The sequence below is a fragment of the Balaenoptera acutorostrata genome, chromosome 9 (assembly GCF_949987535.1).
Source record: "Balaenoptera acutorostrata chromosome 9, mBalAcu1.1, whole genome shotgun sequence".
Lineage (NCBI taxonomy): Eukaryota > Metazoa > Chordata > Mammalia > Artiodactyla > Balaenopteridae > Balaenoptera > Balaenoptera acutorostrata.
In genome coordinates, this window is record NC_080072.1 from 71,655,021 (window position 1) to 71,799,199 (window position 144,179).

At 39.1% G+C, this 144,179-nt stretch overlaps 1 protein-coding gene and 1 long non-coding RNA gene across 2 annotated transcripts in view; one reads left to right on the top strand and one right to left on the bottom strand.

The window, feature by feature from the left end:
- The first annotated feature begins 2,207 nt into the window (after window positions 1-2,207).
- On the top strand, window positions 2,208-102,730 carry DEUP1 (deuterosome assembly protein 1). The gene is given in 14 exon segments (XM_057553347.1): window positions 2,208-2,295; window positions 3,411-3,483; window positions 29,936-30,107; window positions 31,517-31,612; window positions 38,593-38,727; window positions 43,387-43,500; window positions 45,818-46,057; window positions 51,784-51,929; window positions 55,123-55,228; window positions 59,656-59,853; window positions 61,571-61,657; window positions 80,577-80,764; window positions 86,871-86,994; window positions 101,847-102,730. Coding segments are annotated over 13 exon segments (1,830 nt in total). The 5' UTR covers window positions 2,208-2,295; window positions 3,411-3,436; the 3' UTR covers window positions 102,024-102,730.
- Window positions 102,731-130,853: 28,123 nt separating this feature from the next.
- LOC130708846 (uncharacterized) overlaps window positions 130,854-144,179 on the bottom strand; it is a 66,286-nt gene continuing 52,960 nt past the window's right edge. Inside the window, exon 3 of the long non-coding RNA XR_009009265.1 lies at window positions 130,854-130,930. This is a non-coding gene — a long non-coding RNA (uncharacterized LOC130708846). The remainder of the gene's footprint in view (window positions 130,931-144,179) is intronic.

Genomic DNA, 144,179 nt, shown 5'->3' on the forward strand with positions numbered 1-144,179 from the left:
TAATTTATAGAACCTTCCGTATATTAAAGTTGTATGTTTGTTTTCTGTACTATTATTATAAATTTTGGCATGAAAACTGTTTTGTTAATGAAGGTTTTTCAATTTTTAAGGTTCAGTCTATAATGATTATCATTTATTCTACATAATTCATCCCTTAGCTTTTCTTCCAAAGACCATCCTCGATCCTCTCCTCATCCCTTTCAAAACAATTTCACCTGAAAAGATCTAATAATAGGTACATTTCAGGGTAAATTCAAGGCTTTGCAGTTCTTACTTGATGGCGGGGAGTCAAGGAGCAGTGAGGAGAGGGGGAGGGTAGGTCTTTGCATTTTAAGTCTTAAGTCTCACCCTGAAATGAAACCTTTATTCCTATTAAATTGAATGGGGTATTTCTATTCTATATTGAAATTTTCTTTAAGTCTGTCATAGTATGTGAACTCTCACATACCTATGCTTTGCAAGCCCTGCTCACATTCATTCTTTCTTGTGAAAATATGGCTTTAAATACATCTACAGTTACCTGTGCAAGATTCTGACTGCTAAAGAAACCTACTCAACCTTAATTTTTGGACAGAGTTTGAAGAGCACTGGATTTGAAGTAAGATGATCTTGGTTCATATCTTAGCTGCACTTGAACTAGATGTATCCTCTTGGACAAATTTTTTTATTCTCTCTAAACCTTAGGTTCTTAATATGCTAAAAGGAGCTATAATAACACCTGTTACACTTGTGTTGCATGGTACATTTTGAGCATATAAGGACCTAATGAACATAAAAGTACTTACCAATGGTAAAGAGTTACACAGTGTGAGTGATATTGGGCATCCTGAAACTTCATTAAATTTCATTCCTAGTTCCATTTTCCCTTCCTGGGGTCAGAATAAATATATTGATCCATTCAGTTTAGACAAGAATAGAGAATATGACAAAGGTTTACAGAATAATGGAAGGTCTCAAGTTAAGATAAAATGATCACTTTCTTCATTCAATCATAATGAGAACTATGAAACACTTATTAGCACTAATGACCTGAGTTACTTTACACAATTCATCTATGAAACTCAATTTGTCAAGAAACAGCAAATGGTTTTTTGAAATTCAGGTGGAATTTGGATGGAGGAATTGAGGTCAGTATTAAACTGATAGCCATATTAAAGTAGCAAATTAATGTTAATATTATGAAAGTGGAGTGCAAAGAAAAGATTTTAAGAGTTAGGAATTAATCGACTGAATGTATTGGCAAGGAATTCTGTCCCTAAAATAGATACTAGAATATTTTCCAAACACAAAATCTAAGTGCTTAAAATATCACTCGTGGTATCCGTAGAAAAAAAAAAAAAGGGTATATATATATGTGTGTGTGTGCGTGTGTGTACGTACAAGTATTCATGCATATATTCTTTCCTATCATTTCTTTGAAATGAGAACCATGAGACAGAGCTTCTGTCATCAATTATTCTTGGAATTTGGTGAAAAAAAGAATTTGGAATCAATCACTCTGCGTTCCGTCCGTGTTCCCCCACTTAGGAGCTATTTCCTTCTCCCTAAGAGGGAAGGAACACTGCTCCGTCTGACTCGCAGAGTTGTTCTAAGGACCCAATGCGCTGGACGGGAAAGACAGGTACAGTTGCTGCTGAAGGTCCACCTCTTCCTAGCTGAGGGACACTTTGGTGACTCGAAAGGCAGCTCTCTTTGCCGTAAGTCTATTTCTTTTTCGTATCATTTCAAATGTGGGTAAGAGGCGGGGAAGCCAGGGGGATTTAAGGAACCTGGATGCAGGGATGCAGAACCCTCCCCCACCCCAGCTGTTTACACTTTGTTCCCTCGTTATTTCGTTCATTCATCCGACAAATATTTCTCGGATCCCCGTCGAGTGCCGGACACTCTGCTGAGCAGTGGGAGCCGCAGAGTGGACAGCACCCAGAATGAGGTCTCGGGGAGCCCTCCGTCTGCTGAGCAGACACTAGACGCAGAACTGCAGGGCGGCGAGGTCCCGGGGAGCCCGGCAAGGCGCGCCAGCCGCGGCCTCCCGCGGGTCAGCCCGCCGCGCCGCCGAGCCCATCCCCCACCTCACCCCCGGCGGCAGCGAGTTCGGCCGCGTCCCCATGGCAGCCAGCGGCGGCTCTGTGGCGGCGGCGGCGCCGGGCCGGGAGCCAGAGGCCGTAACGGCCTCGGAGGCCGCGCGGCGGGCGGGCCCGGGCGGCGGGGCCCCTCGGGGCGGGCCGGGCTGGCGGTGGCCTCGGCGTTCCTACACCCGGGGCTTCAGCCCTCTCGGGAGAGCGCGGCGCAGCGCAGGTAACCCGCCTCGGACCCTCGACCTTCAGCCCAGCTTGCCCAGGAGGGGCGGGGGACGCCCAACAGACAGGCTGTTCCGCGGAGGCTGGCCTTGAACCCTCCCGGGGGGCGCGGGCTGCGGGGCGGGTGGAGAGAGGCTCGGGCTGACCCTGTAGAATTCAGAACAGAGATTCTCCCTAAACTGGAAGGTCTGTGTTCTAGTTGTGTGGCTTTGGGCAAGTCACTTGGCTCGTCTGTGCCTCAGTTTCCCTGATGTTAAAGTGAGGGATTTGGGAACCTACAAAATGAAATTATTCATCTGAACGTACTGGGCAGGTTTTCATTCCCCGTTCCTGCTCCTCGCCCCTCTTCTCCACTCGCAATTCCAGGGTCCCTCTTTAATCCCTTTGATCTGAGAGGGACATGAGCCCGCCTCTCTTCCTCCTCTTTCTACCATCTTGAATGCTGTTTAACTTTTATTCAGAGGAGTCGAAGTCCTTTTCAATATTTGTCCATTTATCCTCATAGATTTTTTCTTTTTAATTAAAACTACGTTGCTGGGAAAAACATTTTTTTTTACTTTAGGAAGTACTAACATCCCTATTTTGTCAAAAGGGTGAGCGGGTGCCCACAGAGCCACTGAGGAATTGTAAATTTTCTATTTTTAGGCAATTTTAGGCTTTTTGTCCTAAATCTCATGGTATATTCATTCTAACTAAATCCAGACAGGACCAAAGAAAGAATCTACTCAAATAAAGGCAGACCTTTAGGGGAGCCACCGGGAAGGAAATCTTGAGTACCTTCAGCTGGGACCCGTCTGGAGTAGGAATTCTCTTTTACTTATCTCATGTGCTGGCACTTTGCAAGGTACCTGGTACCAAGCTGTTGTTCAGTAGATAGTGAATGAATGTTCACTTCAGTCAGTAGCATCTATTTCAACTCATCACTAAACCAATGTCATAAATGCACGGGGCACACACACGCATGCAAGTGTCTACGTTCTGTGGAACCAAGAGCTACTACACTCAGAAAAACTCATATAACAACATGGTTTGCCAGTAGCAAAATTCTCTTGTTTTATAGGTTAATAAATGTAAGCATTTTAGGAATCTAGATCATTTTTTTCCCCCTCACAGATTAAAAATCAAGAAATACAAACCAGATGCAGCAGTTTCTTGACATGGAGAACCAAGCCCCTAATACAATGGAGTAAGTGCTGAGACATTTCTTTTTAATTATGTTGGTACTTAATTATGCCAAAATCTCCCTGATGATATGTGAATTTTGAAATGTAGTATTCATAGAGGATGTACCAATTATTTTTGGTCAGGGGGTTGGGAGAAATTCAAGTGACTTTAAGAATCTATAGTTTGAGTCTTTCCAGTTTTGACTATGGATCTGTAGTCAAAAATCACCATTTTCCAACTTCTAGTGAAATTTTCCAGTGTTCTAGGGTGATGGATGCCCACATAGGCCTCATGTGCTCTTGGGTTTCCACAGTGCAGCAGCTCCTGGCCAGCTTGCTCCTTTTCTGCTGCATTGAGTGTCCAAGCATCCCTCCAGGCTTGCCCTTAAGGCTGTACTCAAAACGAAAACATAGCCTCAAAACAGATTTAGCTCCTCAAAACTGCAACAAGAACTGGATATTTTACCAAACGTTTCAGGAAGAGATAAGGAATAGAGTTTGTATGGTATTTGCCATTGTAAAAAATTAAATTCTTTTTGACAAATGTCTGTCCTTCCCTGCCACCAGCACCATAAAGGTTTCTCTTCCTACTGCTTCATTAGCCAACTGGCCACTGGCTGACCCTAGAGCTTAGGGAGTTAAGAGGGAGTAGAGAAAGTGGGAGAGGGATGGGGGGTAGGGGTGATACTATAGTTCCTGATCTTGACTGTGACTGACTTTGGCACTAGTCAAACACTCCAGATATCTTACTTTCAGTTATTCTGCTCAGACTGTGACTTTGACATCAGGCTAAAGGAAAGCTGCACAAGTCTTAAACTTCTACTGCATACTCCTCCTTAGAACAGCCCTGCTAGGTATCATTCTCATTTTACAACTAACAAAATTGAGCATATTAGTTAGAGTATAGTCTAAGCTCTTGTGACAAAGAGACCCCCAAATACAGAGGTTTAAAAAAGATTGAAGTGTATTTCTGTTTCATCCACAAGACCAGAGATGAGCAGACCAGGGCTGGTAGGGCAGCTCCGCCATTCTCACTACATGATTTCCAGCTCTGGGCCTGAAGTGATTGCTTCAGCTCCCACCATCATGACTGTGCTCCTGCCAGAGGGAAGGGGGAAGGCCAAGAGGAGAGAATAAGACCGTTCCTCTTAGGAGTATGACCTGGAAGTGACAAGCCTCGCTTCTGTTCACTCCGCATTGGCCAGAACTTAGCCCCAGGGCAAGAGCTAGCTGCAAGGAAGGCTGAGAAATGCAGTCTCTAACTGGGCAGCCGTATGGCCAGTTAAAGCTCAGAGGTACTATAATAAAAGGAAAAAGAATGGATATTGGTGGCCCACTAGCAGCCTGTGTCACATTGAGTTCAGAAAGGTAGAAAGAAAGAGAAATAAAGCAGGAACTTGGCCCAGAATACACAGCTGGTTTCTGGAGGAGGTAGGATTTGAATTCAGCAGATACGTCTGGCTCCAATCCCAGCATTTTGCTACACTAGAAATGGATGGCAAAAAGATGTGGGGAGTATCCTGCCTGGAATCCATAGCAGAGCCAGGATAGGGTTCTGGATTGAGCAGGTGGTAGGTCCCTGGTGTGAAGATGGCACTAAGGGCTAAGATGCAGATTGAAGGTCTTGAACCTGAGGTTGGGTACCATATATCACTTCACTCCTGCAAATCTGCAGCCATGGAGACTGCTGTTTCTCTTCATTCATTCTTTTGGAAAAAAGTATGGAGGACTGAATGTATGCCAGGCACAACACTAAGCTCTCTGACTCATACAAAGACCATTAAGAAACAAACCTTAAAGAACTTAGTATTTTGTAGGGAGCCATAGAGCTCATTTGGGTACAATGTAATTACAAACCAGAAGTGAATGAGAATTACTGGAGGTTTCCATGAGAAAACCACCACTTACCACAACAGACGTGGGACCAGACCTTGTCGACCTTCCTCTCCAAAGAATGGAGAGCCAGGTTGGCTTTGCCTCTGTCCCATGCACTATTGAGAAATATGTAAAATTTTAGATCATGAAGATAATAAAACCTCACTCCATCAGGGATTTTTTATATGCTTATCAAACCATGTCACCTATATACACAGTAATGATTTGTGGAGCAACCGTCATTTGACAAAGATTTCATTTATCTAAAGTCTACAATGAGCCATTCATTGGTCTAAGCACCAGGAAGACAGCAGTGAACACACTAGAGACCGCTCCTCCAGGGGATTTTTACATTAGTGGGAGAGACAGTGGGAGATATCAACATGTTTCATATGTGATATGAAGAAGAATAAAGCAGGCTGAGGATGAGAATGGGGTGGTCAAACAAAGATTCCTGGTAAGGCAGCATTTGAGCAGAGCTTATGTCTGAGAGAAGAAGGTTCCAGATACGAAGAACAGAAAACACAAAGGCCTGAGGTGGGAGCTTTTACACAGAACATTTATGAAGTGGGTGAGTCATGATTCTCTGACATCTAGGTTATAACAGGGTTTGATTTTTATTTATCCAAGGTTTCTCCCAATTATAGGTGTTTGTGCCATAATTATCAACCTAAACTCCTTCTAAATGAACCATTTATTTGTTTATTTTTGTCATGTTTGGTGGGTTTTTGTTGTTGTTGTTGTTTTTTATACATCTTTATTGGAGTATAACTGCTTCACAATGCTGTGCTAGTTTTTGTTGTACAACAAAGTGAATCAGCCAAGTTTGTCCTTTTTGTTTTCAGAGTGTATGCCCAGAACATAAATACCTATAGAATGAATAAATAATCTACTTTTATTGGACTTTTTAAGAGAACCATGTCTACATTTTACTTTGTTTTTGTTTTATTCATGAATTTCTACTCTTTGTCCTTTTATGTTTTATTTTACTTATCCTGTTCTGATTTTTGAGTTGAAAAATATGATTCAGTTATTTTCATGATTTCTGAATTTCATGATTTCTTTAAATAATACAAACATTTAAAGCTAAAGTTCCTCTTGGGCTCAACTTTGCTGCAGGCTGTAGAATTAGTGTTCCCACTCTCATTTTCTAAATTGTCTATTATTTCAGCTTTGATTTCCTCTTTGACTCAAGAGATATTTGGGAGATGTAACTTCTGGGGGTGGGGTTTATTTATCTTTTTATTATTACTTTCTAATCCCCCTACATCCATGGTCATAGAATATGACCTATATGATAGTTCAGTTTCATTAAGATTATTCTTATGATTTGTTACATGATCAATTTTTATAAATGTCCTTTAGGCATTGAAAACAAATGTATATTCTCTTTTGCTTAAGAAAAAAGGGTAAAAAGTTATACATATATAGCCAAACTGTTTAATTGTTATTATTATTATTATGTTTAAATTATGCTTTTCAAATCCATTATTATGTTTTTGTCTATTTGTCACATTTTAAGAAAGGTCTTTACTATAATTGTAATTTTTGTTCAATTCTTCTTTTATTTCAGGCAGTTTTTATTTTATTATATCCAGTGTTCTGTTGCTCAATATATTGAGGTTCATGGATGTTATATCTTTGTGGTATATTATATGGTTTAGCTTTATAGAATATCTCACAAGTATAAGTGAGTGATTTTTATTTGAATTCTACTTTGCCTGATATTGATATTGCCATCTCTGCTTTCTTTTTAATTTGCATTAGTCTGTAATAGCCTTCTTCATCCCTTTTATAAAGGAAAAAATTCAGTCTTTTCCTTCCTTTGTAGGGAAAAACCCAGTTCTTCCCTACTATGTCTTTCTTCCCTGTGTGTCTCCTTTACCTTCACAGAGAACACTTCACTTCTGGTCACCAAATGTGTGGAGTTTTTTTTCCCCCGCCAAGCAATTCTCTGGGACACCAGCTGGGTGTCCTGCAATTCAACTCAGTTCTGACACTGTCTACCCAGAGACAGCATCAGATTCCACAGGTTGAGGGCTTAGTCCCACAAGACTGCTCACGACCCTCTTCAGCTGCAGTTGCAAGCCCAGGTTGTCACCTGTGCTTCTGACCAACCAGTTACAGATCAGAGGTTCCAATAGCCCCTCCTTGGATTTGATTAATTTGCTAGAGTAGCTCACAGACTAGGGGAAACACTTACCTTTAAACTCTTACTTTCATCCAGCTTGTTAAAGGATACAGATGAGCATCCAAATGGAAAGGATGCATAGCGCAAGGTATATGGGAAGCGGCACGCCACTCTCCCAGCACCTCCACCTGGTCACCAACCCAGAAGCTCTCCAGACCCTGTACTTTGGGGATTTTTATGGAGGCTTCATCACGTAGGCATGATTGATCATCAACTCCATTTTCAGACCATCTCCCGACACAAGAGAATGGAGGGGGGAGAGGCGGGGCTGAAAATTCCAAGTTTCTAATCATGACTTGGTCTTTCTGGTGACCAGCCCTCATCCAGGAGTCATCTAGGAACCTGCCCAAAGTTGCCTCATTAGAACAAAAGACACTCCTATCACCCAGGAAATTACTAAGGTTTCAGGAACCAAGGTCTAAGACCAATATTAGAGCAAGAGATGCCCCTAGAGTTCTTATCACTTAGGAAATTACAAGGGTTTTAGGAACTTTGTGCCGGGAACCGGGGGCAGAGACCAATATATATTTTCTATTCTCTCATACCCTTGTTTTCAATATTTTTTAAAATATCATATTGTGTCTCTTATAAGTAGCATATGGTTAGATTAATGTATATATATACCTCAACTGGAATGTCTTTGCCACCAAAAAGAGGATTTTATGATCATTAATATATTAACATTTGACCCTTTTTGCTTTGCCAACATTTGCTAGTCTTATCTAGTTTTCTTTTTCCTCTTTTTTCTCTTAGAAGTTCTACATCCTATTTTATAAGTTTTTAATTTACATTTTTTACAAACATTTTAAATTTGGATTTCTAGTCTGGCTTCCCGAATTTTTAGTGTAACTTTGACCTCCCTCAACCCTATGTAAGACTTCACCTTTAGTACTGTTTTTGCTTCCACATTCCCTTGCTTCACCTCCAAGAAATAATCTGGATTTCTAGTCCTGATTTCTATTAATTTATATATAAATGATTATATATAGGATAATGTTAACTATTTTATTCCTCTTTTAAGAATCCTCTTTAACAGCTGTAAATTTGATTGCATTGCTTATTACTATTATATAAAATGTTCCCTGTTCTTAATTTAAATTATTTAAAATTCATTTTTAATTTGACTGAAATACTGCCTTAGGTAATCTTTTCATAAAAATGAACATAGGCAGTATACTTCTTAACTTTTTTCATGTCCAAATGTCTTATTTTTACTCTTACACAGGAACTCAGTAACAGTCATTACTCCCATAGTCTTGAAGCGTGGGGTGTTGAAGATGGAAAGTCCAATGCCAGTCTCATTCTCTCCTTCAGGTTTTGTTATCCCTTTCTTTTTTTTTTTTTTTTCATATCTGGAGGCTTATGGGATTTCTTTTTATCCTTGGAATTTACAAATTTACCAAGATAACTTTCTAGGTATAGATCCTTTCTCAATAATCCTTCACAGCATTTGGTGAACACTTTTATTACTGAAGATTCAAATCTCTTCAGCTCAGTGAAATTTTCTTCTATTCCTTTGATTAATAATTCTCCACCATCTTGTTTCAATCTACTAGAATGCCTACATCTTTTTCTTTTTTCTCATAATTTCCATCATTGTCTTTTTTGCTCTATGTTCTGGAGCAATTCCTTGCATTTTCTTATTTTTATTTCAGCAATGATTACATTCTGGTTTTTTATTGCTTCTGTTGAGATCTTTAGTATTGACAACCATGTTTTTATTTCCAGTACTTCTTTTTTGTATGTTTATTTCATTGTTCCTTTTACATAGTAAATTGTTTTTCTTTATCAATGCAATACACCCTTTGACTCTTATTAAAAATATGAATAAGAAGTGTTTGAAATTATCTCTTGCGTCTTATATTAACTCCTTTACAGTCAGTCATTCTGTGGGTGTGGCTCTGGTATATTTCTCCACATCCTTCAATTTGTGCCTCTTTCCAAACCCCAACAATTACTCCACGGGACTGCCTTTCTCCCAGCCTCTGCTACTCAAGAAGAGAAATCAATTAGGTTTTCCAGAGAAATCATTCCACCAACTACAGTGTAGCTACAGCTCCCTGAGGGCTCAGTATAACCACCATCCAATGTGCTGTGCAGTCTAATATATTTAAGATTATTAAAGCTTATGTTTAATAAACTTATCTCTGAAGGTCATTTCTAAATAGGAATTCCACAAATGCATTGAGCAATGCTAAGGTCAATAAAACACAGAGAGTCCCAAAATTTCTGAATTCTGGAGTGATGTTTTAAAAAATGTCATTTTCCTTGTACAATATAAGTGGATGCACATATGATGGATTTTTTTTCTTTAAAATATCTTTTCTAACTGAAAAACAACATTTATCCAGATTTTCCTTTACTTAGTTACTCATGTATGTAATTTAAAAAGTCATTTGGTTCTTTGTCACTGTTACCAAAAAACAGCAATCTCCTATTCCTGCTCCAGTTTTCCACTCCCGAAGGGCAACCACTTTCATTTCTTTTGGCTGGTCCTTTTGATATTTATCTCCATATCTCTAAAGAACATGCTTACATTGCTACTTCTTGATTTTTCAGTTTTGGTCACCTCATCATCCCTGCTACACACACACACACACACACACACACACACACACACACACACCATTCCTCCATTCTCTCTATACACCATAATTTTGGTTGGATCAATATTCAGTTTTGGTCACCTCATCATCCCTGCTATACACACACACACACACACACACACACACACACACACACACACACACACCATTCCTCCATTCTCTCTATACACCATAATTTTGGTTGGATCAATATTCTGTTTGCCTTGTTATGACTTTATAAATACCTCTACCTTTATAAATACTCTTCACCTCTGAGCCATATAGTATACTGTGATTACTTTTCCTTTTCTGCACGTTTTGTTTTTCCTGGAGCTAATACCTCTAGTATCTTAATTATAAATTTTTTGAAGTTTTCTTCTTTCTGCATAATTTTCTTCAAACAATGTCTTTCTGTTTGTATTTGACCTCGTTGTGTGAACTGCTTTCCTCAGATGTCTGTGATCTTTGACTGCTTGCTCCTATTTAAGAGTAATGGCATTGGAAGCTGATGGGAAGCTCCAGTGTACATGGGCAGGGCTTGTTGATAGCGGTCTTCACTGTCTGATTATCAGGGTAGTCTCTTTTCCTTGTCTCAGGCTGATCAGTTTCCAGAGAACGTGATTCAAAATTCTCCTGCTTAGAGGGTATAAGTTGGGCAGCCAGCGTTCACTTCCTACTTCCAGAAATATCTAGTGGGTTGCTTCTTGGCTTTTTCCAATACCAGCTCCCATTTTTTTGTCCTGTAGGTTTAACCTTAGGTTAAATATATTCCTTTGCCTTATTTTAGTAGGATTTGGAAAGGGAGCAAAATTTGTATGTTAATCCATCTTCAACCAAAAGTCTCATTTTCTTTACTGAATCATTTACTCTTTATTCTGTGACTTATATCTTAGTCTTTGATCTCGTGCATAGGATCTTGTCAAATTCTTCCTAAAAATCTAGGTACTGGTACATGATCTACCAAAATTTTTTTATCTTCTGTGAAAGTCATATTTTCAAAGACCAAGGCAGATGAATATTAAAGCACATTCTCACATCTGAATTCAGAAAAATCCTTTAAAGGAGTACTCTTCTATGTATACAACTTATTTTTTAATGTTTTTATTGGTGTATAGTTGCTTTACAATGGTGTGTTAGTTTCTGCTTTATAACAAAGTGAATCAGTTATACATATATCCCCATATCTCTTCCCTCTTGCATCTCCCTCCCTCCCACCCTCCCTATCCCACCCCCTAGCTGGTCACAAAGCACCAAGCTGATCTCCCTATGCTATACGACTGCTTCCCACTAGCTATCTATTTTACATTTGATAGTGTATATATGTCCATATATACACTCCCACTCTCTCACTTTGTCCCAGCTTACCCTTCCCCCTCCCCGTGTCCTCAAGTCCATTCTCTAGTAGGTCTGCGTCTTTATTCCCATCTTGCCCCTATGTTCTTCATGACCTTTTTTTTTTTTAGATTCCACATATACATATGTTAGCATATGGTATTTGTTTTTCTCTTTCTGACTTACTTCACTCTATATGACAGACTCTAGGTCCATCCACCTCACTACAAATAACTAAATTTCGTTCCTTTTTATGGCTGAGTAATATTCCATTGTATATATTGCCACATCTTCTTTATCCGTTCATCTGTCGATGGACACTTCGGTTGCTTCCACATCCTGGCTGTTGTAAATAGAGCTGCAATGAACATTGTGGTACATGACTCTTTTTGAATTATGGTTTTCTCAGGGTATATGCCAAGTAGTGGGATTGCTGGTTCATATGGTAGTTCTATTTTTAGTTTTTTAAGGAACCTCCATACTGTTCTCCATAGTGGCTGTATCAGTTTACATTCCCACCAACAGTGTATGAGGGTTCCCTTTTCTCCACACCCTCTCCAGCATTTACTGTTTGTAGATTTTTGATGATGGCCATTCTGAGTGATATGAGATGATATCGCATTGTAGTTTTTATTTGCATTTCTCTAATGATTAATGATGTTGAGCATTCTTTCATGTGTTTGTTGGCAATCTGTATATCTTCTTTGGAGAAATGTCTATTTAGGTCTTCTGCCCATTTTTGGATTGGGTTGTTCGTTTTTTTGATATTGAGCTGCATGAGCTGCTTGTAAATCTTGGAGATGAATCCTTTGTCGGTTGTTTCATTTGCAAATATTTTCTCCCATCGTGAGGGTTGTCTTTTCTTCTTGTTTATGGTTTCCTTTGCTGTGCAAAAGCTCTTAAGATTCATTAGGTCCCATTTGTTTATTTTTGTTTTTATTTCCATTTCTCTAGGAGGTGGGTCAAAAAGGATCTTACTGTGATTTATGTCAGAGAGTGTTTAACCTATGTTTTCCTCTAAGAGTTTTATAGTGTCTGGCCTTACATTTAGGTCTCTCATCCATTTTGAGTTTATTTTTGTTTATGGTGTTAGGGAGTGTTCTAATTTCATTCTTTTACATGTAGCTGTCCAGTTTTCCCAGCACCACTTATTGAAGAGGCTGTCTTTTCTCCATTGTATATTCTTGCCTCCTTTATCAAAGATAAGGTGACCATATGTGCGTGGGTTTATCTGTGGGCTTTCTATCCTGTTCCATTGATCTATATTTCTGGTTTTGTGCCAGTACCATACTGCCTTGATTACTGTAGCTTTGTAGTATAGTCTGAAATCCGGGAGCCTGATTCCTCCAGAATCCAACAGCACATTAAAAGGATCATACACCATGATCAAGTGGGGTTTATCCCAGGAATGCAAGGGTTCTTCAATATACGCAAATCAATCAATGTGATACACCATATTAACAAACTGAAGGAGAAAAACCATATGATCATATCAATAGATGCAGAGAAAGCTTTCAACAAAATTCAACATGCATTTATGACAAAAACCCTCCAGAAAGTAGGCATAGAGGGAACTTACCTCAACATAATAAAGGCCATATGTGACAAACCCACAGCCAACATCGTCCTCAATGGTGAATGATTGAAACCATTTCCACTAAGATCAGGAACAAGACAAGGTTGCCCACTCTCACCACTATTATTCAACATAGTTTTGGAAGTTTTAGCCACAGCAATCAGAGAAGAAAAAGAAATAAAAGGAATCCAAATTGGAAAAGAAGAAGTAAAGCTGTCACTGTTTGCAGATGACATGATACTATACATAGAGAATCCTAAAGATGCTACCTGAAAACTACTAGAGCTAATCAGTGAATTTGGTAAAGTAGCAGGATACAAAAGTAATGCACAGAAATCTCTTGCATTCCTCTACACTAATGATGAAAAATCTGAAAGAGAAATTAAGGAAACACTCCCATTTACCATTGCAACAAAAAGAATAAAATACCTAGGAATAAACCTACCTAAGGAGATGAAAGACCTGTATGCAGAAAATTATAAGACACTGATGAAAGAAATTAAAGATGATATAAATAGATGGAGAGATATACCATGTTCTTGGATTGGAAGAATCAACATTGTGAAAATGACTCTACTACCCAAAGCAATCAACAGATTCAATGCAATACCTATCAAACTACCACTGACATTTTTCACAGAACTAGAACAAAAAATTTCACAATTTGTATGGAAACACAAAAGACCCCGAATATACAACTTTCTTAACCTTTAGAGTGTCCTTTCCTCTGAGACATATTCATAATCACTACTTTACTTACCTGTTTCTTATGAGTTAAATACAGTTTTAATTATAGTTTGTAAAAAATTCTAATATAAGTCAATATATATTTGTAGTTTAATAAATTGTCATGTATTATTTTTGTACATTGAAAATTCTTTTTTTTTTTTTGAAAATTCTTTTTAATTTGATTGATTCTCATGGTATCTGAGTGGCCCAGACTATACCCCATTATTCTCCCTCCATCATAATTTATCCCCCACAAAATACACATATTCCTCTCCAGAGTAATCAAATTTAACAAGTTCTAGTTTCTTGTTTCTCTGAAGAAGCAACGTGAAGTGGACCTAGGGTAGATTTCTGATATCTCAGACTTTGAAGTTAGACCCTGAAGTGTTAGCACAATGCTAAGTGATTGTAGGAATTCACTGAGTGACTTTGAAAGGAGGAAAAGACACTTAGGAAGAAAGGGGAGGGAGGGAGATAGAGGGGAGGAGGGCGTGAGGGAAGAAAGAAGGGAAGAGAAAGATTCCTTTGAAAGACTTGTTAAGCTGCTATTAAGTTAAGGCAAAGATTAAAAATTACCTCTGTGTAGGATAAATTTGCACGTAATTTTTACAGGACAATGTTTACAAAAGGTTGGTTGTATTAGTTACAAGTTACATTTTTTAAAACATGAAAAAGAAATAAGCCATGATATGTGTAAACCTAGGCATGTACATCAGGACCCAGGCACTCACCCTGACCTGACATTCCAGGTGCTCAGTGGTCTGGCACCTTGGAACCACTTGGAGCAGTTGCGAGCCTCTTGTCAGAGCATTGGTGAAACAGAGAGGTGCTAAAACATGAAAATGATAGAAACAGGAGAAGCTCGTTAGTTCTCTCCCCTGGGGGGGAAAAAAGCATTCTCACTGGACCGTAGTTCATGTAAAAGCTATGTACAAAAAGAGCATAACAGAGCCAGGTGCACTATAGAATCATGTGGCGAAATGGCTTCCAAATTTTCTCTAAAAAAGAGAAAAGCAGAAATGCAAATATCTTGTGCTAATCTTATTTTCAAGTTATGAAAATACTTTTAAAAAGTTCAAGAATAGGAAAAAATGGTTGGGTCAGCAAAACAGCTGACTCATAAAGGACAGCTGGTCAGAGTACGGATGAAGTCTGTACCCATTCATATAAGAAACTGAAGTGGGATATGAGGCACATTTGGTGCTATGGCCCAGGGACCCCGGAATACCCAAATCTTGCCTCAGATCACAGACAATCTCAGGGAGAAACATACATACTTACAATGGCAAAGAAAAACAGACACTTTGAGCGGTGAGTGATAACGAGGCCACCCACCTCCCACAGTGTCCATGGGGCCCATGAGGACACCCCTGCCCCCCTCAGCCGTGGTGGTATTGGCAAAGGACTAGTGGGGAGCCTGAACCCCTCCCCCCGCCACCCAGCAGTAATGAGGAGTCCCTTCTCCCAAGTACCAACAGATGCTTAGTCAAGAACGTGGATTCCACCATGGCCTGGCAAGAGTGAGATAGCACCCCATCTCTCTGATGGTGCATTCTCAGAAAAGGCCTGTTGAACACAAATTTTAAAAAGGGTCCAGAGTCTCATAACACGATACCCAAACAGATTAGGGTTTTTATTTTTCTGGAGGTTGGCAGTTCAGAGCTGACACTGGCTCCGTACCATCAGAGATTCATGGAGCTTACGGTGCAGTGGGGGGACAGATTTTAACAGATAAATGAGGGTATATTCTGTCAGGGGGATGGTAGTGACTGCTTTGAAGAAAAATGAAGCAGGTTATGGTAGTAGAGAGTTACAAAGTAAATCTGATAAGGTGACATCTGAAGAAAGACCTACAGAAAGTGAGGGTTCTCTTCATATGTATTCATATATATGAATTATATATATGAAATATATATATATGAATATATATGAAAACATATAATTCATATATATGTGAATTATATATATATGTATATGTATTCAATATGGCCTGGGGAATGGCATTCAAGGCAGAGGAGACAGCAAAAGCAAAGGTTCTGAGGCAGGAACATGCTTAGTATTTTCAAGGAAAAAAAAAGGCCAGTGTGTTTAGAGAGGAGCAAGCCGGGAGGAAGGTGGTAGGTGGTGACCTCAGAGAGGCAAATAGAACCAAGGCCTGTAGGGCCTTGCAGACCTTGGTAAAGACTTTAGGTTTCACTGTGTAAAATGGGAAGTCACTGGAAGGCTTTGAGCAAAGCAGTGACATTTTCTGACCTAATGTTTTGAAAGGCTCATTCTGGTTGCTATGTGAAGACTAGACCATAGCAAAGCAAGGGTAGAAAAGACAGACAAGCCGAACTGTAATTCAGTGGGAGATGGCAGTGGTTTGGATCAGGTTGGTAGAAATAGTGACAAATGGGGATGTTTTGACAGAAAAGCTGATAATATTTAGAAATCATAGATTGAATGTGGAGTGTGCAGGAAGGAGATGGGATGGTGGGCTTTTGTCCCACCAATTGGAAAGATAAGATTGTCATTTATTAAAATAAAGAAGACTGGAGAAAATGCAAGCTTGGTTTGAGATGCCTGTTACCCATCCAAGTAAAGATCAAATAATTAGCTGTATATCCAAGTCTAGATGTATCTTTCTGCTTTATCACCCTCAGTGTGTGGCTTTATTGTTTGGCCCCAACAAATGATTGCAAGATGGCGGAACCACCTCCAGCATCACATCTGCCTTCCAGGAAGGGAGCAGAGGAAGGGCAACGGGTAAAAACAAAAGAGAGCATGCCAGCATTTTATTTGGGGTTCCTACAGAAGCCAAAGCCCTGAAAGAAGGCTAGTTTATTTGGGAGATGAAAGTATGGTGTATTAGTTTCCTGTGACTGCTGTATAACAAACTCAGTGGCTTAAAACAACTAAAATGCATTTACTCACAGTTCTGTGTTCCGGAAGTCCAAAATCAAGGTGTCAGCAGGGCTGCATTCCCTCCAGATGCTCTAGGGGAGAATCTGTTCCTTGCTTCTTCAGGCTTCTGGTGACTGCCAGCATTCCTTGGCTTGTGGCTACAGCACTCTGATCCTTAAGTCCAGCATCTTCTCATCTGTCTCCGATTCATCTTCATAGCCCCTTTTCTTGTGTGTGTCAAATTTCCCTCTGCCTCTTTCCTAGGGCCCACCCAGATAATGTAGGATAATCTCCCCATCTCAAGACACTTAATTTATACAAAGAACTTTCTTCCAAATGAAATAACATTTACAGGTTCCGGGGATTCAGACCTTATATCTTTGGTGGCCATTTTTCAGCCTATCACCTGTAGGGTTGGGGAAGTAAAACAAGGAAAGACAGGTTATCAAACCAAGTACCACTGAAGGTGACTGGAGCAAAATCCTGATGGGGAAACTCTGGAACCCAGTGTAAATCACACTCCTCAGAGTTCTTCCATCCAAGGAGCAAATGAATGTTTATACACCAGTAACCGACAGTTATTGGTTGAAGGTTGCTCCTGGGAGGGCTTCAATTCCCCGTCGCTGCTGGCCTATCACACAGGAGGCAAAGAGGACTCCAGTAGCAAGAGAAGACACTCAGGCAAGGAAATGCAGGTTCTGTCCACTGGAAATCAGGCTGAGTGCCCTGAAGTGGTAAGTGTGAGAGATGTGTGGGACACCAAGAGCAACTGCTGTGGCCTTCTTTTCAACAGCTTCACGGCAACTTCCGCTTACATTTCATAAGCCAGATTTTGTTACATGGCTATGCCTAGCTCCAGGGGAGACTGGGAAATGTAGTTGTTTTTCTCGCTGGACACATTTCCACACTGAATAACATCAGAGCTCTGTTGGTATGGAAGAAAGGAAAGCTGGATGTTGAGTAGGCAACTAGCCACATAGGAGATAAGGATGGAAGCAGACAAGAGATAAGGATGACTCAGACTAGGGTTTTATCACTGGATATGGTGAGAAGTAGTCAGAATTTAGTATACTGGAGGCAGTGCCAATAGGACTATGGTTCTAGGGTTTGAGGAAAACACAAATCTAGAATCATGAAGAGTTTTTTATCTTGAGTAACTGTAACTATGGTGCCAATTAAAGAAATGGAGTGGACTGGAGTGGGAGCAGGTTTGTGGCACAGGGAGTCTAGCACTCTGCTTTGAACTTGTGAAGACTGAGATGCCTATAGACGCCTATGGAAATGTCAATGTTGAATAGGTAGTTGGTTAGAGAAGTCAGGAGCTCAGCAGCTCAGGCTGCAGATACAGATTTGGAAGTTATCAGAACAAGCTGGCATTAGAAGTTTCATTAGAAATTTCTAACATTTAGGGAACAGTATATTTCTTAGTTTTCTAGCCTTGGAAAAACAGATTTTATCAGTGTTTGCCTAATTCTTCACTGTTAGGATCCAGTGAAATAGACGGCTGTAGTTTTAAATAGAAAAAGGGTAAAGTGACTGTCCTCACATGTACTAACACTGCAGTCTCTCATCAGATAGACCTTTTGGCAGGAGGGAATTTTAATTGTCTTAAGAGATTGGCTTATAGAATCCACGCTTATGATTATTAGTGGAAGTCAATCATTAAATATTTAAATGTTTAAATAGTCAAAAAAAGTACAAAGGGTAATTTTAGATGTTGAAAATGGGATAGCAATATATGTCAGATACAAATTTGATTTTGGGTTCATACTTTTTCAGTGGCTTTATAATATGTCCAGATTTGCTTTAGTTTCAACCTCTCCCATAGGCTTAAAAAAAGAAATATGAAAAAACAAACAAAAAAATCTAAGCTAATGCATGTGTAAATATTTATTTACTATTAATTGTATCCTATGTTTGTATGTATTAATATGGAATAATTTTTCAGATAATTATTTATGCTTCTAGATGATTGTAGAAATCACCCTGAAGAAAGAGAGTTAGTGCTTGCTAACATTTCACTGTCTCCTTACCTCATTGGATCTGTGAACCAAGGTGTTACTCAGAATGTGAATAATTATCATAGAAAAGTTTCAAGAAAAAGTTGATCTGTAATGTAGATTTTTAAACAGAATTTCCATTCCCTTTAGAACATACAAAAAATGAGATTTTAAATTTGTATGTACCTAGAATTCTTATAAAACACTGATAGAGACTTGAAAGCTATGACATTGCATTTTCTTTCTATAAACATCTTTTTTTGATGATTATAATGAAGGCTTTAGAATAAGGCCTTTATAAGTACAGTTAAGCATGCTTTATTGGAATAGTGGGAGTTACACCTCCTCCACATCCTAACATTAAGCTTATCACAAATGAGAGCAGAGAATGGACTGAATATGAGCCACCATCTCAAATATGCAGTAAAAATAGGCATTGCAATGCTAGTACGTCAGCAAACACTCACGGTGACAGTAAATAACATTTTTTGGACAACAAAAAAAAGTGCTTGAGAAAAAGCTACTTTTAACTATAATTCAATACTTAATTTTGAACAAGGGCAACCATGAAACTATGACCTAAAAATCATAAAGTGATAAATCTTTCATTTACTGTTTTAGGAGAGACAATTGACTAAAGAGCAGGCTGACACCACAGACATGTCTACAGAAGTGAGTTCTAGGAGTTCTGCTGGAGTCTCTCTCATTTGGTTCTAATTATGTTTCAGGTGTAGTACAGAATGTGATGTGCAAATAGGATTTGTGAGCCACCACAGAAATGTTAAATTCTATTTATTTATTATTATTTTTGAAACTGAAAAAAAAACAGTTTATCCATTTATCCTACCTCCACCTCTTGCCTCTGGCCACCACCAATCTGTTACCTGTATCTATGAGCTTGGTTTTTATATATATATCTTAGACTCCACATATAAGAGAGTACATATGGTATTTGTCTTTCAGTGTCTGACTTATTTCACTTAGCATAATACCCTCAGGGTTCATCCATGTTGTTGCAAATGGCAAGATATCACTCTTTTATGTGGCTGAATAATATTCCATTGTATGTGTGTGTGTCTATACACACACACATATACATACATGTACCACATCTTCATCCATTTATCCATCAATGGACATTTACTTTGTTTCCATAACTTGGCTATTGTTAAATAATGCTGTAATGAACATGGGGATGCATATATCTTTTCAAGTTAGTGTTTTCATTTTCTTCAGATAAATGCCCAGAGGTGTAATTGCTAGATCATATGGTAGTTCTATTTTTAATTTTTTGAGGAACCTTCATACTGTTTTCCATAAAAACTGTACCAATTTACATTCCCACCAACAGTGTACAAGTGTTCTCTCTTCTCCACATCCTTGCCAACACTTTTTATTTCTAGTCATTTTCATAATAGCCATTCTGACAGGTGTGAGGTGATATCTCATTGTGGTTTTTTTGCATTATGTTTAATGATTAGTGATGTAGATTAATGATAAAGAGCATTTTTCATGTGTCTTTTGGACATCTGTATGTCTTTTTTGGAAAAACATTTATTCAGATCTGCTCATTTTTTAATCATATTTTTTTGTATTGAGTTGTATTAGTTGTTTATATATTTTGGATATTTGCAAATATGTTCTCCATTTTCATTTTGTCAATGATTTCCTTTGCTATGCAGAAACTTTTTAGTTTGATGTAGTCCCACTTGTTTATTTTTGCTTTTGTTCCTTGTACTTCTGGTGTGAGAATCAAAAAATCATCATCAAGGCATAATGTCAAAGAGCTTTACCGCATGTTTTCTTCTAGGAATTTTATGATTTCCGGTGTTACACTCAAGTCTTTAACCATTTTGAGTTAATATTTGTGTATGGTGTAAAAGTATTAGTCCAGTTTCAATCTTCTGCATGTGGCTGTCCAATTTTCCCAAAACCATTTATAGGAAAGACTGTCCTTTCCCCATTGTGTATTCTTGGCTTCTTTGTCATCAATTATTTAACCATATATGCTTGGGTTTATTTCTGGGCTCTTTATTTTGTTCCTTTGATCTGTGTGTCTGCTTTTCTGTGAATATCATACTGTTTAAATTACTATAGCTTGTAATGTAGTTTGAAATTAGAGAGTGTGATGCCTTCAGCTTTGTTCTTCTTTGTCAAGATTGCTTTGGCTATTTGGGGTCTTTTATGGTTTCATACAAATTTTAGGATTATTCTATTTCTGTGAAAAATTCCATTGGGATAGGGATTTTGATAGGGATTGCATTGAATCTGTAGATTGATTTGGGTGGTATGGACATTTTAACAATATTAATTCTTCCAATCCATGAGCATGGAATATCTGTCCATTTATTTGTGTTGTTTTCAATTTCTTTAATGTCTTGTAGTTTTCAATATACAGGTCTTTCACATCCTTGGTTAAATTTATTGCTAGGTATTTTATTCTTTTTTGATGCAATTGTAAATGGGATCGTTTGCTTAATTTCTCTTTCTGATAGTTCATTATTAGTTTATTTAAATACAACAGATTTTTGTATATTGATGTTGTATCCTGCAACTTTACTGAATTTATTTATTAGTTTTTAAGTTTTTTGATGGAGTCTTTATGCCATATATATATATATATATATATATATATATATATATATATATATAGTGTCATCTTAATATAGTGACAGTTTTACTTCTTCCTTTCCAATTTGGATGCCTTTTATTTCTTTTTCTTGCCTAATTACTCTGGCTAGGACTTCCAATACTATATTTAATAAAAGTGGTAAGAGTAGGTATCCTTGTCTTGTTCCTGATCTTAGAGGAAAAACTTTCAGCTTTTCACCATTGAGTATGATGTAGGCTTGTCACATATGGCCTTTATTATGTTGAAGTACTTTTGTGTGTCCCCTCTGTACCCACTTTATTGAGGGGTTTTGTCATAATGGATGTTGAATTTTGTCAAATGCTTTTTCTGCATCTATTGAGATGATCCTATGATTTTTATCCTTTATTTTGTCTATGTGACATATCACAGTGACTGATTTGTGGTTGTTGAACCATCCTTGCATCCCTAGAATAAATCCCACTTGATCGTAGTGTGTGCCTGTTGAATTTGGTTTGCTAATATTTTGTTGAGGATTTTGCATTTGTGTTCACCAGGTAATTTTCTTTTCTTGTGGCATTCTCGTCTGGTTTCAGCATCAGGGTAATGCTGGCCTCATAAAATGAGTTTGGAAGAGTTCCCTCCTCCTTTTTTTTGGAAGAGTTTGAGAAGGATTTGTATTAATTCTTTGAATGTTTGGTAAAATTCACCAGTGAAGCCGTCTGGTCCTGGACTTTTGTTTGTTGAGAGATTTTTGATTACTGATTCAGTCTCTTTACTAGCAGTCAGTCTGTTTAGATTTTTTATTTCATTATGATTCAGTCTTGGTAGATTGTATATTTCTAGGAATTTATCCATTTCTTCCAGGTTGTCCAATTTGTTAGTGTATAATTCTTCATAGTAGTCTCTTATGATCTGTTTATTTCTGTGGTATCAGTTGTAATATCTCCTCTTTCATTTCTGATTTTGAGTCTTCTCTTTTTTTCTTGGTGAGTCTAGCTAGAGGTTTGTCAATTTTATTTATCTTTTTCAAAGAACCAGCTTAGTTTCACTGATCTTTTTTTATTGTCTTTTTAATCTCTGTTTCACTTACTTCTGCTCTAATCTTTTTATTTCCTTCCTTCTACTAACTTTGGGTTTTGTTTGTTCTTCTTTTTCTAGTTCCTTGAGGTGTAAAGTTAGATTGTTTATTTGAGACTTTTTTTTTCTTGAGGTAGGTATTTATAGCTAAAACTTCCCTCTTAGGACTACTTTTGCTGCATTCCATAAATTTTGTATGTTACATACCCATTTTCATTTGTCTCAAGGTATTTTTTACTTTCTCTTTTTATTTCTTCTTTGAACCTTTGGTTATTCAGTAGCATGTTGTTTAATATCCACACATTTGTGAATTTTCCAGTTTTCTTGTGTAATAAATTTCTAGTTTCATAACATTGTGGTCAGAAAAGTTGCTTGATATGACTTCAGTCCTTTTAAATTTAGTAAGACTTGTTTTGTGACCTAACATATGATCCAGCTTGGAAAATATTCCATGTGCACTTGAGAAGACTGCTTTTGTTACTTTTGGATAGAGTATTTTATAAATATCTATTAAGTCCATCTGATCTAATGTGTTGTTTAAGGCTGATGTTTTTTAATTGATTATCTGTCTGGATGACCTATCCATTAATGTAAGTGGAGTATTATAGTGTCCTACTATTAGTGTATTGCTGTCTATTTCTCCCTTTAGGTCTGTTAATATTTGCTTTAGGTGCTCCTACATTGGGTGTGTAAATATTTACAAATGTTATATCTTCTTGTTGGATTGACTTCTTTATCATTATACAATGCCCTTTTTTGTCCCTGTTACAGTCTTTGTTTTAAAGTCTATTTTGTCTGATAAAAGTATAGCTACTCCAACTTTTTTTTCAGTTTCCATTTGTATGAGATATCTTTTTCCATCCCTTCACTTTCAGTCTATGTGTGTCCTTACATCCTAAATGAGTCTCTTGTAGGCAGCATATAGATGGGTCTTATTATCTTATCTGTTCAGCCACTCTGTGTGTTTTGATTGGAGAATTTAGTCCATTTACATTTAAAGTAATAATTTTTTTTTAATTTTAAAAATTATTTTTATTTATTGTTTATTTATTCATTTTGCCTGTGCCAGATCTCAGTTGTGGCATGTGGACTTCTTAGCTGTGGCATGCAGACTCTTAGTTGTGACATGAGGGCTTCTTAGTTGCGGCATGTGGACTTCTTAGCTGTGGTGTGCAGACTCTTAGTTGCAGCATGTGAACTCTTAGTTGTGGCATGCATGCGAGATATAGTTCCCTGGCCAGGGATGGAATCCAGGCCCCTGTGCTGTGAGTGTGGAGTCTTACCCACTGGACCACCAGGAAAGTCCCTAAAGTAATTATTGATAGCTGTGCACTTAGTGCCATTTTGTTAATTGTTTTCTAGCTGTTTTTGTAGTTCCTCTATGTTCCTTTCTTCTTCTCTTGCTCTCTTCCTTTGTGATTTGATGACTTTCTTTAGTGGTATGCTTATATTCCTTTATCTTTTGGGTATTTACTATAGGTTTTTGCTTTGTGGTTACTATGAGGTTTACATGTAACAATTGCTATCTATAACAGTTGATATAAAGTTGATAATAACTTAAGTTTGATACCATTGTAAAGCTCAACATTCTTACTCTTCCCCTTGCTGCATTTAATGTTTTTGATGTCACATTTTACATCTTTTCATCTTGTATATCCCTTAATTGTTGTAATCATAGTTATTTTTACTACCTGTTTTTGAATCTTCTTACTAGCTTTATAAGTGATTAACTCACTACCTTTACTATATATTTACCTTTCCAGTGAGATTTATTCTTTCATATGTGTTCTTGTTATTAATCAGTGCCCTTTCTTTTCAGCTTCAAGAAGTTCCTTTAAAATTTCTTGTCAGGCCAATTTAGTGGTGATGAACTCCTTTAGCTTTTGCTTTTCTGGAAAACTCTTTATATCTTTTCTGAATGATAACTTTGCTGGTTAGAGTAGTCTTGGTTGAAATTTTTTTTCTCTCACCGCTTTGAATATATTGTGCCACTATACATTTAGTAGAACTAAATAATAGTAATATAACTAAGACAGATAGTATGTTAATACATTTTTAAAATGAGTTTTATTAGAATATTTTGAAAAAGGTAAGACCTGATAAGATTGCTCATCAGCCTTTTGGAAACTCATTTTCTTAGGCTTGTCCATGTTGCATGAAATAGTGTCCTCTTTATTTTTTCTCCCTGCTTCCCTTCCTCTCTCCCTGCCCTTTCTCCGTGATGACTTCTATATTTGTTTTTTAAGGCAAAGCCCCTCTTCTCTCTCCCAAGGTGAAGATCCATTTCTGTCAGACATCTCTCATGTCCTGAACTGAATTCACTCTTTTTTTTTTAAATAGACCTGTTATCCACTTCTGTTTTCCAGACTGGTGATGGATAGACTGACCCTACATTTCAGTTTGCCGAGAACAGCCACTGTTTATACCTGTTGTCCTGGAATAATTATTATTAGTGCCCCTTTCACTTTTAAAATTGTCCTGGGTTGGATAACAAATCATATGGTCACCATAGTTATCTGTCTGATGAAGGTCTGCCTTTTAAGAATCAGCACCTAAGCCCATTGTTAAAGGACTTTGGAGTGACATGTATTCCATGTATCTTACCCTAGCCCCTTTTACTCTGAATGACTCTCTCCACATTCCATTCCCCTGCCCTTTCCCAACACACTTGCCACTACTGCCTCCATTTACATCACCAGCTTTCTAGTTTGCTCTCTCTTCATCTCCAAATAATGATGTCCTGATATTTTAACTCTAGGATCCCCAGACTGGTATGTTACCCTGCAAGTCTCAATGTGCCCCCTCCTTTCTGGCTTAATGCATTCAGACTGCTGTCCTGACCTCAGGATCTTTCTCTTGTGAATTGCTCCCAAGGATAAACCCAGTAGTTAGGGCAGGGGTTTACATGTCTTAAGTGGTGTTATCAGGCATAATCCAACCGGTCTCCAATGCTGAAAGATTCAGAGAATTTTTTTTTTCTTTTTTAGCTCCTCAGTCAACTTTTCTAAACTTGGAATAATAAGGTCTACTTTATGGGATGTTATGAAGATTCATGACAGGAAGTACAGGAAAGTAATTAGCATAGTGTTAGTCAGCATTTGACTAAAGGAAGAAATAAAAATATAAATAATGTACTGTCCAGTTTTGGAGGAGGCTAAACTAAGCCTTTTGTATTTTATTTTAAAGTTCACTAGATTTAGGAACAGATATTGATACTGAGACAGCCGAACTGCTATTAATTATCTCTGAGAAACTGAAGAAGGGAAAATATACTACAAGATTAGACAATTGACTTTCAAAAGGGAGTATTAAATATGACAAAAAGCTGAATTTGATGTAAAAGTGTGTTTGACTAAATCTTAGATAAGACTCTGGAAAAGATTATCAGTGGTTTGTGAGCATCCAGAAGAGGAAGCAGTGGCCACCAGGACTCAGCATGGATGCACCCGGACCATTGCATGCTAGACCAGCCTTGCTTCAAAGTGCAAATATGCTGGTGCATCAGAGAACATATAGACAGAGATGTACTTGGGCTTTGGCATATTTTATAGGGCTTTTCACCACATTTTTTGTGGGAAAAAAAGTAAGGTTAATTAAGTGGATTAACATCTGATTATAATAAAAGAAATAATCAACAGATCACTGTGACCCTGAAGGGCTTGATAATGGAAGGCCAGAGGGCTCTGTCCTCTCTCCTGTCCTTTATGACATTTAACAATCACTTGTATGAAAAAAAAATGTATATGTAAAACAAATAATGCTTATCAAATCTGCTGCTGACACAAAATTGGGAGGTATAGCGAATATATTCTCTGACAGTACCAGGATCCCAGAATATAAACTCAGATGTTACCTCTTTCAGGAAGGTTTCTGTGATAGTCCACGCTGTCCAATACCCAAGGGGTATTCGGGCCCCTCCTTTCTGTTCCCAAAAGAACTGTATGTATTCATCAATCTGTTACTGTACCTGCCTGCCTTGTAAGTCTTCCTATACACAGGCAGTTGGTCTTGTGTGTCTGTCTTCCTAGTTCATCTCACAGTGGGGAGAAGTCACCTGTGAATGTTTGCTTCCTTAAAGAATCAGTGATGACAATCTACATCGAGGCTGAAACTGTAACACTGAAATGTAATGAAAATAAATATAAATCCCTGCCCTTGGAGCATCCCTCAAAATGAAACAATCACAAGATAGTGAGTAGGTGGCTTTGCTCGTAGCATGCATGAAAAGGAAAAAGCGTGTTTATCAAGAAAAAACTCGCCTTAAAAGTCATATGATATCACTGGCTTTACCCTTCCCCCTCCCAAATTCAAAGCTAAGGTGATCTTCATCTGCTTGAATGAAAGTATGTATCACCTAAAACAAAGGATGTGAGAGTCCCTCTCTGAGCTTATTAGACCATACCTTGGGTACCATGTTAAAGTTCTGAACAATACATTTCAAGGAGGAAACCGACAAACAGGAAGGAACTTGTTCAGAGGAGAGCCGCCAGGATTATGAAGGTTCTGAAAATCTTAAAATAGTCATTCATTTCTTCAACTAATACACAGTTCAACAACTGTATATTAAGCATGTAGTATTTTCTAGGCAGTATACTAGGTAGTGAATGGTAGAGAAAAAAAAATCTCTACAAGCAATTGAAGGAAATAAAGATAACTTGTGAAAATAAACAAAGACCACCCAATAAGAACAAATGAAGGCTATTTATTCAAAGATGTCTATAAAAAGGGAGTCAACTATCACTTGCATTTGGCAGACTCAAAGACAGGCAGGAGAGTGGGAAAGCTTAACAGTGAAAAACCAGAAGGCTTCAGGTATGCCTCAGCCCTAGGCTGTCGACATGGGGAAGCTAGAGGCAGGATCGTTAGAAGCAGGGCCTCCTATGTGATTGGTTTGGGGAACATATTTGCCTTTCTCTGGTTGGTTCTGAGTTGGAAGTGGAGGCAAAATTGGGGAAGCTGTCAGTCATTGACCAAGTCTTGACCATTCTAGGACTGTTGCTGCAAAGGTTTTGTGTCAGAATCCATTACCGCATATTCTGGCATTGTTTGTTAGTATGTTCAGTCTCAAATATTGAACATTGAGAAGACTCAGGAAGAATCTGGAGGTACACTGATAACTGTATTCAGCGTATTGATAACTGTATTCAAGTATTTTATAGTCTACAGTGTTGAAAAGGCATTTGTTCTCAATGGTTACAATGGATCAAATTAGGACCAGTGGATGAAAGAGTTCTTCAGTATAAGAAAGAACTTTTAAAAACCCACTTCTGTCTAGATGCAATCTCAGACAGTGGTTACCTGCTAAAGGAAAAGTTCAGACCTAGGCTGGGTGACCTCTTGGCGGTGATATTACAAAATAGATCACAAACTTTGGCATGCACCAAGTGGCATGTACTTGATACCTTTGTTACCAATGCAGAATCTGGGCTCTGTCCTAGATTTGCTGAATCTGATCAGTGGGGTATGATAGATGATTCTCTCCAGAAACATTTGTGGAAGGTATGCAAACACTGAATGGTTAGTTGGACTAGATGACTTGTAAAAGTCCTTCCACCTTGAAGTCTAATATTCTGACTTTTGCATATCATAGTCATAACCAGAAAATAAACACTTTATTCACTTATTTAACAATACTGATTGAGTAGCTCATATTATGCCACACTCTACTTTAGGCCTATATTTTAATTCCATTAGCACGGTACATTCCTATATGCCAAGGAGATAGTAATGGAAAAAACTCGTTCATTGACTCTTCAGAGATTTATTGAGCATCTGCTATGTGCTAGAGCACTGTGCTAAGCCTTGGGGAGATGGTGATGAACAAGACTGATGTAGTCCTTTTTCTTTCAGAGTTTACACCAGCAGAAAAAAATAGACAAAATGTATTTACAGTAAAGGGTGATACATGTTGTTATGAAATAAAAATGGTGTGAAAACCATTCTTTTCGTTCTGTTGTTTTTCCCCACATCAGAACTCCAATCAAAATCCAATCAAGTTTTTTTATAGAGGAATTAGTACTTCCTTTCCTCAGACTTGTTTTAGGTTTTAAGTAAAAACTGAGAGCCTTTGGGCCTTAGCCCAGGAATGTTAGAAGACTTAAGAATGGCATTTTGTACTTACAACCTCTCTGGTGTCAAAACTGGTGAATCTGCTGTTGAATAAGCCAATCAAGGGGACATCCCTTGTTCAGGTTGACTCTGGGTATTTGAGAAAGGGATTCTGGAAATTCTGAGTTCAAATACCTATTTCTAAACCTATTGCAACAGAGCTAATTTGTACTACATTTTCCAAGCAAGTTCGTATGCAAAACACCATGTCTTTTGCTGTGTGGTATACAGGAAGGAGCTTAATTAAGATGGGAAGCAGCCGTCTAGGATCTAGTTCTGGCTCTTCCATTAATTAATGTGTGACCTTGATGTCGCTGGGCTTCAGTTTTTTAAAAATGCTAAATGATCCTTAATTAGCCCTAAAATTCTGATTTGGTGAAACTAAATGGAGGAAATGATGTCATTTTACACCTGCCTCTCCTGCCTTCCTCCCAGCTACGCAAATATATTGGAAGCCCTATCAGCACCATTGAATGGATACTGAAGTAACTTGCTTTTCTAATCTGGACATTTGTGTGTTCTTTAAGCTGAAGTCTGAGGCCTCAACATCTACCTGCTTATCCAGGCTGAATGACTGGATTTATACCAGGTCCTTGGGGAATGCTTCAGGTTCTATGAAGGAGAACCCTGCCCTGGGAGCACTTAGCAATCTCTCTAATTCTCGGTCTCTGTAATTCTAGTTATCACCAAGGGTCTTGTTTCAAACACAGTAGACCTTCTTAGACCCAAAATATTACCACTTTTCTGACTAATAGTATCCCCATTGTCTAAAATCTTACATTACTCTGCCCACACCTGCCCACTTAGATTCCTTCCAAAGAGACACCACCAGCCAGATCACACCAAGTTTCTCTCCCAAAGGAGCAGCAGTGTAGCCCAGATAGTACGTTTGAATCTGGTCCTACCTAGCCTGGGCTTGTTCCTCTCTCCCTGGCAGGCACAATTGAAGCCCCAGCCGACCTGCCGTCAAACCTCCTCAACTTATGATAAGCGCATAGGTATATGTATATTTACATGTAAGAGCATGGAATCATTTTTCATAATTAGAATTTTCCTTTGAATTAGCCCACTCTAAAATTAATTAATTAATTTATTTATTTATTTATTTATTATTTTTAAACTAACTTTCTTTATTGTGACCTTATTTCTGACGTAATCCACACAATATTTTTTCATTTTAGGACTCCCTTGTCTAAGTCAAAACTTTTGGGTCAGGGAGATCCATGCATTACCACCAGTACATAAGAGAAATGCAGGCAGTGACTTTATCAATATATTGCATTATATTATGGCAGCAACTGTACTTTTTAAAATGCCTTTGAAAAGTATGTACACTGTTAGCTCTGATATTAGCTTTTAGTTTTAATTTAAAATGTTAACCTCTGGTTTTCGGAATTCTTCCTATTTAAATAATTGAACAATTTGAGGAAATAATGATCAAGCTATTCAAAGCAAGATCATAATTTTTCTTCTTCTCACATTTCACTCTTTTAAAATGTATTTTACTTTTCTACAATTGCCAGAGCTTCTCCTTGTGAGGCTGAGCTTCAGGAATTAATGGAACAAATTGACATCATGGTAAACAACAAAAAATTGGATTGGGAAAGGAAGATGCGGGCTCTGGAGACACGATTAGATCTTCGGGATCAAGAGTTGGCAAATGCACAAACTTGTTTAGAACAGAAAGGTCAAGAGGTACTGCATAGATGTGTTAATAAATTGTTAATTCCTCAGGCTGTTATAAATAGTATTTGTTCTGTCAGAATATATTTTTCATTACACATACTTTTTATCAGGCATCAGCAATAGCATTTATAGCTTGAAATTCTGTCACAGTGTGCTAAATGTGTTCTATCAAATAAGCGGCAAGCAGAGCTTAAACCGGTAGTAATTTGCCAATGCAGACAGAAATAGAGTCTAGTCAATGTTGTCTAGGAAAGTAAACAAACATTCAATATGTATGTGAAATAAATACTGTTTGCAAGCAAAGATGTCGGTGATTTTGCTGCTGTAGAAACAAAGTAGTCAACAAAGCTGTGCCTTTGGATGAGGCAGAGTTCAGGAGCATTTGCCTTTTCTCATCTGCTAGAAAAATCTTTCCTAAAAGAAGTAAAAGGTAAAGCCTTGATTGTAGAACAAGAGAGAAAACAGTTTGGTGAAAGGAGTGTGTGTATACCTGGGCGCTCACTTGGGAGGAATGCCCTGGACCCTGGTGAAGGTGCTTGTGGCCAAGCTGGTGATGGTAGAAGGAGGTCTGAGTGCTCTTGGGCCTGCAGAGGAGTTCAGAAAAGGCATACGCTTCACCTGATGTGGACTTTCGTGTCTGTGAATTTTTCTTTGGGGTGAGGCATAAGAAATGTTTACTGATGACATGCTAATAACTAAAACATCAAGTCAACTTGTTCAGTGGCCATTTTTCTACCTCTAATGGCCTCTCGATGGAACTTAGTTTTTTGTCATGGTTAACTAAGTTATTGTTTGGCCTAGTTAGTTATCAATAGAGGCAGGTCATCAGACCTGGCGTATGGAAGGGACTATTTTCTCACTTTTGTACCTGTCACAATACAGATGTGCGAACAGGGGCCTTGCCTACTTTTTAAGCAAATTCTGTAAGCCAAATCCCTAAGAACTCCTCTTAGACATTTTTCTTTTTCTTTTTAATTTGTTAGTTCTTATAAAAATGTAACAATTATTCCACAACACCACTAAAACAGAGCTCCCATTGAAGGTAGTAGCGCCTAAACTAAAGGCTGAAGTGTGTCTGCAGGGGTTCTGTCCCAACGATGGGACAACGATGACATAAGCCTCCCAAAAAGATAATGCGAAGTAAATTTTAAAACCTGCTTTAAAATGTGCCGGTGAGAAGGATCTTTTGTCAAACATCCATACCATACTGTCTTAATGTGTACCCAGTGGAATAGTGCTAGCTACATTTGGTTTTTGTGAATTTAATTATTAATAACTATTCTAAGAACCACAGTACAAATATTTATTCTTGGTTTGGTACAGCAGTTTTATTTGAACTGTACTCCTCTTTTGTACATTTTCTGATTTTGTCAGGCAAAATTTAGAAAAATCAAAATTAAATTTTATTCTTAATTCAGGTGGGGTTACTTAGACAGAAGTTGGACAGTTTGGAAAAATGTAACTTAGCAATGACTCAGAATTACGAAGGACAACTACAAACCCTAAAAGCTCAAGTAAGGAAACTTATTACAATTTAATATCATATGTTTTGGTATATGTTTTGACCTATAAAATTGTGTTAATTTTGTTAAAATGAATTATTTTTAGTATAAGCAAAAGTTCTAGTATTTCAACTACAGGTTATATGTTTGGCCCTGTCTTTCATTGTTTTATGTGTATTGATTTTGTCTCTTTTATTAGATTGTCAGCTCTGTATCCCTTTAACTCTTAGCACAGTGATAGACTAATGGCTTTCTATTTATCAAGTGAGTAGTAGGTTAATTATATCATGATAATTAGCTTTGTGAACAACAACAACAAAGTATTATCTTTTGTAGTCACTACTTCCTAATAGGGGTGTCCTTTCTTCTATGGCAATTTAAAATATGGAGGTTTGCTATTACAAAATAGATATTTGAAAGAACAAAACTGGTCTTTATTGCTTTGTTACTGGTAGGGCTGTTTCATAAATGAGAGGGCTTCTGCATATATGATGAGAGGGATACTGATTTCTTTCTGATTTATCCCTATATTATACTCCCCACTGTGCTAGGAAGCAAAAATTCTTCTCTTTCTTCCCACAAATGACACATAGGGCAATAAGCATCTGAGCATCTCAGGTCTCGTAGGTACTGTATCCTTGCTTCACTTAGTAAATTAATCAATGGGAAATATGGTTTGATTATGAATTTTACTTTACAACCAGCTTTTTTTGGAGTGCAGAGATTTCACAGATGATAATATAGTTAAAGGAGCCCAAAGAAGTTAAAGTTCCTCCTTATGTACCTTTTTAAGGAGGTGATCAGCCATTACAATAGGAATATGAAGCATTTGATTCCACTTAATGGGTATGATCTTACAAGGCTAGCTCTTAAGTCTACCTAGATATTTTGCCTGCAATTTAAATAGCTGCTGCTAGATGGTAGCTTGAATTATGAAACTTTATATGGGTTTTCCTAGTTAAGACTCTAAGCATTTAACACTTAAGTCAATCAACCTTGCTTTTTCTATAAAGATGAAGCTCTAACATAGCAACATAAATATTGAATCACTATAATTTTTCAGTATAAACAAAGAGATCACAACCTGGAATAAGTTTGAAAAAATACAGAAATCTAGATACAGGTTAAGTACCATCTCTCAGTTATATTTGAGTTCAGTCACAGCTTACCAGATCTTTAATTTCTGGATTTTTTTTTCTTGTCTGTTGTTAAAAAGTTTTGGGCTTGTTTACAGGCACTGAGCAGTCATTTAATATATGAATCCTTGCCATTTGATGCTTTGCAGCTCTATTTTATTACTCAGCTGCCAGCTAGCCAACAAATGTCTTTACGGCAATTTTCACAAAAATTTGTTCTGTGTACTAACACTGAGAACTTAGGAAATGCTATTTACTCTTCCTCTTCTCCTGGACATTCACAGTGCATAGTAGCGTATTACAGGCTGTGAGAAGTCTTGCTTTAAAAACATCCATTTAGCCTTTTTAATCCATCATTTTTCAAACATATTTGACCATGAAACCCTTCTGTTTTTTAAACTAAAACCAACTAACACCATAGCACAGCTACAGTGTAAACACCATAAACAGGTGTTTCACAGAATACACTTTGGAAACACTACATTGTTGTTGAGAGAACAGCCATCTGCTTCCGCTGCAGTTTTCTGCCTCTCTTTTCTTCTCTGGTTAAAAGAAAGGAACGGAGAGAGTTAGGGAGGGAAGGCAGAAGAGAAGGAAAAGGAAAGGAGGGAAAAAGAGAGAAAAAGAAAAGTACTATGTATTTGACTTGGTTTGCATAATGACTAGTAATATGTCATTTTTCTAACCAGAAAATGATATCCTGTGGCAAACATGCTTTTGTTGCTGCTGACTCACTCTACTGCTTCTTTCTTTGAAATTCCTCATTTGTTTACAAACTTATTTTCCTAAAATATCTTAAGGGTACATTTTACCACACTCTGCCTTAAAAAACTCAACTCTGTCAAAACTTTCTTGTAGAAATTGCTTCCTTTTATAAAATGGGGTGTTTTCTTTTCCTTCTAACCATTATAAAACTATAATTGTATATATATTTGAGATTTCTACTTCTGGAATGGTGGAGTCAATGTACTTTCCCCTATTCTTCCTGCTAAATGGAACTAGAAATCCTAGGCATTATTTATAAAACAATAAGAAGACTCCGAGAAGTGGAGAGGAAAGACAGACCAACTAGGACCTTGGGACCCAAGGAACAACATGGTGGTGAGTTCCTGGAATTTCTTTTTACCTCTTATATCCCAGACTGGATAACAGAGAAGCCAGCAACCCAGACACTCCAGCGGGCACAATCAAACAAAAAGAGCCCCAGGGAAAACCTGCTCCCTACAACTGAAAAACCAGAAGAAAAGACAACCTACCAAGATTAAACACTTTTAGATAATAACTGCTTGACTCTAGCCAAAGGCCACAGAATAAGACTACGGCTGCAAACCCACTTCACCAGCAGAGACTGAGTGGACAGCCTCGGTTCCACCCTTACCATCTATAATGAGGTAGCCCAGGCCCCAACCTGGATGGAGTCAGAGAAGACTGAGTGGAAATCCAGGAGTTTCATCACCACTGGGTGTCAACAAGCCCCTCCCCAGCCCATGATGTCAGTGGAGACCATGTGGAGAGCCGGGACTTCTCTGCCCATCTGGTGGTGATGAGGCAGCCCTCCTCCTCTTCTCTGGAATGGTATCCGAGGAAGCCTAATGAGGAGTCAGGACATTCACCACCTCTCCGTGGTAACAGGGCTACTCCCCTCACTACAGCATCATTGAAGGCCGTGTGAGAAGCAGTAACAAGGCACCTATGCCCCTCCAATCAAAGTGGTGTCAATGAAAAATGTGGGGAGCCTGAACTCTCACTCCCACTCAGCAGTAATGAGGAACACCTCCTCCCAGTTACCAGCTGAGGCCAAGTTAAGACCTGGACTATCCCTGCCACCTGACAGCAATGAGGCAGCATTCTATTTTTCCCTACTGGGATGTTGTCAGAAAAGGACTGCTAAAACACAATATTTAAATAAAATCCAGAGTCATGTAACACAATACCCAAAAATGGCCTCAGTTAAAAAATCGCTCATCACACCGAAGACAAGGAAGATCTCAACTTGAATGAGAATAGGCAATCAAGAGACACCAACACTGAGTTGATATAGATGTTAGAATTATCTGACAAGGAGTTTAAAGCAGCTGTTATAAAAATGCTTCAATGAGCAATTACAAACATCCCTGAAACAAATTAAATTAGAACGTTTTAGCAAAGAGATGAAACTAAAGAGCAAGCAGTTAGAAATTTTATAACTGAAAAATACAATAACCAAACTAAAAAAATTCAATGGATAGGCTCAAAAGCAGAATGGAGAGGACAGAGGACATAATCAGTGAACTTGAACATAGCAAAATAGAAATTACCCAATCTGAACAACAGAGAGAAAACAGACTAAAAGAAAATGAACCTCAAGGACCTGTAGTATTATTACAAAAGGTTGAAAAATTGTATCATCAGAGTCCCAGAAAAGAGGAGAAAAAGGGTAGGACTGAAAAAGTATTCAAAGAAGTAATGACTGAAAAGTTTCAAAACCTGGCAAAAGATGTAAATCTACAGATTCAAGAGGCTGTGTGACACTCAAATATGATAAATCCAAACAAATCTACACCAAGACACATCATGGTCAAAGTTCTGAAAACTAAGACAAAGTCTTGGAAACAGGAAGAGAGAAATAACACTTTGCCTATATAGAAAAACCAATTCAGATAACGGATTTCTTATCAGAGACCATGGAGGCCAGAAGGAAGTGGAATGTTTTTCAATTGCTGAAAGAGAAAAAATGTCAACCCAGAATTCCATGTTCGAGAAAATATCCTTACGAACCAAGAGGAAATTGAGAAATTCTCAAATGAAGGAAAACTAAGAGATTTTGTCAGTAATAGATCTGCCCTAAAAGAATAGCTAAAGGATGTTCTCTTGGTAGAAAGGAAATGATAAAGACTTTTGAGACATCAGGAAGGAAGAAAAAAATTGGAAAAAGTGAAAACATGGGTAAATGCAATAGACTTTACTTCTCTTGAGTTTTCTATTGATAAATTGTTTGACAGCTGAAGCAAAAATTATAACAGTGTCTAAAGTGATTCTTAATGTATATTGAGAAATTTCTTAAGACAGTAATGTTAGAAATGGGTCATGGCAAAGGGACATAAAGAGAACTAAGATGCTGCACTTCACTTGAACTGGTAAAATGTTGACACCAGTAGATTGTAATAAGCTATGTATCTATAATATTACACCTAGAGCAATAACTAAAAATGCTATACAAAGAAATACATTCAAAAATACTATAGATAAATCAAAATGGAATTCTAAAAAATGTTCAAAGAACCCAGAGGAAGTCAGGAAAGCTAAAACAGAGAAACCAAAAACTGGATAACAAACAGAAAACAAAAAATGTCAGGCTTAAACCCTAACATAATAATAATTACACTAAATGAAAATGGTCTAAATACACACATTAAAAGATAGAGATTTACAGAGTAAATTTTTTAAATGACCAAACTATATGCTGTGTTCCAGAAACTCACTTCAAAAATAACTACATATGTAAATTGAAAGTAAAAAATAGAAAACACAAAAAAAGACAGAAAAATATATACCCTACAAATATTAATCAAAAGAAAGCAGAAGTGGTGCCAAAATAATTCAATGAAGAAAGAATAGTCTTTTCAACAGTGACAGGACAACTGGATATCCACATGAAAAAGAATTAAGTTCAACCCTTACCATAGACAAAAATTAACTCAAAATGGATCAAAGACCTAAATATAGAAACTAAATCTGTAAAACTCTTAGAAGAAAACATAGGAGTAAATCCTCATGATTTCGGATTAGGCAATAGTTTCTTAGATTTGGCACCAAAAGCTCAAGAAAAATTAGGTAAACTTGATTTCATGAAAATTTTAGAAACCTTTGTGCTTCAAAGCACACCAAAAGAAAGTGAAAAGACAACCGACAAAATGGAAGAAAACATTTGCAAGTCATATATTTGATAAGGGACTAGTGTCCAGAATTTAAAAAAAAAAACTCATACTAGTCAACAATAAAAAGACAGAAGGACAAATTTTAAAATGGGCATAGATATAAATAGGCATTTCTCCAAAGGAGATATATAAATGACCAATAAGCACATGAAAAAGTGCTGAACATCATTAGTCATTAGGGAAATGCAAATCAAAACCATAATGAGATACCCCTTCACACCTGCTAATGGCTATAACCAAATGATAGATAACAGCGAATGTTGGTGAGGATATGGAGAAATTGGAACCCTATACATTACCATTGGAAAAGAAAAATGGTACAGCCACTTTGGAAAACTGTTTGGCAGTTCCTTATAAAGTTAAACTTAGAGTTTCCATATGACCCAGCTATTCTACTCCTAGGTATATACCCAAGAGAAATAAAAACATATATCCACACAAAAACTTGTACACAAATGTTCATAGCAGCATTTTTCCATAATATCCAAAAAGTGGAAACAATCCAAATGTCCATCAATTGATGAATGGATAAACAAAATGTGGTATATGCATGCAATGAAATATTATTCAGCCATTAAAAGGAATGAAACATTGATACATGCTACAACATGGATGAACCTTGAAAACATTATGCTAAGTGAAAGAAACCAGACACAAAAGACTACATGTTGTATGACTCCATTAATATGAAATGATCAGAATAGGCAAATCTATAGAAACAGAAAGTAGATTAGTTGTTGCCAGGCCTTGGGGAAGGAGGAAATGTGTAGTCACTATTAATAGATATAGGGTTTCTAATAGAGGTGATGAAAATATTCTGAAATTAGATAGTGTGATGGTTATACAACTATGAATATACTAGAAACCAGTGAAGTATATACTCTAAAGGGTGAATTTTATGGTAGGTGAATTATATATCAATTTTAAAAACAATGTGAGAAGGAAAAAGGAAGCAGAAATGACTACATGACTGTCAGCTAAAGTAGACACAATTGTTCACAGCTTTACTTATAATAGTCAAAAACTGGGAGCAACCAAAAATGTCTCAATATGTGAATGGTCAAACAAACTGTGGTTACATCCATACCATGGAATGATACTGAGCAATAAAAAGGAATGAACTATTGATACACTCATGCATATATTGTACTGACATCAATTTCCTGGGTTTGATACTGTACTATATAGTTCAATAAGATGTAAATATTTGGGGAAACTGGGTGAAGAGGACCCAGAACCTCTCTGTAATATCTTTGCAACTTCCTCTGAATCTATACTTATTTCAAGATAAAAAATAAAAACAAAAAAATTGGTTATTTAGAAATTTCCTCACAGATGTTGATAGACCATGCCACTTATAATCAATTACTTGAAGGTAGAAGCAAGAAAAAAAAATAATAGAGTCTAAGTTATAACAAGAATTACTGGTAAGAAAAAGATTATATCAAGCTTGATATTTAAGTTTATTTAAACTTATATCAACATGAATAAGTGTATGTTGTTTGTATCTTTTAAATTAAGTCCTCAGTTTTCTTAAATGGAGTATAAGTTGGTTATTTTATAGATTGAGTTACTGAAATTAAAATCGTCAACACAAGATGGCACTAAATAAAAGTAAGAAAAAGAATTTGGTTGTTTTAAATTTTGAGCCTTGCTACATACGGTTAAGACAAAACTGAACAAAACATTTTATCAAGTGAATCGCTGTTTAACTGTGCAGTTAATGAAGTTCCAAATTTACATGAAAGCTGAATTGCATTCAGCTTCAATAATTTAGTTTTAATAACTGGTTCTATCTTCACTAATTGGAACATTTAAGCTTTACTGCATTTCCTAATCGTGACTTAAATTTTGAAAGAGGTACACAAGAAAAGGACTATCGTGAAATCGAGTTAGAAATAACCAATAGTAAAATGTTAGCATTCTGTATTATTTACAGTTCTCCAAACTAACTAATAGCTTTGAAAAACTGAGATTACACCAGATGAAGCAAAATAAATTTCGACAAAAAGAAGTACCACACGTCAAAGAAGAAATACCCTTTGAACTGAGCAATTTGAACCAGAAATTAGAGGTGAGTTATATTTTCTTAGTTTCTCCCTGTGTATATTGAGATTGGTTTTTGTTGTTGCTGTTTAGGGCTATTTGTCTCTAGTGTACACAATGACATGTACCACTGTGGTAACAAACTCCATTAGAAATCAACTTCTCATTGAATATATTTTCTTAGTGCACCTTCCCTTCAGGCACTTAGTGAATTAAAACATCACTTCGATTTATACATCTTTTATGTATATCAGCATTTTTGGAGAGCAAAAGAAAAAGTTCAAAGGAACTGCAGATGTTGAGTGAAATTGAAGGACATCCCTGGGGTCACTTAAAGCGAGTGTCTAGTAAATCTTTTAATGGCTGTTTAACTATTAGGTACTTAAATCCCAGTGAAGCCTCATAGCAGTTTTCAGAACAGAGCTTGAAGTTTCAGGATCTTTTATTTGAAGAGGTAGTGCCACTCCAATACAGCTACCCCATGTTACCCGGAACTTCTAAAATCTCAGTCCCTATAAAGGTTTACTATGTCATAGATACACTTATTTTAATCCCCTTAACTTTCCAACCTTGGAAAAAATAAACCAGCTATTTTTCTTCCCTGTGCCCTTGAGCATTCCTGCTACTGGCCACATAACAGCAAATAGATTCTAGTATGAATTCCTGTTCTCTAACCTTAGCTAAATTGCCAGTGCTGCTCAAACATTGTTTTTTAATTGACCTCAAGTTGACCCCTATCATGTTATCCCAGTCTTTTTTTTTTTTTTTCACTGTTCTCAAGCCCTAATCCCCAGCTTCTCCCACTGTCAGCCAATGATTTCAGTTTCTTCTACTTTGTTCATAGGTAATGGTACTGTACTTCCCAATCACCCAGGTAGAAACCTCTTAGGAATCTTTGATCTGTTCCTTTCTCTTACTCTCATATTCCAGCCCAGATTTGCCCCTTTCCTTTGTCTAATGCCTCTTATCTCTGTCTTTCTCCTATCTAATTGTCCTTGCCCTGTTTCATACTTCTTCATCTTTATCATCTGACTCTTCAATTAAGTCCTTCTCAAACTTTTCCTCCAAAATATTTTTAAGAGCAGAAAAAAAAAACCAATCTGGAATCACAGTCCTAAAACCAACCTATTGCAAGAACTTTGTTGGAAGTCTTTGGTTTTAGTTTTTAAATTCCTGCAAATTTTATATTGTACTGAATAATAAATGTACATTTTTTTAAATACAAAATTACTACCACTAAGTAAGGTTGACCCTCTAGGAAAATGCACTGTGTATAACTCCCTGGCTCTTGCAATGGTGTAACTCGACTGGCTTCTGAAATATTCTGGTCTCACAGAAGATGCCCAAAGATTGCAACTTAATATACACGAGCTTTCACTGAAAATGCAGTTAAGTCACTGATGTTCCATTTGATTGACTTCTCATGGGGATTAGTGGGAGAATTACATTCATATAAATTGTTTGGACAAAGAAAAAGCCTTAAATTAAGTACTTTGTGTGTATGCATTTTACATTTAGGGAGCTAAATATTTATATAAAATGCATCTCATGAAATTATAGTGGAAATCAGTAGCAAAGTATGACTTGATATGTTTGTACTTATACGAAAATTTTTAAGCACACTATGTAGATACAGTTTAATCTATTTTGTTACAGAAATACTTCATGTACCTGTTTTTGCTTAGAGGCATGTGAAAAATTAATGTGTAGGAGATGGGCTATTCCAGTTTTAGTCTACATCTAAGCATGTTTCTCCTTGGGGACAAACATTTATACGCTGGTACAGTGATCGAGCAATGGGAAGCAGCTTGCTATAGTGGAAGAACCTGACAGTTTACAACATAAAATAGGACCTGACTGACTCGTTTATTTGCCCTGTGACCTTTAGACAAGCTGTTAACTTCACAGAGATTACAGTTTTCACCAATAAATGGGGGCTAAAAATACAAGTGACACTGTGGTTATGGAAGAAAAAAATATATGTGTGTGTATGTGTGTTTAGATGCACACTCAAGCATTTGGGGGTAAAAATACATGAAGTCTGGAAGTTGCCTTAAAATACTCCAACAAGAAAGGGTGGAGCGATAGATGAAATATAGATGGACTGAGTTGACAGTAGTTAAGCTGGGTGAAGGGTACATGGGAGTTTGTTTGACTCTCTACTATTATGTAAGTATGAAAATTTTCGTACTAAAAAGTTAAAACTATCTTGCAAGTGGAAGTTTGTAGAGTCCCTGATATACAGTAATCACTAAAGAAATGGTCATTCTACCTCTCAAGATTTAGTAGAGGGACTAAAATATATATATAATAATATAGCTTCTGCTAGAAACTTTGATTTTAATGCCTCTGATCCACTCGCAAACTTAAAGACCCAGAAAAGGTTTCTAGCTGTGGAGAACTTACTCTGGAGGTTTAGGCAAGTGTACGGAGCCTCTGGAACTGGAGCCTGGGCCGACACCTCCAGTTTCTACAAAATCCTTATAAAGCTCGCTCTGTCTTTGCACAGCCCCGTGACTGCTGGAGATATTGTGCTTGCATGCTTGCTGATCTTGAAACCAATACATCTGTAAGACCAAGGAAGCTAGGACTGTTATAAGGACCAGCCGATATGTTTGTGACACACATTTTTAGCCTTGTTTGGCCTCATTCTTGGCCTCATGTCTACCTGTTGTAGAATTTGTAAGGAAGTGAGGCTGATGTTCCTGCCTCCTCCTAAAGCATGCTGGGAAATATTTATTGTCAAGATTGAGATTGTTGGGTGTTAAGTATTAATATCATTGAAAGATATGAACTGTGCAAGTCAACCTTGCCCACATTTTGACTTCTGACTCCAAAAACTCCTTTCTAAATTAAACAGCAATTTTTTAATCCACCTTGTACTGATTTGAAGTGTACCTAGTTTTGTAAATTTGTCACTATTTCTGAAGACCCTGTTTTCATGTACCTAATTTTAAATTGTCAAATGTCAGAATCAAAGTCAATAACTTTAAATGAACTGTCTTCATTTATCTTAATAAATATGGTCTATTCATCAGGGTATTATCATATATTTAAAACAGGGTCTATCTATATTTCTCCATCTTTATTACCACCACTCAATTTCAGGTCACCTTTAATTACTATAAAAGCCTCCCAATTTATAGCCTTCTTTCACTGATTATTTTGGGACTTTTGGATTTATAAAATGAAGATTTCCCCAAATATTCTTTAAAATCATTTCTCTATAGAAAATATGAAATGCCATATCCTCACTTTAAGCAAGATGTAGCTTTCATTCTCTAAATTAGTATATTTATTTTCCAGCTAGCCAATCCAGTCATTTCAGCCATCTTCAAAACATCGCCAATCTCTCTGGCCAAATGAACTCTTTTCCAATTGACATATTATTGGGGATGGCTAAGATAATCATGGCATTATCTGCATGGCTTTTATGTGGCACTATTATTGTACTAATACTGTAAAATTGTTTACATGTACATTTCCCTACTTTATTTTATATATAAATTGATTTTTTCTTTCAAAAATTTGTTTCTTTTAATCATGAAATATTTCCAAATTCTCCCCTCTCCACAGTACCTGCTGGACACTAGGTACTTAATACTACTGAGTTGATAATTGGAAACATCAATGCATTCATGCCATGTATCTACATTCAGTAATATATCGCTATGGACTTAGTAGCTATAGAGTTTATTTCCAACCACATTGTTTTCTTTGCAAAATTTAGTGAGAAATGTTTACATGTTTGGAAATATTAATACCATGCTTTTGTTTGTACATTCATGTAAGTGGTGCCTGGCACTTTGTCATGCACCGTGGGCAATACAAAAGTAATGAAATACATAGTCCTTACCCTTAAGTTGCTTACAGCCTGGACAGAAAGATAAGATATGATGGCCAGCCCTAGGCAAAATTGAGAAGCAGTGAAGTTTTCTTTGGGATTCCCAAAGCCACATTCTTTCCTTTTATAAATTTGTGAACAGATAACCAGGCTCCATGAAGACACTACTTGAGCAAAACGGTGAAGAACTGAGAGCATGCTGTATCAAGTAGTTCTACCACTTCTTCCCCAGCTTAGCCCAGCTGGTACTGCCTAAAGGAGGCCTGAGATGGTTGTTCTGTCTGTTCTCAAGAATGGGTCAATCTTGGCTTCACCTGGGATAACGGCTTTGAAAGCCACAGGGGACAAACTCACTAAATCAGTCCAAGCCCCACCCCTCAAAAACAAGGGAGCAGGTTTAGTGACTGAGTGTAAAGAATGAAAGAAGGGAAAAAAACTTCTGGTGTCAGCTCAGGAAATAGAAAGGAAGTACTGGTTGATGCAAAAAATTGTTTGAAACTCCGCTATTTGTTATCAGTATTTGTTATAAAAAATTTTTTACATTTTTAACAAACAAAATCCTTATTTTTAAAAAGTTGCAGTAAAGGAGCTATACTCCAATAAAAATTAAAAATAAAAATAAAATAGTGGATTCAATTCCATACTTTCCTAGCAAAAATTAGAAGATATATCTATTAGTAAATCCAAGATGAGTGATTTGATACTTTTTTGTTTTCCTAATGGGGAAAGAATGGATTTACTTTTTTTCTCAGAAGAAAGATGTACAAATGAAAGAAGCCCTGTTCATTGTGCTTTAAAATGAATAAGTTTTTCAATTTATATTTCTCTCTCCACTTTTTAAAGGAATTTAGAGCAAAGTCAAGAGAATGGGACAAGCAGGAGATACTATATCAGACTCATCTGGTTTCTTTAGATGCTCAACAAAAAGTATTATCTGAGAAGTGTAGTCAATTTCAGGTACATTATCTAATACTATCCTCTAAATCAGAATAAATTAGAGGTTAAATACTATTACTCTCTTTACCATTCAGCATGTAATCCTTCTACAGATACAAATGCCAACTAAGGGAAAATAACCAGAGTAGGTCCAACACTGGGTAGAGTTACAAGTGCATGAAATATCTGTAATGATGACTTTAGTCTGTATGTCTCGGAAGGTGGTGCTATTAAAAGTCTCCATTGTTATTATGTCATTAAATAACATGCTTTTGCATGCCTATGAGCAAGTCATTTAGAAAGTCTTAAGATTGCTTGGTCCTGGCCCTCTAGAACCTTACAGCCTAGACACAGATAATACACGTACAGGTTTACAGATAATTAATGACAAGTGAATGAAAAGGATACAAATCCTTTTAGAGGTCAAAGGAGTAAGAGAAAAATTTGGACTGAGATAGTCAGGAAACATCCTCCAACAGGGGTGGGACTAGGCCTGGGCCTAGAAGAAGAATGGTTGTATTTTGAGACAAGAGAGAATGTATTCCAGGTGGTGGAAATAACATGAGCAAAGTCACTGAGGCAAGAGAGCAAAAGGCAAATTCAGGGAATGGAAAGTGGGCCAATTGGCTGGAAGTCCATGCGGGAGGTGAAGGGGCAGTAGGCGGGAGGGAAGGCTGGTGAGTTGGATATTAGATTGTAATAAGCCTTAAAAGCTTACCTAAGGAATTTGGAATTTTTATTAAAGCTGGTAAGAAACATTTTTGTTTGATATATACTTATTTTTCATTCTTTCTTTAAGTTACTTGAATTATATGTTATACGTGTTCCCTGAATTTAACAATACAAAATAATGTGATGTAAAACTGATAACCTCATCCTCTACTCCATTCTTATCCATTTAATATAAACACTGTTAACAATTAGGTGTTTATCTTCACATACATTTTCTTTTGTTTGTACAAATATGTAAATATATGCTTGTGTGGAAATTGTATATTTTTCTTTTTTAAATTTTGCTTTTTTACTTAATAAGCCATGAATAGCCTTTTGAGTCACTACTTAATTAAAATATTTCAAAGTATATAGTGTATATATATCATATATACCATAATATATCGTAGATGTACCATAATTCTTTCAATCATTTCCTTATTAACGAACACTCAGGTTGTTTCCAGTTTTCTGCTATTACAGTAGTGTAACAAATACCCTTGTATGTACATCTTTAAATACGAATACTTTCCTTTTGTTAAATAAAAATCCTAGAAATGATCGCTGAGCCAAAGGGTATGTTCATTCAAATTTTTAATAAATATTAGTAGATTACTTTTTTTTTTAAATTTTATTTATTTATTTATTTTTGGCTGTGTTGGGTCTTCGTTTCTGTGCGAGGGCTTTCTCTAGTTGGCGAAAAGTGGGGGCCACTCTTCATCGCAGTGCGCAGGCCTCTCACTATCGCGGCCTCTCTTGTTGCGGAGCACAGGCTCCAGACGCGCAGGCTCAGCAATTGTGGCTCACGGGCCTAGTCGCTCCGCGGCATGTGGGATCTTCCCAGACCAGGGCCCGAACCCGTGTCCCCTGCATTGGCAGGCAGATTCTCAACCAATGTGCCATCAGGGAAGCCCAACAGATTACTTTCTTAAAAATGATAGTAATTTATAATTCATGAACAGGCAACAAGACTACCCCCACTCTCACCAACATGGACTATCTGTCTTTTGATTTTTACTAACTTGATGGACTAATTGTAACCTTGACTTCACTTGCTTTATGTTTCTCTGACTACTTGTAAGGTTGAGCATCTCTTCTTTTGTTTCTCAGCCTTTTTCATTTCCTCTTCTGTGAATTGCCTGTGCATAAACTTTGCCCACTTTTCTTTTGTGTTGTTTGTCTTTTTCTTATTGATGTGTAGAAGTTTTTGTACATCAGAAATTACCCTTGTTATACATGTTGACAACTTTTTTGTACAATCCAGATTTTTTGTTTTATTTTGTTTATTTTTTGTCATAGAGACGTTTTCAACTATTATGTAATTGAATCCATGCTTTTTTTCATATCTTCTATATTTTCTTTTTTGCTGAATAAGAATCCCCTAGCAAAAGCCGTCTACTCTACTCTGCATCTTTGCTCTGAGGTTATACAGATATATTTTCTCTTTATGCCACGTGAAATTGAGGTTTTAGAATAAACACAAGACTGAATTATGAAGGACAAAGCTTCATTATCTAATAATATATTTAAAGATGTTTTTCCTACTTCTTTTCTATCATTCTTGAACTTTATGTAAGCTTAAATACGATATTCTTCACTTAACTGACACAATTTTCATATTTCTCAGAAACAGGCACAAAGTTACCAAACTCCACTAAATAGTAAAAAACAGGGCATAGAAGACAGCAGCTCTGAAATTCCTTGGATATGTGAACCAGATACCAGTTGTGAAACCAATGAAAGAGATGAGTTCATTATTGAAAAATTAAAATCAGCTGTGAGTGAAATAGCGTTAAGCAGGAATAAGTTACAAGATGAAAATCAGAAGCTCTTACAAGAACTGAAAATGTACCAAAGACAGTGCCAGGTAAAGATTTATTTGTTTTTCAACTGATACAGCCCATGAGTTGTACAAATGATGACTCAACAGGTATATGGATTAGAAAGCTAATTTTTTATTACATATGTAAATTCAGCTCATATTTCCTCTTAATAAGTAATTCTTACTTGATGAGTAAATTCAGTAATCCCATGGGTACTTTTCCGCACTAGGTGCACTCGGGTTCTGCAGTGACGTAATAATAAATATTACCAGTGCAGTAGAAGAGTGGTCTCTCACAGACCTCTCTTCCTAAAAACCATGGCCCTTTAGCCACACCACACCCTCTGTCCCCAGTGTTCATTCTCTCTGACGCTGTGCCTCTTTGCCTCTCAGGAATCCTGGGCTGGAGACCCAGGAAATTATTAAGGGTTTGACAATCTAATCACCTCCCTGAGAGGCATGAGGGTCACTCCCTGTGGTTTATCACCATTAACGTTATCATAATCGTTTACCAAATAGGAGGTAACTCCACCTTGGTAGATGTGATGGATGGTTTTTCCAAGGATTAATTTTTTTCTTAACTCAAAAATCATTTTTTATCTCTCTCTTGGAACCACTAAAAAAGTTATGCAGCATTCATCAAAATTGGTCATTACCAATTTCTCGACTAAATATGTATTTCTTATTCATGGCTCTCCAGTTACTTGAGACATTCTGTGGTTTTCTCTCCCATTCTAGGTCTTATCTCCCACCAGCAAACATTCAGCCTCTTTCTACTGATTCCTCTGTGTCAGTTGGCCCATTTCTTAGTCCCACTCCATTCCCTCCTCAGACTGAAGTCACCTTTCCAGGTCACTGCCTGAGCAGACTTCCACTTCTCTAAGATATGCCACCTCAGGCTCTTCTTCCCAGGGTCATTTCTTAGTGTTGGGCCGACTTCTCCTTCCCTCCTTCTGCCACATTGTATGTGGGATTACGTGTGGGATTCATCCTTTCACTTCTTTCTCTTCCAACATCTATCTTCTGTGTTCCCCTGTCCCCACGTTGGCAAGGGGACAGAGCACAGGCTCCCAGCTTCTCCTATCCTGTGGCATTTCTAAGAGAAGTATAGCTTCCCATCCCAGACTCCAGCTTTGTTTGGGGAGGGGGTGTTACTCCAGGACAAATGAGAAAGCAGATGTACACAAACCAAGCTAAACCACAAATGCTAAACACTGAGAAAGTCATACATCTTCTAGAAACAGAAAAGTTATTGATGATGTTTTCTCTGGATTCACTAGAATGTAAATGAGCCAAGCCCCTCCTCTTCTGCTGTAGAGCTTGTCCAGGTGCTTTCTACTGTTTAGCTCGCCGTCAGCCCCCCAGTCCTGGTGGAGCTGGGTTTGCGTGACTGCTGGTTCTGACAGGCTCCCCTTCCTCCCAGGGGCTGCTTCCCCTTCATCCCCCTGGACAAGGGTCACTGGTCACACCTCTGGCCCTGATTTAAAGACGTCTTAAATTTACATTTTGCAGCTGTCTTTATACTGCTAGAGGCTGTCTTTATACTGCTAGAGGCTGCACCAGGATCACAAGGATTCACTTACAGAAAAAAAAATCAAATTATTCTGGAGTATGTTTCATAACACACAAAAAAATATAGTTCTAATGAAAAGATTTTTGAGAAGTAATTTGCTTCAAAAACTTCAAGGTGTCTAGAAGCGAAGATTTCTACTTCCAGGAAAACACTAATTAATTTTGATGCATCTAGAAAAAAAATGCTGAAAATGATGCTTTTGTTTGGCCTTTTCCCTGTTTTATTTCCAAATTTTACTTATGTTTCATTCTTTTACTTTAGAATAAGTATCAATTATTTACTGCTTGATAGCTGATTTGAGGGTTCAAAATCACTGCTTCTCTCAAACCATTAAGCAAATTTCTAACTAAACAGATGGGCCTCAAACTTGTTTTACAAAATTTATATTTTACCAAATGGGAATAATTAGAAATGAATAATCACTGTAACCAGTGCATGTATTTAGAAAGAAGTTTCTCTTCTCTTTTTGCAAAACTGTCATATGATGGTGTTCCACGTCTTGCACATGAATTTAAAAAGACAACCATTTCAGTCTGAATTACTGTCACTTATTGTATATAAAATTCTCTTTAGTTTACAACACACTTTAATGCCAGCTGCATCTGAGTTTTCACATGAATCACATCTTCTCACTTGTCTTTCCACAACCTTGAAATGTGTCAGCATAGCTATTAATTCCATTGCATATGTTTATTTACTGTGCTGCATTACTCACATTCTGAAAGTGTACAATATTTCCCATTGGCAGTTAATGACAGAAATAAATTGTTCTGCATTTTTTCTAATATCTATGCCAAAAAAATGGACCTTTTTTGTTTGCTTGATAACGTGTCATTAAGGTACTAGAGCAGCACTGTCCAATAGAAATATAATGCAAACCACAAATGTAATTTAAACTTTTCTAGTAGCCACATTAAAAGAAGTAATACAAAATGGGTGAAATTAATATATAATAGTAATAAACTTTATTCAACACAACATATATCCAAAGAGTTATCATTTCAACATATAATCAATGTAAAAAATTATTAATGAGATATTTTACATTTCTTTTCATACTAAGTCTTCAAAATCTGGTGTGTATGTTACACTTACACATCTCAATTTGGATGTTTAGTATTCACCGGAAGTTCCCGATCTGTATTAAGATTTCATAAAATTTACAGTTAAAAAAGTAGAGATTTACATACCCAAGTTGTTCCAAACAAACTTGAAAGTGTTCCAATAACTGAATCAAGTACCAAAGAATCATTTTCCTGGATATTTGCATCCACACTGACAAATAATTGACTTGACTTTTATACAAAAGCATGCTAATTTTAAATCACCTAATCTAAGTTAAATCACCAATTCTTGTGTCAACTCAGTATTATTAACATTGAATTCAAAGGGATATTACACAAGTCAAAAAACAACTCAATTTATCAATACTAACAAAGCTTCTTTTTTTGCACTTTCTAGTCAATTTTACATAATGCTGTCAATTATAATTAAAAACTTTCACATATTCCTTCATGTTAGAAAAACCTGTCAAATCATTATTATTGTAAAAGTTTCAATTCTAACATAAATTCTTCTACCTGTGCAGCTAGAGCACAAATAAGCTTTTTTTTCCCTTAATGATATCTCCAAATGTCACTCTTTTAGGTATTATTTTCTAATGGCAGTACACAAATAGACTCCATTATTATCACATTTTACAGAATTCCATGGTGACACTACATTTCATTGTCCTGGAGTTAGAGCCCTTTTGTGCCCCCCCCCCTTCCCCAAGTGAAGGCAGGCCCACTCTTCTACATGCAGGTTCATGTTAGATTGCTCCCTGGTAGTAAATCTGCAATGCAGGGAGCCCAGAGAGTGCCTTCCTCAACTGGGTAAAGTAATGGATGACCTTCACATCAAGTTAATTTGTCTTTCTATTTGCTAATCTATTGTTTCACATTTCTTTTGTTTATTTTGGAATTTTAACCTCATCTGAAAAATCCCCACTGTTTGAGACAAGGACTTTATCCAAACAAGTCTGTTAAATCACCTATTTGAATATATTTTCATTCTTATTTCCAAATCAGCCAAGAATTTCTGGGGCTAAAGTATTGCAGCTAGGTCTTTTACTGAACCCAGGTCTCTAGGTCTCCTGGAAAATAATATATTATATTTAAGACTTTGGTAAAAAAAAAGAAAGTTTATCTGGGAACCCATATGTCCTATACTGTCTACATGATTATAATTCTAAGCTGTGAATTTTTAGATAAGAATTAATGAATAAGAAAACATATGTCCACATAAAAGCTTATACCTGAATTTCATAACAGCATTATTCATAATAGCTAAAAAAAAGGAAATACCCAAACGTTCATCAATTGATGAATAAATAAAGTGGTATATCTATACAATTAAATATTATTAATAAAAAGGAATGAAGTACTGATACGTGCTACAACATGGATGAACCTTGGAAGCATTATGCCAAGAGAAAGAAACCAGTCACAAAAGGCCACATGTCGTATGACTCCATTTGTATGAATTGTGCAGAATAGGTAATTCCATAGAGACACAATATACAGTAGTGGTTGCCAGGGGTTGGAAGGAAGGGAAAATGAGGAGTGGTTGCTAATGAGTATGTGCTTTATTTTAGGAGTGATGAAAATGTTCTGGGATTAGGTAGTGGTGATGCTCGCACAACTTTGTGAATATACTCAAATCCACCGAACTGTACACTTTAAGTGGGTGAATTTTATGGTATATGGATTATATTTGAATGAAACTATTATTGATATATAAAGATTATTGAACAAATGATTTTTTGAAAATATCAACAGTGTTTTTTTTTAAAGCCTTTATTAGCAGTGCCCTCAGCACAACACCCACCCCCCATCTTTACCAACAAGCTACAGGTCTGCTTTACTTATTTTGCATGAAACAATTATTTTTTGCGTCCTGAATGTTCTAACTGGACTAGTAGACAAAAAGATCTGGATTTTTTCCATTCCAGAATCTGCCACTTATGAGCTATGTAACTTTGGACCAAGTCTGGCCCTCAATTTGCTCATCTATAAAAATGGCCATGGATTTGATGACTTGGGTCATCAAATATGTTAATATTTATTTAATATTAATTACATTAATAAATATTCATTTCTCTGTGTAATTGAGTGGAGGAGACCTGTTGATATGAAAGGACTCTTCCATTCCTCTCTCCCGGAGAACAGCCAAGTTCTGCTGGAGAAAATCACTCAACAGGTCATGGACACAGACCTCAAATGAGTATCAACACTGCCAGGAGTCCTACTGTGTTGCTCCAAACAACTAACTCTCCCATTCCCGTTGAAGGCCACCTCAAACCTTCTCCACTCTCAAAAATCCCTCCCCTACCCCCACCTCCACCTCTCCTTCCACTGACCTGACATTGCCTTTTTCCTTCACAAGGAAAATAGAAGCCAACAGGTAGCCCCTCTCCTAGCTCCCCATTTCCAGATGCATATACGTGTCTCCATTCCATCTTCCTTTCTTCTTTCCTACTGCAGGAGCAGAGGGGCTCTTTTGCTTTAGGCAATTCTTTCACTTGTGCTTTGGGACCCACCCCACCTATCTTCTCAGGAACCTGACACTGTTAGTATTACCCCTTCTCTCTCCCAGCTGGATCCTTTCCAACAGCTTCTAAACTTGCTCAAGTCCCTGCTATTAGCCAAATAAAACACTGGGCTCACAGGATTGCTGGTATTTCTAGTTACCAGCTAAAGCAGGGCTACTATTGGGCAATAGTGGAACCATAAACCATGGTTTATAATTCACTTTGTTGGCCAGCTTTGAAATTAGATTTTTCTTGGCTATTGTCTTATTTAAATTAGGAATTATTTGCATTAATTCAAATTTTATGCATTGATATTTTATTCATACTTTTATGTTTCCCTCTTTCATACAGTATGGCCATATTTGGATGCTTCTTTGTCTTTATCACTAGACTGTAAGCTCATGAGGACAGATCCTGTGTCTGTATCCTCAGTGCTGAGCATAGAGTAAGAGCTCAGTAAATATTTGTTGAATAAATGAATGGAATTCTGTAAGACAGAGCCAGCAAAGGATTACATATCAGTTCATTTGAAATTAGGCTGCTTCATAGATGTTAAATATTTTTAAAAGTATTATACGTCATGATATCCAAATGTGAGGATTGAAATTTTTTGATGTTTTTATTTAGGCCATGGAAGCAGGACTCTCAGAGGTGAAAAGTGAGTTACAATCACGTGATGATCTCTTGAGAATTATAGAAATGGAACGATTGCAGTTGCACAGAGAATTATTAAAACTAGGAGAGTGCCAAAGTGCTCCAGAAAATAAAAAAAGGTATATTTTTATATTCAGCAGCCTGAGAAAAACTATTCAAAACATCATGTTTGAATATTTTTAAGAGTTTTATATTTGAAACTAGAATTAAAAGTCAGTTTTGTATTAACATGCTGTTAATTATTAGGTAATATTAGATATTAAAAATAAAGCTAGTGATTATTTTATCTTCAAAATCAGTATCTTTACTCACCTAGAAAATTACATCATGTTCTGATATATAGATATGTATGTGTCATAATGAAGTCAGAGACTTTCTTAGAACTTTATTCTTCAGAATATCGTAAAAACAATAGTATAGAGCTGGTATTTAATTATCAATGTTGATAAATAAGATTTATTCCATATTTTTCAAATGTTTTTATTTTGTTGGCCTTAAACCTGTTACTAACTTTTCACTCATAAATGTTGTATTTATTTTGGCCTCCACACTCACCACCCTGTCAGTTCCATTAAGGGTTTTGTTAGAACAGACATTTTTTTTCCTTTTTTAAAATCAGACAGATATTGTGTACTACATAACCACAAAGGAAATGGGAGTGCAGAGGATTATTAAATGTTTATGTTTGTGAATAGACAGTTTGACTGTTCTAACTATTCACTGATGTTCTAATTCTCATTAGAACTTGAATCCTTCTTACATCTGAAGGCTAATGCCAGACCAATGATAGGATTTTAGAAACTGAATAGCCAAATGGTAAGGGATATTTTATTGAAGGATAATTACATTGTTTTAAAGGCAATAGTTATTTCTTCAAAGTTGTGGGACCTGCTAGCATTTCTCTGAGGTCTACACTTAACAACAAATGGCAAATTAAGATCCGTAAAAATGACCTACTGTGCATCTAACCAAGGATGGTAGAATGCCTGTTAGCCAGTTAGCATTATAGAGTGCTCAAATATATAAGCTATATGTCATCACCACTGATCATTAATAAATCCATTGGAAATATATTATGTGCAAGGCACTGTCCCAGTGTGGTGAGTTGGTGAGAAATGTCTTCACGCAAGGAATGTATATGCCTAAAAACGTAAGAAATTTCCTACAAGAGCAAACCGTTCAACCCATGTCTAGCTCTGGTTTGTGAAGAGCATTGTAGGTATTTTCTCTGGAGCTTTCTCACAAGGCCAATGCTGAATTCCAGACATTGCCAACTGTCCTTCAATACATGATTTAATCTAAAGTCTTGCAGTTATTCACATATTTGGCTAATACAACTCTTCTGGTATGCCTGCTTGCCATCTTCTATTTAAGTTGGTATATATTTTGGTCTCCAAACTACATCTTTCTAATTTGGAAGATATTCTTCAGTTCTAGTATTCTGAGATTTGATGAAAAGATAGATATTTAACTTTTCACAGCTTCCATTGTATTTTAGACTTTGGGCAGAGTCTTCTCAGCCTTCATCTTTCCACTGAAAGCTTCTAATTCTTTGAGTTCTCATATGAACATGATTCTATCCTCTTTATTGTTTTGGGTTTTTTTTTATTTAGACTCTGTTTTGTCTTTACAGCTGTATTAAGGTGAAGCAGCCAAGGCTACTGAGTGTAGACACACAATAGCTTTATAATAGTAGCATTATAATGTCTTCATTCATTTTCAGAACCTTTCTCCATAATGCTAAGATTTTGTTAGCTTTTTCTTTTCTTACTTATAGAAATATCTTGGGCTGATATGTTCTGAGAGTTATTAAAAATAATTTCTACATTCCCTTCTTGCAAGATAAATGATAGTTCCTTTATATCTTTATATTAGCATGATTATTGTTTTCTTCTTTGAACTTGTGCACATTAAAGCTTGATGTTTGTTCCATTCACTCACTGAAATTTATAAGATCATTATGAGGTTTTACCATTCAGTTCAACATTCCACTCCCTGAATTGCTTAGGAAGAATTAAAAAAATAGGAAATTTCATTTTTCACCTTTTTAAAATCATAGCAAATAAGAGAAATTTAAGATTGATCCTGAAATAATGTTTTAGGAGACTATTGGATAAAATACTCACAATATATTACTGAGTGGGAAACAAAAGGGGACTGAAAAATAATGTGTTCAGTACATTCTAATTGTACGGGGAACATGTATGTTTTTATACACATATGCACAGGCAAAAAAGACAATTAATATACACAAAAATGCTGACAACAGTTCTTCCTAGATGACAATTTATCGCAGTATATACTCTGATAAACTCTGTTTTCTACAGTTAACATGTATATTTGATAATCAGAAAAAAGCAATCCAGTGCAGACATATGTACCTCAGGGATATCACTCTTAATTTATACCTTTTAAAAGAGCCCTTTATTTTCCATCTTTACATTAGTTATCTCTCTATCATTACTCAGATTTTGTTGTGTTTGAATGTGTGGCTTAAGTTTTTGATTTGTGGAACTTTTTAAAAAGCTCTTTGGAAATCTAAAATTATGCTCACTTATAGGTGGGTACATTCCTCAAAACCCCAGACTCTACCAGGTTAGTCCAGCAATAGTGGAAAGCATGTTTCTTTTCTTGCCTGGTTATCTTTATTTTTCTGTTTTAATGGTTTTGTAATTTTACCAACCTCCCTGATGTGGAAGTGAACATTACCTGTTTCTAGTTCTCCAACCTTCCTATGGAAATGGTACTTTTTACACTAGTTTCTGCCTTTCCTCTCTAGTGTCCATATGTGGTTGCTATTCCATTTTATAAATTGAGCAGCCAAAAAATAGACATATTTGCACTCTCTCTGGGTAAACTGTCAGATTTAATCATTTTGGATCACTTTTACAGAGTAGTGGCTCCCCTCGGACATCTCCTGACATAGTTCCTTTCCACAATGTAGAAGCAGGTCAGGTGTATTTTCTTTTTTTAAACTAGCTCCCAAGCTATTTTATTATACCAAACAGTCTTTTCTTCTTATCCAAAAATCTTATCTACATATGCAAATCCAGTATTCAGCCAATTTTTAATGTATAATTGAAATTCCATATTAATAACTAGGTTTTATTTTTTTCACTAAGACTATTTGCACTCAGTTAAATATGCAAATACTTATGGGACCTGAATGTATTAGAACTTGCCATTTCTGTAACTAGAAATGTTTCCAACAGACTAATAATCTATCTCTGCCTCCTATGATGGCCTAAATTAACAATATAATCATAACAATTTATCAAGTTAAGCTTAATTTTTACTCATTATAATTTGTAGACTTGAATCATCTTATTCACCATCTATTAAAGAATCAGAAAAACAACGGAAAGAGCTGTTCGCAGTGACCCCAGATCAACCAAATCATGAAAAAGAATTGAACAAGGTATGGCAAATAATGAGCTTCATTCTTCCAGGCAGATCTGAAGTCTCTGAATACAAAGGGGGAAAAAAAATCTTCCCTCTCATTCCCTTCTTTTTCCTTCTGTGTTTTCTCCTAAGATAATAACCTACCAAGCTGCTAATTCTGACACTCTTCTGTGTGATGCTATAAGAAACACAAACCTTAGGGCATCACTCTGCTGCTGGGAGACCGCCCAGGAAGCACAGAGGGCCTGTGGCTCTGTGCAAGGTAGCTGACTGCAAGAAGTGTGAGAGCAGAGGCCTGCGCTCAACCGCACACTAGGTGCATAAGCTTGGGGAAGTTGCCTATGCGAGCTGCTCATGGTCCTTATTTCTAGGATGGGGGTGGGATAATTAGCCCTACCTCATAAGGTTGTGATGAGGATTAAACAAGCTTACACAACTCTTGCCATGTGCCAGAAGCTGTTCTAAGGGCTTAACAAATCCTAATTCATGTATTCCTCACAACCATCTTATAAGGTCGGTACTAATACTATCCTCTTTTACATTTAAGGAAACTAAGGCACAGAGAAGGTCAGTAACTTCCACCAATATTATATAACTAGTAAGTGGCAGGGGCCAGATTTGAATCCAGGCAATCTGGCTCCAGAATTCATACTCTTCCTTTAAGTTAAAATCCATAAAATAATGCAAGTAAAGTGCTTAGAACAGGGCCTACCTAGCTCAGAGGAAGCACCTAATAAATGTTGGCTGCTATTGTTATTGGTTGCACCCACATTTTGTCATTGAGCACCTAACATGTGCCAAGTACTCTGCCAGGAGCTAGGCAGCTACAAAAACTGTCTTCTCTTCTTCCTCTAGTAAAATTCAGTAATGGCTTTCCCATGAGTTTCTCACGGCTGCTACCCACTTCTCTGGTCTTTCAGTTTAAGGATTACACAGAATATTCAATGCTATATAGTCTAAACAATTGTTAAAAGTAGGAAAATCCTGGACGTGGCTTTGAATTATCATCCAGTGCCCAGCAAAGTGCCTGACACACAATGAGTGAAAATAAATATTTAGAGAACAAATTAATTAATATTAAGGCTGAAGTCTCCCATAATTGTATAGGGTCATAAATTCAGTTGTTTGTATAAATTAAACAAACATTTATTGAGTATCTAGTACGACTATTGCTATACTGCTTATTTCTGTAGGAAATATAATAATGTAAAAGACAAATCCCATCTCCTGAAGAATTGACCATCAGGCAGCTATTAAGTGTAGAAAAGGTGTTATGAATTAATGATCATTTTCCTTATATTTTTCACATAATCCCATGAAACTGATTTTACTGATATTTTAAAATATAACTTTAAAAACTGTTCTTGACTGAAGTCCCCAGTGAATACATTATGATAAAAGGTTGATTAAATCCTCCTAAAGTATAGTTACACCGTTCTTAACCTCATAGATTTAGGTAGAGTAATAAAACTTAGAAGGAATCTACTGATTTTGCACAGTTTTGATGTGGAGGGAGGGACTGCAAGACACAAATCTCTTTACAGACTCTGGGAGACCTCTAGATAATGCATTGCTGTGCAGAAAAGTTAACAAATGAATTGTGTATAAATAGATATAGTTTCTGGGAAGTGTTTGTAGAGAGCATTTTCATTCTCTTGTAATAAAACCAACAAGAGCCATGTATTATGAATCTTGCAAGTGTTATTTCTTTCTCTTTTTTCAATATAGAACGATCTTTAGTCACTTATTTTGTGATAAAATTGACATTTTTAATAAAAGCGATAAGTCATTTAGAGCTAGGTAAATTAATCTCATTTAAAAAGAAATTTTGCAGTATAACATGTTTTAATATCTAAATGTGAAAATAATGAAAATAGTTTACTCCTTCTTCTTGATAATGTATTCATTTTTTCCCACATTTTAAAAATACCATTTTAAGAGAACATGTTAAACTACACCATGGGGATGCAATCAGCAAAATCCAAATTGGGGCAAATGATAGAACAACCCCATTGTTCATCAAATAAATTGTGAGAGAAAAAATTGGAGAGAGAAGATGGGAGATGAAAGGAGATGTGTAATATTGTCCTGGGGTGAGGGTATTTGTACTTCAGTCTCCTAGTCTACTCTTCTGCTCTTAGGAGCTGGATAACTTAGACCCAGTCAGTTCCTTTCCCTGTGTCTTTTTTTCCATTTTTTTAATGATGGAGTTAGACCATGTGATTTCTAAGGTTATGTCCAACTCTGAAATTCTAAAAATTTTAGTAAAAAGAATAGACTCAGATGAGAGATTGATGGTATAAAGCCTGAGGCTGGACCATGGTTGCCTTACTGACCTGAGTACTTTCCATGTTAGGTCATCCCACTCTGGCTTTTTTCCAATGTGGGGACCACGTTCTAGGGCTATGCTCACAGAGGTTACATAGCACAATGGGTAAGGACCTGGAATCAGACTGCCTGTCACCAAGAATGTGACTGTGAACAGTTATGTATCTTAATTTTCTGATCTGGAAAATAGAGATTGTGGGGGTTAAATAAGACGATGTATGCAGAGTACTTGGAACACACCCACACACACACACACACGCACACACATGCACAAAGAGAGACTTTAAAAAGATAGGAGCCAGTCTCAATGTGTGGACCATAGTTAGATCTCAATTCAAACAAGCAAACCTGAAAACCATTCATTACACTTCTGATACAATTTTAAATTTGATAGTGCCTGGATATTGTATGATATTGAGGAATTGTTGTTAATATTTTTAAGACATTATAATGGTATTCTGGTTATGTTAGAAAAGAGAAAGAGCACACCCCTATTCTTTTAGAGATATATCCTGAAATGTTTAAAGATGAAATGAAAAAAAGTTTTTGAAGTAAGTTCCGAGGGGTAAATTCATATAAATCTCTTTGTGAATGGCCCCTACTTAACTCTCCAGCCTTACTTCTCACAATGCGCCAAGTCCCAGCCACTCCAAACTCCTTTTGGTTCACTGAGTGTGCCTTCTCCCTCTGACCCCGCTCCTTCACTGCATTCATTGCCTGGGAGCCCACCTCCATCTCTCTCTTCCATCTGGCTTCCATTCATCCTTCAGTATTCAGTGCGATGTCCCTTCCTCTGGGAATCCTATCCTGGCATCCCCAGGCTGGAGTAAGCACTACTCCACTACATACTGCTGATATCAGTTGCTACACTGTGTTCTAACTGTTTATTTTCCTGTTTCCCCCGATAGACTGTGATTTTTTTTTTTGAGACCGGTAATTACATACTTTATCTCTGAGCCTCAAGAATTAGAGAGAGTGAAAGATTTCTAGAAAGACGGGAGGAGGCTGGACTAAGACAGTGGTAGTAGGAATGGAAAGCAGAGGTGAGATTTAAGAGAGGTTGAAATAGAAGGGACAGAATTTGCTACCTGACTTGATTGGGGAGGATGAGGGAGGGGAGGAGTCCAGGGTGATCCAGAGGTTTCTACCGTGGAAGGTTTAGCTAAAGTTAAGAATATGAGACTCCACCGGCTTAAGAAAAGTAGGTGATGCTTTTTGATGGACACCTTAAGTTTGAAATTTATTGTAACATGATTCTAAAAAACATAGTGTTCAGTCACAAATAGTACAGCATGATTTGGTCCAAAAGAGCACTGAATTTAGATCCAACAGTCCTAAGTTCTAGACCTAGCTCTGCCAGTTAATAGCTTTATGACTTTGAGCAAGTCACTTAACGTCTCTAAGCCAATTTTTTTTTCTCCCTAAAAAATGGTTCATCAGCCTCTGGGTTGTGGGTCCAGTGCTCTTCCATGGCACCAAATCCGGAGTGGTGGTTTAATGGGTATGAAGTAAGTTACACGAGATCGGTGAGTTCCACAGTCTGCCGCACAACACAGTGCAACAGTAAACAGTGAGGTATTGTGCACTTAAAACTGTGTTAAGAAGGTAGAGCTTGAGTTAAGTATTCTTACCACACACACACAAAATTAAAACAACAAAGGGACACAAAGAAACTTTTAGAGGTAATTGTAATGTTTATTGTCTTGATTATGGTGATAGTAACACAAGTGTATGTCCAAACTCACCAAATTTTATCCATGAACTACATGCAGTTTTTTGTATAGCAATTATACCTCAGTGAAGCTGGGGGAAAAGTGCTTGATAATACTTTCCCCACCTTCCTGTCGAAGTCGTCATTAAAGTGGTATCAGTAGTTGGTGATGACTTACATACAATAGAAAATAGAAGCGAAAAAAGAATTTTGAAATTGGAAGGAAAAAGTAAATGAATCATTACTGTAAGTATCTTTTTCATTTAGCATTGATCAGAAAAGGAGGGTAAAGTGAGGCCTGGCAAAGTTTTAAGATAGGATGGGAAGACCGAACATGGCCAATAAAACCTTTCAGCTGCTGTATAAAGGATTTGTTACTATTTTCTGGAAAATATCCGCTGCAGATAAGAAGCCAACTCTATCAGGAGGAAGAGTACCATAGTTCTGAGCAGGAAAGAATGAGGAATGAAATCTCTGACCTAACAGAGGCGCTTCATCAGAAGGAGATCACTATAGCAACTATCAGGAAGAAAGCTGCCCTTCTGGAAAGACAGTTAAAAATGGAGTTAGAAATAAAAGAGAAAATGTTAGCGAAACAACAGGTACGCAAGCGGCAGGAAGCACCTGTCCAGGTCACTCTTGCTCAGTGCAAATAGTCGCCTTCCTTATTGATTAATAAAAGCGTTGTATTTCTCGTATTGTTTCTGAGACTAACAGCACAGAAATGCTTTGTGGAGTCACGTAAAACCTTGGTGAGATAATGAAAAGTGTCATCAAACAAGAACCAGGGAAACAAGTGACAGCACAAGAAAATTTCTATAAATCTCATGCTAACATTTTCTAGTGACCCATATTCTGATCACCTCCCACAGCATGCTCTGGTCAAAGATTTCTTCCTGAATTTGTTTTCCATAGTTCTCTTCTATTAACATTTGTATCTTAAAAAAAGCTCCTACTCCAGCTTTTCTTGGACACTTCCCACTCCCATTTCATACCTTTATTTTAGAGTTTTAAAAAATGGATATGAAACACGAAGATTAGTTCATATTTACTGAACATTCACTCAGTGCATAGCATGGTTCATGGGGAAAAACAGCCATTATAATATTCTACTGTTAAAATACTGCAAGTGACTTCTAAGTCTTCCCTCCCTCCCTCCCCTCCTATTCATTTTGAAATTCCCTCAGTCCCATACTCATCATCAAATTGGTGGCCTGCTACTTGAAAGTATAGGGTTTCTCAATGTTTTTACCCCAAATATAGAGGGGTTTTAAAATTTTATTTTATTTATTTATTTTTATACAGCAAGTTCTTATTAGTTAGCTATTTTATACATATCAGTGTATATATGTCAATCCCAATCTCCCAATTCATCTCACCACCAAATACAGAGTTTTTGAGAGCACCATTCAATAATTTTCTAGGCATATGAGGGTTACTTCACAAATAACAGGGCTATTTCAATCCTGAGTATTATAAAAACAAGAAAAGATTCTGCCTTTGCCCAATTATAAGCTTTAAACTGTGACTAATTTGTATAAAATACAGGAAAACAGCATAGATGGGACAATAGCATTTGTTGCACCTGTAAAGGAAATGATATTTTTACAGGTGTTAACAGTGATCTGGGTAGTTGGATCATGAATGATTTTTATTTTCACCTTTATATTCTTCTATATTTTTAGACTTTTGTCAAGGAGAATATATTTTGTAATTTACAAAAGTAAACCTTTTTAACGGAAGTGTTTTATATGGAAATGAGCCCTAGATAAATAAAAGGGCAAATGCTCTGTCTAAGTGCTCTTAAGTAGAAGAAATTAGGGAAAAAAATAAATTAGGAGACAAAATGAAGTTGTCACAAAAAAGAAGGAAATTTGGCAGAAGTATCAAGAAGAACAAAATTAAACATGAAATCATATTTGCATATTGTAAAAATTAATCAGGTCATGAACAAATTTAATGGACACTATTATTCAAGCAAGTTTTTAAAACTGTGATTTTTCTGATGTAATTTGCATACCATAGAAAAATAGAAGTGAGAAATGGAATTTTGGAATAGAAAAGAAAAATATAATGACTCATTATTGTAAGTATCTATTTTTAATTTAGCACCAGTCAGAAAAGGAGGGTAAAGTGGGGCCTGCTACAGATCCAAGAACTGAATGAGAATACCTGATTTATGATGATCCTGCCTAAGAAGTGTTTCCCTTTACTACACTTCAAAAATATTTACATTAACAAAATAAAATTAATTTTCATAGAATTGTGAAATTTTATTATGAATTTTACATTCACTTTTAACTACTAATCTCCTTTCAGGTCTCAGATATGAGATATAAAGCTGTCAGAACTGAAAACATACACCTGAAAGGCATGATGGGAGATTTAAACCCTGGACGGTACATGGTAATATGCTGAAATCATTCAGTAACTTGAACAGAGAGATTACTTAGTTGGTCAGGATTTACCCAGACATTCTTTACTGAACGCTTCCCACATGTCAGGCATGCAGGAGATGGGGTGGCAAATTATCTTGCACTTAGATTGAATTTACTTTTATCCTCAGGCTAGAACATGTGAATTTCTAGTTTTCTCCCTTGTTCTTTTCTTGCATTGGGCTCAATTCTGATCATTTCCTCAAACATACTACTTCCTTGCTTTTTCTCTTGCTGTTGCCTCTGGAATCCTACCTCCTACATGGCCTGACTCATGTGTCAACTTTCCCCTTGATGGATAAAGCTGCTCCTGAAACTCCAGTCAGAATAAATCATTCCATCTACACTTGGTTTGTATTTTGGTCCAACTTGTTTCATAGCTTATCACTTCCCCACTGGATGGTGAACAAAGACTGTGCCTCTCTAATGTGTGTATCACCAGTACCTCCCAGCGTCAGGAGTATAGACAGTGTTCAGTGAATGCTGGTTGAATAAAAAGAAGGATGGATCTGTGAATGATTGAGGACTGACCATGTGGTTTCAACCAGTGTCTTTACAGGTTTACACAAGGCGACTTAAACAGGTTCTGTGCCTTTCATTTCAAATGTTTAATATAACAGTTGAGGGTTGGTTATTTACATGTAAAATAGGAGAACTTTTATTTATTGAACTAATGAAATACCATTGTTACTTGTCTACCATTTATTTGCTCTGAGTGAAAATTCTGAGATAAAATAATTTTCTGCCATGCAGGGAATGGAGGGAATCGAATACGGCAGTTGCTTAACTTGGCCTCATATTCCTCAGCTGTAAAGTGAGGAAGTTGGATCAGGCATTTTCCATGGTCCTTTCTTAAGCCAGGATACTGAATTTCCTTTTTTGTCAGTATTTTATTTTTGCTTTTTTAATTGAAGTATAGTTGATTTACAATATTATATAAATTACAGGTATACTACATAGTGACTCACAATTTTAAAGGTTATACACTATTTATAGTTATTATAAAATATTGGCTATATTCCCTGTGTTGTACAATATATCCTCATAGTTTATTTTATACCTAATAGTTTGTACCTCTTAATCCCCTACCCCTATCTCTGTATCTGTGAATCTCTTTATCTGTTATGTTCACTAGTTTGTTGTATTTTTTAGATTATACATATGTGATATTCATACAGTATTTGTCTTTCTCTGACTTATTTCACTTAGCATAATACCCTCCAAGTCCATCCATGGCAAAATTTCATTCTTTTTTATGGCTGAGTAGTATTCCATTGTGTGTGTGTGTGTGTGTGTGTGTGTGTGTGTGTGTGTGTACCACATCTCTTTATCCATTCATCTGTTGGTGGACACTTAGGTTGCTTCTGTATCTTGACAATTGTAAATAATGCTGCTGTGAACATTGGGGTGCATATATCTTTTTGAATCAGTGTTTTTTGTTTTTCTCAGATACATACCCGTGAATGAAATTGCTGGGTCATATGGTATTTCTATTTTTAGTTTTCTGGAAAACCTCCATACTGTTTTCCACGGTGGCTGCACCAATTTACATTCCCATCAACAGTGTATGACAGTTCCCTTTCCTCCACATTCTCACCAACATTTGTTATTTGTGTTCTTTTTGATGATAGCCATTCCGACAGGTGTGAGGTGATATCTCACTGTGGTTTTAATTTGCATTTCTCTGATGATTAAGAATGTTGAGCATTTTTTCATGTGCCTGTTGGCCATCTGAATGTCCTCGTTGGAAAAATGTCTATTCAGTTCTTCTGCATATTTTTTAATCGGGTTGTTTGTTTTTCTGATGTTGAATGTATGAGCTGTTTTTGATATTAACCCTTATTGGTCATATCATTTGCAAATATTTTCTCCCATTCAGTAGGTTGTCTTCTCATTTTGTTGATGGTTTCCTTTGTTATGCAAAAGCTTTTAAGTTTAATTAGATCTCATTTGTTTATTTTTGCTTTTATTTCCTTTGCTTTAGGAGACAGATCGAAAAAAATATTGCTACAGTTTATGTCAAAGAGTGTTCTGCCTATGATGATACTATATTTCTGTGATAGTGTGTCCTTGTTCTCCTAATAGTCTGTATTCTAGCATCAAAGGATAGAAGCATTCTGCATTCTTCTTTGGGCCTTGTTATGGATCCTGTGATTGGAGTATAGATGGATAAAAAGTAAAGTATGTGTGATTTCCCTGTCTGTTAAGAAAATCTGTGTAACACAAAGACTATTTTTTCTAAACTGGACACACGAAAACATTGTTTAGGATCCTGCCCTCATCTATGTCTTTTTTTCTCTCAAAAAATGGTTTTTGTTGTTTTTTTACATTTCAGTCTGGATGTTTTTGCTTGTGTAGTCTGCTTCGTCACAGCCCCCACTAAGCCTGCTTCACTCTGGCTCCTGTAGGCATTTGGCTTTGTTCATTTATTGGTTTTCATTTTTCCAAGAAATAAAACACGTGAAGATGGGTAAAGAAGAAGCTAATTATCTCGGCTCCTATCCCCAATCCCAGTTTGGACTCCAGAGATATTCAGTGCTAACCAGCGAGTGTGTAGCATGCTATAACTTTTTCCTTGCTTGTGTACACACTTAGGAGGGATGAGCTGAGTGCTCTTTTACAGAAATACATGTGTAATATATACATTATTCTAAACTGCCTTTTGACTATGTATCACGGACATCTCTACAAGTCAGTAGAGAAACATCTTTTTATTTTTCTTAATTTCTTAGAAAAAATAAATATATATATACTCATGTAAGGTACATACAAATTTTAATGAATTGACGCGTAACTTACATACTAGTGATTTTAGTGCAGTCTCTCTTTTTCTCTTGCTTCTCCCCTTCCCCTTTCCTCCATTTCTCTAGCCACCTCATAACCCATCCACCAGATAACACGTTAACTATTCAATATGTATCATTTTGTGTTTTTTCATATATGTTTGTGTGTGTGTGTAGTCATATACCTATTTAGGGGTTTTAATTTTTTTTAAAAAATGGAATATATTTTACACACTTCTCTGCGTCTTGTAACCTTTGCAGATCCTATGTCAACAAGTTTAGGTCTTATTTGATTGTATAGAGTAGCTTAATAATATCCCATGATGTGAATGTATCAAAAGTTATTCAGCTATTTTTTCAGAATTATGGTTGACCCTTGAACAACGCAGGGGTCAGGGGTGCTGACTCCATGCAGTCAAAAGTCTGTACATAACTTTACAGTCAGCCCTCCTCCATATCTGAGGATTCAACCAACTGCGGGTCGTGTAGTACTGTGGTACGTATTTAGTGAAAAAAATCCATGTGTAAGTGGGCCCACACAGTTCAAACCCCTGTTGTTCAAGGGTCAACTGTAATTCATTCATAATTAATAACTCTGTTTCTAGATTTTTACACAGATACACAATACTGTCAAAAACATCCTTGTACATACATCTTGGAATAGCTTTCTGAGAAAGGAATTGCCAATTCAAAGAATATGTTTTAATTTTAAAATATTTGTTGTCGAATCATATTCCTGCTGTCTCTGTATGAGAGTACCCTTTTCTTTCATCCTTACTGGCTATAATAGGTGTTATTTCTCTTTTATATTTTTGTTGGACTGATGGGTGTAAAGTGATTTCTCAGTAGTAGTATAATTTGCATTTCCCTGACTACACTGAGCATATTTTTGCGTATTTATTGACAATGTACTATAAATTAGTTATATTCTTTGCTCCTTTTGCTCGAGCAAAGCTCAAACTCATTTTCTTTGGGCAATCTTTTTCTTGTCAATTTATAACAGCATTTTTCTAAATTAGTTGTTTCTAATTTTATTTATGATATCTTTTTATCATACAAAAAATTTTAAATTTTATTTGTCAAACATGTATATCCTTTTGTTTATAGCATCTGAATTTCCTTCCTTGTGTAACATGGTTCTTCCAACTTCTAGACAATACGTATAGTTTATTCAAAGATTTTTATATTTTTCATCTGTCTTTAATCCATTTGAGTTACACTTTTGCGTGTGATATAAAACAGGAATCCAATTTAAATTTTTATATAAATATTAAGCTCAATTAATCCAGTTTCTCCTGATAATTTCCTGTTGGATTCTATTTGGAATTGAATTAAGTTTATATATTATCTTTGAAAGAATTGGCATTTTTATAATAGTAAAATTTACCATCCGAGAATATGGCATGGCTTTCCATTTCTTCATCTCTTATTTTATGCTCTTCAATAAGACCTTACAATTATCTTTGTATAAATTCTGTGCCTTTCTTTTTAAATTTATTCTCAAGCATTTTATAATTCTTGTCACTATTGTAAGTGGAATATTTTCCTTTTTCCATATCTAAAAACTTACGGCTAATAATATAGAAAAAAAAGCCAAATTATCTTTTAATTCTAGTAGGCATTTTTCTAGAGGTTCTTAAGTTTTTTGAGATATGCACTTGTCTCAACAAAAATAGTTGTATCTCTTCTTTTCTCCTGTTCATATCAGTAATTTTTGTCATATTGAACTTGTTAGCACTTCCAAGAGAATATTAAATAATACTAGTGATTGTTGACAAATTTGTCTAATTTATGATTTTAGATGAAATTGTTTTAGAGTTTTACTGTTTAGGATAATATTTGTCCTTGACTTATGGTCTTTATTTTGTCTTTCTATTCCTAATTAGAGTTTTTAAGATTTGCTGCTGGTTTTATCAAATGCTTTTTCAGCATATGTGACATCATGTAATTTTTGTCCATTAATTTGTTGATGTGTAATAGACTATGATTGACAGATTTGCTGATATTGATCCACCTTTGAATTCCTGGAATAAACCTTCTTGGTCATTGTATTCATTTTCTAGTGCTGTCATAACAAAGTACCACAAACTGGGTGGCTTAAAACAATAGAAACTGTTGTATAGTTCTGGAAGCTAGAAGTCTAAAATCAAGGTGTCAACAGGGCCATGCTCCCTCTGAAACCTGTGTGGGAGGATTTGTCCTTGCCTGTTTATAGCCTCTAGTGATTTGCCAACAATCTTTGGCAATCCTTGGATTGTAGATGCATCACTCCAACGCTTTGTCTTCACATGGCCATCTTCTTTCTGTTTCTTCATATCATCTTCCCTCTATGCATGTCTGTCCCGGTGTCCACATTTCCCTTTTTTATAGAATACCTGTCATATTGGATTAGGGTCCACCCTAATGACCTCATTTTTTATTTGATTACCTCAGTAAAGATCCTGTTTACAAGTAAAGTTCCATTCTAAGGCATTAATAATGGTTAGGACTTCAACATATAACAGTCATACTCTAACAGTTTTGATATATTTCTGGACTCTATGTGGTAATATTTTATTTAGAAATTAAGATTTGTGTGTATAAATGAGATTTGTATATAGTTCTCTTTTTTCTTGTTATACAGTTATGCTGGCTTTATAACATAAATTGGGAGCTTTCCATATTTATGAGCAGTCTAGCATGGTTTAAATAATATTGGAATTACAGTTCTTTAAAGGTTAGAAGGAGCTTAGCTATGAAACCGTCTGGATGTTGAACCAGTGAAGATAAACCATAATGGAAAAGAATATAAAAAAGAATGTATATATATGTAACTGAAGTTTCAGTGAAGTAGATTTTCAATTACCTTTCTGTTCTCTTTCAGGGTACCTGGTATATTCAAATTTCACTTCTTCTTAGGGTGTTTGTGGTCATTTTAATTTTTCTAGTAAATCTTTACCCATTCCAGTATGTTTCCTTGTTACCAAAGGGAGTAATATCCTAAAGTTCTTTGCATCTCTTCTATATTCTGTATTTGTTTCCTTTCTTAATTCTAAGTTTGTATAGTTTTGCTCTCTCTCTTTTTTAAGTCTGGCACACAAAGTCATTGCTTGTTTTATTAATATTAAAAGTATTGACTTTGGATTTGTTATTATTTATTCTTCCTAATTTCATTATTACTGTTTTTTATTAATTTCCTCTTCCTGATTTGTTTTGTTGTACTTTGTCTAATATCTTAAGATAAATACTGAATTTCTTAATTTTATTTCTTTTTTCTTTAATTGTAAAGGTTTTTAAAGCTATATGTGTTCCTCTGGATATAGCTTTTGCTGCATCCCATCAATTTTGCTGTGAAATGTTTTCCTATATGTTTCTCTTCAAATGCACTCTGCCAGTCATAGAGTGGGCTTGGTCTCTGAGAACAGGATGACCAGGCACACACAAGAGGGCTAATATAACCCAGCCAAGCCCCTCCTAGGTTACGTGGCCCTGCTTGCTCTGAGGGAGGGAAGGAGTCTTCACCAGCTTTCCCTGACAGGAGCCTCACTCACTTGGCTCAGGAGCAAAAGGTTAGAAATAAACATGGTACAGGGGAGATGCAGCAAGATGCCAACTTCCAAGTCTCCCTTACTCCTCAGAACAAGAATATTAGAAAATGTATATCCCACAGAGAAGTTAGCACTCAAGTTTTAATGAAGTTAGTCAGTTTCACATTGGTTTCTTAAAGCTTTCTTTTTTTCCCTCCTAGCTTTATTAAGGTATAATTGACAAGTAAAATTGTATATATTTAAAGTATACAATGTGATGATTTGATGTATATATACATTGTGAAGTGATTACCACAAATTATTTAACACATCCATCACTCACATAGTTACCATTTGTGTGAGTGCGTGGTAAGAACGCTTAAGATCAACTCTCTTTGCTAATTCTCAGTGTACAATACAGTATTATTAACTATAGTCATTATGCTGTACATTAGATCCCCTGAACTTTTTCATCTTATAAATGAAAGTTTGTATTCTTTGAGTCAACATCTGCTCATTCCATCCCCCCGACCCCCCATCCAGATAGCCCGTGGCAACCACCATTCTACTCTCTGCTTGTATCAGTTTGACTTTTTAAAGAAATTCCACATGTAAGTGCAGTCATACAGCATTTGTTTTTCTCTGTCTGGATTATGTCACTTAGCATAATGTCCTCCAGGTTCACCCATGTTGTCACAAATGGCAGGATTTCCTTCTGTTTATGGCTGAATAATATTCCATTATGTGGAATTTTCTGTATCCATTCATCCATTGATAGACACTTAGGTTGTTTCCATATTTTAGCTATTGTGAACAATGCTGCAATGAACATGGGAGTGCAGATATCTCTTCAAAATACTGATTTCATTTCCTTTAGATATATACCCAGATGTGGGATTGCTGGGTCATATGGTAGTTCTATTTTTAATTTTTTCAGGAACCTCTGTACAGTTTTCCATAGTGGCTTCTCCAGTTTATATTCCCATCAGCAGTGTACAAGAGTTCTCTTTGCTCCATATCCTCACCAACACTTGTTATCTTTTGCCGTTTTGATACTAGCCATCCTAACAGGTGTGAGGTGATATCTCATTGCGGTTTCAATTTGCATTCCTTGATGATTAGTGATGTTAATAACTTTTTCATGTGTCTGTTGCCATTTGTATGTCTTCTTTAGAAAAATGTCTATTCAGGACCTTTGCCCAATTTTAAATTTTATTGTTCATATTTTTGCTGTTAAGTTGGATGAGTTTGTTATATATTGTGGAAATTAACCCCTCTTCAGATATATTGTTGGCAAATATTTTCTCCCATTCCATAGGAATTGCCTCTTCACTCTGTCGATTGTTTCCCTTGCTGTGCAAGAAGCTTTTTAGTTTGGTGTAGTCCCACTTGTCTATTTTTGCTTTTGCTGCCTGTGCTTTTGGTGTTATATCCCAAATATCATTGCCAGGGCCCATGTTAAATAGCTATTTCCCTTGTGTTTTCTTCTAGGAGTTTTACAGTTTCAGGTCTTACATTTAAGTTTTTAATCTATTTTGAGTTAGTTTTTATAAGTAGTCTACAATAGAGGTCTAGTTTCATTTGTTTGCTTGTGAATGTCTAGTTTTCCCAACAACACTTATTGAAAAGACCATCCTTTCCCCATTGTGTGTTCTTGGTGCCCTTGTCAAAGATTAGTTGACTGTACATGTATGGGTTTATTTCTGGGTTCTCTATTCTGTTCTGTATTTATCGCATGCCACAATCACCACAGAATGTTTTCATTCATTCTATAAATACTTATTGAATGTCTGCTATGTGTCAGGCAGTATGTTAGGATTGTAAGTCAGACTAGATCCTTGAATTCTTGGAGCTTGGAGACATACATTAGTGGATACAGACAATTAACTAGATAGTTATGCTAAAGAGTCATAGGAGATTGCAGAGTGCAGGGGGCTGTATAGGGGTTACCTAACCCAGTATTGGGAGTCAGAAAAGGCATCTGAGGAATAATTAGCCAGACAGAGTGGTGGGAATGAGTCATGGTAAGGTAATATAATGTACAGAGACTGGAGATAAAAAGTCAGGGAGACTGGTAGAACTGTATAACAACAAAGAGCTGCTGTTTATTGGGTGTTTACTACATGCCTTGCACTCTGCCGAATACTTTACATACATTAGTGTCTACATCCTTATACCGTGTGTGGGGGGTAGGTATTATTATCCCCATTTCACAGAAAAAGAAATGAAATCTTTAAGTTTTTAAGTAATTTGCCCAAGATCACATAGCTCGTAAGTAATTTGCTCAAGATCACATAGCTTGATAAGTCCAAATGCATGATATTAACTGTCATTATATCCCGTGGTTCTGTTTCTTCTGTTTTCTTCACTGGCTCCTCACCCTTCTTCCTCTATTCATCCTCCAAATTTGGCCTTGGCCCTCTGCTTCTCTGGCTGTGTACTTTCCCTTAAAGGATTGAGATAACGTCAAGTTATCTCTTCTGGATCGTAGAATAGCTTCCAAGTTGGGCACTTCTCAGACCAGATATGCTGTCTTTTTTTTTTTAAACATATTTATTGGAGTATAATTGCTTTACAATGGTGTGTTAGTTTCTGCTTTATAATAAAGTCAATCAGTTATACATATACATATGTTCCCATATCTCTTCCCTCTTGCATCTCCCTCCCTCCCACCCTCCCTATCCCACCCCTCTAGGTGGTCACAAAGCACCGAGCTGATCTCCCTGTGCTATGGGGCTGCTTCCCACTAGCTATCTATTTTACATTTGGTAGTATATATATGTCCATGCCACTCTCTCACCCTGTCACATCTTACCCTTCCCCCTCCCCATATCCTCAAGTCCATTCTCTAGTAGGTCTGTGTCTTTATTCCCGTCTTGCCACTAGGTTCTTTCTTTACATAAGCTTTCCTTGTAGAACATGTGCTCAATTTCCCGTAGGAAGTCAGAACTCTTCACATTTCATGGCTTCCTTAATCTGGCTCACCCACTTTGTTTCCCTGGAGTGACTTACACAAAGCCTCCACTATAGCTAGAGTAGCTTATTCTCATCTGTGTGTGTGATGCTCATTTCTCATGTTCTTTCTTATTTCCAGGCCTTTGCACATGCTTTTCCTTCTACCTAAAAATCCCCTTTCCCTACTTCACATGGCCATGCCCTATTAATGTTTCAAGTCTCTCCACATAAATTTTACATGTTATACGAAATCTTCCCTGATTTTCCTCTGTTAAGAGTCCCTCCTCGAAGCCATCATAGCATCCTTTACTTAGCACCTATCATACCACAATATTAAAATTACCTGTTTCTTGTCAGCTACCCATCCCCTTACCAGTAGGCTCACTGAGGGCAGTTATGGTCCTAGTTTACCATTGTACCTCAGCACTTCCTATAGTGTCTGAATATAGGAGGCACTGAAAAAATCTTCTGTTGGATGAGTGAATGAACAAATGAATGAGTGAATGATGAATGAATCAACCTATTATATGTCCTCCACCTTTCCTTTACTTTACGGAGTAAAGAAGAGTAAAGACATACCCTTTTCTTTATTAAATCCTACCAGTCCCTTAAGGGACTAGATTAAATTTTATTTCCTCCATGAATTCATCTCCCATTACTCTAGGGCCAATTTAGTTCTCCTTTCTTTGACTTTCTTTAGCGCTTAGTTATAACAATTTAGCACTAAGTTTAGAATTGTCTTCTTTTATTTTTTTAATTGTTTAGTATGGGTATGTTTCATCTCATCAGTCATAGACTTCTTGAGGGAAGAAGTGGACTATGTTTTATACTTTTTCTTCATATAGAGTTTGATATAGGGTAGGGCTCAATGAATACTTGTGGATTTATGGGACTCACCTGTAGTCTAAGAAGCATGAATAAGTTATCATGAAAATCATTTCTAATATCATTAAAAAGATCACCGAAGCCTTGTCTTATCTCACTTTCTGGATGATCTCAATCCCAATAATTGTTGACATTCATTGATTCAGAAAACATTTGAGTTCCTATCAGAAAACATTTGAGTTCCTACTTGGTGCAATATAATTTAACACATAATTATACCATATCTATATTATTTACTCTTTTTTCGTACATGTTACTTTAGCCTACTCAATTTTATTGTATTTTCCATAAAGGCAGAGTCACTTTTTGATATTTGATTACCTCTGGAGCACTTAGCACATATATACATATATAATATATATGTCTAAAGATTTGTTAATGGGCTAGCATAAAATGGAATGCCATTGATGTATAGCCTTCAATGTGATCTTATTAAAAGAGCATTTATTCATATATATTTTATGTAAGATTTTACTTCATATAGGAAGGTTATTTTAATTGAAATGTACTTGACATAAAATATGTTGGTTTCAGGTGTGCCTCATAGTGATTTAACATTTGCATATATTATGAAATGATCACAGTAGTCTAGTAACCATCTGTCCCATATAAAGTTATTTCAGTATTATTGACCATATTCCATATGCTGTTTAGTACATCCCATTGCTTATTTATTTTATACCTGGGGGTTTGTACCTCTTAATCCCCTTCACTTATTTCACCCATCCACCCTTACGCCCTCCCCTCTGGCAACCATCAGTTTGTTCTGTGTATCCTTGAGTCTGTTTTGTTTTGTTTTTTAGATTCCACACATAAATGAGATTATATGGTATTTGTCCTTCTCAGTCTGACTTATTTCACTTAGCATAATAGCCTCTAGATCCATCCACTAGATCCACGTGTTGTCCCAAATAGCAAGATTTCATTTTTTTAAAATTATGGCTGAGTAATATTCCATTGTATATATACACCACATCTTCTTTATCCATTTGTCTATTGATGGACACTTAGGTTGTTTCTGTATCTTGGCTATTGAGTTAGTGTTTGTGTTTTCTTTAGGTAAATACCCAGATGTGAAATTGCTGGATCATATGACAGTTCTGTTTTTAATTTTTTGAGGAACCTCCATATTTTTTTCCTTAGAGGCGGTACCAATTTATATTCCCACCAGTAGTGCACGAACATTGCTTTTCTCCACATCCTCACCAACACCTGTTATTTTCTATCTTTTTTATGATAGCCTTTCTAACAGGTGTTAACAGATGATCACATTGTGGTTTTGATTTGCATTTCCTTGATGATTAGTGATGTTGAGCATCTTTTCATGTCTTTTAGTCATCTGTATGTCTATTGACATCCACATATTTTAATCAGTTTTTTTTTTTGATGTTGAGTTGTATCAGTTCTTTATATATTTTGGATAACCCCTTATCAGATGTATCATCTGCAAATATCTTCTCCCATTTGTTAAGCTGCCTTTTCATTTTGTTTATAGTTTCCTTCCCTGTGCAAAAGCTTTTTAGTTTGATGTAAGCACACTTGTTTATTTTTGCTTTTGTTTCCCTTGCCTGAGGAGACAGATCCAAAAAATATATTACTAAGACCAGTGTCAACGAGTATACTGCCTATGTTTCCTTCTAGGAGTTCTTTGGTTTCAGGTCTTACATTTAAATCTTTAATCCATTCTGTGTTTATTTTGTGCATGGTGTGAGAGTAGTCCAGTTTGATTCTTTTGCATGTAGCTGTCCAGTTTTCCCAACACCATTTATTGAAGAGGCTGTCTTTTTCCCATTGTATATTCTTGCCTCCTTTGTTGTAGATTAATGACCATATAAGTGTGGATTTATTTCTGGGCTCTCTAGTCTGTTCCATTGATCAATGTACTATTTTTTTGCCAGTGCCATACTATTTTGATTACAGTAGCTTTGTAGTATAGTCTAAAGTCAGGGAGCATATCCAGCTTTGTTCTCAATTCTCAAGATTTTTTTTGGTTATTCAAGGTCTTTTGCATTTCTGAACAAATTTTAGAATTATTTCTGCTACTGCTGGGAAAAATACGGTTGGTATTTTGAAAGGGATTGCATTGAATCTGTAGATTGCCTTGGGGAATAGGGTCATTTTAACAATATTAATTCTTCCAACTTATGAGCATAGTATATCTTTCCATTTGTTTCAGTCATCTTCAATTTCTTTCATCAATGTCTTATAGTTTTCCAGGTATAGGTCTTTCACCTCCTTAGGTCGATTTATTCCTAGGTATTTTATTTTTTTAATGTGATTGTAAATGAGAATGTTTTCTTAATTTCTCTTTCTGATAGTTCATTATTAGTGTATAGGAATGCAAAGGATTTCTGTATATTAATTTTGTATCCTGAAACGTATTGAATTCATTTATTACATCTAATAGTTTTTTGGTGGCATCTTGAGGGTTTTCTATATATCGTTTCGTGTCATCTACAAACAGTGACAGTTTTACTTCTTCCTTTCCAATTTGAAATCCTTTTATTTCTTTTTCTTGTCTCATTACTGTGGCTAGGACTTCCAGTACTATGTTAAATAAGTGGCAAGAGTGGGTATCCTTGTCTTGGTCCTGATCTTAAAAGAATTGCTTTCAGCTTTTCACTGTTGCGTATGATGTTAACTGTGGGTTTGTCATATGGGGCCTCTATTATGTTGAGGTATGTTCCCTCTATGCCCACTTTCTGGAGAGCTTTTATCATAAATGGATGTTGAATTTTGTCAAAGCTTTATCTGTATCTATTGTGATAATCACATGACTTTTATTCTTCAATTTGTTACTGTGGTGTATCAAATTGATTGATTTGCAGATATTGACCATCCATGCATCCCTGGGATAAATTCCACTTCATCATGGTGTATGATCTTTTTAAAGTGTTGTTTTGCTAGATTTGCTGGTATTTTGTTGAGGACTTTTGCATCTGTGTTCAACAGTGATATTGGCCTGTGGGGTGTGTGTGTGTGTGTGTGTGTGTGTGTGTGTGTGTGGTGTCTTTGTCTGGTTTCAGCATCAATCTGATGCTGGCCTCACAGAATGAGTTCAGAAGCATTCCTTCCCCCTCAATATTTTGGAATAGTTTGAAAAGGATCAGCATTAACTCTTCTTTAAATGTTTGGTAGAATTCACCTGTGAAGTTGTCTGATCCTTAACTTTTATTTGTTGGGAGTTTTTTGGTTACTGATTCAATTTCATGACTGGTAATAAGTCTGTTCATATTTTCTACTTCTTGATTCAGTTTTGGAAGATTGTACATTTCTAAAAATTTATCCATTTCCTCTCAGTTGTCCATTTTATTGGTGTATAATTGCTCATAATAATCTCTTATGATCCTTGGTATTTCTGTGGTGTCAGTTGTAATTTCTCCATTTTCATTTCTGATTTTATTTATTTGGGCTGTATTTCTTTTTTTTCTTTATGAGTCTCGCTAAAGGTTTATCAATTTTTTATCTTTTAAAAGGAGCAGCTCTTAGTGTCATTAATTTTTTCTATTTTTTTTTTAGCTTCTAATTCATCTATTTATGCTCTGATCTTATGATTTCTTTCCTTCTGCTAAGTGTGGGTTTTGTTTATTCTTCTTTTTCTAGTTTCTTTAGGTGCAAGGTTAGATTGTTTGAGATTTGTATTGTTTCCTGAGGTAGGCTGGTATCACTATAAACTTCTCTCTTGGAACTGCTTTTGCTTCGTTCCCATAGATTTCGAATTGTTGTGTTTCCATTTTCATTTGTCTCCAGATATTTATATTTTCTCTTTATTTCTTCAGTGACCAATTTGTTGTTTAATAGCATGGTTTTTGTTTGTTTGTTTTTTTTTTCACAATTTTCCGTTTAGTTATTTCTAGTCTTATAGTATTGTAGTCAAAAAAGACGCTTGATATAATTTCAATTTTCTTAAATGTATTGAGACTTATTTCTGGCCTAGCATGTGATCTATTCTAGAGAATTTTCCATGTGCACTTGAAAAGAAAGTGTATTCTGCTGGTTTTGGATGAAATGTTTTGTATGTATCTATTAATTCTAACTGCTCTAGTGTGTCATTTACGGGCAGTATTTCCTTATTGATTTTCTGTCTGGATGATGAGTCCATTGATGTAAGTAGGTTGTTATAGTCCCCTACTATTATTGTATTACTTTCACTTTCTCCTTTTATGTTAATATTTGCTTATGTATTTAGGTGCTCCCATGTTGGGTACATATATATTTACAATTGTTATATCTTTTTCTTGAATTGATCACTTTATCATTATGCTATGTCCTTCTTTGTCTCGTTATAGTCTTCGTTTTAAAGTCTATTTTGTCTGATAGGAGTATTGCTACCCCAACTTTCTTTTCATTTCCATTTGCATGGAATACCTTTTTCCATCCCCTCACTTTCAGTCTGTGTGTGTCTTTAGATCTAAGTGTGTCTCTTGTAGGCAGCATATATATGGGTCTTGTTTTTTAATCTGTTCAGCCACTCTGTGTCTTTTGATTGGAGTGTTTGGGCCACTTATATTTAAAGTAATTATTAATAAGTATGTGCTTACTGCCATCTTGTTCATTGTTTTCATGGGGCCTGTGGGGCCTGAGGCTGTTTCCAGACCTCTGATAGGTGGGGCCATGTCCTGGCACAGCTGGATGTGCAGCCCATGAAGTCCTGGGACTGGTGCCAACCAGCTGGTGGGCAGGTAACCCCTGGCACTAAGAGGCTAGAGGGAGGTCTCCAAAATGGTGCTTGCCAGTGCTGGTGTCCATGTGGTAGAATGAGCTCCCAAGAATGGCTGCCACCTGTATCACCATCCCCAGGGGAGTCCTAGTTGCCTCCTGCCTCTCCAGGAGGCTCTCCAAGATTAGCAAGTTTATCTGACCCCGGATCCTTTCAAACTCTGCCTCTGTGCTGAGACTTGGAGCACGAGAAATTTTGTGTGTTTTCTTGAAGAGCAGAGTCTCTGTTCCCTACAGCCCTCTGGCTTAACATAAGTCCTGCTGGTGTTCAAAGCCAAACATCCTAGGTGCTCATTTTCCTAGTACAGGACCCCCAGTCTGGGGGGCCTGATGTGGGGCTCAGACCCCTTGCTCCCTGGGGAGGACCTCTGCAATTATGATATTCTTCCAGTTTGAAAGTTGCTGATCCAAGAATGTGGGTCCTGACTATACCGTGTCTCCACCCCTTCTACCCGTCTCGTTGTGGTTCTTTCTTTATAACTTTAGTCATGGAAAATCTTCTCTGCTAGTCTTCAGGTTGTTCTCATAGGTAGTTGCTCTATAAGTAGTTGTAATTTTGGTGTGCCCCTGGGACAAGTTGAGTTCAGGGTCTTCCTACTATGCCATCTTGAACACATTCTCCTCATAGGAAGTTGACTTTATAATTGCTCTCCATTTTTTATATATGAAGATTTGGAATTGACTTTGATAATTGAAATAGTCAAGCCACTGCCCAAAAAGAAAAATCTTGTGTCTATTGAATAATAAAAAAGAGTTCAATATTGACTCTTGGCTCTTTAAGCCTTTATAATCTATTGTCACTTATTTAGCACTTATCTGTTTAAAGATTTAATAAAGAAAACTCATATCTGTTATATGTTAAAATCCCATAATTAGATAGTTAATTCTCTCTGAAATAACTAAAATTAATAAGTAAACATACAATTAAATAATTTGTGCTGAAACTTTACCTCAGGCAATAAGAAACATAATATTTACATCATTATTTTTAGATCTTCTAAAATATGTAGTATTTGTACAATATTAAAATAACAATTATTTTTTCCTTCCTAGACAAGTGGAATTACTGATATAAAAGTTGGTCATTTCTGAATAACTAGAGCTTTGAGAACTTTTCTGCTTAATTAATTGTGAAACTCACTGATTATTTACACTTAGGGGAAAAAAAGGTTGAAAAATGACACCCACCCAGTGGTAGGGCCTACCCAGGTAGGAACAGCAGCCCTGCACTCAGTTCTTACCTATTGCATACCTGGGGCTGTGGCCACCCCCATTTTCCTCTGGAGAATTTACTGTTGGGACTATCCACCTGTTATGTAAGTTTTCCTCCGGTTTCAGTGAGATACTTAGAATAGGAACAGTATTAGCAAGAGGTTTTTTGTGCAAAAACTTGACTGTATGGAGAAAAGTGAGGGGTTTATCTTTATTCTGCTCCTGGGTAAATAACGAAGAATCAATTTTATCATGATAGTTTTTTTGTGATTCCATATTTATTTAGACCTATATTTGTATTTGTTAAATTTTCTTTTATTTAATGAAGGTGTCATCAAGTTAGATTTAATCAGAACTCAGAATTTATGGTAATTTTTAAGACTAATTTGCCTTTCACTATCCATAAAGTTTGCTAAATAAAATAACAGCATAAAAAATTTGTACCCTCATAAGCATCTAAAACATCCATTTACATACTAAAAATTAATATAGTAACCTTAAATTAACATGATTAAAGCCAGTCCTTTTGTAGAAGTACTTTGTTAGCCTAATTACTATTGTAGAATACACATGAATTTAAGAGAAAAAGTGCACATACAAAGTACTATCATTCAGACAGTTCAGCAACTCAACTGGCCTCGAGCCAGTGAGTTCAAGTAAACAGGCACCAGCAGGTTTTTCCATTTCAGGAAAAAAAGTCGATTAAAACTATGAAACCTTAAAATGTGGGGGGAAAAAAACAAGAAATTGAGATAATGGGCCTGTAAAAGAACCCACCAGCAGTACAGAGGTAAAGTTTAATCAATGCATGATAACCATCTAGTGGAGGATATATTTCTGAAATCCCTAGAAAAGTATTTAGGAAAAAAATAAAATGAGAGAGCCCCAAAGTGTTGTCCAGGAAACTGGAAAACGCTTTTAAATACAAATCGTGTAAATACATTACCTGTGTAATTCTTTCAGGTCATGCTCACAACACATTTAATTTTGGTACATTTAGAAAATTCTGGGTTTTTAAAAAAATCATTACTATCATTCTTAATTACTTTAAGCCAACACTGGGCCAAAGAGTCACAGATGAAATCTAATTTTATAGAACATTTTTGAATAAAATTGTAACAGAGCAGCAGACCATCAAGAATTATATATTTTGACTAGTACATGTCTTTTTAGGAGTAAAATTTTGAGTCTTTTCCAAGATCTTTTTCAAACAGATCTGTGCATATGAGTATTCTCCTTATGAGGGCAAATTTTATAACATTGCCTCCTTTATGTTTATCACAAATCTGCTCTAATTTAAGAATAAAAAATCCTTTCTCTTTTAAAGCAGATTATAGATTACTCTTTTATATGCACCAGTGTATCTCAAATGAGCAAAGTTGAGATATACTAAAGGCAAGGGCCTAACAAGCAGAGAAATACCTTGAATGGCCCTTCTTTCCCAAAGGGCATCTTGGTCAATAGACATATAAGTATATAACCCTTGCTGTATTGTTTTGAGGACGCTTGATCTCCTGGAGCACTTTTTTTTTTCATTCAAAAGTAAGATCTTTCTAAAATTCATAAACTTCTATAATACATTAGGCAGTAAACAAAAATTTTAATAAACAGACTTTGCCTGTGAAGCAAAAAATAAAACAAATAGGTAAACATTTTAAATGCCTCATATATATTTCTATACTTATCAATGTTGATACTAATATGATAGTATATGAATAATTTTAAATGTGCAATTAGTCAAAAATTTTTGAATGACTTTATGGCATGGCAGCCCATATGAAATGGCACTCAAAGCCTTAAATTTAGAAACTTAAAAATGAAAGTTCTAAGCCATAATCAACTATAGTCTTATGAGCTTTTAAACATAGACATTTGTAGCTTCAAAAGATATTTTACTCATGTTATGCTTTTTGTGCTAAAATATTATCCTTCTGAAAGCAGAGAGCTATTGTTTAATGAGCAACTACATAATTCATGGGTATTCGAATCATAACACTATAAAGGACTACATAGGGTCATTTAAAGCATTTTCATGAGTTTTCATGTGAGTATATATCCTGATTTTTAAAATTTTGTGAGAAGAAAAGTTTAGACTCTCCCTAAGAAACTTCTTACAGCATTTAATTAAAACAGCATCAGGAATCTTTCTTCTTGCTCTAAACCTCTCATTTTGTGATTTAAATATGTTGCTTATTCTTTTATGAAGACATTAAAATTGGGTTGCTCATACCAGAGAGTAAAACTTTATCATGAAGCTACATTGCTCAAGACTGTGTGGTATTGGCATGGTCTCAACCAGGATCTAATGATCTTGGTATAGAATGGTCCAGAATCATATGCCAGTCTACATGGATTTAGTATATAATTTGTTGCATCACCCAACAGTGGGGAATTGATGTGTGATTTTCTGTAATGACACGTATTGTTTTAATCAGAAAAAAATCTTTTAAAATTGAAAGCTATGTTAATTCTGGTTCCATTATTAATCAGCACTAGAAGGCATACCCTATAAACACAAAAACTCCTTTATCTAGCCAATTTGTTCTAGCTGCAGAGAACAGTAATGCATGGGGTGAGCGTTTTCTGTACTGGAGCGTGGGTAGTAGTGTGTGTACCCCTTTTACTGTGATGTGTTCAGTGGCAGCTGTCCCTGAGGACCTGTGTTGTGAGAAGGTGGGGGTGAGAAGAGGCATTTAGGAGGCACACAGGAGTAGAGCTACATCACTTGACTCAAATTAAAGGGTCTTTCCAACGTGTGTCCAAATGCACAGAAAACATATGTCACTTGTAAGTAACAATTTTTTCAATGATAGTTTATTTTATTCTCTAGAGTATGAACTTCACTAACAGGGAAAACGCAAGGCATACATCTATTAACAAACTGGAATATGAGAATGAAAGGCTCCGAAATGACCTTGCAAAACTTCATGCCAGTGGAAAATCAGCATGGGCTAACCAAAATACCTATGAAGAAACAGGAAGGTATGCCTATCAGAGCCAAAAAAAATAAGGGAAAAAATGAAGATTGGTATGCTGACACCATTATATAAGGACATAAATGTACAAACATTTAAGTGACATTATTTTTAAACAATTCAAATTATAATTTTATATACTTTCTCATCAGTTGTTTAAAATTTATTTTATGGTGATAATTCAATAGTCTAGATATACTGTTTTATATGAAATTCTGTGTTGCCAATAGCTTTCAAAGTATAACAGTGAAATGGGTAGAGTGTTAAAATGAATTTTCGTCACTTCAGACCCTTCTTAGAACCTGATGTGGCATACAAAATATACCAATAAGTAATCTTATTTTTTACGTCAAAATATAGGAAGATATCACGTCTGACTTAACTTCAAATATACATACACTTTATATTGACACTCCAGCAGTGGTGAAAAACTGTGGTCATTTCATAGGAAAGAATCTATGGATGTGTAAGAGAGGTCTTTTCTGTATGAAAAGAAGAGTGTGGAAAATCAATATCTGCTGCCCTCATTATCCCCAGGCTCTTTAAAATGTCTTAGTTCAAAATTTAAGTAAATACATCAGCCATAAAATTGGCTAATTTCTTCAACTTTAGTAAAATATTTATGGAGTCAGAACTGTCTCTGGAGTTCTTTCCCATACTTGGAAAATGCTCAGCAAGACAAACAAGTTTCTTTTCTACGGGATTTCTCAAAGCCATTAATATTGCTAATTACATTGTGAGTTTCCAGGAACAGGTATGATGTGCAACATTTCCCAAACTTATTTGATTTATTAACATTCCATGGTGCTGAGAAACGGTAAATTAATAAGTCCAGACCCAACTTCAATACAACTTTTGCTTTGAAGCTCATAATACTTAGCATGAAAACTTTACATATTGTTTTCATAAAATATAATTAATATTTGCAACTTTGGGCAATTCACTTAACCTTTGTTTTCCCGTCTGACAAATACAGATAATAGTTATAGGGGTTTTCTGAGGATTATAGGAGGAAACATAGTTCCATGTAAAATATATAGTCCCCTAAATGTTAGCCATTATTATTGATGTTATTATTACTAACAAAATTGTTAGTATTTATAATAATGTTAATACTGCTCCAACAACTCACAGTACCTAAAAAGTATATTTTGGTGGATAAACAAATGGCTGAATCTGACATTTCCTCAAAAGGTAGTCCTGTTGGGGGGGGAGTGATGCCAGGCTCGTCTTTGTAACTAAGGGGTCCAGTTCTACAGGTAGATAAATCCATAAATCCAGGGGCTGTACTAAAAATGTCTGCTCAGCATTCTTGCGGACGTAGTACAATTCTCTCCCACTTCCACCGCCCCAGCCCTGTATGTGTTAGAGGGATATAGTCTAACCTGATGTAAGAAACAGAAAGCATTCGGAAGTGCTAAAGTAATAACTCCTCTTCAGATGGTTAGGGAAGGGAATGAGGGAAGACTGGCCGCTACCCACAAAAAGCACTGTGCGTGGGGTGCTGTGATGGGGTGGGAGCAGCACAAAAGCGGTGTCGGGGGGGATGAAAGCGGGCGCTGCGCCACACCACGGGCCAGCTCTCTGGTGAGCGTGCCCACGTTGACCGGCCAGTATAACTGAAAATCTGTCCAAAGGGGCCTAATCTTTTTGTTTTTGTTTTTGTTTAATTAATTTATTTATTTATGGCTGTGTTGGGTCTTCGTTTCTGTGCGAGGGCTTTCTCTAGTTGCGGCGAGCGGGGGCCACTCTTCATCGCGGTGCGCGGGCCTCTCACTATCGCGGCCTCTCTTGTTGCGGAGCACAGGCTCCAGACGCGCAGGCTCAGTAGTTGTGGCTCACGGGCCTAGTTGCTCCGCAGCATGTGGGATCTTCCCAGACCAGGGCTCGAACCTGTGTCCCCTGCATTGGCAGGCAGATTCTCAACCACTGCGCCACCAGGGAAGCCCCAAAGGGGCCTAATCTTCATGTGAGGGTAAGAATGTATTTTCTAATATAGAATGAACTCTTTACAAAGTGCTTCCCCTACTCTATGGATTCATTTCTCCATGGGTCAACTCACCACCCGATGTGTATAGGTTCTCATTGTAGGAGAAAGCAGGCCCCTATGTTACAAAGGGTCTTCCAGGGTATCTTCGTCACTGGTCTGTGTTGAGCGCCCATTAGATGCACAACATTGTTTCCTATTTTTGCCTGTTGGGAATAACTTTGAAAGCCTTGGATGAAGGTACTAGGTGTTGTTATTTAAACAAAAAGACAGCTACTCTGCTTTTTACTATTTTTAAAGAGTGTTTTTATTGTTTGGATTGCTCCCTTTTCTCTTTGCCAGGCAGTAGGGAATGTGTTAAACATGCCTAACGAAAACAAGACAGTAGGGGCCACAGAGAGCAGCGTAAGAGGTAAAATGCCCAGCAGGAGACTATCTTAATAAGCAGTTTGGGCGACTATTCCTGCTGCAAAGCCTTGTGTCCTGCCAGTCTGATTTGCTGAAAGTTTCATTAAATTTGTTTTAATGGCTTGTCTGATTTCAGTGTTCTCCAGTGACCTGATTTTTTTCAGAAACAGCATTTCAAATGTTCTGAATAAATTATTACCATGTAAAACCCACTATAGGGAAAGAGTTGTTGAGAGGCAAGGACACTGTGTACTCACCAGTGGAGAACTGTAAAGCACATACCTATTAATTTTAGCAAGCGAAAAAGGCAGTGTGCTTTCCTTCCCTCACAGCACGGCTCAGTGAAGTCAAATAGTGAAAGCTGTATGTATTGATTAGGCAGAAAATAATAAAAAAATATACATAGTCATATTTACATATCAATGGCTAATGCAATAAGGTCATGTTAAGCTATTTTAGAAAGGAAAAAGCTTTTAGGTAAAGGTATATAAAGATAACGTTCCACAAAATTTTTAAGTCTGTAGTCTAATTTTTAGCCACTTCTTGCTTTTACCTGAGGAAGATTTGTATACTGTATTATTAAAATAATCTTCTATCCACTTGGAGGTAACTCAGTTTTCGTTGTTGTTTTTCACTCCTGTTAGAAATGATAAGAAAATTTTCATGCTCGTCCACTTAAAATGTGAAGCATTTTAGGATATTCCAAAGGATTTACTTTCCAATAAGAAAGTTATTCAGCACTTTAAAAAAATTAATGAATGAGATGAAATTGGTGAGGATGTATTAAATGTTTTAAAAGTTAGAGTTTTGAAGTTTAAGGATCATTTACATTCCCACTTAGAGTAGTGGTATCCAGAGCTATTAATATACAACTAATTTTAGTGGCAAATCAGTTTTATAATAAATGGAGTTTTATCTCTATATGCGATTCATACTTAAAACTGAATATACGGTTTTAAAACTTATATCATGTACCAGAAAGATTTTGGTAATCACAAGCAAATCTAGTCAATAAATTAAAAGTTTCTAATACTAAAAAACCACAAAGTCAGGTTTGTCTTAATCACTCTACAGGATCCCTTGTCAAGGAATGAATAGCTGGTTAGAAGCAAAAAAGTAAGTTGGGTAAATTTTGGCACCATGGTGTTGCTTAATCAGGAGAAAAACACAGCAGGCGAAAGAGTTCTAGGCCAGGAAATAATGAGTAGTTCATAGAATAAGGGAGCGTTATGCGGAGTGTTAGAAGGCGAGGCTGGAAGCAGGTAAGTTAGCATGGTTTGTGCAGGGATCCTATTCCATGCTGAGGACATTATGCGACAACCCAGGGAGGGTTATAAAATTAATGGAGGGCCAGGATTGGATGTACAGTCGGACAACTCTGTAAGCTGTGCAGAGGTGACTGAGGTCTCAAGCCGACTCAAGTTGGGTAGAGTTCTGCTTCCCAACAAAGCAGCCAGGTCCTGCACTCCCGGCAAAGTAGGCAGAGGCCTTAGAATGGGGCCTGCGGAAAAGCTAATTGAACAGACGGGCTTGTGAGAGCGTATTAAAAGCCTTCTGAAATAATTTTTTTTTTTTTTTTTTTTTTTCAGGGCAGAGCGTTTTTTTTTTTTTTTTTTTTTTTTTTTAAAGGATTTTCTTATTTATTTATTTATTTTTTATTTTTGGCTGTGTTGGGTCTTCGGTTCGTGCGAGGGCTTTCTCCAGTTGCGGCAAGCGGGGGCCACTCTTCATCGCGGTGCGGGGACCGCTCTTCATCGCGGTGCGCGGGCCTCTCTCTATCGCGGCCCCTCCCGTCGCGGGGCACAGGCTCCAGACGCGCAGGCTCAGCAATTGTGGCTCACGGGCCCAGCTGCTCCGTGGCATGTGGGATCCTCCCAGACCAGGGCTCGAACCCGTGTCCCCTGCATTAGCAGGCAGATTCTCAACCACTGCGCCACCAGGGAAGCCCTGAAATAATTTTTAAGATAGCTTTTAAATTGATATTCTTAGCATGTTTTGCAAGGTGGTTTTATGAAGTATTTGAATAGCTGTATTCTAGAAGAACAACTTAGATATAAAGATGATTTAAAGCAAAAGTACTTTACTTCATAATGCAGTCTTTCAATTTCTACATTTTATTGATCTTACAATAAAGAGAATGTTCATATATAAATTTTAGTAGTTAAGACCATAAAATTGTATCTATACATCCAAAGCCAAATGGATAATTGAAATAATTATTTAGATAATTTAAGACAAATAGTACTTTCCCTGAATTCTCTGTATAATTGAGATTATAGAGAGACGTATATTTCTTGAACCACTTCTATAATTATCTTATTTTTTCCCCACTGTGCTTTGAAGTATAGATGGTAGCCTCGCTCAAATTAAAAGGTTCAGCTGAAGATTCTATGCAGATGTACTAGGCAATTGTTGTAATTCTATTTGAATCGTGGGATGTTTCATTTTATTGTGCACATCATAAACCATGTTATTTCTGTTTAATTTGCTGTTCTGTTTCCATGGTAATTATGGTTTGGAAGAATGGATTTTTTTTAAAAAAGATCTATTTCAAGATAAGTAAAAATGTAAAGCATGTTGTGTTTGTTTTTATGTACTAATTTACAGATGCCTCACTTGCCTTTTATTGCTATTTGTATGCATAGCTTTGAAAATGTTTGCATAATAAAAAACAAGTTTATATAGATAGTCTTTGGATAAGAACAGAGGAAGAGAATGTAACTTTTTTGAACTGTGTGAAGTTAAAACATGAAGACTTTGAAAATGGTTAATCAATACCTGTGGAGAATTTGAATTATTAGTAAAAATAAATAAATAATTTTAAATTCAAGGGGTTTTTATGTTTTCATGGTCTTTGATGATTTTGATTAAATTTAAACCCCATTTTCATGAATTAAGGTTCAGAAAAAATATTTATTTAGCTCCAAACAGCCCCTACTGTTAGGACCTTTTTGTGTAAAATTTTAGGGTAAGTTGGTTTGTTTCTTTGTTTTATTATTCATTTGTTTAGTCAGCATACCAAAATTTAAAATCTCACTGGTATTTTATTCAGTCTCATCTCCTACCCCATATCTTAGCACAAACAGCAAATTCTATACTGCGCCTTTCATCAAATTGTGGAGTTCAATTCTCGTAACAACCTTTTTTTATAAATGAAAAAATTAAAGTCACAGAAAGATATAGTCATCTGCTCAAGGTCATACAACTAAGGGTGGAGGAGTTCAGGAGGTGATGTAAATTGAAAACATACTATAAATTATTAAGCTCCTTAGAAATTAGAATTATTATTATACAGAGACTTATTTTAGCATCAAAAAAAAAAAAAAGAAGAATTCTGCTAAGAAAGCCAGTGAGGTTAAGTGAAATAGAGAATAAAAAAAAAAAGAGTGTCTATATAGAACTGTCAAGGGCAGCCGTGTTAACTGTTTTGAAATTTTTCTCAAACTGTTTTAATATTATTTAATTAAATGGCCAAGAGATAAAACAGTAAAACACAGAAAGGGAAGCAACGTAGGCAATAAGAATGGCAGAATATTTTTTAACAATTACAAGAGTTTTCTGCTTCATTATTAATTATTCTAAGTCTTTCAAGTGGAATAGAAATTATCAGCAAAATTATTTTCCAAGAAATACCCAGATAATAAGCCTAAATGTTTTGTTGTGTTTTCCTTGCAGTTAGATATCAGAGAAATTTAAATCCTTAGCCCCATAAATAAGCAGGTGTCCTTGGTAGCAATAACGACAACCAGTCCTTCTCTTTCAGATTTAGCCACGATCGTGAGCCAAACAAAAGTGCAACACCTTCGTTGCCACCTTTGCCATTTGAAACCAAAGAAATGACAAGTCCTTTGGTTAGTGATGATGAAGTATTCCCAATGGTGAGTTGCTGATTATTGGTTATTGCTTTTTCCTTTATAGGGTGATTACTCTTACACTGATACTGGTATACTGATGTGTACATAGTGGTTAAAAAAAAAACATTGCTCCTTGAATAGGACTCCAGGATGGGTCTTGTGAGTTATTTGGCCATGACTACCTATAGAAGGAAAGAATCCATAATGTTTCATGAAGCATTTCACCTCTAGAACAGGCCAGAATTACTGGTGACTCTTTTTTTAAAAAAATGCAAGTCACCTCTGCACATTCTAAGACCCCTCAAAGATCTGTATATTTGAAAGAGCTACAAGTGATTTTTTTGTGCCTGTTTTTTTTAAAAAAAAAACCCTTTTATTGACTCTGACATACATACAGAAACATGTGCAAATCAGAATTGGACAGCTTGATGAATTATTGAAAAGGGAACACAGCAGTGTAACTACCACCCAAGTAATAAAAAGAGCATTTCATCATCCATATTGTTGGCTGTAGTTTATCCATTTTTGTTTCTCTATAGTATTACATTGTATATAAATACTATATATAATGATACTGTTATATAATGATACTGATACAATTTATCCATTCTACTCTTGACAGATATTTGAATTATTGCTGTTTTGGGCAATTACAAATACTGTTGCTTAAAACATTCTTGCAAGTGTCCTTTGGTGCACATGTGTACATATTTCCATTGGATCTATATCTAAGAGTGGAATTGCTAGGTTATAGAATATGCATAAGGTCAGCTTTAGCAGGTACTGTCAAGCTGTTTTCCTAACTAACTGTTTGAGTCAGTTCATATCCCTACAAGTAGTGTGTGAGTATTCTCCTTTTCTATATTCTTTCTAACAGTTGGTGTTATTGGTCTTAATTTTAGCTTTTATGGTCACTGTGTAGCAACATCTTATTGTGATTTTAATTCTTGTTTCCTGGTGACTAATGAGGTGAGCACCTTTTCATAAATTTATTGGCTATTTTGATATCCTCCTTTGTAAAGTGTCTGATTTTCTTGCCTAATTTTCTATTGGATTCTCTTTATTCTTCTTGATTCATAGGAGTTCTTGGTCTATTCTAGGTATAAGCCCTTTATTGATTATATATATTGCAAGTATCTTCTCCCACTCCTGCTTGCCTCTTCCCTTAATGGAATGTTTTGATGACCAGAAGTTCCTAATTTTAATATATTCATACTTATGAATCTTTTCCTTTATGCTTAATATTTTTGGTGTCCTATTTAAAGCTTTTGCCTGTCCCAAAGTTATAAAAAATATTATCCTATGTTATCTTCCGGAAGCTTTGACTCTTTATTTTTTACTTAAGTATACACCTGGAATTAATTTTTGCATATAGTGCAAGGTATGACCTCAGTCCCTTTTCCCATGGAAATATTCAATTGAATTTATACATGTTTTCCAGTTCTGTAGATTCTTTGGATTTTCTATATTCAGAATCAAAATAATGATAGTTAGACTTCCTACTTTCAAATCTTTATACCTTTTTTGCCTTCTTCTTGCCTTATTGTACACTAGGACCTCTAGTGAATGTTCAGTAGTAAAAGTGGTATTGCCAGCATCTTTCTCGTATTTTCAGTTGCAAAGGGAAAGCATTCAATATGTCATCCTTGTACGTAATATTTGCTATATATATTTTGTAGGTTCCTTTTAAAAGATTAAGAAAGTTCCTTTTATTCCTAGGTTGCTAAATTTGTTTTCACGAGTTGATATTGAATTTATCAAATGCTTTTTCCACTGCTGTTGAAATGACCATATAATCTCTCCTTTGCTCTGTTAATGTGGTGTTTTTTCTTGACGTTAGATTGTTAACCCAACTTTGAATTCTTAGAATAAACCACACTTGATTACTGGCTTTGGTCTGTTCATATTGGTTTAGAATTTTTGCTTTATGTTCATGAGAGGAATTAGTCTGTAATGTTTCTTTGTTGTCTTTGTCAAGCATTGGTATCAGATTATGCTGACCTCATAAAACAGGTGGGAAGGGTTTTAAATTTCATATTCCTCTGTTCTTTGTTTTCCTTGACTCTCTGTGTTGGTTTTTCTGCATAAGATAAAAGAGCCACCTCTCCCAGCCTTGAGGAAGTGGCCTCATGTAGGTTAATTTCAGTTTTATTATTTTTCTGTTCTTGGATTTTCATTTGATTTTTCTTTTTAGTTTCCAGTTCTTTGCTGAAATTTTCTACCTTGTGATTTGATTTACTGAACATAATAATCACAGATTTTTAAAAGATATGTAGGTTTTTCACCTCAGAAACTAGTAGTACTCTTAGCAGTTACCTTTGCTTATATTCAAAGTGTATTACGTAATTTTTCAGTGCCTCTCCATGATATACTACTATTGGATACAAATTATAAAAATAAACAATAACAAAAAAACCCCAGAAAATGTTTAAACTGGTTAGGCATCCCATGAGTACTTTTCTGCTTTTCTGGAATCTATCACCTTCTTTGGGAGAGACTGGTAGTAAGATTTAAGCTATTGTGGAAGAAGAAGACTTAAATCCATTAACTTTGGATGTTTTAGAGATCTCTAAAGCCCTGAAATGCTCTTTTGTTTCATCTCAACATAAAATGCCAAAATTATTTGAACAGAATAAAATTCCATGACAATAAGGTAAAGTAAATAAACTTCCTCATTTAAGCTAAGGGAACATCTAAGGGGACTTAGCAAATTTTGATCAACAAAACTTTGATCTTTAAGGACTCCAAAGTAAGCACATACTCCAGTCCAGCAAGAGAAAAAAAAGGGATAAATTGCTAAATGCTTCATTGTTCTAATATCAGATGATTTTAGGATTTTAGGATGATTTGTCTCTGCTCAAATATCACCTCATCAGAAACACCTGTGCAGCTGCCCTACAGTAGCACCTCCCTTGTAGACTCCCTGTCCCCTCCTCCTATTTTTTGTTTTTCCATAGCACTTAACCATAAGATATTTTGTTTGTTTGCCTCCCTCTTCTAGAACTTAAGCTCCATTAAAGTAGGATTTTTTTTTCCAATTTTTGTTTACTGTTTTAACCCCAACACCTAAAACAGTGCCTGGCACTAGCAGGCACAAAAAGCATTCAAGAGTATCGATTGTATAACTTAACACTGGGTTTCTTTCCACCTCTAAAATTCTACATTATTCCTTTGAGGAGTTCATAACTACAGAGTCAGCCAGGAAAGAAAATTCTCTACTGTTGTAGGTCTGGGCACAGGGAACTTAAGATGTGATGGTGGCCCTAGAGTTTCCTGAAAGACGTAGCCCAACCCACCGTTCTGGGTCCAGTGATTTCCATCCACTGCTGAATTTTTACTTCTACATCAATAGTGTTCCTACTCAGACCACCAGTGACATCCTAGTTGTTAATTAAATACACAGTTTAAAGAACTCATCTTCCTTCATCCTTTTCTCTTGATACTCTTATGTTCTCTGACTTCGAAGATGCTATTCTCCACTGATTCCCCTACTGCCTTTCTGGTTACTCTTTCCCAGTCTGCTTCCAAGTTTCTCCCTCCTATACCTGTCCCTTAAATACTAGTGTTCATCATTCACTCAGTCACTGATAAAATAAACATGTATTAAGCCCTCACTGTATGGCAGGTTCTGTTCTAAACACATCTTTGATGAGACAGACAAGTCTATAGACTGGTGAAAAAAAGAGGAGAGCTCCATCAATGGGTGAATGGATAAACAAAGAGTGATATGTATACACGGTGCGATACTATTCAGTCATAAAAAGGAGTAAAGTACTGATATATGCTATAATGTGGATGAACCCAGATAATATTATGCTACTTGAAGGAAGCCAGACACAAAAGGTCATATATTATATGATTCCATTTATACAAAATGCCCAGAATAGGTAAATACATAGAAACAGAATGAAGGTTGGTGGTTACCAGGAGTAAAGGGGGAGGGAGGATTAGGGAGCAGTGGCTTAATGGGTATAGAGTTTCCTTGTGGGATGATGAAAATATTTTGGAACTAGATAGAGGTGTGGTTTTAGTACATTGTGAATGTGCTAAATCCACTGAATTGTTCATTTTGAAATGGTTAATCTTATTTTATGTGCATTTTGTTTCAAAAAAGAGGGAACAGTTAATGACTAGAAACAAATGAACAAATAAGAAAATATCAAAAAGTTATAAATGCTATAAAAAAATGATGAAAAGAAAGCAGACGATGTGATAGGAAGTGATGAGAGTGTGGGGGATGACTTTAGGTTGAGTGGCCAGGAAAATGATTACTGAGGAGGGGACATTTAGGATGAGACCTAAGTAACAAAAAAAGATCCAGCCTTGCAAAGATCTGGAAGTAGAGAGCTTTGGGCAGAGGGAACCACTGGTACAAATCTGTATGGCAGGAAGAAGTTTGGTAAGTTTGAGAAGCAGAAAAGGGGAATGGGGTGGTCTGGAGCTTAGAAGGACAGAGAGAGAATGTAATGAAATGGGGACAGAGAAGTAGGCAGGGGAAGTCCAGGTATGTGGAGACTGTAGGCCATGGGAAGGAATTTGGATTTTATTTTAAAGCAATGGGAAGCCATGGGAAAGTTGCAAGTGGGGGAGTATATGATCTGTTTAAAAATTTTTAAGAGATCCATTTGACTGCCAAATAAAGAATAAATTATAAATTATAGATGGGCAAAGGTAGAAGTGGGGAGAACAATTGTCAGGCTATTTCAGTAGTCGAAGCAAGGGATGATGATGCTGGCTTGGGAATGGTGGAGGTGGAACCACATGTTAGATCCAAGAAACGTTTTGGAGAGATCAGACTTGACAGTGGATTGGCTATGGGAGCGAGGGAAAGAGAGGACTCAAAGATGACTCCTAGGATCTCAGCCTGAGCCTCAGGTAGATGCTCGTACCACTCTCTGACATGGAAGACTAGGAAGGAGCCGGGGTTAGAGGAGAAAATCATGATTTCTAGGTTAGACATTTAAATTTAAAGTGTTTATTAAACATTCAAATGGAGATATTAAATAGGCAATAGATATGTGAACCTGGTAATCAAGGAAGAGATCAGAGCTGGAAATAAAATATGGGAGTAATCAGCATAAGGCTGATACTTAAATCTATCAGACTGATTGATAATACTTAAAAGAGTATAAATAGCAAAGTTGTCCCAAGACAAAACCTTAGACCATAACATTTAGTGGTCCAATGGGAATCTTCAAGGAGAGGAGGAAAGTTTGATGGTGAAAGAGGTGGTGTGGGACCCAGGGAGGGATGAGGTTCATTTGTAGAAGCAAAGTCATTAAGCAGGTAAGAAGGAATAGAATCCACAGTGTAGGTAGAAGGAAGACTCTGAAACAGAGTATGGCCTAAAATATGGCTCCAGGTGCAAGTGGTGTGGAGAGATGAAGGAGTTCCCACCTGAGAAAGAGGCAAGGCCACAATGCCATGAGTGAGAAAGTGAACATACTAGGGAAGTGCAGTAGAATGGCCAGGCAGTGCTAACTAACCATTTGAATTTGCGGTCATGAATTTCAAGTGAAACCAGTCTGTACAGTAATGTAATTTCTCCTCCATCCACCTGCCCAGCATTCAGTTTCTCAGGTACAGGCATGGTGCAGGCAGTTTAATTAGGCCTGGGTTTTACCAAATACCTAGGATAGAGCCAGGATATAGGGAGGGACAAGTTGCTGAATGGTTATCATAATGGATATGGAATATGAGCAGAGTTAGAAAAGAATGGATGATATGAGAAAGTGGGAATACTAGGCTAAGTCAGATGGAAGGATAATAGGTGGGTTGCATAAAATCTTTATTAGTAAGTAATGCAGTTATCACTGATGACAATGTCAAAAATATGACCATGGGAGTGGGTGCCTGAAATGAAGTGTTCCCTTAGTTTTCCTCTAGGAGTTTTATAGTATCTGGTCCTACATTTAGGTCTTTAAACCATTTTGAGTTTATTTTTGTATATGGTGTTAGAGAATCTTCTAATTTCATTCTTTTACCTGTAGCTGTCCACTTTTCCCAGCACCACTTATTGAAGAGATGGTCTTTTCTCCATCATATGTTATTGCCTCCTTTGTCATAGATTAATTGACCATAAGTGCATGGGTTTATTTCTGGGCTTTCTGTCCTGTTCCATTGATTTATGTGTCTGTTTTTGTGCTAGTACCATACTGTTTTAATTACAGTAGCTTTGTAGTACAGTTTGAAGTCAGGGATTCTGATTCCTCCAGCTCTGTTCTTCTTTCTCAAGATTGTTTTGGCTATTTGGGGACTTTTGTGTTTCCATAGAAATTTAAAAATCCTTTGTTCTAGTTCTGTGAAAAATGCCCCTAGTAATTTGATAGGGATTGCATTGAATCTGTAGATTGCCATGGGTAGTATGGTCATTTTTAACAATATTGATTCTTCCAATCCAAGAACATGGTATATCTTTCCATCTGTTTGTGTGGTCTTCAATTTCTTTCATTAGTGTCTTATAGCTTTTGGAGTACAGGTCTTTTGCATCCTTAGGTAGGTTTATTCCTAGGTATTTTATTCTTTTTGATGCGATGGTAAATGGAATTGTTTCCTTAATTTTCTTTCTGATATTTTCTTGTTAGTGTATAGAAACACAACAGATTTCTGTATATTAATTTTGTATCCTACAACTTTACCGAATTCATTGATGAGCTCTAGTAGTTTTCTGGTAGCATCTTTAGGACTTTCTATGTATAGCATCATGTCATCTGCAAACAGTGACAGTTTTACTTCTTTCCAATTTGGATTCCTTTTATTTCTTTTTCTTCTCTGATTGCTGTGGCTAGAACTTCTAAAACTATGTTGAATAAAAGTGGCAAGAGTGAACATCCTTGTCTTGTTCCTGATCTTAGAGGGAATGATTTCAGCTTTTCACCATTGAGTATGATGTTAGCTGGGGATTTGTCTATATGGCCTTTATTTATATGGAGGTATGCTCCCTCTATGCCCACTTTCTGGAGAGTTTTTATCATAAATGAATGTTGAATTTTATTAAAAGCTTTTTCTGCATCTATTGAGATGATCATATGGTTTTTCTCCTTCAGTTTCTTAATATGGTGTATCACATTGATTGATTTGCATATATTAAAGAATCCTTGCATCCCTGGGATAAACCCCACTTGATCATGGTGTATGATCCTTTTAATGTGTTGTTGGATTCTGTTTGCTAGTATTTTGTTGAGAATTTTTGCTTCTATGTTCATCAGTGATATTGGTCTGTAATTTTCTTTTTTTAGTGATATCTTTGTCTGGTTTTGGTATCAGGGTGATGGCCTCACAGAATGAGTTCAGGAGTGTTCCTTCCTCTGCAGTTGTTTGGAATAGTTTCAGAAGGATAGGTCTTAACTCTTCTCTAAATGTTTGATAGAATTCACCTGTGAAGCCATTTGGTCCTGGATTTTGTTTGTTGGAAGTTTAAAAATTACTGATTTAATTTCAGTACTGGTAATTGGTCTGTTCATATTTTCTATTTCTCAGTGTTGGGAGATTGTATCAATACCTTTCTAAGAATTTGTCCATTTCTAGTTTGTCCATTTTATTGGTACATAGTTGCTCATAATAGTCTCTTATGATCCTTTGTATTTCTGTGGTGTTGGTTGCATTGTAACTTCTGCTTTTTCATTTCTAAGATTTGGGCCCTCTCTTTTTTCTTGATGAGGCTGGCTAAAAAAATGTATCAATTTTACTTATCTTTTCAAAGAACCAGATTGTAATTTCATTGATCTTTTCTATTTTTTTTAGTCTCTATTTCATTTATTTCTGCTTTGATCTTTATGATTTCTTTCCTTCAACTAACTTTTTGCTTTGTTTGTTCTTCTTTCTCTAGTTGCTTTAGGTGTAAGGTTAGGTTGTTTATTTGAGATCTTTCTTGTTTCCTGAGGTAGGATTGTATTGCTATAAACTTCCCTCTCAGAACTGCTTTTGCTGCAACCCAGAGGTGTTGGATCACTGTGCTTTCATTTTCATTTGTCTCTAGGTATTTTTTTATTTCCTCTTTGATTTCTTCGGTGATCCATTGGTTGTTCAGTAGCATATTGTTTAGCCTCCACGTTTGTGTTTTTTGCAATTTTTTTTCTTGTAGTTGATTTCTAGTCTTATAATGTTGTGATCAGAAAAGATGCATGATATGATTTCAATTTTCTAAAATTTACCAAGGCTTGTTTTGTGGCCTAGCATGTGATCTATCCTGGAGAATCTTCCATGTGCACTTGAAGGGAATGTGTATTCTGCTGCTTTTGGGTGGAATGCTCTATAAATATCAATTAAGTCCATTTGGTCTAATGTGGTATTTAAGACCTGTGTTTCCTTATTGATTCTGTCTGGATGATCTGTCCACTGATGTAAGCGGGGTGTTAAAGTCCCCCACTATTAGTGTATTACTGTCGATTTCTTTTATGTTTGTTAACATCTGCCTTATATATTGAGGTGCTCCTACATTGGGTGCATATATATTGACAATTGTTATATCTTCTTCTTGGATTGATCCTTTGATCATTATGTAGTGTCCATCTTTGTCACTTTAACAGCCTTTATTTTAAAGTCTATTTTGTCTGATGTAAGTACTGCAACTCTGGCTTTCTTTTGATTTCCATTTGCATAGAATATCTTTTTCCATCCCCCCACGTTTAGTTTGTATGTGTCTCTAGAACTGAAGTGGGTAATTTGTAGGCAGCAAATATACAGGTCTTGTTTTGGTATCCATTCAGCCAGTGTGTGTCTTTTGGTGGAGCATTTAGTCCGTTTACATTTAAGGTAATTATTGATATGTATGTGCTTATTGCCATTTTGTTAATTGTTTTGGATTTGTTTTTGTAGGTCTTTTTTTTTCCTTTTCTTCGTTTGTTCTCTTCTTTTGTGATTTGATTACTATCTTTAGTGTTATGTTTGGATTCCTTTTTCTTTTTTGTGTGTATATCTATTATAGATTTTTCATTTGTAGTTACAGTGAGGTTTTGGTATAGCAGTCTACATATATACATGATTGTTTTAAGTTGCTAATCTCTTAATTTCAAACGCATTTTAAATGCCTTGCATTTGTACTCTCCTTCCCTCACGATTACTGTTTTTGATATCATATTTTACATCGAATTGTTTTGTGTATCCCTTAACTACTTATTGTGGATATAGACAATTTTACTACTTTTGTCTTTTAACCTCCCTACTAGCTTTGTGTATGGATGATTTCCTATGTTTTCCTTTACTGGTGAGGTTTTTCCTTCCATAATTTTGTTTCTAGTTCTGGCCTTTCTTTTTTGCCTAGAGAAGTTCCTTTAATATTTGTTGTAAAGCTGGTTTGGTGGTACTGAATTCTTTTAGCTTTTGTTTGTCTATAAAGCTTTTGATCTCTCCATTGAATCTGAATGAGAGCCTTGCTGGATAGAGTATTCTTGATTGTAGGTTTTTCCCTTTCATTATTTTAAATATATTGTGCCACTTCCTTCTGAACTGCAGAGTTTCTGCTGAAAAATCAGCTGATAGCCTTATGGGGATGCCCTTGTATGTTATTTGTTGCTTTTCCCTTGCTGCTTTTAGTATTCTCTCTTTATTTTTTTTTTTCATTTTGATTACTATGTGTTTTAGTGTACTCCTCTGTAGCTTAATCCTGTATGGGAGTCTCTGCATTTCCTGGACTTAGGTAACTATTTCCTTTCCCAGGTTAGGGAGGTTTTCAGCTATTACCTCTTCAGATATTTTCTTGGGCACTTTCTCTCTCTTCTCCTTCTGGGACCCCTATAATGTGAATATTAGCACACCTGATGTTGTCCCAGAGGTCTCTTAAACTGTCCTCATTTCTTTTCATTCTTTTTTCTGTTTGGCAACAGTGATGTCCACTACTGTGTCTTCCAGCTCACTGATCCATTCTTCTGAATCATTTATTCTATTATTGATTCCTTCTAGTGTATTTTTCATTTGAGTTATTGTATTCTTCATCTCTGGTTGGTTGTTCTTTATGTTTTCTAACTCTTAGTTAATTCTAACTTCTTGCTGTGTGCATCCATTCTCCTCCTAAGTTCTTTGATCATCTTTATGATCGTTACTCTGAACTCTTTCTCGGGTAGATTGACTATCTCCATATCACTTAGTTCTTCTTCTAAAGATTTATCTTGTCTGGAACATACTCCTCTACCACCTCATTTTGTCTAAGTTGCTATTTGTATTTTTATGTATGTGGTTGGTAAGTTAACGTTTCTCGACCTTGGAGAAGGCATCCTATGCATCCGAGCAGTGCACTCCCCTCTTGTCACCCATGGTATATGCTCTAGGGGGTCCCCTAAGAGGGATGGGTGGGTCCTTCTCTTATGACAGGCTATGTGGGTGGTCTGGTAGGCTTGGTTGGCCCCTAGTCTGGTCGGTTGCCAGGCCCTGCCTTGTGCAGTTGCTGCTAGCTGCTGTTTAGTGGGGCCTGGTCACAAGGTGGCTGGTTGTGGAATCCTAGGGGGCCCTGGGGCTAGTGCTGGCTCACTGGTGGGTGGAATCAGAGTCCCAAAGACTGAGGCTGTCACCAACTCACTGGCAGGTAAAGCCAGATCCTGGGGTTAGTGCTGGACTACTGGCAGGGAGAGCTGGTTCCTAGAGTCTGGCTGCAGGGCCCTGGGATCCCAGAGCTCATTTCAGATCACTGGGGCGGGGGGAGGCAGTTGACTATGGCATCCGAGGTGTCTGGAAGGTTGCGTTGGCCTGCTACTGGGCAGGGCCAGGGCCCAGCTAGTCCCAGGCGGCCTGCATTGCGGGATTTGCGAGATTGTAGTTTTCTTGCTTCTGGTGTCTGCTCTGTGGTGGGTGAGACTGATCTAGAGGTTTGTGCAGGCTTCCTGGCAAGAGGGGCCAGTGCCTGCCCACTGGTAGGTAGAGTTGGGTCTTGGCCCTCTTGTGGGCTGGGCCCTGTCTAGGGGTGTGTCCACAGGCGGCTGTGGGTTCTTTAGTCTGTAGACAGCCTGTCTGCTGATGGGTAGGGTTGTGTTCCTGTGCACTTAGTTGTTTGGCCTGAAGCATCCCAGCACTGGAGCCTGCAGGCTGTTGGGTGGGGCCAGGTCTTGGCGCTAATGATCCAAGATGTCAGTTGCCAGGAGTGTTCACACAGTTGAATGTTCCCCGGTATGTCTGACACCAGTGTCTTGGTCACCAGGGTTAGCCACAGCCACTCCCTGCCTCTCCAGGAGACTCTCCAAGGTCAGCAGGTAGATCTGGCCCAGGCTCTTATCAAATTACTGCTTTTGCCCTGGGTCCTGGTGCACGTGAGATTTTGTGTGAGCCCTTTAAGAGTGAAGTCTTTATTTCCCCTAGTCTTGTGGGGCTCCTGCAGTTAAGCCCTGCTGGCCTTCAAAGCCAAATGCTCTGGGGGCTCCTCTTCCCAGTGCTGGAACCCCGGGCTGGAGAGCCTGACGGGCTCAGGACTCTCACACCTGTGGGAGAACCTCTGCAATGTAATTATTCTCCCATTTGTGAGTCGCCCAGGTGGGAGGGTATGGGATTTGATTATATCGCAAGTCCTCTCCTCCTACCCATCTTGTTGTGGTTCCTTCTTTATGCCTTTCATTGTAGAAGATCTTTCCGGGAAGGTTCCAGTCTTTTTCATCGATGGTTGTTCTGCAGACAGTTGTGATTTTGATGTGCCTGTGAGAGGAGGTGAGCTCAGGGCCTTTCTACTCTGCCGTCTTCTTGGCTGGTGTTTTGGGCCCTGTGTCAATCAGTCACTGCCTCTGAGAAGAGGGGGCGATAGTAACTTCCCAGGTGAGACGGGAGGCTCCAGTTTAGCCACAGGCGTAGCTCCAGAGAAGTGGCCAGCTGTGAGCTGTTAGCAGCCAAAACCCACAGCAGCTGGAGGATAGACGCACCAGCCTGGTGAAGGGATCCAGGTAGAGCACCAGCGGCATCCACTATGGTCCACTTCTTGACCCACTCAGATCCATGTTCTTTTCATGTTGTTCATTCCATTCAGGCTTAGCTTCTCCAAGACTCTGGCTGGTCGTAATTTCCGGGAAAATTTACAGAGGAGGGTTGGTAGAGCAAACTATAGCCCTTGATGCTGTCTCAAGGACTTAACTGATACTCATCTCCTCACCCACTCTAGGTTCCCGCCCCCCTCAACTGGCACTTCTGTTGGTCCAGGTGGCTTGCCTTGTGGGGTGAGCCCCTGGTTCCTGTGCCCTTATCAGGATGTGGTTTGTCATCTACAGTTAAAACTGGGCATGAGAGCACCAAAAGACCACCTCAGTGGATTACCTGAGTTCCAAACATATTCCTGACTGCTTCCATTATGTAGTAGTAGTCTTACCTCTTCATGATGATTAGGGTCAGTTACCTCTGCCAGTATAGTACCTCTTTTCTGTGCCTCTGATCTATCAGCATGAGGAGCCCAAAGTGACTAGGTACAGCCAAAGCTTTAAGTTTAGGGAGACTCTTACAGTCTCACTTGGTGAGAGGCATTCCTTCTCTGAGACCAAAGACCTGTAGACCAACAGAGGCTAAAGACAGACAGAGACAGAAGGAACAAATTCTCCAAGAGGGCCGACAGAGAGTGAAGACATTCCTACATCCTCCCTTCTGTTCCCAGATCACCGTTACAAACACAGTAGCGTATAACAGCCATTGGTTTAAAGTCTACACCATATGCTGAAGAATGGCACCCCATCCTCGCAGGATATGATTTCCAAGCTAATTCCTCAGCTGTGCCTTCAAGAAGCCTATCAGACTAGCATCCTCTGGAGACACTTCATGCTGTATGTGGTAGAACCAGTAGATACCCGGTCACACCCTCACTGCCATACTCCTCTGCTGTAAAGTAGGTTCGTTTATTATTAATCAGGATCTCATGTCAGTAAACCAGTTACTCTGTGAGCCCTCGGATAGTGGTGCTGACCGAGGCCCTGCAGGCAGGAAAGGCAAATTATAGGATACACGTCAGTTCTGGTAAGGATAACACATTGCCCTTTCCAAAGTATAAGGGACCTGATGTAATCTAATTGCCACTGAGAGGCTGGTTGATGTCCTTGAGGGACGGTGTCATATCAGAAGCTCAGCTTTGGCCTCTGTTGCAAGCAGATCAGCCATTCAACAGGAACAGTAGCTAGATGAACCTGGGTAAAAGGGAGATGGTGCTGTTCGGCCCATGCATAATTTCCACTGGAGTGGCCAAGGACAGAAGCTAGATCAAGTCATCCTGTCTACGTCTTAGATGCTCTGTCTCAACCGGGGCGCACCAGCATGACAGGAACTGTTCTGCAAATAGTATACAGTTTTCTGCAGCAGATGGCGTGGCCTTGCTGCAGAATCTCAAGGGTTTGTAACACAGCTCCCCCCGGAACCTTGCCAAAGGTGCCACAGAGCACTTTTCTCTACGAGAAATTCTTCTCATATGAGAGCTGCTAAGTCATTTCACTCAACTAGCAGGACTGCTTTTCCCCCCATTCCCAACTTACTGCAAAGCCCTTTCTTGCTCTGGGCCCTGCTCAAAAACAAGCAAACAAACAAATAAAACTGCCTCTGTGTCCACGTAGTAAATGAGTCAAATTATTCCTCCCAAGAGTGGAACATGCTGCCTTCAAAACCTGAAGAGACCTACCAAGCTTTATGCTTCTTTCATAGTGATAAGAAATGCAAGGTGCATTAATTTGTGCTTAAAAGGAGATGTCCTGACATGTTCCGTATCACCAGACACCTACAAACAAAGTGTCAAGCCTTGAATTGCTTCTGGGGTTTACCTTTCACTCTGTGGAGTACCTGTGTCTTTCCAAGCCTTCAACATGCTTACCAATTCTTGCTCATCAGGTCTTAGCATGATGCTCATGTTACTGTATCATGTCCTATAGTCTGCAGTCCATGGAATGTCCAGGTGGTCCAGGCTCCTTGAGGGTGTATTATGACAGCATCGTTAACATGAAACGTAATGTTGGGGCGAAAACACGGATGTGTACTGTTGTCTATCCCATGAGAATGCTAACTACTTCTGATCTTCCTCCTCACTGAGTATTAAAAAGAGTGCATTTGCCAGATCAACAGCAGCATACCATGCCCCCAAGACTGTGATATTCTACTTCAGTAAAGATATGATACCTGGCACGGCAGCTACAGTTGGGGCTACTACTTTGATAAGCTGGCAGTACTCCACTGTCATCTGCCACAATCCCTACACTTCTGGCAGAGGCCAGACTTGTGAACTACATCCCCCTATAACAGAGTTCACCTGCATACAGATCGCTGACTCTCCATACGCTTTATAAAAATCCCATTCTTCCCATAAAACAAAAGTTGAAGAAGAGTCTGGGGGTGCCGCAGAAGTAAAAAATTAAAGTACAGATTTCCCCACTTATTTTTTTAAATCAACTGAACAAATTATTTTGAATGAAACACTGTAAAATTATGGTATCATTGCCCTTTATTCCTCAGCCCCACACTGTGTGTGTGTGCATGTGTGCGTGTAAATAAGCACTACACAGGTCACAGTTAACTGAGCACTTCCATACCACATGAAGGGTGGAAGCAGGCACTCATCACTGAAGTGTTCTCAATTGCAGTTGGACGAACAAGATAGCCCCAGCATTACGCACCCACCTCCACTATACATCATGCTTTTATCCCTCCTCACCTGGCCACCTCCATGCAGCAGCGAGCCCCCTTGAAGCCTAGCCTTAAGTTTCTTTCCTCTATAAGCTTTCTTTGCCCGACTCGACTATACTCTTCACTTGCTGTTTTCGTTCCTTAAGAGTTTCATTAGCAGCAACTGCATTACACTGGTGTAGAGTTCAGCTTAAGATACATTATTATTTCATTAAGAGTTGCAGTGTTTTGTCAGGGGTGAAGCATACCAAGAAATATGAAGACTTTTTGTAAAAGGCCTTGTGTTCCTCATCTAACTTTTCTTTTTCTTTTTTTAGTCGCCCCCAGATATAGCCTTCCCAGCTTCTTTGGCTGCACAGCATTTCCTTCTGGAGGAGGAGAAGCGAGCAAAAGAACTTGAAAAACTTCTGAATACACATATTGATGAACTGCAAAGACACACAGAATTTACTCTGAATAAATACACCAAGCTAAAACAAAACAGACACATATGAGCTTTTAAACTTTTTCATTTGCTTCGCCCACCCCAAGGAAAAAAGCTCTGGCAAAATATTTACAAAGCTGATTAATGAAACTGAGAAATTTTGTTCTGTTTTCCTGAGTAAATCATTTCTGTAAGGCAGCTAGAAAATAGTATTTTTTTCAATAAAGCTGTTTGTATTTCTGCATTAACAAACAAATTGTTCAGCTACAGAGTTACTCTAAATTAAACATGACTTCTCCAAAAGAGATTTTTTTCTCCAGTCTAAGGAATAGTTTGGAATTAAATATGCAGTTTTTTCCCACCTGAATCAATCATGTATACTGAAACCCATTTCCTCTGTAACAACACATGATGAGGGAAAGGGACGCACTATATTCTAAATACAAACAGATCAAGTGCAGCTCTCTTGTACTAGGTTTGAAAACTCAACGATTTTTTAAAATGAATAGCTATGTAAACATCCTAAAATTTCTTTTAGGAAAAAAAGATACAGCTTACTGTTTCTGCATTCATCTTTGTAATGTCTCTCTGTTTTAACACAAAAGACCTGGAATGTACTGTTTGCACACTTAAAACATATGTGCCAAATATTAATGCTTTCCTGTTAGTACTAATTATTCATGGACATAAGATAAAGAAACTATAAAGCATTGCTGTTGTTACCTTCTCCTTTGTCATACCTCTGCTTTAAGTACAATTAAAGAATGAGAAATTCTTTGGACTTAAAACATAAATGCCAAGTCTGTAAAGAATAGTAATAGCATGGTGGTGAACAATAAAACTCAAGTTCCAGATATACAAGCATGATAATCCATTTTTCTTTCTTTAAAAATGACATTTATATAAAGATTACGAAAAATCCCCATGTCATTACTCCAGGTTAAGTCCTACAGTTTTTATAGTTTTCTTTTTCTCTTTGATGAAACTAAATCTCCACATACGGAAAGATAAGTCACGATGTCCTTAGACAAGTGTCATTGCCATGGGAAATGAAGAGCCCTGTTCACTTCAGGTGAAACAACCACGTGGGTTTGTAGAGCTCTTGATATTTGCAAAAAGCCTTCAGAGAGCATTATTCTTCATTTCAGCCCAAAACAAGCCTGTGCAGTCAGCAAGGCTAGTATCCTTGTTCCTGGGAATCAAGCTGTATCCTTGTTCCTGGGAATCAAGCTGTTAAGAACTTGCTAGAATCACGGTGAGCAAGAGTCAGAAACGCCAGCTTCTGATTCCCAGCTCTGGCTCTTACCACGTCCCAGCATTATGTCTTGTAAGCAAGCAGGTGGTGAGCAGTGCTCTAGCCACAGAAGCCATGTTTTATGGCAAAACATCAGAGGGTACAAAGACCCACATGAGGAAAATAATCCAAGTTACCATACCTTTAATTAGAAATTTAGTAATTTCTAGCCTGGACACAAAGAAAATAGAATACTTTTCAATGTTATCTTTAGAAGATGGGAAGGAAAAGTATGTTTAGGTAAAGGACAGTCCATAAACAAATTCTAAAACCTTTACATCCCTAATGCAAATGCAAACAATGGAAAAATTTAAAGGTACGTATCTTTAAAATACGCTACGTCTGCATGCATATATATGCATGCTGAATCGAAGACTCTAGACTACAGTGATCTTAAAACTTAACAAAGTCAAGAGAGCATGAACCTGGAATATGTCTAGGACTCACAGTGCATTTGCCCCTCCAGATTATTATGTCAAGTCCACAAGCAAACTTCTTTTAAATCACTAGTTCGGCATTCCTCTTCATACCCACTTTCTTAAAACAGTGGTTTTCAATAGTTTTTGCTTAACAGCAGGGTTCAATGTTTGAAAGGAATCATATGCTGAAGCCCAACATATATACGTCAAGATAAAAAGCAAGCAGCTCTGGTTGAACGTTGAAAGGAAAGGAGTGAGGCCTACCTGCTGCTCCTCCCTTCCCCGCCCCTCCCCTCCCCCTCCCCTCCCCCTCCCAGCCCCTCCCAGCCCCTCCCCTCCCCTCCCACCTCCCGCCCCTCCCCTCCCCTCCCCTCCCACCTCCCCTCCCCTCCCCTTCCCTCCCACCTCCCCTCCCCTCCCCTTCCCTCCCACCTCCCCTCCCCTCCCCTCCCCTCCCCTCCCACCTCCCCTCCCCTCCCCTTCCCTCCCACCTCCCCTCCCCTCCCCTCCCCTCCCCTCCCACCTCCCCTCCCCTCCCCTCCCACCTCCCCTCCCCTCTCCTCCCACCTCCCCTCCCCCTCCTCCCCTCCCCTCCCCAGACACAGGGAATCAACAGAGCGGTTGCCCATGTGCTGCTGTGGGAGGGATCGAAGGAGAGGCAGCTGTGCTGTTACTACCTCAGGACAAAATACAGTTTCCTACAGAAACCATGCCATGAAGAGTGGTTATAACCCCCTTCATACTACAAAAGTCAGTTTAGCCCATGATTGAGCTAAAACACAATGAAAGGAGTAGAAGCAGAGCTGCAGGAGAAAGACCAATCAGGTCACCTAACGCTGGGAGTCAACACAAAGAGGAGGTGGGACTTGAGTTAACTTTTGCCTTGTAATGGCCTAAATATATACTTTTACTTCTTAATTATCCAGGAGAATCAACCAAATTTGAGGGAGGGAGGGCTGCTGGAAAAACACAGATAACCCCCAAATGTCAGTTAAAACAAAATGATGGACAGCTCTGGATTATCTGTCAACAGCGCCGCTCCGGCTAAGTGGGATGCGGTCTCCCCAGGACCGTGATCCTGAGACACTGCCCTCCCCTCTGGGAGAGCAATCAGCTCAGCAGCTTAGGCTGCCTAAATAGAGGCCTGCCCTGCGGTGGGTTTGTCTAGATCCCTGCCATGCCTCAACCATGGTTAACCTGACCCAAGCAATCCGTAATCGTGGTTTTAACAGTGCTGTGCGGTTATCCCCTCCCCATCCCGTTATCTCACTTAATGTACATTTCCTCTTTATACATGCGCCTCCAGTCTCTCCAACTGGCCTGAAAGCTCCTAGAAAAGAGGAGTATTAGGCTTCTTTGCCTCCCCTGTGCACCTAGCACAGGTCCTGCTCATGGGAGGTACTGGATAAGTAGTGGTCAATGGGTGGATTGAATCCAGACATGGGGAATGCCTTTAGCAAACGCAAAAAGTAGAGGAAGTTTGAGGCAGTTTAGATACAAGACAAACTACTAGCCATATCAAATTGTCAGCTGCAGAAAGGAGCACAGAACTGTGAATTTGTCTGAATGCTGGTGGGTGTGGGGGGAGATTTTCACTCCATACTTGAGCTGACGTAGGACCATCTGAGCATCTACACACTCCTTTTATATGTTTTAACTAATGTCTAATAGGAATCTAATATAGAACAGCAGCCATGGTGCTTAATAGTTAGAGCAAATGAAACCATTAGAATCCCAGGAATGCAGAAGTTAGTGTGAGAGGGATTTGGGCTCAAGGACTTATGCCCAACTAGCAACTGAAACTCTGTCCTACCATCCCAACCCCATAGCCTAGAGCATCACCAAGAGCTAAACCCTAAGGGATAAAGCATTCCAAACTGATGAAAGGCTCTTTCCTGCTACAGAGAGGATGCACTCACTGTGCCCAAGGATGATAATGAATGGGCAATGGGCCTGTGAGTCCTGGCTGAGGGAAAAGCCTGGGGAAAAGTTTTCATGACCTCCAGGGACTCCCAAGGCAGGCATGAGGCAAAAACATTGGCACGAGTCACAGAAGCCGACTGGGCAGTGTTCAGAGGCTACCTGCCACACAGCACCATCCTCCAACATGGGTCAAGAGGGGTCACAGTAGCTCATGCAACTCAATAACAAACAAACAACCCAATCAAACAATGGGCAGAAGACCTAAATAGACATTTTTCCAAAGAAGACATAAAGATGGCCAACAGGCACATGAAAAGATGGTCAGTATCGCTAATTATTAGAGAAATGCAAATCAAAACCTCAATGAGGTATCACTTCACACTGGTCAGAATGGCCACCATTAAAAAGTCTACAAATAATAAATGCCGGAGAAGGTGTGGCAAAAAGGGAATCCTCCTACACTGCTGGTGGGAATGTAAAGTGGTGAGGCCACTATGGAGAACAGTATGGAGGTTCCTTAAAAATCTAAAAATAGAGTTACCATATGATCCAGCAATCCCACTTCTGGGCCTATATCCAGAAAAGATAAGAACTCTAATTCAAAAAGATACACGCACCCCAATGTGCATAGCAGCACTATGTACAGTAGCCAAGACCTGGAAGCAACCTAAATGTTCATCAACAGATGAATGGATAAAGAAGATGTGAGATATATACAATAGAATATTACTCAGCCATAAAAATGAATGAAATAGTGCCATTTGCAGCAACATGGATGGATCTAGAGATTATCATACTAAGTGAAGTAAGTCAGAGGAAGACAAATACATGATATCACTTCTATGTGGAATCTAAAAAAAAAAAGGATAAAAATGAACTTATTTACAAAACAGAAAGACTCACAGACATGGAAAACAAACTTATGGTTACCACAGGGGAAGGCAGGGGAGGGATAAATTAGGAGTTTGGGATTAACGGATACACACCACTATATATAAAATAGATAAACAAGGACCTACTGTATAGCACAGGGAACTATACTCAAAATCTTGTAATAACCTATAATAGAAAAGAATCTGAAAAACACAAATATATGTTTATATGTGTGTGTGTGTGTGTACATATATATATATAACTGAATCACTATGCTATACACCTGAAACATTGTAAATCAACTATACTTCATTAAAAGTTTTTTTTGACACCTCAAAGGAGAGCGGTCACAGTCTTGTGACAAGGAGAAACATGAGTCAGAGTCAGCCAGGTAATTACTGTTATGGTGACCAGCAATTTCATTGCACAGCAGAACTGCCAGGTAATCTAGAACATCAAGGCTTCAAACAGCAAAGGCTTCAGGAGGGCCAAGCATAGCACAAAGGAGATGCTCAGAGCCACCTAGCCAGACCCATGACCAGACTAGAAATTCTTAGGTCTTAAAGGTTCCCGACACATTTGGACAGGTTAGATCTGTTGGAGGCCAGGTATTCTCCATGCCTCGACCCCAGGACCATAACAAAGCTTCCGTTTCCTTTTCTGTAGAACAGGCACAATACTACTACCTATGTCAGAGAGTTGTTGTGAGATTAAAGAAGGCAATGCACGTAAAGCTGTTAGCATAGAGTCTGGAACAGTGAGTACTCAGTAAATGCTAGCTGTGAGCACATGCCATCCTTGCCCTCCTGAGGCATTAGGTCTGAGCTCAGAAGATAAAATACATCTTCAAAGAATAAGACTATCATTTATTGAGGACCATGTGCCAGCCACTATAATATACTCATTTAATCGTTAACCGTTCTATTAATAATTTACAAACCATAAAATTCAGCCATTTCAAGGGTATAATTCAACGATTTTTACTAAATTTACAAAGTTTTGCAACCATTGCCACAACCCAATTTTACAACATTTCCATCATTCCCCAAAGATCCCTAGTGCCCATTGGCCGTCACTCCCCCTTCCCATGCCCAACCCCAGGAAGCTGCTAAACTACTTTGTCTTTATGTTTTACCTGGACATTTCATATAAATGGATTCATATACTGTGTGGGTTTTTGCATCTGGCTTCGTTCATTTGGTATGTTTTTGTGGTTCATACTGTAGCATGTATTGATATTTTGTTGTTTTTATTGTTGTTGCTGAATAGTGTTCTGTTGTATCAATAAACCACATTTTCTTCATCCATTTCACTAGTTCATTGACATTTGAGTTGTTTCCACTGAGGCTATTATGAATAAAGCTATTATGAACATTTACATACAAGTCTGTGTGTGGACATGTTTTTGTTTCTATTTAGTACATTCCTATGAGTAGAATTTGAGTCACATGGTAAATTTACGTTTAACTTTTAAAAGAAACTGTCAAACTATTTTCCTAAGTAGCTACACCATTTTACATTTCTACCAGCAAGGCCTAAGAGTTCCGATTTCTCCATATCCACTCCCATACTTGGTACTATCTTTTTGGCGAGTCATTTCAGTGTGTGTGAGTGGTATTTCATGCTAGTTTTAACTTGCATTTCCCTAATGACTAATCATGTGAGCATCTTTTGTGTGCTTATTGAGCATTCATATATCTTTTTTGGTGAAATGTCTATTCAAATCTTTTGCCCATTTTATAATTATTTCTTCCTTTATTGAGCTATAAGAATTCTTTATATATTTTGGATATAAATGCTTTACCAGATATATGATTTGCATATATTCTCTTCCAGTCTGTGGCTTCTCTTTTCATTTTCTTAATGGTGTCTTTTGAAGCACATAAAGTTTTAAATTTTGATGTAGTACAATTCATCAATTTTCTCTTTTACAGACTGTGCTTTTGGCATCATAGCTAAGAAATATTTGCTTGACTCAACGTCATAAATATTTTCTCCTACATTTTCTTCTAAAAGTTTTACAGTTTCAGGTTTTACATCAGGTTTATGATCCACTCTTAGTTAACATTTTTGTATAGTGTAAGGGTCTAGATTCATCCTTTTACATGCAGATGGATACCCCATTGTCCCAGAACCATTTGTTGAAGACTGTTCTTTACCCCATTGAATTATCTTGGTACTTTTTGCTGAAAAATCAACTGACCATAAATATAAGGCTTTATTTCTAGACTCTTAATTCTTTTCCATTGATCTATATGTTTATCCTTATGCCACTACCACATAGTCTTTTTTTTTTGAATACTTGAATTTTATTTTTTTATACAGCAGGTTCTTAATAGTTACCTATTTTATACATATTACTGTATATATGTCAATCTCAATCTCCCAATTCATCACAACACCACCACCCTCCCACCGCCACTTTCCCCCTTGGTATCCATACGTTTGTTCTCTACAACTGTTATCTCTATTTCTGCCCTGCAAGCCGGTTCATCTGTACCATTTTTCTAGGTTCCACATATATGTGTCAATATACGATATTTGTTTTCCTCTTTCTGACTTACTTCACTCTGTATGACAGTCTCTACATCCAACCACGTCTCTACAAATGACCCAATTTCATTCCTTTTTATGGCTGAGTAATATTCCATTGTATATATGTACCACCACTTCTTTATCCATTTGTCTGTCGATGGACATTTAGGTTGCTTCCATGACCTGGCTATTGTAAATAGTGCTGCAATGAACATTGGGGTGCATGTGTCTTTTTGAATTATGGTTTTCTCTGGGTATATGCCCAGTAGTGGGATTGCTGGGTCATATGGTAATTCTATTTTTAGTTTTTTAAGGAGCCTCCATACTATTCTCCATAGTGGCTGTATCAATTTACATTCCCACCAACAGTGCAAGAGGGTTCCCTTTTCTCCACACCCTCTCCAGCATTTGTTGTTTGTAGATTTTCTGATGATGCCCATTCTAACTGGTGTGAGGTGATACCTCATTGTAGTTTGATTTGCATTTTTCTAATAATTAGTGATGTTGAGCAGATTTTCATGTGCTTCTTGGCCATTTGTATGTCTTCTTTGGAGAAATGTCTATTTAGGTCTTCTGCCCATTTTTGGATTGGGTTGTTTGTTTCTTTAATATTGAGCTGCATGAGCTGTTTATATACTTTGGAGATTAATCCTTTGTCCATTGATTCATTTGCAAATATTTTCTCCCATTCTGAGGGTTGTCTTTTCATCTTATGTTTCCTTTGCTTTCCAAAAGCTTTTAAGTTTCATTAGGTCCCATTTGTTTATTTTTGTTTTTATTTCCATTACTCTAGGAGGTGGATCAAAGAAGATCTTGCTGTGATTTATGTCAAAGAGTGTTCTTCCTATGTTTTCCTCTAAGAGTTTTACAGTGTCCAGTCTTACATTTAGGTCTCTAAACCATTTTGAGTTTATTTTTGTGTATGGTGTTAGGGAGTGTTCTAATTTCATTCTTTTACATGTAGCTGTCCAGTTTTCCCAGCACCACTTATTGAAGAGACTGTGTTTTCTCCATTGTATATCCTTGCCTCCTTTGTCATAGATTAGTTGACCATAGGTGCGTGGGTTTATCTCTGGGCCTTCTATCCTGTTCCATTGATCTATATTCCTGTTTTTGTACCAGTACCATACTGTCTTGGTTGCTGTAGCTTAATAGTATAGTCTGAAGTCAGGGAGCCTGATTCCTCCAGCTCCATTTTTTCCCCTCAAGACTGCTTGAGGCTATTCGGGGTCTTTTGTGTCTCCATACAAATTTTAAGATTTTTTGTTCTAGTTCTGTAAAACATGCCATTGGTAATTTGATAGGGATTGCATTGAATTTGTAGATTGCTTTGGGTAGTATGGTCATTTTCACAATATTGATTCTTCCAAACCAAGAACATGGTATATCTCTCCATTTGTTTGTATCGTCTTTAATTTCTTTCATCAGTGTCTTATAGTTTTCTGCATGCAGGTCTTTTGTCTCCCTAGGTAGGTTTATTCCTAGGTATTTTATTCTTTTTGTTGCAATGGTAAATGGGAGTGTTTCCTTAATTACTCTTTCAGATTTTTCATCATTAGTGTATAGGAATGCAAGAGATTTCTGCATTAATTTTGTATCCTGTAACTTTACCAAATTCATTGATTAGCTATAGTAGTTTTCTGGTGGCATCTTTAGGATTCTCTATGTACAGTATCATGTCATCTGCAAACAGTGACAATTTTTCTTCTTCTTTTCCAATTTGGATTCCTTTTATTTCATTTTCTTCTCTGATTGCTGTGGCTAGGATTTCCTAAACTATGTTGAATAATAGTGGCGAGAGTGGACATCCTTCTCTTGTTCCTGATCTTAGAGGAAATGCTTTCAGTTTTTCACCATTGAGAATGATGTTTGCTGTGGGTTTGTCATAAATGGCCTTTATTATGTTGAGGTAGGTTCCCTCTATGCCCACTTTCTGGAGAGTTTTCATCATAAACGGGTATTGAATTTTGTCAAAAGCTTTTTCTGCATCTATTGAGATGATCATATGATTTTTCTTCTACATTTTGTTAATATGGTGAATCACATCGATTGATTTGCATATAATGAAGAATCCTTGCATCACTGGGCTAAATCCCACTTGGTCATGGTGTATGATCCTTTTAATGTGCTGTTGGATTCTGTTTGCTGGTATTTTGTTGAGGATTTTTGCACCTATAGTCATTAGTGATATTCTGTAATTTTCTTTTTTTGTTGTGTCTTTGTCTGGTTTTGGTATCAGGGTGATGGTGGCCTCATAGAATGAGTTTGGGAGTGTTCCTTCCTTTGCAATTTTCTGGAAGAGTTTGAGAAGGATAGGTGTTAGCTCCTCTCTAAATGTTTGATAGAATTCACCTGTGAAGCCATCTGGTCCTGGACTTTTGTTTGTTGGAAGATTTTTAATCACAGTTTCAATTTCATTACTTGTGATTGGTCTGTTCATATTTTCTATTTCTTCCTGGTTCAGTCTTGGAAGGTTATACCTTTCTAAGAATTTGTCCATTTCTTCCAGGTTGTCCATTTTAGTGGCATACATTTGCTTGTAGTAGTCTCCTAGGATGCTTTGTATTTCTGTGGTGTCCGTTGTAACTTCTCCTTTTTCAGTTCTAATTTTGTTGATTTGAGTCCTCTCCCTCTTTTTCTTGATGAGTCTGGCTAAAGGTTTATCAATTTTGTTTATCTTCTCAAAGAACCAGCTTTTAGCTTTATTGATCTTTCCTATTTTCTTTGTTTGTGTTTCATTTATTTCTGCTCTGATCTTTATGATTTCTTTCCTTCTACTAACTTTGGGTTTTGTTTGTTCTTCTTTCTCTAGTTCCTTTAAGTCTAAGGTTAGATTGTTTATTTGAGATTTTTCTTATTTCTTGAGGTAGGCTTGTATTGCTATAAACTTCCCTCTTAGAACTGCTTTTGCTGCATCCCATAGGTTTTGGATAGTCGTGTTTTCATTGTCATTTGTCTCTAGGTATTTTTTGATTTCCTCTTTGATTTCTTCAGTGATCTCTTGTTTATTTAGTAACATATTGTTTAGCCTCCATGTGTTTGTGTTTTGTAAGTTTTTTCCCCTGTAATTGATTTCTAATCTCATAGCATTGTGGTCAGAAAAGATGCTTGATATGATTTCAATTTTCTTAATTTTACTGAGGCTTGATTTGTGACCCAATATGTGATCTATCCTGGAGAATGTTCCACGTGCACTTGAGAAGAAATTGTAATCTGCTGTTTTTGGATGGAATGTCCTATAAATATCAATTAAATCTATCTGGTCTATTGTGTCATTTAAAGCTTGTGTTTCCTTATTAATCTTCTGTTTGGTTGATCTGTCCATTGGTGTGAGGTGTTAAACTCCCCCACTATTATTGTGTTACTGTCAATTTCCTCTTTTATAGCTGTTAGCAGTTACCTTATGTATTGAGGTGCTCCTATGTTGGGTGCATATATATTATAATTGTTATATCTTCTTCTTGGATTGATCCCTTGATCATTATGTAGTGTTCTTCCTTATCTCTTTACATTCGTTATTTTAAAGTCTATTTTATCTGATATGAGTATTGGTACTCCAGCTTTCTTTTGATCTCCATTTGCATGGAATATGTTTTTCCATCCCCTCAGTTTCAGTCTTTATGTGTCCCTAGGACTGAAGTGGGTCTCTTGTAGACAGCATATATATGGGTCTGGTTTTTGTACCCATTCAGCAAGCCTGTGTCTTTTGGTGGGAGCATTTAATCCATTCATGTTTAAGGTAATTATCGATATGTATGGTCCTATTACCATTTTCTTAATTTTTGGTGGTTTGTTTTTGTAGGTCCTTTTCTTCTCTTGTGTTTCCCACTTAGAGAAGTTCCTTTACCATTTGTTGTAGAGCTGGTTTGGTGGTGCTGAATTCTCTTAGCTTTCGCCTGTCTGTAAAGCTTTTGATTTCTCCATCGAATCTGAATGAGATCCTTGCTGGGTAGTGTAATCTTTGTTGTAGGTTCTTCCCTTTCATCACTTTAAATATATCATGCCACTCCCTTCTGGCTTGCAGAGTTTCTGCTGAGAAACCAGCTGTTAACCTTATGGGAGTTCCCTTTTATGTTATTTGTCATTTTTCCCTTGTTGATTTCAATAAGTTTTCTTTGTCTTTAATTTTTGTCAATTTGATTACTATGTGTCTCGGCACGTTTTTCCTTGGGTTTATCCTGCCTGGGAGTCTCTGCGCTTCCTGGACTTGGGTGGCTATTTCGTGTCCCATGTTAGGGAAGTTTTCAACTATAATCTCTTCAAATATTTTCTCGGGTCCTTTCTCTCTCTCTTCTCCTTCTGGGACCCCTATACTGCAAATGTTGTTGTGTTTAATGTTGTCCCAGAAAACTGGCAGAAGGTAGTGGGACAAAAGTATGAATACGTTGTTCAATAAAGTTCTCAGTGAAAATGAAAAATGTGTCTTTTATTTTTACTTAAAAACTGAAGGCACTTTTGGCCAGCCCAAATATAATTGACTTCTGTACATTGGTCTTGTCATCTGTGACTTTGCTGAGCTCAATTATTCTGGGGGGTGGGGGTGGGGGTGTGTGATGAATTGGCAGATTGGGATTGACATATATACACTAATATGTATAAAATAGATAACTAATAAGAACCTGCTGTATAAAAAAATAAAATAAAATTCCAATATTCAAAAAAAACAGGACTATGTGGTAGTGGCATAAGGATAAACATATAGATCAATGGAAAAGAATTAAGAGTCTAGAAATAAAGCCTTATATTTATGGTCAGTTGATTTTTCAGCAAAAAGTACCAAGATAATTCAATGGGGTAAAGAACAGTCTTCAACAAATGGTTCTGGGACAATGGGGTATCCATCTGCATGTAAAAGGATGAATCTAGACCCTTACACTATACAAAAATGTTAACTAAGGGTGGATCATAAACCTTATGTAAAACGTGAAACTGTAAAACTTTTAGAAGAAAATGTAGGAGAAAATATTTGTGACGTTGAGTCAAGCAAATATTTCTTAGCTATGATGCCAAAAGCACAATCCATAAAAGAGAAAATTTTCTACATAAGGATCATGTTGTCTTTAAATAAAGACAGCTTTTGCTTTTTCCTTTCCATTCTGGGTGCACTGTCTTTTTTTTTTTTTTCTTTCTTACCTGATTGCACTAGCTGGAAACTCCAATACAATGTTAACTTGAAGTAGTGAAAGCAACCATGTTTTCCTTGTGCCTGATCTTATGGAAAATGTTTCAGTCTTTCACCATTAAGCATGATGTTAGCTGTAGGTTTTTCTGTATATGCTTTTTATCAGGTTAAGGAAGTTCCCATCTATTCCTAATTTGTTGAAAGCTTTTATGATTGGCTGTTAGATTTTGTCAAATGCTTTTTTTTGCATCTATTGAGGTGATCATGTGGTTTTTGTTCTTTATTAATATAGTATATTATATAAACTTATTTTTAGGATGAACCAATCTTGCATTCTTTGGACAAATCCTGCTTAATCATAATGTATAATCCTTTCTTACATGCTGTTGGATTTGGTTTACTAACATTTTGTTGAGGATTTTGTGTCTATATTCATAAGCAATAATGGTTTGTAGTTTTCTTGTCATGTCTTATCTGGCTTTGGTATCAGGGCAATTTTTACTTTATTTTATTTTATCTTTTAAATTTTTAAAAAATTTTATTTATTTATTTATTTATTTATTTTTGGCTGTGTTGGGTCTTCGTTGCTGTACGCGGGCTTTCTTTAGTTGCATCGAGCGGGGGCTACTCTTCGTTGCAGCGTGTGGGCTTCTCATTGCGGTGGCTGCTCTTGTTGTGGATCACGGGCTCTAGGCGCACAGGCTTCAGTGGTTGTGGCACACAGGCTCAGGAGTTGTGGCACACGGGCTTAGTTGCTCTGCAGCATGTGGGATCTTCCTGGACCAGGGCTCGTACCCGTGTCCCCTGCATTAGCAGGCGGAGTCTTAACCACTGTGCCACCAGGGGAGCCCCAATTTTTACTTCATAGAACAAACTGGGAAGTTTCCCTTACTCCTCTATTTTCTGGAAGAGTTTGTAAAGGACTAGCAGATATTTCTTCAAATATCTGATGGAGTTCGCTAGTGAAGCTATCTGGGCCTGGGTTTTTCTTTGTGGGAAAATTTTAGTTATTAATTCAATTTTTCTCTTTGTTATAGATCCATTCAGGTTTTCTATTTCTTCTTGAGTCAATTTCGATGATTGGTGACTTTTACATTAAATGTAATCTTTATAATAATCCCTGAAAATAAGAATTAGGCCCATTTTATTTTGAGACTTAAAAGATTGAGTGATTTATCTTAAGGTCAGATATCTGGAAAATGTCCAGTCAGTGGGACTGCAAAGTCCATGCTGCTTCTAACAGATCACACTGCCTCTAAACAGACATAGGGCTTTTTAAGGTGACCCCCAACCCCCAGAGTCACCACTAAAAACAACCCTTTTTTGTGGATGCCTTAATCTATCCACGTTTGGGGTTTTTTTTAAATCAAAGACTTGTGACTCCCTGCAGTACGAGTTGCTGGCAGCAGGGATGCTACCCACAGCCCAGGGTTCTCCCTTCTTTAAAGCCCCATCGAGAATCACTGCCTTAGAAGTCCCACCCAGCATGATACAGGTAAACCCTCTTGGGAAGGCACCCAATGGCAGAGGCTGCACTTAACAGTTTAAACGGACACACCTTCCTCCCCTGCCTGCCAAGGAGGGGAAAAACAAAATATGCCCAAGGACATAAGTGGTTAGACTGAACCACACTTGTTTTGACAATGACAGTTGACAACTGATAATCAAGACCTCTTCTAGATTAAGAGAAGCCTGATGTGTGACTTCCTAAATTTTGTTTACTCACACAGAAATGATATGGTTGCTCCCTTAACAGGAAGAACCATCAGCAATAAAATTTATTTGGCTCTGTGTGCGTCACATAAAATAAAGAACTAAGCTTCTCACTTATCGGGTCAACATGTCTTTTATCAGGTATGGTGAACCTCCTAAAAGATTATTATATAAGATGAGGCCAAAGGGCCCATACTAAGTAGATGCTATGCTGTACTTGAGGTGTGCATAACAGATCTATATCAGAAAATTTTATACATTAAAGTGACAAAATAGAAAAGAACTGAGCTAACATTCTTCCAATTTTGGTATGATTTCTTTTTTGTTTGTTTGTTTCTGAAAACAAGAACAGCTTTGAAATTCCTCATTTTCATCAGCTTGAGGAAAATCTTCCAAAAGTCAGTACTGTTTCAGTTCAAACCATTTCCTATCCCAAACATATCTCTCAGCTGAGATAAATTATTTGATGAGTCACTCCCAAATGACTTTGATGGATAAAATTATGAGTAACCAAATTAAAACAGCTCTTTGGCTTCATTTGCTGCATAAAAAGTTTAGCTTATAACCAAAGGTTTTTATATTAACAAGAGTTGCACCCAAGAATTTTGGGAGAATAAATATATACATACATATGTAAATGTATATATATGTATACACACATATGTGTGTATATGTACATATACATGTATGTATATGTAAGCAACGTATACACATACATACTTACATATACACACACAATGCTCTGAAAATAATCATCAATAAAATAATAGAGGGAGGAAGCTTTTGAAGTTGAAAGATAAGTTAATGGCATAGATGATTTCACAGATGTATATTTATCTCTAAATTCATCAAGTTGTATACATTAAGTATGTACAGCTTTTTAATATGTCAATTATATCTCAATACAGTAGTTTACAAAATCAAGCATGAATCAAGAACAGTCTCAGTGGGACTTCCCTGGTGGCGCAGTGGTTAAGAATCTGCCTGCCAATGCAGGGGACAGGGGTTTGAGCCCTTGTCCAGGAAGATCCCACATGCCACTGAGCAATTAAGCCCGTGTGCCACAACTACTGGGCCTGCGCTCTAGAGCCCGCAGGCCACAAGTACTGAGCCCGCGTGCCACAATTACTGAAGCCCACGTGCCTAGGGCCCGTGCTCCACAAGAGAAGCCACCGCAATGAGAAGCCCGCACACCACAACAATGAGTAGCCCCTGCTCACCACAACTAGAGAAAGCCCGCATGTAGCAACGAAGACCCGATGCAGACAAAATGAATAAATAAATTAATTAATTAATTAATTTAAAAAACAGTCTCAGGGCGTCCCTGGTGGCGTAGTGGTTAAGAATCCACCTGCCAATGCAGGGGACGTGGGTTCGAGCCCTGGTCCATGAAGATGCCACATGCCGTGGAACAACTAAGCCCGTGTGCCACAACTACTGAGCCTGTGCTCTAGAGCCCGCGAGCCACAACTACTGAAGCCCGTGTGCCTAGAGTCCATGCTCCGCAACAAGAGAAGCCACCGCAATGAGAAGCCTGTGCACCACAATGAAGAGTAGCCCCCGCTCGCTGCAACTGGAGAAAGCCCACGTGCAGCAACAAAGACCCAACGCGGCCAAAAATAAATAAATAAATAAATAAAAGTCTCAGAGCTTAGAAAACAAAAACTTAGTTTAGACACTACTTGAATATTAAAAATATGAGTACTTAAGGAAATAAAGGATTTAATGGCCAAACATAATAGCTTCATTTTGGAGAAAATGCATTTATTTAATTGAAGACACTATGCTAGATGTATAAGGCACACCAAATTTTGGGTCTATTATTTAAGCCACCCAGTTTGTAGTACTTTGTCACAGAAGCCCAGGCAAACTAATCCACTTATATATCCCAGACTTGGAGCTGAAAAAGCTGACAACCTTGAAAGGGCAATGGGCCCAAACAAAAAAGCCCCCGCAGAGCCTGCTCTCTCTAGACAAAAGACAAGTAAAGGGGCAGCAGAGCAAGGCAGAAAATGTCTAGACAACAACCACTCTAATTCAGCCAAACACCACAGAGCAAACTGGAGCCCCTCTCCCACCACACCAGCAAAGGTAGGCGGAGCGCCTAGATTTCCACCCTCAACCCAAATCCCCCACCAAAGTGGTGTCAAGAAGGCTAAGTAGGGCAGCAGAACAGCAGCACTTTCATCCCCGCCAGCAGGTAAGAGGGCATCACCTCAGCAGTACCAGTGGAGACTAATGTGGGGAGCCCCCAGGGGGCAGTAACAAAGCATCCCTACCCTTCTCCACTAGGGGGCATCAGTGAGGTCTAGTGGAGAGTCAGGATATTAACCACAGCTGGGTGGTAACGAGGCCACCCTCCTACGCCCCACAGTGAGACTGGAGTCCATGTCAGAAGCAGTAATGAGGAACCCCTGCCCCTCTCAGCCAGGGTGGTATCAGTAACAGACTACCGGGGGATCAGAACTCCCACCCATCCAGCAGTAACGAGGAGGAACACCACTCCCCAGGTGTTAACAGAAGCTGAGTCAAGAACTGGGGTTTCCACTACCATCTGACAGGAATGATGCTGCACCCCATCTGTGCTCTAACATTGTCAGAATAGGCCCACTAAAACACAAGATTTAATTAAGATCCAGAATCTCATTATATAATGCCCCAAACATCCAGGTTTCAGTCAACTGTCATACCAAGAACCAGAAAGATCTCAACTTGAATGAGAAAAGACAGTCAATGAGGGACAACACCGAGATGACACAGATGTTAGAATGAGCCAACAAAGATTTCAAGCAGCCATCATAAAATGATTCAGCAAGCAATCAGAAACATAACAGGAAAAAATGAAAATAAGGAGTTTCAGCAGAGAAATAGAAGATGTAAAGTAAAACCAAATGGAAATCTTAGAACTGAAAAATACGGTATCAAATAAAAACTCAGCGGAGGGGCTCAAGCAGAATGGAGGAGATGGAAGAAACAATCAGTGAACAATAGAAATTACCCAACCTGAACAACGTGGAGAAAACAGAATGAAAATTAAAATCAACAGACTCTCAGGAACATGTGAAACTATAACAAGGGACCCAACAATTGTGTCATTGGAGTCTTGGAAGGAGAGGAGAGATAGGGCAGGGCTAAAAAAGTACTCAAAGAAATCATCCCTGAAAACTTCCCAAGAGGCTGAGCAAACCCCAAACAGGATAAACCCAAGGAAATCCACATTGTGACATACAGGTGTCTCCTGCTTTTCAAAAGTTTGCTTTAAACCACTTTGTTTCTACAAAAGACCTATGCTAGTACCTCTTTTCACTCACTAAAAGAAATCTGAAGAAAATTTTTGCTTTTATGAAAAAAAGAATTGTTTCTTTGCTTTACACCATTTCGGCTTACAAAAGGCTTCATAGGAATGCTCTACTTTCAGGTAACAGGGGAAGCCTATATTATAGTCAAACTTCTGAAAACAAAACAAAACAATCTTGGAAGCAGCAAGAGAGAAACAACACCTCAGCTATAAAGAGAAAACAATTTTAATTAAAGCAAATTTCTAATCAGAAACCATGGAGACCAGAAGTAACTGGCACAATATTTTTGAGGGCTGAAAGAAAAGAACTATTAACCCAGTATCTTACACACAGTGAAAAAGTCCTTCAGGAATGAAGGCGAAGTCAAGACACTCTCAGCTGAAGGAAAACCAAGAGAATTTGTCATGCTTTATACAATAATTAACTTTTTTGGTAATTAAAAAATTATAAAATTAATTATACAAAACTGGATCATGGACTTAAATGTAAAACTATAAAAGTTTTAGAACAAAACATACAAGAAAAGCTATGAGACCTAGGGCTAGGCAAAGAGTTCTTAGATATAAAGGAAAAGCACATTCCAAAAAAGGGAAAATTGATAAATTGGAAGTCATCAAAATTTAAAACTTTTGCTCTGCTAAAGGCCCTATTAAAAGAATGAAAAAAGCTACCACCAGGAGAAAATATTTGCAAACCACATATCCGAAAAAGAGCTAGCATCTGAATGTATACAAATCTCTCAAAGCTCAACAGCAAAAAAACAAATAAATAATCCAATTAGAATATGGGTAAAAGATATGAAGACACATTTCACTGAAGAGAATATACAGGTTACAAATAAGCACATAAAAAGATGTTCAACATGACTAGTCGTTAGGGAAATGCAAATTAAAACCACAGTAAGATATCACTACAGATCTATCAGAATAGCTAAAATTTTAAAATAGTGACAACACGAAATGCTGGCAAGAACACAGAGAAATTGGACTGTATTGCTGGTAGGAATGTAAAGTGGTACCGCCGCAACTCTAAAAAACCGTTTGGCAGCTACCATATGACCCAGCAATTGCACTCCTTGCCATTTATCCCAGAGAAGTAAAGACTTATGTTCACACACAAAAAGCTATACATGAATGTTCATAGTAGCCTTATTCATAACAGCCCCAAACTGGAAACAACACAGATGTCCTTCAACAGGTGAATAGTTTAATGGCGGGGGGGGGGGGGGGGGGTGGTACAGGGTACATCCTTATCATGAAATAACCACACAGCAATTAAATAAAAATAAAAAAACTGATTTATATAAAACCTGGAGGACTCTCCAGAGAATTATGCTGGGCAAAAAAGTCAATCCTAAATGGCTACATTTTGTTATATAACAAATATATACATAACAAAGCCATAGAAATGGAGACCAGGTTAGTGGTTACCATGGGACAATGGAGGGAGTGGGGCAAGAGGGAAGTCGGTGTAGCTATAAAAGGGGAACAGAGCATCCCTGTGGCCTCTGTTGACTGTGCCAGTGTCAATATCCTGGGTGTACTAGGTCATTGTACTACAGGTTTGAAGAAGTTAATATTGGGAAGAACTAGGTAGAGGGAACATAGGATCGCTCTGTATTACTTTTTACAACTGCATTTGAATCTACAATTATCTCAAAATAAAAGGCTTAATTTTTTTTAACGTAACTATTCTTAGCTCTCCATCTGTTCAAAAACAGGTGGTAGGCTGAATTTAGCCCACAGGCTGTAGTAGTTTATAGAGCTTAATGCAAACAACAAGAAACACTACATGTTCATTCAATGCTGTCTTAGATGCTAAAACTTTAGAGAAATCTAGACACAATCAGAGGTCTTAAAATGTGTTTACAGTAGTTAGTTCTTATATTTATTGCAGTGGTTTCCTAGGTGGCAAGTGTCCATTCCCTAAGCTAACTTGGAAGGGGATAAGAGCAGTGGGTATGTAACCCCCTCTGGATTTGGAATCTTCAAAATCCTCTTTCTCTTATTGTTGCTCTCATCAGCATTGTGAGCCCATCTTCTCCAGTTATACGCCACCCTTATTTTCCTACATTCTGCATTTTCACTGCATCATGGACGCTAGTTGTTTGTTTTATTCAACTCTGTGGTGGTCCATGTAAATATGATTGCTTTTTGAAGAGGAGTTCTGTTTGAATTGCATGGACTGGTATTAACTTTCTCAGTCTTTCCGTTAACAATCTCAGTTGTGTCCACTGTGCAGCACACACAAAAAATTTAACACCATATTTAAAGCATCCGTATTCACATTCATGTTAGGAAATCTTTGATCCAATACAGCAGTCATCACCCAGCCATTCGGTGTGGTCTCTGTTTCCACTGCATTGCTTTGTAATTGTTTACTTTGGCCTCTTAAAAATTGTATTGTGATCCTTAGCTGTCTGATTGTATTTAAGGGTGGGGCACTAAAAAGCTCTGTGTCCATGGGTGAGGCTTGGTGGAGCTTACTGAAGCCCAGGGCTCTACTGAAGGCTAATCCAAATAGATCGCTTCTTTGGGGAGCCCACAACATTAGTCCTTAGGTCTTTTCTCCTGGGTCTATTAAATTACCTGGAGAAGATACTTTTCTGTCTGAAGGTTATGATCCTCCATTCTGGGGGCTAGATGTGGAAAAAAAGGCTTCTTACTTTCTCTTCATCCTGGGAATTTAGTTCCTTTTCCTTCACTGTTGTTTTATCATCAGGAGCGCGCATGGGTTTGACTCGCCTTCATTAACCAGAGGTCTTTATTTAAATAATCATAGTCTGAGCCAACACATGAGGAATTAAAGTGGTTGTAAGGGTTTAACATGACATCTGGGTTTGTCATCATTCTTGTTCCCCAGCCCCATGGTTACTTCAAGCACGTGGACTCAAATTACCACTCTGGATGTAGCTGAGATTAGTTCTTATCATAACTGGAGGTGGTTAGACAAGAAGGCAGGAGGTCAAATCCCAAGCCTAACTTGAAGGAGGAAGTATTTGGATGTGGAATCTTCTTCAAAATCCTTTCTCCTGCTTTTTATATTTTGTTTTAATACAAGCATTTGGGGCCCATCCTCTCCAGCTGTAGGCTCTCCTAATCCTAGATACCTAATCAGAATCTATCAGGGTGATACAGGAAGAAGTAGGCGATTAAACCAGTCATATCTATAGAGCTTTCAGCTCTAAGGTTCTAAAATTCAAACAGTTTTTTGTGGGGCAGTCTGGAAACCTAACCATGAAATATGCACCTTTATTGCTATGTGGAAATGCACTGTGAGTTTCATGTAGCAAATTTACACATCAGCAATAGGCTAAATGTCAGCCTGGGGTAGATACTCCCTTGGGGGAGAGCACCAGAGGCGGGTAGACTCACAGTGATGGGCAAGAACAGCTAAGCAGAGAGTTCCTGGGCGCTCTTCAGAAATGGGTCGACCTCAGCTGTGGGCCTATCAGGATGGGCCTATCACGCCACCCACTGAAATAAAGGGAAAGTTAGAATGTGACCTAACACAAGTAGTACATTTCCTCAAGGTCATGGCTCACCTTGGACGTTTGCGTGAGAGGATCAGGAACTGGGAAGAACCGTGTGTGTTATCTGTTCTGCTTGACATTTTGCAGAGTTGACACAGTATCTAGGTATGCATTTATATATATAAAGCAAGGATTTAGAACATGTTATTTTTTTTTTTAAGTTTTGCCAACTTGATAGGTAAAATGATACTCTTTTGATATCTGAACATAAATAACTTTGGTTATAAAGTTGTGCTTTATTTCCCCCATGAGCTTATTGACCATTTATAGTTTTCTTTTGTGCATTGTTCTTTCACTTACTCAAAAATATTTATTGCTCACCTCTGTTAGTCCCTGGGATAAAGGGTTAACAAGAGAGACAATTTCCCTTTTCATCTCACAGAGCTCATCATTTAGAGGAAGTAGACAAACATAAGTAACGTAATTTTTGTAAATATTTCTGGAACTTGAAAAGACATAGCCTCTATCTTTTGGACAGAATTTGATATATATGAGTCAGGTCTATTTTATTATGTCGTTTAGGTCTTATAAACCCTTATCTTTTACTTACTTGCTCTGTCATGGGCTGAAAATGGGGAGCTAAAGTCTCCATTTACTAATAGGTTTCTATTGCTCTTTGTAGTTCCTGTAATTTTTGTTGAGAAAAATGTGATTTTTATACATATCCATAATTTTTAGATCTTCATCATGAACTATATACTTTATCATCATGTGTCCTTTCTCTGTCTTGTATTTTGTTCCCATTCAACTTTAACAGTGAGGCTGTGAACACTGCTTCCTTCTTCTCTGACAGTGTCATTTTTTCATGTTTACAGATATAAGTATTTAAAGCTGTGAATGTTCCTCTCAGCACTCCTTTAATGGTATTGTTATTTTCCACATGTATCACTGACATACATTTTGCCCATCCTTTTACTTTCAACTGTTCTGAATCACTTCAAGGTGTATCTTTTTTTATATAGCATATACTTGGGTTTTCCTTATAATCCAATTTGAGCCTTTTTCTTCAAGTATATCTGGACCATTTACATTTACAGATAGGATGGCTGTTTGGTCTTGTTTCTGTCATCATGTTTTACATTACACAAACGATTTCCACTGATGCTTTAAAATAATTTCCAATATATGGCTTGTTTCCTTTGCTCATGTATGTGTTCTGATCATTCAAAAAATTTTTATGTTGTCTTACCTTTCAGTGGCTACCTTATTTATGAACCCTCTATTTCTTAGCTTCTATCTACTGACACCATATATAAAAAATAAAATAATAGTATGCTTTTACTTCCACATACTCTCCCTTCCACTAAATTAGCTGATTATTTCTATTTATTCTTTCAGTACTTACCTTTATACTTTAAAGTATATTACTGGATTTCCCTGGTGGCGCAGTGGTTAAGAATCTGCCTGCCAATGCTGGGGACACAGGTTCGAGCCCTGGTCCAGGAAGATGCCACATGCTGCAGAGCAACTAAGCCCATGCGCCACAACTACTGAGCCTGCACTCTAGAGCCCGTGAGCCACAACTACTGAGCCTGCGTGCCACAACTACTGAAGCCCACATGCCTAGAGCCTGTGTTCCACAACAAGAGAAGCCACCGCAATGAGAAGCCTGCTCACCCCCACTCGCTGCAACTAGAGAATGCCCACGTGCAGCAACGAAGAAACAATGCAGACAAAAACAAATAAATAAATAAATTTATAAAGTATATTATGAACTTTTTTACTCCTAATAATAAAAGAGTAAGAAATCAGAATACTTAAGCCAGCTCTTACCTTCTCCTCTTACTTCCAACTTTTGTAACTGTAACTTCCACCGTGGATCCTGTCTTCATCCTATAGCAAATTCTTTTGCTGTGATTTCTCATTTACCACTTGTTATCCTCTTGCAGTTTTTTCATAAAATGCTCATAAGAAATATAGTCCTTATTTTTCCCATGTTTATAAACGTCGATGTATTACACTCAAACATAAGTGGCAGTTTGATATATTCCCTCACTAGAGTATACACTACACAGGCAGGAACGTGTGTCTGTTTTGCTCACTGGTGTATCTCCAACGCCAAGAACAGTAGCTGGCACATAGTTGCACTATAAATATTTGTTAAATGAAAAATATACAAAGGAAAATTACAAAAAAAGGTTTTGGGTTGGGCTTTTTCCTTCTGAGAATTTTGTCAGCATGGCTTTTCTAGTGCCAAATGCTGAAAGAGAGAAGTTTGAGGCCTCTCTGATTTCTACCCCGGTACAATTTATTTTTGGTTTTCAGCAATTTGACCTTGAGGTGCCTAAGCGTCATTTTCTTTGTGTTTAATCTTACTTGAAATTGTTATACATCTTCAATCTATGGGTTTATATTTTTCATCGAAAAATTCGAAAATGTTTAAGCTAGTTTTTATTTCTGTACCATGTGTGCTCTTAAAAAAATCTTTATTCTCTCTTGAGTGAAAAGATCTATATTTAGCTACTAGATCAAGTTCATTAATTTTATAATTCAAATCTATTATCTTTGTTCTTTTCAGCTTTTGATCTATCCATTTCTGCAAGGTATATCTTAAAATCTTCAACTAAAACTGTTAATGTCTTTCTAGTCTGTTGATAGTCACTTGCTTTATATATTTTGAGGCTATATTGTTAGCAACATACATATCCATGATAAAATATCATTTGTTACTACTAATATATGATATCCTTTGCCCCTTATGGCATATTCATCTTATAATTGTTTTGCTAATGTTAAAATTGCTGCCATGGTTTTTGTTCAATCTGCCTGACATATATTTTTTCCATCTTTTTAATTTTCAATCTTTAGTATACTTTTGCTTTAAATATATCTTTTGTAGATATTGCTACATCTTTTAAAACCCAATCTGGGAGGATTGTGTGAGGCAGGGAATTTCAGTGTCTCTGGAGAATGTGGGTGGATGAACTAAATGGAAGACTTTCAATGAACCAGTAATGCAGTAAGAGGCAGAAGTAACTCCAGGTGGAGGGGCTGGCAGGAGGAGTTCATCGTGGGCTTTCTTAATTTATTCCAATCCAAACAAGTTGATGCCTTGGGAGTTGGGCCTTATCCCAAAAAAGTTCACTGTGCTTTCTGAAAGAGTGGCTGTGATCCGTGTGGTCAGCTGTGCTTTGTTTCAATTGGAAAAGGAACAGTCACAGGTTGGAGAAGTTTCCTTCCTGGGAGGGTTCAAAGAGACAACCTTCATGCAACGATGAGGAAGTGAACAAAGGAAGGAGAGAGACCCTTCACCGTGGCATCACTGAGCACCCAAAGCTCACTCTGGTCTACCTTCCTGAAGTTATTACTCAACAGCTCAAGAGATTAAAAGCTTTTTGAAAAGACTGGCTCCTTTCCACAGAACTGGCGGGCGGGGAGATAATACAGATGACCCAACTGACATACTCTGAAATCAGAAACATTTGCCTTGTAGAGTAATGAGAAAATACTCAGAACAGAAGAGGACAGCCTGGTTACTGCACGACACAGACTCATAAGGAAAAATTAAGCCTGACACAGCGGGTGAGGCAGAACATATGTGCACAACTGCTCTTCCCTGATCTCTGAAGCACGGGGGCAGGTGGGACAGGCCTCCGAGGATGTGCAAGCCCCTACCCAATCCTAGTACAGATGTTCTGGAAGGGCTGAGGACGGTACTCATATATTTCCTTGATCCAAAGATTCTGTATCTGATTTTTAATGCTTAAGCAAGTCCGTGGCAAATGTTGTCGAGCACAGGGGTCCCCAACCCCCGGGCCTCAGACTGTTACCGGTCCACGGCCTGTTAGGAACCGGGCCGCACAGCAGGAGGTGAGCGGCAGGTGAGCGAGCGAAGCTTCACCTGCCGCTCCCCATCGCTCGCATTACCCCCTGAACCATCCCCGCCATCCCCCCTCCACGGAAAAATTGTCTTCCACGAAACCAGTCCCTGGTGCCAAAAAGGTTGGGGACCGCTGTTGTAGAGAACACAGAATTACAGGTGGTTCCCGAAAAAAAAACTGCATTCAAAGTAAGGCAGACATCTTCAGGTGACAGAGCATGTGGGGCATTTTCAACACGGAGCTATAAAAGATAAATATATTCATGTATATGCACACACACAAATACATACACACACATATATGTGATGGCAGACTTCCAAAACGAAATCCAAGAGCCATAATTGATTTCCTTCTTTTTCTACCTCTAGCAAGTAAATAATGATGTAAGATCCTTTTGGGGAAAAGGGAAGGACAACCATCTCTTTAATCTTCCTAAACAAACCTGAGGCAGGTGTTAAAAACCATCTCCAATTTACAGATGAGTCTGGCTACAGGTTTCCTTCCTGTTACCTCATGAAGGATGCAGGAAGGAAAGACGGGGGTGTGCTGCTCTGCCTTTGAACCGACTGAGAAGGAGTTAAAGCGGGTGGCTTTAGAACCAGCAGATACACAAATACATCTTGGTATGATTCTCTTAAAACACAACAAGTGACGCCTTTCAAACCAATGACAATGGTTTCTATTCCTGTTTCTAATCTGATTCCTCTTTTGGAATTTGCTCTTCGAGAAACGTTAGGCTTTGAAATGAGGACTCCGAAAGCCAAGAGCCCCAGATCCTGCTGCAGAACCCCAGCATGACTTTCTGTGAAACTCCTAATAAATCACTCGGTTTTGCCTTGAAGCCATTGAATAACTGAGCATAATTTGGAAGCTGGTGTCTCAAATCATTACTCGGTGCCTCCACATGAGAGTACCATTTACCCTGAGAATTGTTCAATTCCACCCAGCAAGTCCACAGTAAATTGGCACCTCGTTCCTGCCAGGAGGGGGCTCACATCAAAGTTGTGTTAACTTTCAGAAGTCCATTTTCAGCCTGCTTTCACCAAGCCTGCCTGGTAATTGCCTTCACCTGAAAATCCAGTGCAACTCCACCAGGCCTTCCCTATGGACAACAAAGAGAAAAACAGTGGGTGAAAATAAGGGCCAGAAGCACCTCAAGGATCTATCATCCAGTGTGAGGTCTTGTGTCAGTCTGGCAAGTGATGCCCTGGGAGGCTGGCCTTCATGCCTGTCCTGTGAGGTTTGAACGCACTGACAAACAGGGAATGGCTATTTATTGAGCATCTACAATGTCCTAGGAACAAGGTCACGTCCCTCTTTTATTTCCATTTATCCTCCCAACATCCTCTACACAGTGAAAGTGAACCTTACCTGACAGATGTGGGGCAACTACAGCTCAGGTCACGGGAACTGACTGAGGTCATCCGGTTAGAAAGTGGCAGGGGTACAGATTCACACATGTCTCTGCTTCCCAAACCCCATGCTCTTTTCACATCACACCCGAAACGTCCTAAGCACGAATACTGAGATGCTTTTATAAGGAGCCCACGAAACAGGTATTTCTCCTTGATTGCTACAGGGTGAGAGATTGAGCAGGGTGTCAGACACTCAGCGGGTAAAGCTAAATCACGGCCTGTTGGTCCAAAGATGGCGTCTAAGGTTGTTCACGGCAGCTGTGGACAAGGGAGGGCTGTACACACACCTGGGCAGGAAAGCTTACTTTAGGCTGGGAGAGTGGAGGGGGGGAAATCAGTGTTTATTAAAAGGTAACAGGTCTTCATAATGAAGAGCACGGACTCTGGAGCCAGACTGCCTGGGTTTAAATCCCATCTCCTGTTCTGCTGCAGAATAATCCGGTGTGCGTGTGCACAGGAAGGTGTCTGGGTGTGAGGGGCAGTGGAGATGGGTGAGCAAGAGTGGCCATGTGCTGCGATTTGCTGAAGCTGGTCGAGGTGTACGTGAGGTATATCGAATTACTGTTCTATTTTTGTGTATGTGCTAAACTTCCCATAACAAAAGCATTAAGATAAACAAACCTGGGTTCCTCCGCTGACTAGCGGTATGCCATCAACAAGTCCTTTGGCCCACCTCAGTTTCCTCAGCGGTAAAACTGAGCACTAACAGTACCTACTCCTAGGGCTATATGAGAAATAAATGAGTTAATACATGGAAAATATGTGCATGTATACATTACCTGTATTACAGGTATACATGTCAAATGCTAGAAATTACTATAGAGTAACTACTACGTCCCAGGTGCTAGACTTGGCATCACAAATGTATTATTTCAATTGATTTCTCCCAACAATCCTATGAGGCAAGATAGCCTCCATTTTCACAGGAGGAAGTGGACTCAGAGGGGTTCTGGCAGCAAATCCTGCATAAAAAGTCAGGTTGGCTCTAAAAGCCTTGTTTCCCCTAGAGGCCCACTTCCCTAAATGTGCCTGGACCGCCTATTACAGATGGGGAAACTGAGCTCCGGGGGTTTGGGAAATCCACAGCTCTGAGGGGTAGGCTGGGAACTGAACACAGATGAGGCCAGGACGCAGCACAGCCTGGGCTCTTGCTTCTGGGGCGCACAGGCCGTCCTCACACAGGCTGTCCTTGGGGAGGGAGGGGGCGGAGCTCTGTATTTCGTGGCTAAGTGGCCGTCGTGAAGAGCAGGGATGGCGCAGAAGCCCCGCCCCCTCCTCCACCCCAATAAGCCATCCCGGGGGCAGCGGGCTCCAGGCTTTCTCAGACCAACAAGCACTAAAGCTCCTCAGAGAACCAAATAAGGGGGAGGAAAACGGAACCCTAAGAGGAACTTGATGCTAGCAGCCTCTGCGTTTGATAAATGTTTTAGCCAATCTCCTTCCAGGGCCACAGGCACCGGAGTGAGCTTGAGGCAGCACGGGGTCTCCCTCGCAGGCCCGCAGAGTTCCGTCGGCCCTGCCCAGCCCAGCATCCGAGCTTCCGCTGGAGCCCTTCCTTCCAGCAGCTGCTTCGTCTTCTTAGAGACTCACTCCAGGCACGCTCCACGCCCCCAGAACACGCCTGTGCAATCAGTGAGCGAGTCATGCAGCCACCGAGATTAGACAAGCACTTGTCTCCCTACAAATCTCCCCCTAATCAGCAGTGACAGAGGAACAGACACCCTCAGAGCAGTTACCATGAATCTGACTTCCAAAAAGGGTCCACTCCACCAGCCACCAGGACGGCTAACGATGCCCTAAAATACAACGAAGCAACCCTTCCAGCACAGCCAATTTGCACCCAAAACTCAGCTGGACTGTTGACAATTGGTACCCTTTCTGCAGGAACAGAACCAAGCCTGACCTTTACCCCCAGGACCACGTCTGTGTTGCTGTTTGCTAACTGGTGTCAAAAGCAGTTGTGGTCTCATTCCAATTAGAACTCTTATTTTTGCTGAAACAGACCAATTTATGCATCCTTTCTGGCCCTCTCAGGAGTCTCTCAATCTTAAAATGAGCCAGTCAAAAAAAAACCACAATTTTACCGGAAGTGATTCACAGCAGGGAGTGAAGGGGGAGATGGAGAAAGCCCAGAGGACTGGAGGCGAGGGGGACATACTTCCCGGCCAGGGGGCCCGCACAGACAGCACCTTCCTGGGCTCCCGGGGGAGCAAGGCCACCTCCTGGCAAAACAAGATAAACATCCGGTTTAAGGCTATTATCTCCTTTATTCAAAAAATAAATATTTCACTTTTGAGTCGACATATTTCAAATCACATGAAGCACAGAGAGGAAATACAGTCCCTTTGGAAATCATGAACACGTGTAGGAAAGAGTCATGTTCAAAGCAAAGGGGATGATGGGGTGAGCACTGATTCCAACTGATCCACGACCCAGAGATGCCTCCTCTCACCCGGTGGAGCTACATATCGATTGTAGGCGAGAAACACACACACACACACACACACACACACACACACACACACACACACACGGCTTTGAAGTCTGAAAGGCACGTGAAGTGGACCGTAAGGTGCATGGCACATTCACTGATAAAGCGTTCCCGATTCCCTCCCAAGAAGAGTGGGGAAACTTTAATCAAGTCACAGACCAGAGAAGACAGGGTACTCTGGCTCAGAGCTCAGCATCAGGAAGATCTCTGCGGGTGAAAGCCATTCTTCTTCTGCTCTCCCCTCCCGCGCCTCCTCTCGGGGTGGGGGGAGGTCCCTCACTCGGTGATGGCGGGGCGCGTGGCCACGTACACGAACACCACGATCAGCAGCACGACCACAGCCAGCGTGGGCAGCACCACCGTGGTGATCTGCTGCCGGGCCTCCTGCATGGCCTGCTTCCGCTCCTTCTTATCCTTGGACGTCTCCTTCCTGGGCTTCCCCTTGAGCTGCCGCATCTTTCCTAGGGGATGCTAGGAGGGTGCGTCCGGAGAGGGATTTGAAGGAAGGGTCACGCTCCTCTGGTCAAGGTGCAGAATCTTCTGTAGAGAGAACCAGGATCAAGAATGAACGGAGTGGGGCTTCCCTGGTGGCGCAGTGGTTGAGAATCTGCCTGCTTAATGCAGGGGACACGGGTTCGAGCCCTGGTCTGGGAAGATCCCACATGCTGCAGAGCAACTGGGCCCGTGAGCCACAACTGCTGAGCCTGCGCATCTGGAGCCTGTGCCCCGCAACGGGAGGGGCCGCGACAGTGAGAGGCCCGCGCACCGCGATGAAGAGTGGCCCCCGCTTGCCGCAACTAGAGAAAGCCCTCGCACGAAACGAAGACCCAACACAGCCAAAAATAAATATAAATAAATAAATAAATAAATAAAGTAGCTATTAAAAAAAAAAAAAGAATGAACAGAGTGAAAGGAAAAGGACTTGCAAAGTCAAAGGCAAACGCTAAAGCAGGAAGAGTATCTGCAACTTAGCAGCCCAAGGATTAAGGACAGAAGAGGTCTTGTGGCCCCTCTGAGTGGTGGGGTGGTGGGGATAAGCAGGATGTTCCTGGGGCTCTGTCACCGTCAGCGCTTCTGCAGGTGTGCTGTGCACATGTAACCGGCATGCTGAGACAGGGCCTCTCAGCTCCAGGGGCAGCTGGCCAGGCGCCGGGCACCAGATGAACAAGACTGCTTTCATGACACGAAGGGACTGGGAAGCACTAACTATGCCGCCTGCACTCAGCGGAAAGGGGGGCACCCTTCTCCCTTCCAAGGCCCCACCTATTTACTTCATTGTTCTAAATCCCACCATCTCCCCGGCTAACCTCCAGCGCTGAACCGCCGGCAGCCTGCAGATCCCAGGACCATGGCTCCCTTCCTGCCCGAGCCCAGGGCCTGATTGCAGGCCGCGGCAGCCTCACTGGGGCCGAAGAGAGCCCGGAGGCACCGACTTCTCTGATCCCCATTTGATCCTCTACGCATCCACCCAAACCTTCCTGAGCACCTCCTATGTGCCAGGCTCTGCTCGAGGAGCTGAGGAAGAGGTGGAACACTCGGGGCTGTGCTCGCAGAGCCCACGGTCTAGGGGTGCGCCCTGGGTTGCAAGCGGAGTGGAGAGCTGGGTCAGACAGATGATAAAGAGAGATGAGCTGAGCCTTCGGTCCAGCCTAGGATCTTGTAAATTCTGTGCCCGTGGAGGTGCTCAGGTGGTGAAGCGGTGCTGTCAGGGGCCTGGGGAATGAATCAAAGGCCGTGGGTAACTACGGAGCAACAGCTCCATACGAGTCCGATTCTGAGCTTTACGCAACAGTAACAGACTTTGGCTGATTCAAGTTGAGATGGAGTTAACGCAGAGGCCTTTGGCACCTCACAGGATCCCCAGAAAAGAGGACAAGGAGCTGTGCAGCCATCACCTGAGCCCCACTCACACCACGAGCCTGGAGGAGGCCTCAGGCTGTATCATCACCTGGACACTGCCGCTGGAGCAGGGGGCACTGAGGCCACCACTACTGCCCCTGGAAACCAGACGGAGCTGCTGTCACTGCCTTCAGGATGAATTCTCCAGGGCCCTGGCTTCTCTGTGTCACCAGGTGCATGTGACCAGCCAAGCTGAGACCCAATATACCCGCAGCCTACCCTTCCAACCTCTATAAGCAGGGGGAGTGTTTCTAAACACAGTGAAGGAGTAGGGGGCTGGATACTGGGCAGGGAAATAAAAAAGACAAATGCCCTTCATAACATCCTGGGGGACTGGTAGAGAGACACTCTCTGAGGCAGAGGAGCAGTGTACCCCAATATTCCTCTAACAAAGAGACTTTTGTATCACGATCCTGTGTACCCAGTTTTGCCCCAGGACAGTGGGTGGCCTGTCACCACCCTGATGAGGAAGATGACATTTACACCTAAGTGAACGTGTCAAGTGGCAGGCAGGACGTGGAATGTGGGTTCCGAGGCGGGAAAAGCCTTGTGTGACTCTCTCTGTTGGTAGAGGGATCCTAACCTCACCACTCCTCTCATCCCCGACTGGACCCCGGAATTGTTTTCCTATTATCCATAATCAGGCGGAGTTCCCCCTGGTACAAGAGGGCTGAAATTATTGCACTGGAATGACATGATGCCAGCCAAAAGCAAATATTAAAGTTCTGGAGAGCCCCATTTAGGCAAATTTACGCCTTCCATCAGGCTTTTGAAAACAGCCACTCTTAACTTCCTTAAGACCTGACAGGTGTAGGAACCCCCCGCTTTAAAAATTCTCCTTTTCATGGGCTTCCCTGGTGGCGCAGTGGTTGAGAGTCTGCCTGCCGATGCAGGGGACATGGGTTCGAGCCCTGGTCTGGGAGGATCCCACATGCCGCGGAGCAACTGGGCCCATGAGCCACAACTACTGAGCCTGCGCGTCTGGAGCCTGTGCTCCGCAACAAGAGAGGCCGCGATAGTGAGAGGCCCGCGCACGGCGATGAAGAGTGGCCCCCGCTTGCCGCAACTAGAGAAAGCCCTCGCACAGAAACGAAGACCCAACACAGCCATAAATAAGTAAGTAAATTTAAAAAAAAAAAATTCTCCTTTTCAAATCTTTCAGAGAACTTGCAGGCAGACCTGGGTTCAAACTAAGGACATGCAACTTACTGGCTGAACGGCTATGGGCTTCAGGAGGCCTCAGTGTCATCATCTGAACAATGAGGACAACTTCTCTCAGAAGGAGTGACTGAGGATTTGAAAAGAAAACACTCCTCACGGTGCTCGGCCCGCCCACACCTGGCAGCCGCTTCCTCCCTCCCCACCGCTTGCCCGCTCCGGGGCCCTGGTCAGAGCTCACGGAGCTCACCAGCCTCAGCCGCCCCCGGGGAGGCGGTCTAATGGCAGTGCCCCGCCCGCAGGACCGCGGTGAGGATGAGACAAGAATCCGGGTAACACGGCACCTGGCACGGAGGAGGCACCGGATCCACGTTAGCTGACGCTCCTGAAGCCCACCCAACAAACAGCCTGCGGGGAGACGGGCAGGCTTGTGACCCCCCCTCAGAGATGAGGAGACCAAGGGGCAAGAGGAAGAACGTCTTGTGCACGGTCAGCTGGTCTGTAAATAGTATCTAACAGAGCAGTGGATGGCATGCCTTGTCCAAAGCTATGAGCCATGGTCTGTTCTCTCCCTGACACAGCTTCACGAAATTGTCTGAAAAGAGACAGGCCATTGGCAGCACTCTGATTTGTAGCCATTTCCCTGTGGACCTAATGGCCTGTGAAAAGAGGAGGGCCCCGCTGTGGCCCGTCACCCAGCCCCCCACAGGACCCCTCACAGGGCCCATCACAAGATTCTCCCACAGGACACCTCACAGGATTCTCACACAGGACCCTTCGCAGGACCTCTCACAGGATTCTCCCACAGGACCCTCACTGGATTCTCCCACAGGACCCCTCACAGGATCCTCCCACAAGACCCCTCGCAGGGCCCATCACAAGATTCTCCCACAGGACACCTCGCAGGGCCCATCACAAGATCCTCCCACAGGACCCTCACAGGGCCCCCCCCAGAGGACTGGCCGCAGGCAGGCAGCACCAGAGGCCCAGAGTTAACAAGGGCCCCAGCCCCACTTCTTCGGCTGCTGCCTGCATCCTCCCACAGAGGTGTGGTGGACATTCATAGGCACCAGCCCCCGTGACGACCAGCTCTTGACATTTGTGAGATGCATTCAGAAGCTCTCCAAGGCTTAAAAAAAGGCCTCGTCACTGGGGACAGTGCAGGTCTGGTCAGGATTTAAAGGACGAACACGCCAGCCTGAAGTCTGGGGTCTTGGTCAGGCTCCAGTGGGTGGCCTCCCTGATCCCACTCACCTGTGCTGTGGGCCTCAAACCACAGCCCGGCACTCTCCCTGGGGCTGAAGAGAGAGTGGTGAGGAGGGAGGGAAAACACCGCTGAGAGGACAACTGAGGGGAGGGAAAAGGGTCCAGCAGGACAAAGGCTGGGGAAGAGCCGCAGGCAGAGGGAGCGGAAGGAACCAGAAGGGTGGCAGGAGGGGAACTGCAGAGGGCACAGAGGCCAGGCCATCCACAGGCTGGCGGGCCATGGTGAGGAGCCGGGATTCACTCCAAAAGCAGCACGAGGCGCTGAAGGGCTTCACACGGGGAGGTGCAAGTTCACTCCTCTGGCCGGTCTGTGGAGACTGGGGTCCAGGGGAATGAAAAGGGAGGCCCTTAGAGCAGGGCAGGGAGGGCCAGGGGTGGCTCAGACTTGGTGGGGAGGGCCAGTGGTGATGGAGAGGAGGATGGAGTGGGCTTTTATTTGGGGGGTACCTAATGACAGATTAGACATGGCACATGAGGGAAAGAGAATAACGGGTGGACCTAAGGTCTGGAGCTTGAGCATCTGGCTGGATGGTGATCTGGCCTTATGAGGTGAGAGAGAATGGCACGAAGGGGGGATGGATTTGAGAAAGGACATTAAGGGCTCTGTTCACATCTATCCATGTGTGAGGATGCCTATTAGACATCACCATGGAAATATCAAGGAGGCAGTTGAGGACATGAGTCAAGAGCTCGGTCTGAGCTGAAGATCTATATTTGGAAGTCATCAGCCACTGATGAGGTGAGCTCACCGAGGACAGGGTAGATGGAGAAGAGGGCCAGGCCCGAGCCCTGAGCATCTGACAGTCAGAGAACAGGAGGGGAAGGGCAAGCAAAGGAGCCTGTGGAGAAGAGGCAAGTGAAGAAGAGAAGTGTGGAGTCCCAGGGACCAAGAGTCAAGAAGAGCGCTGCTTCAGAACGCCACCGAGACAAAGTGAAGATAAAGCAGCAGCCATTGGATCTGGCGACTTGGAGAACTGACAGGAGGAACTTCAGTGGAGCGCGCCAATCAGCCTCTATTTCAGAAACCTAAACTGCGAAACATGAAGGCACACAAGCTGGAAAATCCTGCAGATGGGGGCACTGGGGAAGCCATCTGACGCCATGTGCGGAAGACAACAGAGGAAGAAGCCACGCTGGGGAGAGGAGACAGGAGCCGAGGGCAGCACTCTGAGAGCTGGAGACTGGGGACTCTGCTCTTATGTTTCCAGCACAGCCCCTGCGAGGCCCAGCTCTATACAGCCTCCTGAGCTGAGTTATGCTGACCTGTTTCTGAATCTTAGGATAGACATCCTTTGAACTTGAGCTGGCCCCAGTGGGTCTCTGTAACCTTCCAACGAAGGAGCCCTGGCTAAAATGATTACTCCAGTTTTACAAATGAGGAGTCCAAAGCCTTGCCACTGTCACAGAATTAGGGGTGGCAGAGTCAAAAGTCAAACCCACATCAGCCTGACCCCAAAGCCTGAATAGTCTAACCATCCTCCGGTGCCTTCCCCACGTACCTTCCCGGCCCTTTACCCACTTTGGGGCCACGTCACTGCTCACCAGCCCCTTGCAGAGAGGAAATCAGAGATGAAGCTCGTCAGGTGCAGTCTGGCTCTTTCCCAGCAAGCAGCCCAGGCAGGATAGAGGAGCCACTAGCCGAGTTCCAGCTTTACAACCCGACCATGACTGCCACCTGGCCACCCCCCTGCCTCTAGCTCCCCTAACCAAGGGAACGGAAACTTCACAAACACTTGAGTGCCACCAATGCCCCTCCCCCACCAACAAGCCCATGGCAACTGGTCAGCACTGGAATGTTCCAACCGGTCCCTGGTGTACGTGGGCAGACGGGAGGGGGGCAGAGAGGAAGGGGAAACACATCCTTTCAGATAGAATCATTTTATGATTTTTTGGCTGAGCTTTCCAGTCTTTTTTCTATATATATATATATATATATATATATATATATATATATATATACACATATATACATACACATATATATTGTGCACACACACGCTTATTAAAATCCTTATGTATATTTCTTCCTACTTAGAAATCATACATGACAGCCTTAGAACCTATTAGGGACTAACAGCCAGGAGCAGAGGTAAGAACGTGGGTTTGAAACCAGGTTTGAGCCTCAGCTCTGCCATGTCTAGTTATACAACCCTGGGCAATGTACTTAATCTCTCATGCCCTGACTTTCCTCCTCTGAAAAATGGGATAAGAAAACCTGCTTTGTAGAGTCATTGGAGGAGAAAGACTGAAGTATTATCTGAAGTATTGATTAACAGGCCAAACCAGATGCTCAGTAAATGGTACAGAGTAACTCCCTTTCCAGGGAGCTTTTTCCAGTGCAGATGCACGTACGGAGGGAGGTACCAGGGAATGCTGCCCTTTTTTTGGTTTTGAACCATATAACCCCTGGATGATGGAACCCCCCAGTTTCTTTCTCTTCCCTGCTGAAAACCACCAGTTACCAGTCTGCTGCTGGGCAGGTCTTCCCAGAGGCTTGATGGGAGAAGAAGGTTGGCTTGGGCAATTGAGGGAAGGTTCAGAATCACAGAGACCACCCCCAGTACCCATATCCCAGACAGGCTAATGCTGCACTGCCCAGTATGGCAGCCACTTGTCACATGTGGCTACTAGCACTGCAAATGTGGCTGTGGTCCAAACTGAGCTGTAGTGTGAAATACACACCAGAGTTTGAAGGCTCCGTACCAAAAGAAAGAATATAAACTGTCTCATTAAAATCTTCCATACTAATTACAAGAAATGATAACATTTTGGATATACTGGGTTCGATAAAATGTATTATTAAATTAATTTCACCTTTTTTTTTTTTTTTTTTTTACTGCTTAATGTGGGCTACTCAAAAACTTTAAATTCCGTGAGTGGCTCACACGGCACTTTAACTGGGCAGTGCTATGCCTGCCCCATGCAATAAGCACCAGGTTCAGCCCCCTGATAAGCTTCCCACATCACGGCCTCAACTCACAATGGTGAGGACTCCGGGGCCTGAGTGCCCACCCCACACGCTCACATCCCATGCCCGTGCCCGTGCAGGAGCTCTGCCGCATGCCCTCCCCCATGCACCAGCATCCTCCTGGTACAGACACTCATCCTTGGTCACCCCTGTGCCTGGCCTTCAGCACTCCCTCCTCAGTGCCGTCTCGGCACTCGGTTTACGCCTTTATTGCAGCACTGACCAGTGGCCGCCGCCTAACTGGCTGGGCCCCTGATGTCCCCACTGGACTAAGCACGCCTCTGGGAGCAAATGTGTCTTGCTAGTAATAATATTGCCCTGGGGTGGCAGGATGCCTCTCACATAACAGGTGCTCAGCAAGCATCTCTGGATCGAACACCAAAGCTGGAGGACAAGCGGTCATCTTACGTACTAAGCACAGAGTTACAGCAGAAAATTCTACAGGAGAGGAGAAAAAGTTATAGCATAAAATAATAAACCAGCTAGCTACCACTTAGAAATGCTCCTTTCATTCTCAACACAAGATTGGTATTCTCACTCCCATTTTACTTGAAGAAGATGAGATTCAGAAAAGTATGGGGACCTCCCTGGTGGCGTAGTGGTTAAGAATCCACCTGCCAATGCAGGCGACACAGGTTTGATCCCTGCTCTGGAAAGATCCCACATGCCGCGGAGCAATGAAGCTCGTGCACCACAACTACTGAGCTTGCGCTCTAGAGCCCGTGAGCCACAACTCCTGAGCCCGCGTGCCACAACTACTGAAGCCCACGTGCCTAGAGCCCGTGCTCTGCAACAAGAGAAGCCACCGCAATGAGAAGCCCACGCACCACAATGAAGGGTAGCCCCGCTCACCGCAACTAGAGAAAGCCCGCGCGCAGCAACAAAGACCCAACACAGCCAAAAATAAATAAATAAAATAAATAAATTTATGAAAAAAGAAAAGTATGGTGACTTGCCCAAGATCAAAGACCATTAGGAAACCAGCACAGTCTCAACCCTAGTATAAAATCCATAACAATCACTCATTAAATATTGAGTGGGGCTTCCCTGGCGGCACAGTGGTTGAGAATCTGCCTGCCAATGCAGGGGACACGGGTTCGAGCCCTGGTCTGGGAAGATACCACATGCCGCGGAGCAACTAGGCCCGTGAGCCACAACTACTGAGCCTGCGCGTCTAGAGCCTGTGGTCCGCAACAAGAGAGGCCGCGACAGTGAGAGGCCCGTGCACCGCGATGAAGAGTGGCCCCCGCTTGCCGCAACTAGAGAAAGCCCTCGCACAGAAACGAAGACCCAACACAGCCATAAATAAATAAATAAATAAAATATTGAGTGAATGAATGGACTGAGGATCTGAACTCAGACCTAATTCCAAAGCGCACCCATCCTCTCTGCACGACCCCACAGTGACAGTGCCTCCAGGTCAGCCCACAATTAAGAACAGCAGCTATCACATCCCGAAGGCTCACTACCTGTCAGGCTACCGCACTAAAGCCCTCTACAAACACGCAAACCGCACTGCGGCTTTTATCCCATTTTTCAGACAAGGGAACTGAGGCTCAGAGAAGGGCCCAGGTAGTAAGTCAGAGTGCATCTGGGATTCAGACCCAGCTCTGTCTGCCTCCCATCCACCCCAGCTGCCTCCAGGTAGCCGGGCCATCCCATGGAGTGATGGGACACAGGGTCCAGAGTCCATGGCGGGTTCCTGCCCGTCAGCTCTGGAGGCTGAGAACACAAGGAGGGAGGGTGTGTGGGCAGGAGCCTGTCTCACGTGGCAGCGGATAAAGCCTGTTCCTTACTTGCTCCGACTCCCAGAAGGTGTCCTGGGCTTAAAGACACACTGCAGGTTGCTTGAACTCTCCTGGTGGGCCAGGCTGCTCAGAAAGAAGGCCCCCAGGATGTCCCAGGCTGCTGCAGGGACGCCCGCTGAGAACAGCACGTCCAGGCAACAACGTTAAGTGGCCGCAGACTGTGTCAGCTGCACCCGCTCCTCCCCACACAGGCAATGCGAGGACAGACACCAGGCCCAGGTGGCGACCCGCCTGGAGGGCCACTCCCAGGGATGGAGGCCAGAGACTGCCCGCCCATCCTCCACGCTGTCCACCTTCCCACAGCCCTGCAGCTCTCCTGTCTCCAGAAAAGGCGGTGTAACGTGCTCGCTGAGAAAATGGCTGCGTTCTTCTCCTACTGCAAAATCAGGCACGCAAACGAATAAACGACACGTAAGAAGGGTGTCTGGGGGGCAGACCTCCACCAGCTCTTCTCCTGGCTGCGTCATTATCAACAGGAAGCATCAGGAGCGCTGCACCACTCCATGCTCTACGCCGTGAGCCCGGGGAAGCTGCCCTGAGTTCGGGGAAACCTAAAAATTGCGCGCCGAGAGCAGCAGCTCTGTGGCTCATGGCGTGTGCTCACGTCACTGTACGTCCCTGGGGTGTAGCCGTAACGGGCCGTGATCACCTCACTTCCGTCTGCCGCAGAGACGGGGACAGGGGGTGGGCAGGCCGCCAGGAGAACTGAGCGGGATGGGGCTCCCGACAACCGCTAGACGCCAGCTGATCACACGAGCGCCTTCCCGGGAACACAGGCGTGAGCGGTGAGAGCACGCGGGCTCCAGCGCCCCGCTGCCGACCGGCCTCAGAGGTCGGGGCGCTCTCGACCGGCCGGCCCGTCGGGAGGATCAGAGCCACGGGCGGAAGCTGACAGGCACAAACACGTGCACATACTTCTCTCACCGAGGGTGAAGGAAGAAGAAACTATGCCGTTTGGCGGTGGCAGTGTCAGCTACTCCTAAATAAAAACCCGAGAACACAAAAGAACTTTGGGGTGGGTTGCTGAACAACGCAGACATAAAAAGCTAGGGTTCTCAATAAATTGGATAAGTGACATTCCTGCAAAGTGCTTTCCTGTGCAGCATTCATTTCCTCCTCATGGTAACTCTTCGTCTTACCTATTATTGTCCTTTTTCACAAGAAAAAGAGCAGACGGAGCAATTAAGCTCACGTCTGGGTTTTAATCCCCATCCTGGCACTTCTGGGGTCTGTGGCCCTGGACAAGGAACTTAACCTCTTAGACCTTCAATTACTCTGTCTGTAAAACAGGGATAAAACTACCTAGCATTTAAATATTTTTTGAGCATCAACTGTATGTCGGGAGACATGCTGGGTAGTTTACAGGGAATGTGGGAGACAGGCAACCAACAAATGAACAGAATATGTGTCAGATGATGCTACGTGTTTTAGAGAAAATAAGAACAGAGGCTGCAAATTTAGAGAAATCAATCAAGGAAGGCTTCATGAGAAAGTGACACCGGACCAGAGACTCAAAGGAGGTGAGGAAGTGACCTGGGCGAGACGGGGGCCACCGGAGGGCTCTGCTTGCGCTAAGGAAAAGCACTGCTGGACGACTGACTGCAGGGGGCAAGGGCTGAGGCCAGGAGCTCGGTGAGGACATGAGTGAATTATTCAGGAGGTACATGGTGGCTTGGTCCCAGGGAGGGGCAGATGTGGGGAAAAGTGGTCGGGTACGTTGAGGGGACAGCCAACATGATTCGCCAGCAGACTGGAACTGGAGTGTGAAAAGATAAAACGATGAAAGGCTCTATGGCTCAAGGAAGTGCAGGAATGGAGGCGCCACGTAGGGGTGTGGGGACAACGGGATGGGTCAAGTTTGAGACGCGATTAGCTGTCCCCAGTGGAGACGCTGAGCAGCCAAGCTGGATGCATGAGGCTGTGCGTGGGGAGAGAGCTGGGCCGGAGACGGGAGCGTGGCAGCTGTCAGCAATGCAAGCCGCCAGGCTGGGGAGCGAGCGCAGACAGAGAGGGGCCAGTGCGCTCTGAGGTTTAGGACTTGCGGAGTTGAAGAGCAACCAGTAAGAGACTAAAAAGGTATGAAAGGAAGAAAACTGGAAGCGTAAGGTGTCTTGGAAGGCAAGTGCAGAAAGTGTCGCGGGAAGAAGGAGCCGCTCATCAGGCGTGGTCACGTGTAGGTCATCGGTGACCTGAGGGGAGAGTTTTGGTGGGGTGGCGAGGTGGGGAGGGGGCCCAGATCTGAGGGGGTCCCAGGGAGGCAGGGAGCAGGCTAGAGAACGGAGACCACGAGTCGGCAGCGCTTCTCAAGGCAGGACTCGGGGGCTGAGTGTCTGCACTGCAATCCCACTCCTGCCATTTATCAGCCCGGTGACCTCGGGCAAGTTCCTTAATCTTTCCGTGCCTCACATTTCTCACCCGAAAAATGGGGATAATAATCCCTTAAGGAATTGATATATGAGACTAATGCCTGGTCCGTAGTATTTACTATGTAAGTATCATCATCCGTCATCAACATCATCATCATCATCACTACGAAAATAGGGTCAGAATCAGAAGGGGATATAAGGACAAGAGTTTTGTTCTACTTGTTTGTTTTTTAAGGCACTTATAGAATGTTTGTGGTACAGGGGAAAATGGATCAAGAGAAGGAAGGAAAAAAAAGTGCTGGCGAGCCACCCAGGGGAGCTGGAGCACCAGCTGGGCTGGCCCTGGATGGGCCCAATGTGACGGTGGGAGTCTGTGCAAGTTCTCACCGGGCTATTGCTGGTTCTCAGTGAAATGGGAAGAAGGCCATCAGCTTGGGAGGCAGGAAGAGGGAGGAGATGCTGGAGTCTGAAGAGAGAGAAGCTGTGAAACAGCAGTCAAGTGGGATGGATGCATTAGAGCACGACGGGTGACCACCAGCCTGCAGTCAGAGGCCTCAGATCTTAGAGCGAGGCGGTTGGGGGGTGGCACCAACGCGCAGGTGCAGGTACAGGGGAAGGAGTCGGGGGATGTTAGACTTAACCAGGACAGGATTTTGTCAGGCCACTATGACACAGTGAGAAGAATACAAGGTGAGGGTTACATGAGATTGCAAAAGAAAAGCGCCTGGCCCGGGACCTCGCATCTGAAACGCTGCCGCTGTTCAGGCTTAAGTGGCCTGTCCAAGGAGCCCCACTCCCTCCACGTGCGCCTCCCTGACCCCCAACACACACAGAGCTCAGGAGCGGAAAACTCTGCAGGAGCCTCAATTCTGCTCATTCCACTAAGCCACGTCCCTCCCTTTTCTGTTCAAGTTACTGTCACGTTTCCCAGGCCTCTCCTGCTGGTCTCAGAGAACAAAGAAGGCCATGTGAGGGCAGAATAGTCCCCACACGCTTCTTCCAAGAACCAGCAGTGAAGAGGCTCTCCCAGCCTTGAGGAAATACTGGCTTTCAGGGACCTGCCTTGCAATTCCACCAAGCTCTGCAGGTGCGGCTCAACCATCAGCTCCTGCCACTGAAGAGGGGTGGGCAAAAAGCCTTTGATGGATCTCGTTATGTAACCCAGACAAGTTAGAGTTAAATTCACAGCGATCAGCAACTTCAAGCACAGTAATTTGTTTTAACTAGTTGACCTGAAGCAAACTCAACCACGGACAGGACAAAGGAGATGACTGAACAGAAACGAAGTTAAGTGAAATTCCCCTAAGAGGGTACAAAACAACGGCTTTGAAACGGTTAAGATGCACAGAAAGAAATACAATTAACAGCAGCGCACACGGCACAAACTAAAACCAAAGTTTTATGCCATGATATGTAAGCTTATTATGTGCGACACACTCGGAAATTTTCTTTGTTTCATTTCATTAGAAAAACATGTCAGTTTAATCCCATGGAAAGTGACTTGCCTTCGAAAAACACTGGATGGAGAAGACCTCAAGGCAGGAAGGGCTGATAAGTGTTTCAATCCCATTCCCAGGAGGAGTCACCGAAACACCCTGACAGTCTTTCTACCTTGATGAATAATAGGCTCTTATGAGAATAAAAGGAAGTAATGAACCTGAAAAGTTACAAGCTCTTCTAGGTGTTGTCATTCCTTAAATGGCAATTCTTTATCCAAACCTGCAGGTTCTCTCGATTTCATCTGCTATTCAATTAGGTACTTTAAGACAGCAGGTACTAAAAGCAAGAGTCACTAATTTATCCCTTTGTTATCGACAGCTCAACTCTGGCAGCTCAAGACTAAGGCAAGGCTGGGGGGAAATTCATGAAGACATGCACACCAGCCAATTGTATGCACTGTTTTGGATTTTTTTTTTTTTAAGGCAGTGCTTCTCTAACTCTTCCATCTCAAATATGGAGAGTGGACATTCAGTCCTGGAGGCCAAGTCTGGGGCAAAGCCACTGCAAGAATAAAATTTTAATTGTGTCTTATTTTAAATGTCAAGCAATCACATATAACATTATCCCTTGCTGTTTACTCGTAGCGGGCATGGCACTGTGATAAGAGCCTGCCATGGCTCTCACTGCATCCCAGGCTCCCATCTTAGAGGCGAGAAATGGGGTTTTGAGAGGTTATGTAACTTGCCCAGGACCACGAAGCAAATAAGTGGTGGGACAGATTCAAACGCACCCAGTCTGGTTCCAGAACCCTGCTTGTAACCACTAAGCTATGTTGCATTCTCCTCCAACAACCAACCATATTTGTTTTAATATTCTTTAAGTGT